This window comes from Puma concolor, chromosome C1, assembly GCF_028749965.1.
Source record: "Puma concolor isolate L17-30 chromosome C1, mPumCon1.1.hap2, whole genome shotgun sequence".
In the NCBI taxonomy this organism is placed as follows: domain Eukaryota; kingdom Metazoa; phylum Chordata; class Mammalia; order Carnivora; family Felidae; genus Puma; species Puma concolor.
The window spans coordinates 12,048,228-12,152,523 of NC_141674.1; the positions used below are offsets into that span (position 1 = coordinate 12,048,228).

The 104,296-nt window shown below is 58.0% G+C and overlaps 4 protein-coding genes and 1 non-coding gene across 14 annotated transcripts; 3 read left to right on the forward strand and 2 right to left on the reverse strand.

Moving 5' to 3' along the window:
- Window positions 1–289: 289 nt before the first annotated feature.
- NECAP2 (NECAP endocytosis associated 2) lies at window positions 290–12,330 on the forward strand. 2 transcript variants are annotated; one of them, XM_025930232.2, is made up of 8 exons: window positions 290–448; window positions 2,864–2,964; window positions 5,210–5,314; window positions 5,401–5,482; window positions 6,380–6,488; window positions 8,477–8,654; window positions 11,303–11,390; window positions 12,141–12,330. In XM_025930232.2, exons 1-8 carry the CDS (start codon window positions 357–359, stop codon window positions 12,187–12,189), a joined length of 804 nt encoding a protein of 267 aa, XP_025786017.1. In that variant the 5' UTR covers window positions 290–356; the 3' UTR covers window positions 12,190–12,330. The 2 variants fall into 2 exon arrangements, with proteins under 2 accessions (XP_025786017.1, XP_025786024.1); XM_025930239.2 differs by having other exon boundaries at window positions 11,306–11,390.
- Window positions 12,331–22,685: 10,355 nt separating this feature from the next.
- On the forward strand, window positions 22,686–68,732 carry CROCC (ciliary rootlet coiled-coil, rootletin). 4 transcript variants are annotated; one of them, XM_086715799.1, is made up of 37 exons: window positions 22,686–23,341; window positions 23,933–24,074; window positions 25,276–25,430; window positions 29,852–30,037; window positions 30,134–30,217; window positions 30,302–30,363; window positions 30,449–30,614; window positions 31,227–31,333; window positions 35,547–35,783; window positions 36,488–36,584; window positions 37,253–37,336; window positions 37,776–38,009; window positions 38,753–38,952; window positions 40,826–41,008; window positions 42,347–42,491; window positions 43,134–43,280; window positions 43,737–43,967; window positions 45,147–45,340; window positions 45,653–45,780; window positions 46,918–47,087; window positions 48,870–49,049; window positions 49,793–49,927; window positions 50,247–50,390; window positions 50,811–51,049; window positions 51,761–51,920; window positions 53,430–53,597; window positions 55,048–55,420; window positions 61,625–61,794; window positions 61,912–62,032; window positions 62,336–62,499; window positions 64,122–64,337; window positions 64,993–65,217; window positions 65,593–65,742; window positions 66,056–66,256; window positions 66,460–66,591; window positions 67,332–67,511; window positions 68,224–68,732. In XM_086715799.1, exons 1-37 carry the CDS (start codon window positions 23,282–23,284, stop codon window positions 68,308–68,310), a joined length of 6,057 nt encoding a protein of 2,018 aa, XP_086571925.1. In that variant the 5' UTR covers window positions 22,686–23,281; the 3' UTR covers window positions 68,311–68,732. The 4 variants fall into 4 exon arrangements, with proteins under 4 accessions (XP_086571925.1, XP_086571926.1, XP_086571927.1 ...); XM_086715800.1 differs by having other exon boundaries at window positions 67,332–67,403; XM_086715801.1 differs by lacking the exon at window positions 29,852–30,037 and having other exon boundaries at window positions 67,332–68,732.
- Window positions 68,733–69,906: 1,174 nt separating this feature from the next.
- On the reverse strand, window positions 69,907–75,945 carry MFAP2 (microfibril associated protein 2). Its single transcript, XM_086715803.1, has 9 exons — window positions 75,789–75,945; window positions 73,484–73,559; window positions 72,404–72,493; window positions 72,164–72,190; window positions 71,968–72,048; window positions 71,810–71,854; window positions 70,926–71,013; window positions 70,663–70,736; window positions 69,907–70,423 (listed from the first exon to the last, which is right to left on the reverse strand). The coding sequence occupies exons 2-9, from the start codon at window positions 73,518–73,520 to the stop codon at window positions 70,320–70,322; spliced, it is 546 nt and encodes a 181-aa protein (XP_086571929.1). The 5' UTR covers window positions 73,521–73,559; window positions 75,789–75,945; the 3' UTR covers window positions 69,907–70,319.
- Window positions 75,946–79,465: 3,520 nt separating this feature from the next.
- On the reverse strand, window positions 79,466–98,774 carry ATP13A2 (ATPase cation transporting 13A2). Of its 6 annotated transcripts, none has more exons than XM_086715807.1 (29): window positions 98,526–98,774; window positions 91,996–92,090; window positions 91,712–91,894; window positions 91,332–91,390; window positions 91,049–91,163; window positions 90,708–90,787; window positions 89,484–89,561; window positions 89,166–89,235; window positions 88,265–88,372; window positions 88,109–88,175; window positions 87,893–88,024; window positions 86,880–87,035; window positions 86,294–86,404; window positions 86,161–86,207; window positions 85,888–86,076; window positions 84,789–84,995; window positions 84,241–84,336; window positions 83,992–84,154; window positions 83,745–83,865; window positions 83,476–83,600; window positions 82,578–82,738; window positions 82,337–82,453; window positions 82,132–82,211; window positions 81,663–81,815; window positions 81,478–81,574; window positions 80,453–80,676; window positions 80,219–80,370; window positions 79,967–80,136; window positions 79,466–79,874 (listed from the first exon to the last, which is right to left on the reverse strand). In XM_086715807.1, the coding sequence occupies exons 1-29, from the start codon at window positions 98,533–98,535 to the stop codon at window positions 79,740–79,742; spliced, it is 3,501 nt and encodes a 1,166-aa protein (XP_086571933.1). In that variant the 5' UTR covers window positions 98,536–98,774; the 3' UTR covers window positions 79,466–79,739. The 6 variants fall into 6 exon arrangements, with proteins under 6 accessions (XP_086571933.1, XP_086571932.1, XP_086571931.1 ...); XM_086715806.1 differs by having other exon boundaries at window positions 81,684–81,815; window positions 88,265–88,399; XM_086715805.1 differs by having other exon boundaries at window positions 83,992–84,151; window positions 88,265–88,399; window positions 98,526–98,773.
- Window positions 92,190–92,324, forward strand: LOC112849140 (small nucleolar RNA SNORA16B/SNORA16A family). The gene has a single exon (XR_003222569.1). It is a non-coding gene; the product is annotated as a small nucleolar RNA SNORA16B/SNORA16A family (small nucleolar RNA).
- Window positions 98,775–104,296: the final 5,522 nt, after the last annotated feature.

Here is a 104,296-nt window from a genome sequence, read left to right on the forward strand (position 1 = left end):
CTGGGCCCAGGTGTCAGATGGTGATGCCACACAACCGGAGAGCCGATTGCAGCTGGGTCTGTACCCAAGTTGTCTCGGCTGCCCATTCGGCCTTGCCGGAGCGGGAAGCCCCCCCCCCCCCCCCCCCCCCCCCCCCCCCCCCCCGCCGCCCCAAGGCTCTTGGACCTCATTGCTTCGGCTCTAGAATCCTTCGGCCGCACGTCTGGAGCCAGAGCGGCCAGCAGAGGGCGCGCGGGAGACAAACGGGCGGAGGACCGCAAGCCGCCGCTCTAGCCTGACCCGGGCCATAGAGTCGCGCCGCTTCCGGCCCCGCTGCCGGGAAGGAGCCGGAAGTCCGGCGGGTTCCGGGCGTCGCGATGGAGGAGGGCGAGTACGAGTCGGTGCTCTGTGTCAAGCCGGAGGTGCACGTCTACCGCATCCCGCCGCGAGCCACCAACCGTGGTTACAGGTGACCGCTCGCCGCCGGCCCGGGCTAACCCCGACTTAACCCCTTCCCCGCCGGCCGACACGCCCACTGGGAAGCCGAGGACGGCCCCGGCGGCTGTAGGGGAGAGGCGGGAGGTAATGCCGCGGCTTCTCCCAGCTCGAGGCCAGAGCAGCAAGAGGGACCCAGACTTTGGGCCGTCTCAGTCCCAAGCACGGGGCTCCCGGCGCGCGGAAGGCGTTAAAGCCGCGTCTAGCCTGTGGGCTGCCGGGTACCCTGAAAGCGGCTGGGAGTGGGGGTTTCACAAGACCTTTTCTTTCAGCGCCAACTGGCCTTGGAAGGAACCTTGAAAAGCCTGAAGGGGGAGGGGTCCTATCGCAGGCGGAAATCCCCAGGGGAAGGAAGGGAGCCGAGAACCGGCCAAAATGACCCGTCCGAGCCGGAAGCGGGGGGCCAAAGCCCGGGGACCCCTCCCTGCCCAGCCCCCTTCCCACGAACCTCAGACCCTGTCACAGCCTGTGGCGGTTGGGAGGAGCCCATCCGCGCGTCTCCGGTGATAAACAGGTGCTTGTAGCGTCAGGAAGGGAACGCAGGACAGTGGGGGTTGGAAGGAGACTTCCTTTCAAGGCATCCTTTTTTTGTACTGTTCGCATTTTGTTACCATGTTGGGTGCGTTGCCTGTGAAAAGAAGCAGAAGAAAAGATGTACCTGTTACAGACCGCCTGATCTGTGGCTATTTTGTGCCACTGGGTTGGGGGTGGGGTCGCTCTTGAAGGCCGTGTTTGTCTAAGTTGTTTGGAGATACAGGATTGGCCTGCACCGCGAGAACGGTGGCGCGTCCGCATCTCTGGCCTCTTGTTACTCTCCAGTTGTGTTAATGCGGACTCGTAGCTGATTTTCTAGAGAACAGATTCTTTTCTTGAACACCTATTACATCCGTGATGTAACTTAAAAAGAGTATGAAAGCAACAATAGGAACGATGACAAAAACATTCACTTTCTGTCGTCGGACTGGAGGTGGGACACCAAACCGGGGATGGTCATCGACTGCGATCCCCTTAAGTAGGATGGACTTTGTCCCTCCTGGTCCCCCAGAGAGTGAGTCTCCCAAGTGTCGGGGCTGGCTGGTGTGGTGTAGAGGAAACTGGCAGTCCCTGCATTTCATCCTCAGAGCTCTGCTGGGCTTGAATCTAAGGCCTGTGTTGCCCCATTAAGAGGAACCGAAACTGAGTCCGCGGACTTGTGAATTGAGAGTCTGCATGTGCACGTTATGGTGTCGCTCAAAGGCCTGACTTCTTCTGCTCAGGGACTTCCAAGAAAAGCCTCTTGGAAACACCCAAGGTTCTTGGTATTTGGGGGTTTTACTGAACTGCTTCTTAGAAATAAAATGTGCAGTTGCTGCCTTAAAAGTCCCCCAAGAAGGTCCATGAGGTCCTGTGGTTCTTTCTGCCTAGCACACCTTTGTGGAGGGACGCTTGGGTGGCTCAGTCGGTTAAGTGCCTGCCTTCAGCTCAGGTCATGATCTCACGGTTCAGTTCGAGTCCCGCATCCAGATCTCTGCTGTCTGCGCGGAACCCACTTCAGACCCCCTGTCCCCTTCTCTACCACTCCCCTGCTGGCTTTCTCTCCCTCTCTCTCTCTCTCTTTCTCTCTCTCCCTCTCCCTCTCCCTCTCCCTCTCCCTCTCCCTCTCCCTCTCCCTCTTTCTTTCTCTCCCTCTCCCCTCTCCCCCCCCCCCAAAAAAATAAATAAACACTTAAAAAAAAAAGAAAGAAACTTGCAAAGTCCTACTTCAGAGAAGTTCTCTGTAGTCTAGAATTGGGGTAGGCAAAGTGCGACTCACTGTGTTTCCAAATGTCTCACAAGCTGAGAATGGTTTTTACATTTTTAAATAGTTGGAGAACATTTAAAGAAAAAAATATTTCTTAATTGAAAATTATATGAGGGGCGCCTGGGTGGCTCAGTCGGTTAAGCGACCGACTTCAGCTCAGGTCCTGATCTCGCGGTTTGTGAGTTTGATCCCTGTGTCGGGCTCTGCGCTGACAGCCTGGAGCCTGCGTCGGATTCTGTGTCTCCCTTGCTCTCTGCCCCTCCCCTGCACATGCTCTGTTTCTCTCTCTCTCAAAAATAAACATTAAAAAAAGTTAAAAAAAAAATTATACGAGATTCAAATCTTTAGTGTCCATAGAGCTGCACTGAAATACAGTCGCAGTAGAAAACACTCAGTTAAAATACTAAAAACACCAATATGCTCACGTATCATCTATGACTGCTTTCACGCTACCACGGCAGCGTGAGTAGTTGTGACAAAGATTGAATGGCCCTTTTCAACCTCTGGTCTAGAGCAAGCAGCCTGGGTGCCCTTTCCATTCCTGTCCCCAGCACTGGAGTGAGGGAGCAGGAGCCTCTAGCAGAGGCTCAATGGTTTTTGTCCCCTTAGGGCCGCGGAGTGGCAGCTGGACCAGCCATCATGGAGTGGCCGGCTGCGGATCACTGCAAAAGGGCAGGTGGCCTACATCAAGCTGGAGGACAGGACCTCAGGTAAAGGCAAGGGAGGCCCTCCTGGGGCTGAGATGCCGCACCTCCTACTCTGTCAAGGGAGAGGCAGCCCGGCCCAGGCCGGTCCACTCACGGGTCATGGGAACCGATCTGGAAATCGAAGGACCGACTGTGCCTTTAAACTGTCTCCATCCCCCCTGCCCCAGCCTTTAATTGCAGAAACCACTGTCTCCAGGTGTAAAAGGGAGTACCTGTCAAGCACCTGTTTTTCCTTAAGAAAATACTAATTTGGGAGTCCGAGGAGAGGAGAACTGCAGGTTGGTCCCAAGGAGGAAGCCCCAGAGTTTGCCTTGAAGACGAGCTGGGGGAAGACACACAGCCCTTGGCGGCTGAGCTCTCTGCTGCTTACTCAGGAATTCTGTTTATCGACTAAATGGTAGCTCCCCAGACTGACCACGCCTATTAACCGAAAGAGCTGGAAAGTGTCCTGCTCAGCTCTTTTCTGGTGAAACGACGAGCCAAGCTGGGCTGTGTCGGGGTCAGCTGGCAGATGTTACCTTAGGGGAAATCTGGAAGTCCTGTGCCCCTAGTGTCTCTGGGTGAGCTGTGGGGGGCATTGTGGCCTGAAATAGTCCCAGCCCCCAGGGCAGGGATCGGGCACAGCGCCTGCTTGGTCGGGTGCCAGAACATTCGGTCATTTATTTTTCTAACATATAGAGATTGTTCTTTGTGGAGCAGGACAAAGTGTAAAGAGTCATAGGCAAATGGGCTGCCTCTTTCAGAACTGTGTCACTTGTGTCTGAGCTCTGAGACCTTGCGCGAGCCATGTGGCCTCTAGTGCCTCGGCCTCCTTTTTGAAATGGGGGTCACCTTAGCTTCTGTTTTCACAAGGCTGTTGGAAATGTGAAGTGAGCACATACTTAGCCAATTGCTTTGTGAATTGCAAGGTGATCCAAAGCGTCGATTTGTTCTGGAACGTGGAGTTGACGGGTATTGGCTGCAGAGGAGGTTGAGAAGACAGCTGCCATAACTAGGCCAGAGAACTCTGGCTGTGTAGCGTGCTGGGGTGTCCCGGGTGACCTCCCAAGGGATGGCAACACCTGTTTCCTGGGAGCCTTGGGAGCTGACTTCCGGGTGACCGCTGAGTGTAACAGAGACTGCCTAGAGCTGAGCCTCACCTGTAGGAGCCACCCCAGCATGCTCTTGGCTTGGGGTTGCGCCCACTGGGTCCTGGTTGTCTCATTCTGCAGTCATTTTGGGCCAGGGTTTCTCAGCCTCCGTGCTAGTGACATTTAGGCCACGTGAGTGTTGTGGGCTGTTAAGTCAAATTTAAGGTATTTAGCAACATCCCTGGCCTCTGTCTACTAGATGCCAATGGCACCGCCCCCCCCCCCCCCCCCCCCCCCGCCTCCCAAGTTGTGAACACCACAAATGACTGCACACATTGCCACGTCTCCCCTGGGGGAAAGGTGAGCAAAATCACCCCTGGTTGAGAATCGCTGCTCTCGGCTGAAGGCACCCAGCTGAGTTCCAGATGCCAGGGACCCAACTAGGGGGTCAGAGAAATTATCAAGAAGCTGCAGACTTCAGGGACACTGATTTCGGTTCACTTCAGCCTTGATGGCAGTCACCTCTGAACCAGCAGTCAGTTGTAAATCCTGGGTCGAGTACTGAACCTGTGAACGGAGGTCGGCACCTGTGGAGATGACGCAGGTCCAGAATGTCCCCAAAGGTGTGTGCTGTGCTGGGGCCTGGAGAGCCAGAGGGACAGGGGACGCATTTCACCAGGGCTCCTTTTAAGACCAGTGGCCCTTTTGTCCTGGCTGCTTCAGATCCTTCCGTGAGTGCCCAAACCCTCTTTCCCCTGGGTCCGCCAGCCTGTCTGCAGTCCTGTGCTCTACCTGGGGGCTTGCCTGCTCCCGGGCCCTCGAGTGCAGACAAGTAATGTTAACAGGTGAGGCGGGTAGACTCTAGCCCGCTCCCGTGAGAATGGGCTTTAGGTTTTAAGAGAAGCCAGAAACCTGGATTATTTTACATGTAGTTTGATTTTGAAAAGTTTGGCAGTTAAGTTAAAAATGTTAAAACTGGGCCGTGTCTGACCTCTAAGCCCCCTCTGACTTAAACCTTTCCTTATGTTTCTTGTGTCTGCCGGTCCCATTAGAATAGACTGGATTTGAACTCGAGAGTAAGGTTTGCCTACCTGCCTTTTAGGGAAAAGGGCCCAGTGGTGGGATAGAAATGTCAGGCTGGAAGGGGGCTCGAGGCTCACCCTCCCTTGTGTTTCCAGGGGAGCTCTTTGCTCAGGCCCCGGTGGATCAGTTTCCTGGCACGGCCGTGGAGAGCGTGACGGATTCCAGCAGGTACTTCGTTATCCGCATCGAAGACGGAAACGGTGCGTGCGGGGCTTGGTAGTTCCTCCCACTGAGAAAGGTTTCCTCTGCCTCTGGCAAGTGGGATTAATCCTGCGTTGTCCCCCAGGGCGTCGGGCGTTTATTGGAATTGGCTTCGGGGACCGCGGCGACGCCTTTGACTTCAATGTCGCGTTGCAGGACCATTTCAAGTGAGTGGTTGCAGGACACACGTGCTCACGCCTCCTCCCTTCTTTCCTGGACAGAATGGTGCCCCAGTTTAGGATACCCAGGTGGTTGTGTGGGATTCGTCTCCTGGCGGCGCCTCGGGGGAACTTGCTGCTCCTGTGGGGCAGGCTGCCTTCTCTGCTTTCGAGTCGTCTCCTTTTCCCAGGGTCAGCCGGCCCAGCCTCTGGGATGCCATTCCTCTTCCCATACCAGGCACCAGAGGTGCCAGAGTCCGTGCAAGGCTCACGTGGCCTTGCTGAGCCAGTTCCCCCAGGTACCATAAGTGGCGCGATCCTCGGTCACCTACCAGATGTCCTGGGAATCCTTTCTACAGCTAGAAGACGGGACAGGAAGGACTGTGCCCCTGCCACCTGCAGGCCCCCCCCCCCCCCGGCTGCTGGCACGTTGGAAAGAGTGCCGCCACTCACGTGGGCACCCCCGGCACTTCCCTGACGTGTCCCTGGGTGGCTGCTGGATGGGTATCAGATGGCGGGTGGGGGACCTTGGTGTTGCTCTCTACCGCCTGGGCATCTGTCTTGTCTCACCACCTACCTTAAGAGTCATTGGGCACGGCGTGTGGATACATAGTCTTAGTTCTCACGCCAAGTGCTGGGGAGGAAAGGGCCAGGTTCTCAGATTTCCGAAAGACAGGTGCCAGGTCCGCCTTGTACATAAATGAGCTCACCGAGTTTTCATAGCAGTCATTAAGATACACAGGATCGTCATCCCATTTTGCTGATGAGGTAACGGATGTGCGCGCGGCTGCTTATGTGACAAGAGTCAGGATTTGAATTCAGGTCCAAGTAGCAAGCCCACGTGTGCTCTTTCTCAGCAGGGCACCTGGTCTCATTGTCACGCTTTTCTTCCTGTTCTCTCCCCAGGTGGGTGAAACAGCAGTGTGAATTTGCAAAACAAGCCCAGAACCCCGACCTGGGCCCCAAGTTGGACCTAGGCTTCAAAGAGGGCCAGACCATCAAGCTCAACATCGCGGTGAGTCCCACCCTCACTTGGCTTTGTTGGCAGGCACCCAAGCCCGGCCCAGAGCCCACCCCTCTTTTCCCATAATTCAGTTCCATCAGTTGAGCCGATACTTGTTGAGCAGCTGCCTTGTGCCAGGTACTGGGCCGTGGGTGGGCGAGAGGGCTCAGCTGTCGTGGAGCTCAAAGTTCAACGGAGGTGGACGAGACGAACAGTGATCACAACCTGGCAGGGGAGGGGACTGCTCAGTGCCATGAGCTCCTAGAGGAGGGGCACGCAGCCTAGAGCTTGGGGAAGCCAGGAAGGCTTTTTGGAAGAAGCCAGAGCCTTCTGCTCTGGGCAGAAGGGCGCTGAGGTGGATGCCGGGAGTCATGGGCAGCTCCTGCCAGTGGGGGTGTCCTGACACCCCGTGTCTTCGTCCTAAGCTGCCCGGCATCTGGGGGTGTCCCCTTGTTAGCTCCTGTTGAGAATGGGAAAAGGTAGTGCTGGGCTGGGTGGCCAAGGCTTGGTCCTCACCCGGCTACAGGGAGGGGGGTTGGAGTGATTTGGGGGAACCAAGGACCAGATGGATATGTTTTTTGAAGAAACTTTGTAACCCTAAAATAATGCTCTTCCTTTTTACTTACACTGTCTCTCTCTCCTCTTTTCTGCTTCATGATGGTGATGATTTGGGACCCTTGAAGTTGGCCAGCTGGCCCTTAAGAGAAAATACCGGTCATGTCCAGTGGACTGGTTGGGATGTGATTCCTCTCTTGCTGGGAGGGGACTAGCATTTAATGAGCATCAGCTGTGTGCCAGGTAGTGTTCTTAGGCACTTACATGACTCAAACATTCTCCCATTTTACAGACGAGGAAGTTGAGGCTTAGCGAGATTAAGGAACTTGCCCAGGTCATAGAGCTGGAAATAACCAGCACAGCTGGACTCCCAGCGAGGGCTGTGAGGCTTCTGACTTCAGGGCTATGGTTTTAGCATTGGATTAAGCTGCTTCTCCCCTTATCAGGTGGGGACTGTGTCTTCATCCTTGTAACTAGCACTGGTTTCTGGCTCACGTTGGGACTCAGATTTTGGGGATTTTTTAAGGTCTTACTGAAGTATGATACACGCACAGAAAAGCACACACGTTATAAATGTAGAAGGCGGTGAATTTTTGAAAACCAAATGTGCCCACCCAAACGAGCCCCAGATCAAGAAGCAGAGATTATCAGCACTCGGAAGCCCCTCCCCTGCTCCCGTCCACAGGCTAGAGTAGCTACTGTCCTGATGTTGGACGCCCTAGATTTTGTTTGTGCCTTTTATGAATGAATCCTCCGCTTTGTGCTCTTGTGTGTGTAACCCCTTGATCCAGTGTAGCATTTGTGAGAGCCTCCGTTCGGTGCACGTAACTTGTCTGTTGTCACTGTGGTGGCGTATTTCGTGATGAGAATGTGCCCCGGTGTTACCGTTCAACCGGAGCGCTTGCCAGTTTGGAGCTTTCACAAATGGTGCGGCTGTGAACGTCCAAGTGCATGTGAGAACGCATTCCTGGGAGGTCTGTTTCCAGGAGGGGAATTGCTGGGTCATCTGTTGGCGTGCTCAGCTTTATAGATTCTTTGAAGCTGTCTTTCCAAGGAGTTTTCCCAGTTTGTGCTTCCACCAGCAGTGTGGGAATGTTCTGGTTGTTCCCTATCCTTGCTGGTACTTGACAGCCTACATTTTAGCCGTTCTGGTGGGCGTGTACTGGCACAGCACTAGTTTTCATTTGTGGTGTTGATTTGTATTTCTCTGATGATTAATGAAGCCAGTGCCGAGTCTTAAAATGAAATGTATTTGGGAATAGCTCCAGAATTGTGCCGCATTGAGTACTGCTCGTAACAGTGAGAGTGCTGGACAGCTCTTGACCGTCTTGTGGTTATACAGACATTTGGGGCTTGGGGGCCGCCGTGGCCCTCCCTGTGGGGTTTTCCAGTGGGAGTGGGACCCCAGCAGAGCTGACTGGCTTGCATTCCTCTCCTCTCTTTAGAACATGAAGAAGAAGGAAGGAGGAGCTGGGACTCCCCGAGCCCGGCCCGCCAGCACAGGGGGCTTGAGCCTGCTTCCCCCGCCTCCAGGGGGGAAAACCTCCACCCTGATACCCCCTCCTGGGGAGCAGCTGTCTGCGGGGGGGTCCCTCGGCCAGACAGCAGTTGCTCCCAGTTCAGGTCAGTGCTCCGGAGTGCTTGTTGCTGAACCTGCCCTGTGGGTTCCTCTCCCCACCCCCAGTGGCTGGGGCCCTGTGGCGTGTTCCCTCCTGCACTCACACTGGTCCATCATCCGGTACCTGTATGTGACAAACTAGAAGGTGATGCTGCCCAGACTGGGTAAGGGCTTCCTCTGTTCTCTGATGCCCACCACTAACCCCCTCAGTGCCTCTGTCTACCCCTGATGGGGCAGGGACTGAAACTTGTTCATGGCTGTGAAATCACCCACACGTGCGTTCTTGGCTCTCAGAGGCTGCTCAGTGTTTGTCTAGTGGGTGGGTGATGGAAACATGGTCTGCTCATGTCGACTACTCATATCTAGTAGGAGAGAGGAGTCATGGATGCAAAGACCAAATGTATGGGTCCACATACTACCAGCCAGCATGGTGTGGGGAGGCTTCACGCAAAAGGTGGAATTGAACTGGGCCTTGAAGGAAAGAGATTGGGGCAGGGGATGATGCTTGGCGTCGCAGAGAGAGACAAGAGTGTGAATGGGGCTCAGGTTTTTGGTTTTTTTTTTTTCAATTAATTAATTTTGAGAGAGAGTACACGTGAGAGAATAGGGAAGGGGCAGGGAGAGGGGGAGAGAGAATCCTAAGCAGGCTCCACATGTCAACACAGAGCCCAACACAGGGCTCCATCCCACGAACCGTGAGATCATGACCTGAGCTGAAATCAAGAGTCAGACGCTCAACGGACTGAGCCACCCAGGTGCGCCAAGGCTCAGATTTGTAAACATCTGGTGTATTTAAGGTTATGGATGTAGCATAAGTCTGCCAAGGTGAGTGGTGGGAAATAAAATTGGGGATTTAGTTTGGAGCACGCTCCTTGTAAGGCCCTCGGGGTGCTGGGAAACTGAGAGGTAACTCCCCCAGCACGCTATGCTGGTGCTTGTTCTAAGGTGTAAGGAACGGCTTTTGGAGACCCTGGGATTCCAGAGGTTTGTGCCTATTACCAGCCGCTGATAATGCCGGGGAGCTAGCCCATTTCCTTGGCCTCCCCACCCTACCTGCCCAGCCTAGCTGGATGCTCCTGGCCTTCCCCAGGCTGGGTGATTGTCACCAGCCCACTTTCTCCACGCAGATCTCACTAGGTTCTAGCAGGGGGCAGGATCTAGGCAGGAGTCCTGCTTTCGTTCTCTCTTAGCGGTGTGGACGTTGGCTTCCCTGTCTGAAGGTTGGGCTTCCAACCTCAGCCCTGTGGGGGATTCCCAGCCCAGGAGTGGGCAGGAGTAGCAGTCAGTGAGCCCCGGCCCCGACACCTGGAACTATCCTTTTAGCCCCGTATAGGACCACCTACCTTGGCATCACCAGGGACAGGGGCAGGAACGTCTATGTTCTTAGTGTTGTGTGCTCGCTGAGGTCTGAGAGCCAGTCTTAGGCCTTTCCTCAGTTGCTGGTGCGTTTTTAACAGCTGATACAGAATATGTATATGTGCCAGGGGGTGTTTCAGGTCCTGGGGATACTCCAAGTACAGCTGCTGTTCTCAAGGGCTGTGCTCTAATGTGCCAGACTGGCAATTAGCATGTCTCCAGATGAAATGGTGTCAGCACCCCACCCCCACCCCGGGTGGCTTAGTTGGTTAAGTGTCTTGAGCTCAGCTCAGGTCTTGATCCCGGGGTCATGAGTTCAAGCCCTGAGTTGGGCTCCGTGCTGGGTGTGGTGGAGCCCACTTAACAAAACCAAACAAAACACAGACCAGTTCTGTGAAGTCAGCACTGTTGTTGTCTCCCTTTGAGAGATAAGGGAACTGAGACCTGAGGAATGTGCATGAAGTCACACGGTTGGTCCCGGCCTATCTTCCCCCAGGGACTGTGATGGGGTTTGAAAGATAGTGCGCTTTAAAGCACTGCTTAAGCACTTGGCGAGCTGTAAAACTAAACACTTGAAGGCCCTGGTTTTATCTGATCTCCCAGCCCAGAGCAGATGAGACATAGCAAATTGGTGGGAAGGCAGAGGGTAGCAGGCTCAGGGCCTTTGGAAGGAGCGGTTAGCCCTGGGAGAGGTGCCAGAAACGCACAGAAACAGCCCCTGCGGCCCCATTGTGCCCCCTCCCTGGATGAAAAGGTACACACGGATAGCAGCTTCTGTGGCTTCTTCTAGAAGGCTCTCCCCAAACCCTAACCTGTTTGGGTCCCAGCACTTGCCACTTGTCCAGAGCATGACTTTTTCATTCGGTTGATCCAGACACTGGACTGAGGGCTTTACGTGAAGACGGGCTTGCAGCTTTGGTGGGCATTCTCCACTCAAGAAGCCAGGGCAGGAGATGGTAAATTTTAAACAGATGGCCAACGTCAGCCGTTGGAAACAAGGTCAGCTTCAGGTAGGGATGATAGGTGAGGTGTGATTCCTCCTCGCTGGCACCCTCCCCTCCACCTTGTACGTGGCTTTCCACTCTTCCCCAGGAGCCCTCAAGGCCTCGTGAGCTGATGGCGGAAATGTGGCAGCTCGCTGGGTCTGGTTGCCCCAGAGCAGGTCTCCGTGTGTCTTTCTCAGGCACCTGGAGTCATGAGGCTGATTTCTCAGGGTCACTGAGGCCACCCAAAAGAGCGATCCCTGACGTGTGTCTCCTTTTCTTTCCTCCCTGCCCATCGGATGTGGGGACGTCAGTAGGAGGTGCCACCATGTCCTGGCCACAACCCAAGCCTGCCACCGCCGCCACCGCCGACATCTGGGGAGACTTTACCAAATCCACAGGGTGAGGAGGGTCACATTTTTGTGGTGGGACTGGGGCCGGGGCTGCTTCTCGAGAAACCTGGGATCGGCCCAGGTGCTTTTGTTGTGGTGTTCAGAGCAGCAGCTCTTGCTCGGAGATTCTCAGGCCGGCCGGAGGGCAGAGCCCCAAGTGCCTCCTTTGGGTGGCACACTTCTCTCCATGAAGGCTTTTCGCTGCCTTCTACTGCTGGGCGACCTGGGGCTACCCTTTGCGACTCTCTCCGGTCTCGTCCTCACTAGGAGCTCCCCCTTCCTCCTCCGCTCCCGTCCTCATGGGACCTCTGAGGCAAGGTCTCTTGCCTTCTTCGCCTCGATAAAATTTCAAGCCTTGCCTTGGAGTTGAGGTGAAGAGATACTCCAAACTTAATTGTATTCTGCGGACGTTATACGGGCTGCAGGACAGGACTCGGCACGTGCTTTCTGTAAAGGACCAGATGGCAATTAGTACAGGCTCTGCAGACCTTATGGTCTCAGTTTTGCTTTTGTAGCTCAACAGCAGCCATAGATGATGTGTCCGTGAATGTGCGTGGCTGTGCAGCAGTGACCTTTTATTTACAGAAACAGGCAGAGGACTAGATTTGGTCCCTGGGCTGTAGTTTGCTGACCCCTGCTCTAGAACATTCGGGGACCAGCTTCCTGGAGCTCTTTCTGCCCAGAGAGAAGCCACATTTTATCGACTTTATATTTTCAAACATCTGAACTCTCCCACCCCTCCCTCTTTTTCCTTTTACAGGTCGACTTCCAGCCAGACTCAACCAGGCACAGGCTGGGTCCAGTTCTGATCTGAGCGCACCCCCCTTCTTCCTCGTACAACTTCTGGAAAGGAGCCGCCTCACCTGGGCCAAAGGAAGGAGGACGAAGCTCTCCGCGGCCAGCCTCTGTCTGGAGCATGACCCTCTCCTCCTCGTCTTGACGTTCTTAACAGACTGGCATGTTCGCAGTGAATTGGCACATGTCACACTTCCCTGGGACTCAGGTGTGCCGCCAGAACGCAGGAGGAGAAAAACTCCGGCATCCCCTTCTCTGTTCTTTTGACGTGAGAGACTCCGAGACTGCTGCTTCCATCACAGTGACCCGTATTAAACACAAGCCCCCAAAGCAAAAGAAGGGGTTGAGTGTGCTGCCTGGACTCAGATCGGCCCTTCTCAGTGGTTACAGGTGTCACATGACCAGCGTCCAGAAGGAGGGCTTTGTGCACTCCCATTGGCTGGAGCCACTTCATTCAAGGTGCCTTCAGAGGGGGGATTCCTTCCTGATTACTGGCAGGTTTATAGGCTGCAGCTTGAACAGATAATCAGGAGGGGAATCAGGAGTATTAACCAGCTTTTAAAACCTTTTTTAAGATTTGCTTTGCTAACGTGCTGATCTGCACTAACGCGCCCTTGCAAAAGGGACTCCTTCTGCAAAAGGCCCCGGCAGGGGGCTCTGAAAGCATTCCACGGCGTCGGCCGCAGGAACCGCGCTGAGCTTCAGAAAACGGTGTTCGTCCTGGCCAAGTGGCCTGGTTGCCGGGTCCTCCGGGCCCGGTAGGCAATGCGGGGCTGAGGCAGGCTTCGCTGGAAGCCAGGCGGAAGAGTGTTTGAGCAGGAACGTCGGAGCTGTTCTCACGGAGGTGGGGGTTCGGCCTTCCTGTCCGCCGCCAGGTGGTTTCTGAAGTGCCTTGTCTGCAGACAACCTCTTAACTTTCTTTTCTCCTTCAGAGACTGTACATGACAGATAGAAGGGAGTTCTGCGTGAACTGGAAGTCTAGGGTTGCCTGTAGTACCGGTCTGTAAGAAATGATTTTATCTGAGCACACCTCTAAATTTGCTTTTATCGACATACTTTACCTCTTAATCGAAAGATCTTTTTTTTGGAGGGTCAAGACGATGAGATGAAAAAGGTGTTGGCCTTTTTGTGGGACCAGATTCCCTAAGATAAAGAAATAAATATTTTTGCGTCTGTCAACGTATGTCAAAGATGAACAGGTTTTCGGCAGCACGGCCACCAAACCATCCGGGATGCCACAGCTAGACTCAGCCACCTCTCACCACTGGTCACGTGTCCAGATCAAAGTCTGATGTCAAGGTGTCACATTAGCCACAATGAGAGAATTCCATCCTCTTGCCCTAAGGAAACCAGTAACTCCTCTCCCGTGCGCCTAGAAAGGCACAGTCTTTTTGCCATTCTGGGATGTTTGGGCTCCTTGCCTTGTAAGGTGGGAGGGGGGCCCCTGCCTCCCACCGAGACCTCACCGTGGAAGCATCTCCCGAGATGGTAAGGGTGTACGGGCACGCAGAGGCCAAAAAGAAAAGGCCACGGCACTTCCCGTGCCTGAGGGTTTGGTAGGAAAGCTGCAGGTTTTGTTGTTGATGGAAAGAAACAGCTGCTCTGGCTAATAAACCAGGTAAGGGGGGGGACATAGAAAATTAGAATTGAGGGTCCTGTGCCCTTTGAGTAAGAGTAAGGAATTCGCATCAAAGGAATCTCAGAACTTTGGGTCTCTCTTACGTCCCATCTGTTTTCTTCCAAAGCATCTGGTGGCTGGAAGGGAGGAAGCTTACACTTGAAAGAACCCTCGAGTTGGAAGTACCTCCCCTTGGAGGTGGGCGCTTGGGTTCTGGAGGTGGACCTTGGCTTTGGAGCTAGTCTCTCTCCTGGTTAGGTGTGTGACCACGGGCTCCTTCCTTACCCCAGGTGTCACTCAGAGGAGACATAGAAGCATTAGGAGGCGCCCATCTCATAGTTTGGCCTTAATGACCTTTGCCGAGAATCAGATAACTTGCCCAGAACCATTACTCATAACAGGGGTGGCAAGGCCGCTGGCGAAGCAGCCATCAAGGATCTAACCTGAAAAACACCTTGACGGATCTGTGGCGGGTAGGGGTGGGGCGAGAAACGGTTTGGTGTTCTCCCATCACCTACCGGAATCCTGGCCGGAGAAAACCTGCTGTGGGGCCAGGGTCCCCAGGAAAACCCCCAGTACCAAACCAGGCATCTCTTCAATTAGACGCCTGACCAGGGCTTCCAAATTGGTTGGGGGTGGGGAACGTCAGGCCTGGGCTCTTCTCTGCGGAGCTGGGGGATCCGAATGCCCGGACCCACAAAGGTGGCCCCCGTGATTACCCCCACCAGGCGTGCACACCTCGTGTAATCCCCTCCTTTGACGTAAGCCAGACCCGTTTTTTCCAAGCAATACAATAAGGCAAAGGTGACGAGATGTTGCTTCCGTGCTTAAGTCACAGAACATGACAACATCTGACTTGGCTGAGATCCCTTCTCACTGGCTTTAGAGAAACAAGTAGCCATGTGTGTGCTGCCCTCGTCAGAGGGTCGAAGAGGCAAGGAACTGAGGGCAGCCCCTGGCTGGCAGCTAACAGGAGACCAGACCTCCTGGTCTGAAAAGTCTGCAAGAAACAGAGCTCTTGCCCAAACTACGTGAGCTAGGAATCTGGTCCTTCCCCAGTTGGTCATTTAGATGAGCCCCAGCCCCGGCCAAACCTTGACTGCAGAGGACCCGGTGAAGCTGGGCTCAGACTCTGGACCCAGAGCAACTGAGCCATTAAATGTTTTAAGCTGTTAAATTTGTGGTAATCCTATCAATGCAGCAATAGAGAACTAATATAAGAAGTGAGCAAAGTGGGTTTGAAGTGGGAGTCTCGGGGGCGCCTGGGTGGCTCCAACTTCGGCTCAGGTCATGATCTCACGGGTCCTGAGTTCAAGCCCTGCATCAGGCTCTGTGCTGACAGCTCAGAGCCTGGAGTCTGCTTCAGATACTGTGTCTCCCTCTCTCTCTGCCCCTCCCCTGCTTGTGCTCGCGTGCTCTCTCTCTCTCTCTCTCTCTCAAAAATAAACATTAAAATAAATAACACACCTTAAAAAGATACCCAGTGGATCCAGTTAATCAGAATGCCTGTGCTCTACGCCTCCTGGTTAATGTGGTTTTGCTGACGGTGGTCAGAGTCCAACCCAGCCTAGCACCGGGATTTGGCAGGCATTTGGCCCTAGCAACCCTGGGGTGGTAATTCCAGTCAGTCACTTGTTTTTCAGTTACCTGAATTGCAGATTTAGAGCCCTCTGCAGTGAGCAGGTGAGGCCCTGGCACAATTCCCTTCTGGTGGCTGGTCTTGGGGTCACTGGGCTGAGCACCATCTAGGTATAGGGCCGGGAGAGTGGGCAGCAGCTCTGGGGATTCAAATGACCACGGGCCAGGCTGAACTGAGCAGAGTCCCTGGTTCGGCACAGAAGGGGACCCGGCCTCTTCACAGAGAGGGGAGGCGGAGGCCGGGGTAAGTATGTGATTGCCCGCAGCAGGCTCCTATGGGCTCTGGGGGTAAGAGGGTCAGGAGAGAGTCGCTGTGTTTGCTGTCCCTCCCAAAGTCTCACATGAGGTAGCGTGGTATAGGGGAAAGAACATGAGATTGAAAGGCACTGAACTCCCTGGTGCGTATCCTTGGGCAAGTGACTGTACCTCTCTGAGTGTCCCGTTTCTTTATCTGTAAAATAGAAACAACCCTAGGACCTGCTTGGCAGCCTAGATCCTGTTCAGAGGGGACCGAGGATGAAGTGAGAGAATCTAAGAGGAAGCAGGCAGCACAGTGTGGTATGCAGCCAGTGTAGGCTGCCTCCGGGGTGCAGGTACTGGTAACCAAGGCAGGCCTGGTGGAGGCAACGGGCAGGTCGGCTGGAGGGAGGGGCAGCGATGGGGGCCTGAACCCAGACCCTGGTGCTTGAGGAGCACTCTGGACGGAGGGCTCTGCAGGGATGGGATCGGGAGTGGACTGGGGAGTCCATGAGCCTGTCAGGGCCTGGTAGGAACCCAGCAAGTCTGGGGAGTCCAGACAGGGTGACAGAGATCTGTACCATCCTGGGGCACCTGGGGCCAGCTATGCTTACTGGCGGAGGTCAGCCACCCCTTCTTGGGAAATTGTGCCCTTCTCCCAATTTTGCAGCTCCTCCTCCCCTTCCCCAGACTCTAGGGATTGACCCAAACCTTTCTTGACCAATAGCTCTCAGCCTTGGCCCAGGTTATGGCCCCCCCCCCCCCGTTTTCATTTATTTTGGAGATGGGGGAGAGGCAGAGAGCGAGAATCCCAAGCAGGCTCCACGCTATCCGCATAGAGCCTGTCGTGGGGTTCGAACTCATGACCCATGAGATCGTGACCTGAGCCTTAATCAAGAATCAGATGCTTAACTGACTGAACCGCCCAGGTGCCCCAGGCTGCAGCCTTGCCTGTGCCACCCCAGGTTGGGAGAGCCTGAAGGCCACGTTCGCAGCCTCAAGTGTGGGTTCTCAGATGTAAAACCCAGGCTCTTCTTCGACAAAGATGAAACTCCCATTCACCCCTTCCTACCCATCTATACCCAGCCATAGGCCTTCTTTTCTTTCTGGGTATTTTCTATTTTCCAAATATAAAATTAAACGTGCTTTTTCAGACAAAGCACGCCCCCCTCGCAGCCCTAGAGATTCAGACCTGCTTCCTCCTTTGAAAATGGATGATTTGATTCAGTGCTTTGGAGAACAGAGGGAGATTGAGGCCCAGTGGGCGGACAGAATCTAACTTCTTGTTACAATAGAAATGACCTATCACTGTTTACTTTCCAAAGCATGATTTCCTCAGCACCTGGCTGGCTCAGTCCATGGAGGGAGCATGCGACTGTTGATCCTGGGTTTGTCTGCTCGGCCCCACGTTGGGTATAGACATTACTTTTTTAAAAAGGGGGTGGGGAGCGCCTGGGTGGCTCAGTCCTTTGAGCATCTGACTTCGGCTCAGGCCAGGATCTCATGGTTTGTGTGTGTGACCCTGCCTCGTGCTCTGTGCTGACAGTGAGGCAGTGAGGAGCCTGGAGCCTGCTTCACGGCCTGGGTCTCCTGCTCTCCCTGCCTCTCCCCCACTCATGCTCTCTCTCAAAAATAAACATTAAAAAAATTTTTTTAGGGGCGCCTGCGTGGCTCAGTGGGTTAAGCGTCTGACTTCAGCTCAGGTCATGATCTCCAAGTCCGTGGGTTCGAGCCCCGCGTCGGGCTCTGTGCTGACAGCTCGGAGCCTGGAACCTGCTTCGGATTCTGTCTCCCTCTCTGCCCCTCCCCTGCTCACACTCTGTCTCTCTCTCTCTCTCAAAAATAAACACACACACAAAATTTTTTTTTAATGTTTTAAAGAAAAAGGGCATCTATCTATCTCTCTATTATCTACAAAAAACATAGTTTCCTCTATGGGCTGATCCCTATCCCATTTGGGAAAGGCATATGATTTTGTGAGAAGTGGGCGGCAGATGGGTTTCCACCATTTCACAGATGAACAAACTGAGGCCAGAATGCCTCAGGCACGATTAGCAAGACAATCAGAAAATGTTCTCCTGCCTGTGGAGTCAGCGAAGCCTCAGTACAATTACCGGGGGCTCCAAGGTGCGGGCGGGCAGGGCAGGGAATGCCCCCTCAGTCTGGTGGGGCGATGGGCGGAGGCCAGAGCTTAAGAGTTTTAGACCTTTAAGTCGGGGCCAGTGAACACAAGCGAGACCGCGGCGGACTCCGCAGCTGGGAGTGGGCTCCGATTCCGCTCTGCCACCTTGCAGCTTCGCGACCTTGACTTGCTTCGTCTACAGCTTCCCGTTACGCAAAAGGAGCCAATAATCCCCGCTGGCCGGGTCGTCGGGAACAGTCAATGCGACTGTGTTGGAAAAGCCCTCAAGCCAGCGCCCGCCACCGGCAAGCGCTCAACAGACCGAGCGCGCTGCACCCTTTGTGCCGCCGCCGCGCCCGGGCCCGGGGACGCGCCTTCCTCCGCGGCCCCGGCGGGAACGCGGGCGGGGCGGGCGCTGACGCCGTTCCCGCCCCCGGAACCGCCCCCGGGCCTGCCCTGGCCCCGCCCCGCCCGGCCCGTTCGGCGGCGGCGGTGGCGGTGGCGGCGCGCGAAGGTAGGAGGCCGCGGGCGCGCGCTGCGGCGGGCGGAGGCCGCGAGGCTGAGGTGGCGGCGCGCGCGGGCGGGAAGGCGGGCGCGCGCCAGGGGGCGGGCCGGAGCCGGCGTCCCCGGGCCCTGGGGAAACCCCGCGCCCTCGCCGCGTTCCCGCACCCCCCGGCAGTGCACGCGCCCTGTCTGTCCCCGGCTCCAAACCCTGCCGGGACCCTGGGGGCCAGAGGCCGTGCGCGGCGGCGGCGGCGGCGGCGGCCTGCGGGGCTCGGCGTTCTGAGGCCCCGAGGGGCGCCCCCGTCCCGGGTCCCGTCGTTCCGCCGGCCGGGCCGCCGCGGGAGGCCCTTCCCGACCGTCGCCACTAACAGCAGCTCCCTGGCTGCAGCTTCCTGTGGGCCCAGCAGCGTCCCTGCCCTCCTCGCGCGGGAGGGCGTTGCACCCTCGCTGCGATCGGCAAAACGCAAAGTAGCCCCATTTTACCGATAGGGAAACCGAGGCCCGGAGCGGTCAATAGGGTTGCCCACGATGGCACAGCCTGTGCAGGGATTTGGGCCCTCCTTGGGTTTCTCCACATGGGGCCTGGGGTTGGCGTATTCCCAACGGGTTCGCTCCGGATTTTAATGCAAACCCGAGAGGCCAGCTCCCCCTGGGGCTGGGACGTGTCTGGGAGCTTGGGACACCGTGGGGGAGGGCCCATGAGGGTACCTTACTGTTTTCATCCGAGATTTGCTATTTTCCTTAGCTGAGCTCACAGCAGGTGCTTAATAAATAAACAAGTCCTGTGTTAGCAGCAGACCCGAGGCTGTATAGCCAGGCCGGTGGGCTCCTTAGTCAGAAGCAGGGTTCAGGAAAGACCTCAGGAGTCGGAACCCCTGGATCTTGAGGGTTTGCCTGACTTCGCTCAGGGAGAGGACTCCCCCAGGCTTTCTCTCAAGCCCTTGGACACTAGGCACCCTTCCCACTCAGTCCCATGTTGCGGACACTGTCGGGTTTTTACCCTGAGCTCCAGGGACACAGCAGGTGCTGGGTATGTGTTGCCTGGGGTCCGCCTGGAATTCCAGTCTGTGGGTGACATCATATGGCCAGGACTTGCCCTATGTGACCCCCCACCAAAGTTCAGGGGAACTGTTTCTTTTTCAAATTTTTTTCATTTAGTTTCCTGTATTATGGTTTCTTTGCGTGCATGCATGCATGCATGCATGCATGCATTCATTCATTGAACAGCTGTTCATGGAGCTCAGGGCCTTAGGCACTGCGGAGGTAGCAGGGAACAAGGCCGGCTTGATCCCTGTCCTTGGAGGAGGTAGACCACATACATGTTAGAGAAAATGGTGAATGACTACCGGCAGGGACCACTTTAGCTTCGTGTCAGGATTAGCCCTTCCAGAAGGTGATATTTTTGAGGCAAGATCTGGCTGACAAGCAGTAGTCAGTCCTGCAAAAGAGGGATTGCAGTCAGGTAAAACGGCAGGTGCAACGGTCCTGAGGTGGGAGCATGCCTGATACGTATGGCTGAGACTCAAGAAAGCCAGCGTGGCTGGGGTGGAATGAGCAAGGGCAAGCGAGAAGGGGACGGTGAGGGGGGAGAAGTGGACCAGGGCCCAGGTCCGGTAAGCCTCGTATGCTGTGGCAGGACCTTGAATTTTGTTATTTAATTTTGAGTGTGGTAGGAAGCCGTGTGTGTGTTGGGGGAGGGGTGGGATTGAACAGAAGAGGGATGTGGTCTCTACTGTGTGAGAATAGGCTGGAATTGGGGCGCTGGGTGGCTCGATCTGCTGAGCATCCGACCCTTGATTTCGGCTCAGGTCATGATCTCTCGGTTTGCGAGTTCCAGCCCTGCATTGGGCTCTATGCTGACGGTTGGGAGCCTGCTTGAGATTCTCTTTCTCTTCCTCTCTCTCTCCCCTGCTCTCTTGTGCTCGCTCTCGCAAAAATAAATAAACTTAAAGAAAAAGAATAGACTGGAATGGAGGGACGAGAGGAGAGGCTGGGAGACCCAGTGCAGGCAAACGATGGCAGGCAAAAAGGTGGCAGCGGCTTATGTGACACACGTCAGAGACCTAGGCCGGTGGCTGGCAATAGTACGTGCTACATAATGGTAGCCATTGCTGTTATCGTTCAAAACTTTGGAACCAGGCCTGCCTGGGTCTCGCATGTGGCTTCAGCTGTTCCTACTGGGTAACTTTGAGCAGGTTATTTAACTTCGCTGAGCCTTAGTCTTGTCAGGCAACAAGGTTCTAGACTGGGTCCTGGGACGAGCCAATAATATCAGTGGTGGTAATGATAACGCTAATAAGACCCAACGCTATCCACTATTTAACAGCGTGTGTCATCATTAGGGTGATACTAGCTGACGTGACAGCAAAACTCTGAAATCTCAGAGGCTTAACAGGAGTTTGTTTCTCATTCATGAAAAGTCCTGTTGGGTGTTTGGCTTTCCCCGTGGTGTTTGGCTTTCTCCGTGGTGACCCACAGACCCAGACCCTTCCAGCACGTGGCTCTGGCATCCCCTAGGGCCTCAGCACGATTGCCTTCCCTTTGGTGGACAAGGAAGGAGACAAGCATTTCCTCATGAGAGATATTTCATGGGCCAGGTCTGCGTTCTTTTTATCTTAATTCTCCTGGCCGGAATGTGATCACATGGCTGTAGCTGGCTGCAAGGGAGTCCCATTTCCTGAGAAGAATCGGAAATGCGTTTTGCTCAACACACGGAAGCGTCTGCCACACCGTATCCAAGTGCACAGCTAAGCGTGGATCACCTCATTGAAGCCTCATGATAGAAGCAGGTGCCATTATCACCCCATTTTACAGATAAGGAAACTGAGGCTCAGAGAGGCAAAGTCACTGCTCAGCTCGCACAGCTGGCAGGGAGGCATAGCCCAGATTGGAGTTGGATGCCGAAGCTATAACATCCAGACTTTTCCTATGAGGAATTCATGGTTTTGAGAATTGGAAGCTGTGAACATTGGAGAGTGACACGTACACACAGGATTTAGATGTGATTTCTTGGGATCTAGAGAACCCAGTCAGACTCTAGGGGGAGAACTCTGGGCAGAGGCAACCTCCAGTGCCCAGGGTTCTGGCATCCTGCTCCCTTCTCCTTATCCCTTAGGGCACTGGCTAGGGGGAAGGCACAGAATAATTCCGTTCAGTTCATCAGGCACATCTGGGGCCCCCTCTCTGCCAAGCCGGGCAAGCAGGGGCAGAGATCCTGGCCTAGGGGTGTCTGTGGCCTGCCCCCTGCTCTGGTTCTGGGTGTGCAGCCTCTGGAGGGGATTTCTGGAGGGTGTCTGGAGGTGAGAAAACGGGAGTCTCAGAGTTTGGTAGCGACAGCTCTCTGCCCCCGGCCAAGTTCACTTTTGCCTAAATTTGGCCTTGGTTGCCACAGCAACTCGGTGGCACTTATCTTTTGGCCTGGCGTGCCCTGTTTCCTGGTTTTCCATTTGCAGAACAGATCTCCTAGTTGAGGGCGAGGGGTCCAGCCTGACTGATGTGCATTTCTGCAGTACCTGCTGCATTCCTGGGTCTGACCTAGACACAGGGGTAGAGTCTTCCAGGGAAAATGCCTGGCCTTTGGGCACTTCTTGGGAGGCTGCCTGGGCCAAGTGGCATGAGCTTTGGGCTTCCCACTTCCCTGTGGTGGGTCACTTTGAACAGGTAAGAGCCCTAAGTTCTCTAAGCCTTGGTTTTCTCATCGGGAGATGGGTTGAGTTGAGGATTTAATGAGATAATGCGAATATGACTCCTGTGGGACATGGCGTGTAGAGCGGAGGGCACCCTGAGGCGGAGGGGCCCAGAGGTAGCAGGAGTGATGCTCATGCAAACAGGACCCACCACTGCCATCTCCTTGCTGGCTACGTGCCCGATGTGGTTCTAACCTCCTTCTACTTTTCAACCCACCCGATCCTCAGTGACTCTGCGTGGTAGGTCTTTCAGTCCCGTTTTAGAGATGAGGAAACTGAGGTCCAGAGGGGTACCTTGTCCAAGGTCATACTGCCAACGAGGGGCAGAGCTGGGACTCCCATGTGACCCCAGATCTGCTGCTCAGTCCAGAGTTTTGGGCCTAACTGCAGCAGGCGGCTTCCTTGCCACAGGGCAGGGACCGTGGGAGGTGGTGGGTGGACCTCTGGCCGTGGGGCACAGGGACTGTACATTTGGGATTTTCAAAGGAATGAAATCGACATTTATCAAATACTTAGTATGAGCCGGAGTCACACACTCTTTGTGCACACCCCAGTTTTTTGTTTAAATTCCCAGACAACTCCATGAGATCGATGCCGATATTATCTGCATCTTACAAGAGGACAGTGAGGCTCAGAGAGGCAAAGTTCCTTTCCCAGAGGCACACAGCCTGTGTGGGGGGTGGGGGGGCGGGGGGAGGAGAGGGGAATGGAGGCAAAGGGGTGTGGGCGATTCCACAGCCTGCGATCTTTGCCCCGAACCCGATGTGGGAAAACGTCATCCCAGCACCCTTTGAATACATTCTTAGCAAGTCACGTGATCCCCATCTGGGTCAGCAAAGGAGGTCTCAAAAGACTAGCCTTTCCCGCCTCCTGATGCTGACCCCGCCCCCTAGCCTTGGAGGGCTCTAGGACCCAGCAGCTGGGGAGGGTGGACTGTGTGTGTGTGTGTGTGTGTGTGTGTGTGTGTGTGTGTGTGTGTGTGTGTGTTGGGGGGACCCCCTCACCTTCAGGTCCCTCCTCCTCCCTCTCTCCAGCCTTTCCCTTTCTCCCCCACCTCTTCCCCCTTTCCTCCCCTCCCCCTCTTCATCCCTCCCCTTTCTTCCCTCCCCTCTTCTCCTTCCCCAGCCCCTCCCCCTCCCTCACCCCTCCCACCTCGGTGGTCACATGGGGGGCACCGCCGGATTTAAGCCTAATCTGCCCTGTGCTCAGCACAGCGGTCTGGCTGTGGGGTGGGAGAGCTGAGCTAGTCTCTGGGGCCCTGGAGAAGGGCCTGGAGGGGGGTGCCCACAGCTGCCCCCTCCATGAGCTTGGGGCTGGAGGAATCGGTGGAGGCCCAGCTGGCACTGGAGACGGTTATCCAGGTGGGTCCTGAGGACTGTGCCCACCCTGTCCGGGGCAGGGGAGCATGGGTCTAGCAGGAACGGATGAGTGGTAGGTACATCTTGGGGTCATGGGGTGGGAGGGGTGGGTGGGAGGGTGCACGGGGGCCCCAGCTTGCAACTCCCAGCCGGATTGGGGGTACAGAGGTGCTCAGAGCAAAACTGCTTTGGCCCCCTTATCCCAGGGAAAAGGGGATCCCTGCTCCCAGATTTAAGGGTTGAGGTGACCTCTGCTAGCACAGTGGAATCCTCTGGGATTGGAGGGTTGGAGCTGGACTGGAGCCCCCAGCCCTGTGCTGCCCCGATGGGTTTTGTGAGCGAGCCATGCGGTTTGGTTCGCTTCTCTGGCGCTCCATGGGGCCTCCTTCCCGGGGCAGGAGGCACTGAAGCGTGCCCTCCCATGGGGCGTTTTTCCGTTGTAGCTCCCAGGCTTCCCTCCGCATGGGGGCTTCCTGAGGGTCTCACGGGCCCCCACATCTTGGGCAGCAGGACTTTGTTCCTCTCCCATCCAGGCCAGGGAGACCAGGGCCCCCAGTCCCCTTCACACTCTCTCTCCCCCCCACCCCCCCACAGACCCTGGAGAGCAGCGTCCTGAGGGCAGGCCGGGAGAAGGGCCTGAGCGAGCAGGACCCTGCCCAGGACTCTCAACTCGCCTGCCTACCTGCCCGCATCAGGGAGATCATCACCCGCAACCTCTCCCAGCCTGAGAACCAAGGTGCCCCTCTTCATTCGCCCCCACAGACACTGACTGCACCTCACCCCATCTCACATCCCCCTCTTCCACGGCCGTAATGACAGGAATGACCGCAGCTTCCATTTCTCAAATACTCACTGTGAGGCGGGCGCAACCCTGTAATGGAGGGACCCATTTTACAGATGGGGAAATGGAGGCTCAGAGGTATAGTTTGCCCAGAGTCGTTCTCTATGTGACACTGCGAGACGGGATGAGCACCCCCACCCGCAGCCCACAGCAGAGACTTAGACCCAAACACCATGTTCTCTCCCAGGGAAGGTGTGAGCTTGGCTGAACCCCAGATTACAGGGGGAGGGCAGCTTAGTTTAGCTCAGGGCTCTGCAGAAGTCCCAGGGATGGTCCTGTCCATTCCCCAGCAGGGCGGAGAGGCTGATGGGCCCCTGTTCCTCCTGCTGGGTGCCGTCCACAACCTCCTGTGTGGTTTGAGAGTCTGGGAAGGGCACCCTCAGTTACAGCTGGCGTGTGGGCAGCTCTCCTTGGTGGTGATTCTGGGGCTCCGCCACAGTCCTTGTCCAACCTCTTTGGGATGACCAGGGGTGTTGGGGCCCCTGGGAGCCCCAGGCAAGGAGAGACTTAGAGAACCCTCACCTTAGGCTGAAAGAGCCTGGAGACCTGTGGCGTGTGTCCAGTTCTGGGATGGAAGGGGAGCCCACAGGGCGGGGGGACACTTCGACTTCTCCCTTTTTCCCCCTCTTCCTCTTCCTCCTCCTCCTCCCAACATGACCTATACTATCTGAAGCCCTGGCTTCAGAGGTTACATGAAGCCCTTCCCTTAAGTGAGGTCTTCCTGGTCTCCTGTTTACCAATTCCACCCAGGTTACAGATCAGCAAAACCGAGGCCCAGAGAAGAGTAATACTCGGAGAAAGAAGGAGCTAGAATTGCTGGACGGAGCCTCCCTCCAGCACGTTCTGGGCCCGCTGGGGCCACCCTTCGGCGGTGTCTGCGTCCGCTCTGAGTCTAGCCCTAGGCCTGTCTCTTTGCCCACCTTCCTGTTCTTATCTCTGCGTGCTCTGGGTGCTGACGTCCTCTTTCAGGGGCCCAGTCCCTCTTCCTGCCTCCAGTGATGTTTGTAGAGCACCTATCGTGGGAGGGTGTCCTCCTGGACCCGGGGGGGGGGGGGGAGGGAAGGAAGCCAACCATGTGCCTGCTGTCCCTCTCCAGCCCCGCTGCCGGCCGCGGAGATGGCATCAGTGCTGTCGCTGCAGGAGGAAAACCAGCTGCTGCAGCAGGAACTGTCCCGCGTGGAGGACCTGCTGGCCCAGAGCCGGGCGGAGCGTGACGAGCTGGCCATCAAGTACAACGCGGTCAGCGAGAGGGTGGGTGCTGCCTGGGGGCCGAGAGCTGGGCCGCCGTGCTCCCCTGATGCGAGGGCAGGGAGACAGCCAGGCCAGGGCTGTGCCCCGGGCCGCAGGTGGGCCTGGGGTCCGGCTGGGCCGGATGTGGATTGTGGCCCTGCCGACGCGAGCGGCCTCGAGAAAATCACTGTGCTCTCCCAGTTTGTTTTCTGTGTTGGGGAGGCTAGTATGATGTGGGCTTGAGAGTACCTGTCACCAGGGGTGACACCGGGGGTGCCCCTGCCACCCCTCGAGTGTCTGGACGTCTCTCTGTGCTCCGATGGGTGGGGCTCTTGGGGCCCACCCAGCGGCGGCTGAACACGGAGGCCGGCAGGTAGAGGGGGCCCAGGCCGCATTCTGCAGGCCTTCTGGGGCCACCACAGACTTGCTGCCACCCCCCGTGGGACTGAGGACCAGCAAAGGAAGGAAAGAGAATCCAGGCTTGCCTCCAAGTCCAGACAGGATTCGCATTCCCCAGGCTTGTGCTGCAAGCTTGTGGGGCTCCCGGGGCAGGGGGTCGCTGTGGGCCAGGGCCGGGGGCACTGTCTCCTTTGGGCCCCCAGTCTTGTGAGAGGTGACGCTAGGGAGTTGATGGCTGCAAGTTCGGGAGAGAGTTGCACGGGGGAAGGAGTGTCTAGATGGGAGATGTGTGGGTTGTAATCACAGTCATAATCGTAGCTACTGGTTATTGAGTGCTTACTGTGTGCCAGGCACTTACTGGGTGCTTTACGTTTGATGCACCAAGCTTGGGACCATGATGATGCTCGTGTAGCAGAGGAACTAACAGGCTCCAAGAGGGAGAGCACCGTGCTTGGGGTCCCACAGCCGGTGAAGGCTAGGGTCTCTCTACCCCCAGCCCCAGATGTGCGTTGCAGATTTGTTTTCTGGGTGTAGGAAAGAGACGACTGGGCTGGGAGTTCCAGGGGGCAGTTGGAAAGCTGGAAGGACCTCGGACATGACCCTCTGGATGTAACAAAGAGACTGGAGCCCAGAGACTGAGGCTGGCCCAGAACGCCCTGTGCGGGAGGCAGAGCCAGGTTAGCCGAGGACCCCTGGGCTGGGCCTGTCCACGCGGGGGCATGCATACTCCTTTTGGGAAGAGGGATATGTGTTCGTGCCTGTGGTTGTGAGGTCCGCCAGTGTCCTGGTATTTGCTTGCCTGGACAGGCTCCCGACGTGTTGGGACATGCAGAGGAACAGGGTGGGGGGCCCGTAGTGGCCCCAGCTCCGGGGACAGCGTAGAGCTACTTTTTCCAGAGTTTTCGGGAGGTGTGGTGGGTGAGCTGGCCCGAATCCCACATTGTTGGTGGTGACGGGGCCTTGAGCCAGCCCTCTTCCAATTTAGCCCTCTCATCTTTTGGCCACTGGCACGATGCCAGGTCCCCGGGGGCTGTCTCTTAAATGCCAACTTCTGACTCATAGTGTGGCTAGCACGGCGCCCTAAGCGGGCAGGGGCAGAAAAGGAGAGGTGGGGGGGGGGGGGGTGGCAGGCTTCTTTTCTGCTAACACGTGTTGCTGAGGCTGGGCTGCAGCAGGTCAGAGGCTGGGGTGTGTGTGTGGCAGGGGGGGCTGTATTCGTCTAGAAGATTCCCTCGTGGCTGGGGAGGCCCCTGAATAGCATGTAGAGGGGGCCTGGTGTTTCACTTTTGTCTGTCTGAGATGGTGTGAGCGAGGCCCCCACCTGCAGGCAGGGTTTGGGTGCGAATGACCTCAAAGCCTGTCCTGGGGGGTGGGCTCACAGAGAACATGAGAGCCTGAAGATCACTTTATTACAGATGGGGAAATAGGCCCAGAGCAGGGGCATGATAGGCCCAAGGTCAGTGGTGGAGTTGGGTTGAGACCCCTGGTCCAGGGCTCTGTAGTCCTGTGACTCTGTCCCTGCTGCCCACTTGTGCCCAGGGTACCGGTGGTGGGGCCTGCCCCGGTGGCCATAAGTGTTACCTGCGGGCTGCTTTGGAAGCCGGTCGGTGAGGTTGTTCACTCTTTTAAACCCCGCAGCATCCCTGGGAAAAACAAGTGGAGGCAAGGTCAAGGTCTGTGTCCTGTTGACGCATGGAGAGAAACTGAGGCAGAGGATCCCAGTGGCCACTTCCCAGGTTCCAAGGAGGACCTCACGGTCCCTATGGAGGCCCCCCCCATCTTCCTGTCCCTGTGGAGCAGGTGTTGGGCGAGGCAGCTGCGAATGGGAAGGAAGCCATGGCCACATCCCCTGGGCTCCACAGGACAGACCCCCTGGGCTCCCCCAGTGTCCATGGCAACCTGGACAGAGTGAATGAACGGCGGGTAGTTGGGCAGGGGTTGCTAGGGGAGACAGTAAACTTCTTTCATCCTCAGCGTGGTGACCGCCTCTTTCCCTTTTGAATTACAAGTAAAACTGAAAGGCTGTTTTGTGAGCGGTAGAGTTTGTGGAAAGGGGTGAGGTGTGGCCGGGAGTGGCCCTGGTCTGGCTGTGAGCACTGGGGAAGCGGGCGGAGCACCCAGCGACGGCCTGAACCCCTCCACGTCACAGCAGCACACAGCCCCCGTGTGCAAAACGCACAGAGCACAGGCCGCGATCGGACCCCACACAAGACACGTCACACGGAAACACGAGTCCCCCGCGGTGATACGCGCTCAGATTCGTCGGATTCGTCACCGGACACAGCATAAGTGACACCGACAGCCGGGCACCGCACAGTCCCCCCGCCCCGTTCACAGCACGTACCACCCAGACGCACAGCCACACGGACGAGACGCACCATCCTGCAGACGACACGACACGTGGTCTCACATCTCACGGACACACACGGCCAGACAAAGGCGTGCGTACCTGCACGTGGCCTAGAGTCGCTGATCCGTGTGCCCCAGACCCCCCCACGTACAGGCCTGCATGCAGACGTAAAAACATACGAACACACGGGCACCCCTGTGCTTGCACTGCCACAGAGACCTGTGACCACAGAGGCCTCCTCGCGGAGGTCTCCATGAAGGCCTGGACTCAGAGATACACGGGGTCCCTTATGGAGACAAATGCCAAAACACACCCAGCCGCCGCCAGATACACATAGCATCTCACTGCGCTGAGATGTAAACAGTCTGCCTGTCACCTGCCTTAGGTAGGCTCCAGGCAGACCCTGGTCACGGGCCTGCAGCCTGCCTTCCAGGCAGAAGCCCCCAAGAAGTCCCCACCGGCTCCTCTTTATGGGTGGCACCCCAGTGGCCACTGTCGCCCTGCCCCAGCACAGTGGTCCGTGGCTGAGTGGCCCCTGGGTGCCCTGGGTGTGAATACAGGCCCGGAGGGCTAGCCTGGTCTGGCCTGTTATTTAGCCAGGGCAAATAACCCTGGAAGCTTTGGAACCCACGCGAATGCCGGGCCCGGGCTAGCAGCCCAGGCAGTGGGGAGGTGGATGGTGAGTGTGGGCCTGGGCTGGAGTCAGCTGGGCTGGGCTGTCTTCCCCTTGATTCTCCCTGACGAGTGTCCCTCTACTCTCAGTCCTGCTCACCCTCAACTGCCCATTCCCTCTTCCCCTCCCCAAAAGCTTGAGGAGGCTGCTGGGCCTCCCGGGGCCAGCAGGTGCCTAAGGGGTTAGGAGGCTCAGCCAGAGTGGGGCACCGCCTGTGCTCACGGCCTCTGACAAAGAAGGGGCTGCCAGCTGCCTGGGGGTGGAGCAGGGTGCTGACGGCAGCTTCCCGCAAGGTGGGAGGTGGGGGTAACTTGGGGCTGAGATGAGACGGTATTAATAAGCGTGCCTTATGTTAGAGAGTTTGTGCCTCTTACAGAGACAGCACTGTGTGCGTGTCGGAGTGGGGGTAGGGGTGGGGTGGGGACTTCACCTCTGTCACCCTGGGGATGTTTGAGACCGCCCCTGTCCTTATGTGTGTGCATGTCTCTAAGCTCAGATACGCACGTGTATATTGTTGCTTCTGCTTGAATGCATTCACATTTGTTCATGCGATTAATTCATGATCTCCACAAACATGCCACTGCCACTCCTCTGGGTCTAAGATACAATGGGGAACAGAAATCCAGGTTTTCCTGAGCACGGTTTGGGTGGTGGTGAGGAGACATAGGCATGGAGCTAATAATCAACCGCCGCGGGTTAGGTGTTTGGCGGAGAGGATCACTGTGCACGGTGCATGGAGGCTGTAATGTTTATCTCCGGGTGCAACTTTGTGTTTTGCATGCAAATGTTCCTGGGCCCACCTGCATGTGTCCATCCACGCCTTGTCTGTGTGTCGATGCATGTTCAGCCTGTGTCCATGCACAGCGGCATTACCCTGTGCACGCGCGCATCACATCCCGGGCTTGCCCATCTATGCCTGCAAGGCATTGTGGGTCTGGGCCCAGCCTGGCACCCTCTGCAGAGCTCTGGGCCTGCTTTCCCGAGAGGCCTGCGCCTCTCACCCAGGCACCTTCCCTGCAGCTGGAGCAGGCTGTGCGGCTGGAGTCTGGGGAGCCAGAAACGCAGGAGCCCACGGGGCTGGTCCGGCAGAGCGTGGAGCTGCGGAGGCAGCTGCAGGAGGAGCAGGCCTCCTACCGGCGCAAGCTGCAGGCCTACCAGGAAGGCCAGCAGCGGCAGGCCCAGCTTGTGCAGCGGCTGCAGGCCAAGGTCAGGGCTACCCACTCCTGCTCCTGTCCCCCGTGTGCTCGCTTTGCCCTGTCCCCAGCCCCTGGGGCTAACCTTCCACTCCCCACCCACCCGCAGACCCTGCAGTACAAGAAGAAGTGCTCGGAGCTGGAGCAACAGCTTCTAGAGAGATCTACAGAGCTGGAGCGGCAGCGGCTGAGGGTGGGTGCCGGCGTCGGGGGGCGGGGCGCGAGGCGGTCCCTTCCCTCTGCTTGCCCAGGCTGATGCCCCACTTCTCCCACCCAGGACACAGAGCACAGCCATGACCTGGAGAGCGCCCTCATCCGCCTAGAGGAGGAGCAGCAGAGGTGGGGTGTGGTAGGGAGGGAGGCTAGCTGGTGGGGCTGGCCTCTCCTGCCATGTGCCCACCGGTCCCCTTCATGTCCTCCCCAGGAGTTCCAGCCTGGCCCAGGTGAACTCCATGCTCCGAGAGCAGCTGGACCAGGCGAACTCGGCCAACCAGGCTCTGAGTGAGGACATCCGCAAGGTGACTTCTGACTGGACACGCAGCCGTAAGGAGCTGGAGCAGCGGGAGGCGGCGTGGAGGCGTGAGGAGGAGGTGGGCACGGGGCTCCTGGGAGGCCACTGGGGCCTCGGGGTCCCAGGCTGGCCGGCGGGGAAGGGCCACCGTAGAGTGGTGAGGACTAAGGAGCCGAGGGGAGAGGGAGAGAGAGAGAGAGGGACGGCCTGCTGGCCCATGAGCCTTTTAGGAGAGGTAAAGAGTTTGTCGTCGTAATAGCTGGCCTTGCTTAGCCTACACGACATGCCTGGCATGCATTTTCTCTTCTGTTCCTCCTAATAACTGTGTGTGGTAGGTGCTGTCATCCTCATTTTAAAGAGAAGTTAAGTCATCCGCCCACGGTCATGCAGCTGGCAGCTGGGATGCAAACCTAGGTCTAGCTCCAGCACTTTCTGCCTTTTGCGCTGCCTCGTGCAGCCGCAGCCCGTGGAGGCGTTGCAACCCGTTCCCTGTGCGAGAGGGAGGCTTGAGAGCCTGAGCGGTGCGCGCAGGCCGGGCGCGGGCCCAGGGGAAGACCCACTTCCCGGACCGACGACCGGTCTCCCGCGATGGTTGGAGTTGGGGGAGGAGGCGGAGCTGGGGAGGGGGCGGGGCCTGGGCGGGGCCGGGAGGAGGCGGGGCCGGCCCTCACTCAGCCCGCCTTCCCTCCAGTCCTTCAACACCTACATCAGCAACGAGCACAGCCGCCTGCTCCTCCTCTGGAGGCAGGTTGTGGGGCTCCGTCGGCTGGTCAGCGAGGTGAAGATGTCCACCGAGAGGTGAGGCCCGGCTGGCGGAGGGGCGGCCTGGGGAGACGCTGCAGCCGCTGGAGGCAGCCCCGCTTTTTAAATTGAATTCAACTCCGCAGTTGAACTTTAGTCCAACCTAACGCACCTACTGTGTGCCAGGCCCTGTAGAGGTGCAGAGACAACTAGTAATAGTTAATTCCGACCACCGTCATGGCAGTCAGCAGGTACTAGGTGTTTACTCTGAGCTAGGCTCTTTGGCTGTTTCGTGTCTTCTGATATGGACAGGGTCCCAGGAGGTAGGAGCTGTGATACTCCCCACTTCACAGATGAGGGCACTGAGGCTCAGGGAGGTAGAGTGACCTCCCCAAGGTCACACAGCAGTAAGTAAGTGGCCTAGTCAGGATTTACAGCTCCTGCTTTTAATCTGCTAGAATGTGCAGCTTCTGCCACAGGACCTCGCAAGCTCTAGTGATGAAAAGACATGGACCCCCCAAATTCTAGACCGAGGAAGTGAGTGGTGAGTGAACAGAACAGAGAGACTATCCCAGATGCTCAGAAGGATGGGAGGGTTGGGGAGGTCAGAGAAACACTTCATAGACGAGGTGAAATTGGCACTGACCTCAAGGGCTGGGTAGGATTTTAACCACCAGAGACAGGGGCACTCCAAGCAGAAGAAAGAGCGTGAGCAAAGGCTCGGAGGTAGGAGGAAATGGCAGCCAGTGGGTCTGGAACAAAAGGCAGGGGAAGGGAGGTCAGGTTGGGAGAGCCTCAAAGGCCCATGTCAGCAGGGGAGCTCGGTCCTGCTTGATCTTTGAGCAAGTGAGGTGGCAGGGAGAGCTGAGACAGGCAGAGTAGTTCCTTTCTTTTTTCGCGTTACAATTTTATTTAATTATTTATTTGATGATCTTTTGTTAAAGCTTCTTTTTTTTAAATTTGTTTTTTTTATTTAAAAAATGTTTTTAATGTTTATTTATTTCTGAGAGAGAGACAGACAGAGCATGAGCAGGGGAGGGGCAGAGAGAGAGGGAGACACAGAATCTGAAGCAGGCTCCAGGCTCTGAGTTGTCAGCACAGAGCCCGACGTGGGGCTCGAACCCACAAACTGCAAGATCATGATCTGAGCCAAAGTCGGACGCTTAACCAGCTGAGCCACCTAGGCACCCCAGATGATCTTTTCTTTAAGTCATCAGGTATTCAGTGTCCAAATTTCTAATTGGCTCATCAGTGTCACAGATGGTTTTGCTTCACTTTTTGTGTTTATAATTTGTTTGAATCAGGATCCATCATAGATGCTCACCAAATGTGATTGGCTGACTTGCCTCTTAAGTCTTTTCATTTATTTGTTTAGGAAACTGGGACAGTTGTCCTGAGTGATTCCCATAATCTGGATTCTGAGGTGGTGTTTAACACCTTTGTCCCCTGTATTCCTTGTAAATTGGATGTTGGATCTAAGCGTTGATCAGATTCAGGTTCAGATTTCTGTTTTTTGTTTTTTTTTAAACAAGACTTCTTCCTAAGTGCTGTGTGCTCTTCTATTAGGAAACCCCAATGCCTGGGTGCCTCTCTTTGTGTACATTGGAGGCCCTTGATGCTCAGTGCCAAGACTCAGACACTCATCAGGGGTCACCAAATCATGAATGTCCCATTCTGTCACTTCTTCGTGTATTAACTGGAATTCTTCTATGAGGCACTTCCTCTCCTTAGTATTAGGCACCTGGTGGTATAGTTGATTCAGGAAAGGAAAGGATTTAGCCTGTTTGATATATTAAAAAATATATATATATGTGTATATAATATATACATTATATATATATGTTATATATATTATATCTATATACATCTATATATCTATATATCTATATATATCTATACATCTATATATATATATATATAATATCTATATTTTATCTCTATATCTCTCTATATATTATATCTATATAATATATATAACATATATCGATATAATATATATAACATACATATGTATAATGTAATATATATATATATTTTAAGTAAGCTCGTTGCCCAACGTGGGATTTGAACTCAGGACACCAAGATCAAGGGTTGCATGTTCTACAGACTAGGCCAGCCAGTTGCCCCAAATACGTATTATTTTTATTTAGCATTTAAAAATTTAATTATTTTACTTTTGAATAACTTACCTATTCACAAAATTCAAATTTCAAAAGGGTGTACAGTGAAAAGTCTCCCTCGCCTTTCTGGCCCAGATGCTTCCCTCCCAGTTTCCTACATGACCTGCCAGCCTTATTTTATACAAGAAATACAGCAGATCTCATTCCCTCTCTCTCTCTCTCTCTCTCTCTCTCTCTCTCTCTCTCTCTTTTCTGCCCCCCTCCTTGTTCTATACTTTTGGTAGAATTTTGTCTTTGAGTTCTTGAAGATACTTTCTTCACCTAATAGTTATAACTTCAAGGTCGCTCCCTCTTAAGCTCTGAATAGCTGATGCATTTTTCTTGGTTACAGAGTATTCCATTGAATGGATGTGCCAGATTTATTTAATAGTAGCCCTCTTTCTTTTTTTTTATGGCTAAGATTTTTAGTGTACTTATTTTCAATTGTTTTCTATCTAACATTGCTTACCTAGAAGTGATCCATTTTGTTGTGGGCCTCTTTAATTAATTAATTAATTTTAATTTGCAGCCACATTAGTTAGCATATAGTACAATAATGATTTCAGGAGTAGATTCCAGCGATTCATCCCCTACGTATAATACTCGGTGCTCATCCCAACAAGTGTCCTCCTTGTCCGTTTAGCCCATCCCCCAACCCACAACCCCTTCAGCAACCCTCAATTTGTTCCCTGTATTTAAGAATCTCATGTTTTGTCCCCCTCCCTTTTATATTATTATATATATTATATAATTATTATATAATTATATTATATTATTATATAATAATATTATATTATATATATTATATAATTATTATATAATTATATAATTATCATATAATTATATAATTATTATATAATTATTATATATTATGTCCTCCCTTTTATATTATTCTTCTCTTCCCTTATGTTCATCTGCTTTATACCTTAAAGTCCTCATATGAGTGATGTCATATGATATTTGTCTTTCTCTGACTAATTTCACTTAGCATAATGCCCTCCAGTTCCATCCACGTAGCTGCAAATGGCAAGATTTCATTCTTTTTGATTGCCGAGTAATACTCCATTGTATATATATACCATATCTTCTTTATCCATTCATCCATCGATGGACATTTGGGCTCTTTCCATCCTTTGGCTGTTGTCGATAGCGCTGCTATAAACATGGGGGTGTGTGTGCCCCTTTGGAACAGCACACCTTATCCTTTGGATAAATACCTAGTAGTGCAATTGCTGGGTCATAGGGTAGTTCTATTTTTAAGTTATGTTTTTACTTTACACAAAGCAATATATATTTTTTAAAATTTATTTTTGAGAGAGAGAAAGCATGGGGAGGGGCAGAGAGAGAGGGAGACAGAATCCAAAGCAGGCTCCAGGCTCTGAGCTGTCAGCACAGAGCCCGACGCAGGGCTCGAACCCATGAGCTGCGAGATCATGACCTGAGCCAAAGTCAGATGCTTAACTGACTGAGCCACCCAGGTGCCCCACAATATTTTTTTAAGTTATTTATTTTGGGAGGGAGAGATCACAAGTCGGGGAGGGACAGAGAGAGAGAGAGGGAGTGAGAATCCCAAGCACTGTCAGTGCAGAGCCCGATGCGGGGCTTGAACCCACAAACCACGAGATCATGACCTGACCTGGTCAGATGCTTAACTGACTGAGCCACCCAATAGTGGCCCTCTTTTGATGCACATGTAGATTGTCACCAGTGTTTCTTACATGAGCAGTACTGCAGTGGATCACTTTATACACAGGTCACTTCCCTTGCATTGGGCCATATCTGTAGGATAAATTCTTAGGAGTGTAGTCGGTGGGTCAAAGAACCTGCCCATTGATACTTTTCAGAGTGCTTCCTAATTGCCCTGCGCTGTGGTTACACCCACTTACCCTCCTGCCAGCAGTGTAGGCACAGCCTGTTTCTCCATAGCCTCACCTACACTGTGTGTTATGGGACTTTTTTTTTTTTTTGACCATCTGATAGTGGCATCCCACTGTTAACATCCTGGGATAGTTTTAGTTTATACTATAGTTAAATTAAACTATTAAACTATCCTGGGATGGTTTTAATTTATACCCCGCCATCCCATCCCCCTTCTGTGCTCTCTCCACCAGGGACCTGCTGCAGCTGGGAGGGGAGCTGGCCCGGACCTCAAGGGCCATCCAGGAGGCGGACCTGGGGCTGAGCGCAGGCCTGCGGCTGGCCGAGAGCCGGGCAGAGGCGGCCCTGGAGAAGCAGACACTGCTACAGGCCCAGCTGGAGGAGCAGCTGCGGGACAAGGTGCTCCAGGAGAAGGACCTGGCCCAGCTGCAGGTGCAGAGCAACCTGGACAAGGCCAACCTCAGTGCCAGGTGCGTGCCTGGGAGGCACCACGTGAGGCAGGCTTCCCTGTGGAGTGTGTATCTGGGGGCACAGGGAAGAGCGAGTGTTTGTTCACCGGGGCTGGGCCTTTCCCCTGTGTGAGCTCAGCCAGTCTTCCCAGGCACCCCATTTGGCAGAGGGGGAGACTGAGGTTCAGGGGGCTCTTGTCCAGGGCACATTATGAGCAGTTTAACCACTGAGGCTAGAACTTACGCTCCTAGCTCTTGAGATCTGGACGAGTCCCGGAGATAAAGTGAGTGGCAACTTCATTCTCCATTTGTTTGTTTATTTATTTATTATTTATTTATATTTTTGAGAGAGAGGGAGAGAGAGAAGCGGGACTCATATTCACCCAAAGCAGGGTTCATGGTTACCTGAAGCTGGGCTCGAGCTTACCCAAAGCAGGGCACGAGCTCACCCAATGTGGGACTCGAACTCATGAACTGTGGGATCATGACCTGAGCCAAAGTCAGACGCTTAAAGACTGAGCCACCCAGGTGCCCTCATTCTCCTTTCATAGATGAGCAATCTGAAGTCCAGAGAGAAGTGACTTGCTCAAGGTCACACAGTTAGGGAGGTGGAACCGAGGGTCCCCCCTGAAGGTTTGGGAAAGCATGAAGGACACATTGCTGGTGGGTGTGAGGAGAGGCTGGGGTGGGTCTCGCATTCACCTCTGTCACTGCTCTTCTTCCAGAGTGACAGAGCTGGCCCTGACAGTGGAGCGCCTTCAGAACCAGAATCTGGAGAAGGATCGGGTCAACAAGGCCCTTACTGAGAAGCTTGAGGCCCTGGTGAGATGCACCTGACCCTGAGATGTGGCAGGGTGGGATTGGGAGGCCGACCAGACCCACAGATGAGGGCCATGTTTGCTAGGACCATCCCTAGCATTCCATTCCGATTTGGTTTCAACCCCCCCCCCCCCATTAATTGAGCACCTAGTGTGTGCCAGGCTTAGTGGTAAGTACATTCACCTCCTTTATCCCACTTCATTCTTTCAGCAGCCTTGTGGCATGATCCCCATTACACAGATGAGGAAACTGAGGCCTAAGGAGAGATACTATCTAGAGTCTCAGAGCCAATAAGCTGGGGTTTGAAAAGATGCTTGTGCCCTGCTAGCACAGGGCTCCTTCTCTAGGAACTGAGCTGCCTCCCCACCAGAGGGACGCCCTTCAAGGGTATTGCCTGGGTTGGTCATCCTTCTGTGTGGGGCCTGGCCTGGGTCCTATGTCCGGCTCTCCTCCAATAGGCTGTGTGACCTATATAGTGACACTGCACTTCTCCGGGCCTGGTCTGTGCCTTGAGGGCACGGGGGATGCCATGGGGTCTACCAAGCGTCTGGCCTCTGAGCATGGCCTTAGAGGCCACCTGATGGGTGGGGAGCCAGGGAGGGAGAATAAGGTGGAGATTCAGACTAGGGCAGAGACCCTGACCATCCCTTGTCTCCCCCACACCACTCCAGGAATCCCTGCGGCTCCAGGAGCAGGCGGCCCTGGAGACAGAGGACGGAGAGGGGCTGCAGCAGACCCTGAGAGACCTGGCACAGGTGGGAGGTGGGAAGGAGCCCTGGGCAGGGAGGGGCCCGGCAGTCCGGGGCCGCCACGTCCTCTGGTGGCCTTGCGCTGAATCGCAAGCGGCTGGGGGCCCTGGGGACCCATGCTGCTGTTGGACACCCCTGCCAGCTGAGCCTGGCCTCTACCCCGAGGGGAGCCCCCAGTCCGAGATGGGGAGGCGCTGCAAATTCCAGGCCCATCTGGGAGAATCGCCCAATGTCGTCTCGGCAATACACGGGAGAATAGCCGGCGTGCCGAGGCCTGTGAGCCAGGGCGGGTGGAATCGGGAGGACCTGTAGGAAGGGAGCTTAGAATGTGCGGCGGAGCGCGGAAGCCGGACCCGGGGCGCCCGCCACCCCACTGCGTCGCCCCGGCTTCTTGGTCCAACTAACCCGCGGCCCCCTCCTCACTGGCCTGGCCCCCCCACCTCAGGCCGTCCTGTCTGACATGGAGAGCGGTGTCCAGCTAAGCGGCTCTGAGCGCACAGGGGACGCGTCGGACGGCAGCCTGCGGGGGCTCTCGGGCCCCCGGACCCCCTCCCCGCCGCGACGCTCCTCGCCCGGCCGCGGCCGATCCCCGCGCCGAGGCCCATCCCCGGCCTGCTCCGACTCCTCCACGCTCGCCCTGATCCACTCGGCCCTGCACAAGCGCCAGCTGCAGGTCCAGGTAGGCGGGGCACCAGCGCCCCGGGGCGGAGCCAGAGTCCCGGGGACAAAGCTTGGGGCATCTGGGGCGGAGCCAGTATTGTGGGGGTGGAGCTAAGGAGGGGGCGGGGGGGAGGGAGGAGCCTGGGCTGGGCCTGAGCATTTTGGGTGGAGCCAAAACCCAGAGTTAGAGCTACTGAGTCAGGTCCCATGGAGGTGGGTGAGAGCTCTGGGGCAGATCTGAGCCCAGAGTGGGAGGTGCTTGGGCAGCTGGGGGCGGAGCCTGGGGCAGAGCTAGAGTCCTGGTACCGAAATTAGAGAAGAGGTTGCGGGACAAGCAGAGCCAGGACCCTGGGAAAAGGCCTGGGGGGAGGAGCCAGTCTAGGATGAGAGGAACCGGGGGAGCTAGGGGCAAGGAGGAGTCTGGGGGAGAGTCAGAACCAGAATGCAAAGGGGAGGAGCCTGGGAGCCCTGGGATAGTCAGAACCGGGAAGAGGTCGGAATGTGCTTGGTGGTTTGCCTGGAGCTTACTTAGGTCAGTGTGTCTGAGGAAATGGCGGTCAGAGCCCCGGCAGAGCACTCGGAAGGGGGGTGGGGGCACAGTGAACGGGAGCGGAAACCTAGTCTGGAGGGCTTAGCCCCACTCTCCTGCCTCAGGCTTAGGCCACAGAGTAGGCTGGGTGTGTTCCTGGAATGAGCAGAGAGTAGGGGGCGCTCCGGGAGCTTCCTAGGGCTCCCCCAGACTCAATGGTTCCCATGCCACAGGACATGCGTGGGCGCTATGAGGCCAGCCAGGACCTCCTGGGCACCCTGCGGAAGCAGCTTAGTGACAGCGAGGGTGAGCGCCGCAGCCTAGAGGAACAGCTGCAGCGTCTACGGGACAAGACCAACGGGGCCACCCAGGCTCATGAGGATGCCCAGCGTGAGGCCCAGCGTCTGCGGGGCACCATTGACCTTCTGAACAGGTGCCTGAGAGGTCAGAGGTGGGGGCCTGGATCTAATGCCAGCCCCAGCCTGTAAGCATGTGGATTGCACTTACATGGTCATAACTGGCCGTATGTCTGTTAAAATCCAAATTAATTGAGGGCATCTGGGTGGCTCAGTCCATTAAATGTCTGACCCTGATTTCGGCTCAGGTCATAATCTCACAGTTTGTGGGTTCGAGCCCTGTGTCAGGTTCTGCGCTGACAGCACAGAACCTGCTTGAGATTCTCTGTCTCCCTCTCTTTCTGCCCCTCCCCTACTCCCTCTCTTATCTTTCTCTCTCTCAAAAATAAATAAATATTAAAAAAAATTAAATTAAACATTTTAAAAAGTAAAAGTTCAGTCCCTCAGTTGTCCTTGACACATTTTAAAAGCTCAGTAGCCACAAATGGCTACACAACGTTTCTATCATCCCAGAGAGTTCTAATGACAGTGCCATTTAGACTCTGTCATTGGAGATCTTTGAGACAAGAAATTACCCACTCTTAGCTGTCTGGTTATTTTTGTTGTTGTTGTTGTTTGCTGTTTCTCCTCAATGTAACTGCAGAATTAAAATTTTGAAAAGGAAGGGAAGGGGTGCCTGGGTGGCTCAGTCTGTTGAGCATCCGACTTCAGCTCAGGTCATGATCTCATGGTGCGTGAGTTCGAGCCCTACATTGGTCTCTGTGCTGACAGCTCAGAGCCTGGGGCCTGCTTGGGATTCTGTGTCTCCCTCTCTCTCTGCCCTCCCCAGCTCGTGCTCTGTCTCTCATTCTCTCTCTCTCCCAAAAATAAACAAACATTAAAAATTAAAAAAAAAAAAAAAAAAAAAGAAACAAGAAGGGGAAATAAGAAGGCAGGACCTTCTCACAGCCTCACCTGCCTGTCCTAACCTCTGTTAGGGAGCACTGACTCTGCTCCCCGTTGTGTTTCCTGGCAGTGACGTAGATAAGGCTTCTAGTACACCTGCCATGTGCCAGGCTCATTGCCAAGCGCTTTGGGCAGATTATTTAAATTAGTCTTCCCATCAAACTCCTGCAGGTTGGAGCTGGGGCTATCCCAAGGTTGAAAGACTTGTCCCAGCTGACGCAGCAGTGTGGCTGGGGGTAGGAATTGGAACTCAGGTCCATCTGAGAGCAAAACCCGGGCTCCCCATGCCTTGGAAGGAGGGCCTTATACGTGGCTGTGTTCACGGTGAACTCCTCATCTTGCGTTCTGCTATTTTTATTTCATATATCATGTTATATGGTTTTTCCCACCCACTGCGGCCTTCGTGTCCGGTATACTTACCGGTTGCCCCTTCAAGTGAAGAGGCGGGCAGTGGAGGCTATGCCAGCGATCAGCCCTAAGCTGATGCCCAAGCTAAGAACCCCGGCTGGCTCGGAAGGAGGGGTGACATCCCCTGCTCCGTTGCTGTGACCACTGGCACTGGGGCAAGAGGCAACACTCTGTGAACCTCCAGAGTTTCCAGTTGCAGTCCCCTCCCTCCCTCGCTGGCCACCGTGTGCAGCTGGGCATACCCAGCTCTATTGGGCCTTCCAGAATTGAGGGGCATTTCCTGGTCATACAGACTGGTCCGTGTGTCCCGAGAGCCTAGCGTGGCCTGGTGGGGTTGTTGGGGGCCATGCCAGTGCCTCCATCCGTTCCCTTGGGTGGGCTGGGGGGAGAAGGAAAGCTGGGTGTCCTCTGACGGGAAGAGTCCGCTCCAGGGAGATGCGGATGAAGTGAGTCATGCTGGGGCGGGGTCGGGGAAGGCTTCCTGGAGGCAGGCGCCTTAGAGGTCAGAGGACGGGGCTCACGGGAGGACAGCAGCATGGCCCTCTTGGCCGGGGAGAGCCGCCCCAGCAGCGCCTTCGGCGCTCCCTCCTCCTCCAGGGAGAAGGACAGCCTGGCCCACAGCCTGCAGGCGGCCCAGCAGCAGGCCGAGGAGCTACGGCAGGAGCGAGAGAAGCTGCAGGCGGCTCAGGAGGAGCTGCGGCGCCAGCGGGACCGGCTGGAGGAAGAGCGGGAGGACACGGCGCGGGACAGCGAGCGGACTCGCAGGGAGCTCGAGCGCAGGTGAGCGGCTTCTGGCCTCCCCTGCCCAGACTGGACCTTGGGAGTCCCGACGGTCCTCCCTGGGGGCCGGGGAGGACCGGCGGTGTCCCAGACGTCCTACTGTCTTGAGGAGTCTTTGTGGCACCTCTCTGAGGAAGGGTCTTCTCACCAGCCCCGTTTCGGGAAACTGAGGCTCAGGGAGATACAGTCACTTACCTGGGATCAGAGGACTGCTATGAGGCAGGAGTGTGGACGGTGACAACAACAATAACTAAAATAGCAGTAGTAACACTAATATCATTATTTAGGGGCGCCTGAGTGGCTCAGTCCGACTTCAGCTCAGGTCATGATCTCGAGGTTTGTGAGTTTGAGTCCCACGTCAGGCTCTGTGCTGACAGCTCAGAGCCTGGAGCCTGCTTCGGATTCTGTGTCTCCCTCTCTGTCTGCTCCTGCCCTGCTCATGCTCTGTCTCTCTCTCTCTCTCTCTCTCTCAATAATAAATAAACATAAAAAAATTAATATCATTGTTTAAATTGAAAGAGTAATCTAATGTTACCAAGTATTAGACACCATTTTAAGCACTGAGGTTTTCTCTCTCCCTTTTTTTTTTTTTTTTAAACGTGTATTTATTTTTCAGAGAAAGAGAGCAGGGGAGGGACAGAGAGAGAGGATCCCAAGCAGGCTCTGTGCTGTTAGTGCAGGACCCAACGCAGGGCTCGAACTCACGAACCGTAAGATCACGACCTGAAGCAAAGTCGGCCTCTCACCCGACTGAGCCTCCCCGGCACCCCTACACTGAGGTTCTCATGTTCAGCCCTCATGGCAACTCTGCTGTAGGAGCTCTCATCCCCATTTTGTGGATGGTGAAACTGAGGCATAGAAGGGCCATGTAATTTGACCTAGGTCATCACACGACTAGTTAGTAAAGAGCCGGGCTTTGAACCCAAGCGTTCTGCCTTCAGAGTTAACCTCTTGACCACTGCACTGCCTCCTCCTCTGAGGCATCAGTACCAGTGGTGTTTAGTACATTGTGGTAGAGAATATTGTTCTTGCTTCTGCAGACTGTTGGGGAGATATGTCAGGCACTATTTTAAGCATTTCATGTTCAGTAGATCACATATCCTTACAACAACTTCATGAGGCAGCTGTTAGCCCATTTTGCAGATGTGAAAACTGAGGCCCAGAGTCCCAGGGTCCCAGAGCCAAAAGTGGTGGGCTTGGCTGTCCTTGTGAGTGAGGCTCTGGCCTCCAGGGCTCCCGTCTCAGGCCTAGTCCCTGGCCTGCGCCAGGGCCGTCTGTCTGCGGGAGACTCTGAGCAGGGAGGTGACGTGGGGTACCCGCCCACCCTGTGTCCCACAGCCACAGACAGCTAGAGCAGCTGGAAATGAAACGCTCAGGGCTGGCGAAGGAGCTGGTGGAGGTGAGGGAGGCGCTGAGCTGTGCCACGCTGCAGAGGGACATGCTACAGGCTGAGAAGGCCGAGGTGGCTGAGGCGCTGACCAAGGTGGGTCCCCGAGGCCCCAGGCCTTCTCCCTCTGGCCACACACTGCCCCCTGTTTCAGGCTGGCCTCTGACCCTGTGCACAGGCTGATCCCGGCCCCCCAGACCACAGGCTGTCCTCGGACCCCAGTCATAAGTGAACGGACCTCTATTAGTGGTCATGTCCTTGCTTTTCCAGATGCGTCTGGGGCAGTGCTGTTCAGGCCATCCCATCCCACCTCTGGACACAGGTCCTGGGGTCTGTGAGAGCTGGGGACACAGTCCTTGGCGGGTGCCTGCCCCACCCCTGTACTCTGGGTCTTGAGCAGTGTCCCCTTAGACCCCGCTCTGTGGGACCCTCTGACCCCCGCCCTGCCCTACAAGAGCCGGGGTTCCCTTGGCTCCCGCACAGCTCTGCTGTGTGTGGTTTCTTTTGAGTAACTTCATAGGCAGCCGGCCTGTAGCGATTGTTTTCTGTCTCATGTTGTGTTTTCCCTCGCCCCCCACCCCGTCTCTGAGGGTGTTTCTCCCCACCCTCCCGCCTCCATGCCTCCACCCTCTCCCATCTCCGTGCCTCTGCACGTCGTTTCCTGCCTCTCCCCGCCTCTCCCCTCTCTCCATCTCTCCCATCCGGCTGTCTCTGGCCACCCTGGCCCCCACCCCGCAGGCTGAGGCCGGCCGCGTGGAGCTCGAACTCTCAATGACCAAGCTGAGGGTCGAGGAGGCCTCTCTGCGGGACTCCTTGTCCAAGCTGAGCGCCCTCAACGAGAGCCTCGCCCAGGACAAGCTGGGTCTGAACCGCCTCGTCGCCCAGGTATGCCGTGTGCCCGCAGGCCGCCCACCCGTGTGCCCCACTCAGAAGCCCTACTCGCTGAGGTGCCCCAGGCCCAGCCTCGGCCCCCGCCCCTCACCCTCGCTGCATATCTCCCTGTACACCTCTGGCCCTGTACCTGTCGGGACAGGTCCTGGTCCTGTCCTGTGCCTGGTCCATCTGTGCCTGTCCTGGTCACTGCCTCTCTTTCTGTGTCTGTTCTGACTCCGTCTGTGTCTTCTCCCTCGCGGTCTGAGAGAAAAGAAGCTCCGTGGACCCTCCTCCCTGCTGCCTCCTCCTCAGTGTCCCCACACCCTTTCCCCCGGGGAGCCTCCCCTGGGCTGGCTGTGATGGGTGGGTGGGTGGGTGGGTGGAGAGGAGGGGGCGTCCGCGGTCCTTCCGCTGGTGGAGGGGCTGAGCTGACCCTCCGGCTGGTTCGCTTGCACCTGGCTGCCGCAGCTGGAAGAGGAAAAGGCGGCCCTGCTGGGCCGGCAACGGCAGGTGGAGCAGGAGGCCTGCTTGGCACGGGAGGCGCAGGAACGGCTGGAGCACCTACGGTTGGAGCAGGAGGTGGAACAGCAGGGCCTGGAGGGCTCCCTGCGGGTGGCCGAGCAGGCCCGGGAGGCCCTGGAGCACCAGCTCCCCACGTTGCGCCAGGAGCGCTGCCGGCTGCAGGAGCAGCTGGCCCAGGTGGGTGTAGGGGGGGTGGGGATGGGAGCAAGGAGGGGGAAGGGGTTTCTGCCTCGCAGCCTCCTGCCTCCTGGGATCCAGGGGATCCCCATCCAGGGGATAGCTCCCGGGCCTAGGAGCGTGATTCTGGGTTTAAGTCCAGCCCTCCCTTTGCTAGCTGGGAGCCGTGGGCAAGCTCCGCAACCGCCCGATGCCTCAGTTGACCCCTCTGTCACGTGGGGCTAATAGTTCTTATCACAAAGGGTTGTTCTGAACGGCACAGTTGCGGAGGCACTTGGTAGACGGATCACCACCCAGTAAAAATTCATGATATGATACCAGATAGAGAAGTTTTGAATTGGCACCTTAGACTTTTGGGGACCCAGCGGGAAGGCACCTTAGGATTTCAGGGATCCAGGGGCCTTGATATAGTACCTGTCCTAGAGAGCCCAGGTTCCTGGGAGGGACCTCTAGGCGATGGGCTACGGGGCACAGGACACAGGGCTCCAGGGCTCCACTCTGTTTTGTGTATTCAGCTCCTCAGGAAATTTTCGGGCACAGAAAGCATTCTGGCACTCCCCAAACTGAGTGAGGACACTTATTATTTTTTTATTTGAGGAGGAGAATGGGGGAGAGGGGCAGAGGGAGAGAGGGAGAATCTCAGGCAGGCCTCATGCTCAGTGCGGAACCTGACGTGGGGCTCAATCCTATGAACATGAGATCATGACCTGAGCTGAAGTCAGGACGCTTAACTGACTGAGCCCCCCAGGCGCCCCTGTATTTATTTGTTTTGAGAGACAGAGAGAGAGAGAGAGAGAGAACGAGAGAGAGTGGGGAGGGGCAGGGAGAAAGGGAGAGACAGAATCCCAAGCAGGCTCTGTGCTGTGAGCTCAGAGCCCAGGGCGGGGCTCGATCTCACAAACCGTGAGATCACGACCTGAGCCAAAATTAAGAGTCGGACGCTTAACGACGCACTGAGCCACCCAGGCGCCCCCTGACGCTTATTTTGTATGCGTGTACATCGTAGGTCCAGAGAACGCTGTGACTTGTCCAAGTACACACGGCACACACAGCCTGAGGTTGAATCCAGGTCTCCCACCTGCCAGGCCAGGCCTGGGTCGGGCTCAGGGTCGGGGTGCTGCCTGACGAGAAGCCGGGGAGTTTGGGGAGTGGTACTCATGGTGCCTGGGTCGGGGCCAGCTCTCCCGGCAGCTGAGCGGGCGCGAGCAGGAGCTGGAACAGGCACGGAGGGAGACGCAGCGGCAGGTGGAGGCGCTGGAGCGGGCAGCCCGGGAGAAGGAGGCTCTGGCCAAAGAGCGGGCCGGCCTGGCGGTGCAGCTGGCCGCAGCTGAGCGAGAAAGCCGGACCCTGTCGGAGGAGGCCACACGCTTGCGGTAAGGCCTTAGGCTCTGCCCAGCCCACCCTGGGCAGGCGGTGGGACGGGGGGGGGGGGGGGGGGGGGGGGGGGGGGGGGGGGGAGGGGGGCCTGCCTGGGCCCGCCCTGGCATTGGCCCATGGGGGCAGTTACTTAGGAGCCAGGCTTGCCAACACGTTCTAGCTAGGGCCCAGCCTTCCCCCAGGGAGCGTGGGCCTGGCTGAGCAGGTAGGCTGGCACCTGGCCCACGGCCGACCACGCCTTGGGAGCCACAGTTTCCTGGGCCCCAGGAGGCTGAGTCCCAAGGCCTCAGGGATTGTATGTGCCGCAGCCTGGAGAAGGAAGCCCTGGAGAGTAGCCTGTTTGAGGTGCAGCGGCAGTTGGCGCAGCTCGAGGCCCGCCGGGAGCAGCTGGAAGCCGACGGGCAGGCCCTGCTGCTGGCCAAGGAGACCCTGACTGGTATGCGGGGCCCGAATCGGGGGTAGGGAACTCCAGGCTCCAGCCCGGTCTATATAACCCATCGGGTTCTGGGGGCTCTGGAGGTTGGGAGCACTGGCCCTGGAGTCTGGCTGACCTGAGTTCCGATTCTGCTTTTGCTACTTAGATCTGAGCTCTCTCGAGCAAGCCTCTTCCCTCTCTGGGCCGAAGGTTCCTCATTGGCAGTTAGAGGTGATAATGCTCCTCCTCTACAGCTGTTGCCAGGATGAGGCGAGAAAAGCGTGTGAAGGCCTTGGCCCAGGGCCTGGTTCAGCCAGCGGTGGCTGTTTGTCCTTGTCAGGGCACTTAGGTCTGAGTTCTCTGCAGAGCCACGGACTCTCTCGGCCCCCCACCCGCAGCCCCTCTTCCCTCCGCGTTCCCCACCCAGTGTCTCAACTCAGGGGTTCCTCTTACTCAACGAGCATTTACCAGGCGTCTACTTGGGCCGTAAAAATTAATTTTGCTGTCCACATCTACCTGAGCCAGACAGAACCAGGAAGGGGCATGCTGACAGAGTCTCTGGTGGGCTTCCAGCCCAGGAGATGGTTTTTAGATTGTTCCCAGTGGGGTATGACTTCCCCATGGTCACCTCCATTAGTGCTGACAGCCCAGCAAGTATGTTTATAGCAATCAGTCATTAAAGGAGACGCCTTATGGAAAGCCGTGCAGCTTTGGAAAATTACCTGACTTCCCTGAGCCTCCATTTCCTCATCTGTAGATTGGGCATGAGACAAGCCACGTAGGTGTGTTACGAAGGTGTGGTGAGAATATATCTCTCATGTGCTCAGCCAGGAGTTTGACCCCTTGTAAGCATTCAGTCAATAATGGGGGCTGTTATATTTTTGCTAACCTCCCCATTTGGGGGAGGGAGGTCTTCCTCATGTCGTTTCATTTCTTTGATGTCCTTCGCAGTCGACAGGGAGGGAGACAGGGCCAATAGACTCATGTGGCAGATGGGGAAACTGAGGCCCAGAGAGAGCAGGGAGCTTCTCCAAGGGAACTCAGCCTAGATCCCAGGGGGACCCTCGAACATCTGGGAACTTGCCCACGTGGCTCATCAGGTTTGAGTCTGCTGGCCCATGGGGAGGTTCTGACCCAAGGCTGTCCCTTCCTGTGCAGGGGAGCTGGTGGGCCTACGGCAACAGATGACAACTACAGAGGAGAAGGTGGCTCTGGACAAGGAGCTGATGGCCCAGAAGCTGGTGCAGGCTGAGCGGGAGGCCCAGGCCTCTCTGCGGGAGCAGCGGGCCGCCCATGAGGAGGACTTGCAACGACTCCAGCGAGAGAAGGTTCGGGCAGCTGGTTGGGGCAGGCGGGGCTCTGAACCGGTGTCTCCTCTGTGACCTCAGGCAACTCACCCTTCTCACTCTGCATCAGTCTCCAAATCTGTGAAACGGAACCTCATCCCTGTCCCAGGGGCCCTGAGGGCACCTGTGAGGATCCACTGGGGATGCCTTATCAAACATGCAGATTCCCAGGCCCCAAATCTGGTTCAGCCCTGGTGATCCTGATGCAGGGGTTCCAAGCCACATTTGGGAAACGCTGATCTAATGTATAGTAGGAAAGCACTTTTTTTTTTTTTAAGTTTATTTATTTATTTTGAGAGAGAGAGTGAGAGCGTGTGTGCAAGTGGGGGAGGGGCAGAGAGAGAGAAGAGAGAAGATCTCAAGCAGGCTCTGCACCATCAGTGCAGAACCTGATGCGGAGCTTGAACTCACTCACGAACCAACCTTGAGATCATGACCTGAGCTGATGTCAGACGCTTAACGCTTAACAAACACTTTCATTTGCTAAGAAGTGCTGTTTGCATACGAAAGACCTCTCTGGGACCTGAGCACTTAGGCAAAGAGCCAGGTCACCAGAAGACCAAACAGAGCTATCTAAGAGCACTGGTTCTAGAGTTTCTTTGCCTGGGTTTGGACCTGATCTTGGTCATATATTGGTTAGGTTGCCTACGGCCTCAGTGCCTGTAACGATGGGGATAATGATAGTATAGAGTATTGTGAAGGTGAGGTGAGATAATCCATAAAAAGGGTTTGGAATAATGACTGGCACTTCATAAGTGCTCCATAAACGCTGATTGTTATTACTATGGCCCTAAGATACTGTCCAGAGCCCCGTGTTGGACAGGGCTGCGTCTCTCAGCAGTTTAGGCTGTTGCTTTATGACTCCAGGGGCCACCACATCGCGCCTCGAGTCAGTCGTCTTAGATTTGGGTGGATAGTATTTCCCTTCTCCAGCAGGGGGCAGCAAAGATTTGAAGAAGGGGCACCTGGGCCTACTTCTCGCAAGGTCGCTAGGGCCTACATCTGGGGCCAAGTACCCGCCTGGGACCACCAGGGAGCCGTTCTTTCTTTGCCTGTGGGTTCTACCTACTCACCCATCCACCCGGTCCCCAGGGCGCCAGACTCCTGTGTCCTCTCCGACTCCTCCTGTGCCTTCTGGCTTGGCCTCTTAACATCACCGAATCTGTTCTCTTCTGTCGGGCTGCTCTGCCATCCCCAGACCCCCTTTGCTCCCCACAGCCCACCCCGCCCCTCACTACCTCAGCCCTGATCCCCGTCCCTCTTCCACAGCTTCCAAACCGCCCCTCGATCCAGCTCATCCCTAGCTTGCCCCGACTCTTCTCAGAATCAGCCTACCCCTCTCTACAGCCCACAGGGCCTGGTCTGGCCTGGCCGCTGCCCATGGCTCTGATGCATGTCCCCCTCGTAGTTCAAGCTCCAGTGACCTTAGATACAGTGTGTCGGGTTTTCTCTTTCCTCCGGGCCCGGGGCTGGCCTCTGGGTTTGGGATTCTGTTTCTCTCTTGACCTGACGGACTGCGGCTCATCTGTTCTTTGGGAAGTGTTCTCTGGCCCCCGGGCCAGGCTCCTGCCGCTCCCTGGGGCGCACACAGCCCCGGCGTGACCCCGTCACAGCCCTTACCATTCACCCCACCTTGTAGTTGCCTGGTGGCCTGCCCCGCCGCTCAGGTTCTGGGCTACAAGTGGCTCTCACTGGCCTGAGGTCGGTGAGGGGCCGCCTGAGTCCAGCCTTGCGGGTCACACGTGCCCGGGGCCTGGCCTGCAGGAGGCAGCGTGGCGGGAGCTGGAGGCCGAGCGGGCCCAGCTGCAGGGTCAGATGCACCGGGAGCGAGAGGAGCTGTTGGCACGGCTGGAGGCAGAGAAGGAAGAGCTGAGCGAGGAGATCGCCGCCCTGCAGCAGGAGCGTGACGAGGGCCTCCTCCTGGCTGAGAGCGAGAAGCAGCAGGTTCGTGAGCCCCGGGGTGGCCTCCGCTGCTGCCCCAGGGGCCCTGTTCTCCCGGGGCTGGTCCCTGTTCAGCCGCTCAGGAGCTGGGAGCTAGGAGTCCCTCTCTGGGTCTCAGTTTCCTCACCTGCAGGACGGGGGGACTTCAGGGGTGTGTGTGAAGCATTGCTGAGACCACGTTCAGTGAGCCGTGCCTGGGAACTCCCGGAGCGGCTGTCACATTCGTGGCACTGTGAGCACTGGGTCCCAGAAAGCTGACCCACAGCCTGCCATCCCTTCTGCCACTCCAGGCTGGCCATGGTGTCCCCGGGGCTGCCTTCTGAGAAGTCCCTGCGTTGCCCACGTGTAGCAGCTGAACCCTCCTCAAAAGAGCTAACTCCTGACTTTCCCATACCGTAAAGGAGACAGGCCTGTCCTTACTGGCTGTGTCACTCTGAGCAAGCCACTCTGCCTCTTTGAGTCCGTTTCCTCATCTGTAAAAGGGGAATGAATAATGAAGGGCCAGGATTACCGTGGGAAGTTGGCAGGATTTCTAAGTTGTGTCCACGTCCAGACTTGCTGTTCTGGTGGTTGTGCCCTTTTCGGGGGCTACGGAGGCACCGCTGCCCCGGGTCCACCTGTGGTGACCCAGACAAGGCACCGAGCTGAGCGAGGGCACATTTCCCAGGGCAGGGTGGGGGAAGGGCCCAAGCGTGCCCCCATGACCAGCCGAGCCCCCAAGCCCTTTGCTCCCCGCCTCTGCCCAGGCCCTGTCCCTGAAGGAATCCGAGAAGACGGCGCTGTCGGAGAAGCTGATGGGTACACAGCACAGCCTGGCCGCCGTCTCCCTGGATTTGGAGCGGCACAAGAGAGACGCCCAGAGCCGGCAGGAGCAGGACCGGGTAGGGCAGGCCAGGCAGGTGGGCCTCCATCCGAGCCAGGAGGCACGACCCTGCTTGGAGGGGCCCCCTCTCCCAGGCTGTGGGGGGAGCTTCAGCCCCTCCGTGGGGTCCCCCATGAGAGGGAGGTGGCACAGCTCTGCCCTGTGAATCCTAGTCTGAGGGAGAGAGCGGCTGTGGGCACAGCACTCACTGGGCATCAAGGGATCAGCAGACGGTGTGGCAGGCCCGCGGGAAGGGCCGCGTTTGGAGCCGACCCTCCTGGAAACAGCCGGGGGAGGGGGATGGGAGCACCAAGTCTGAGGAGTCCTGTCTGTCCTAGAGCACTGTGAACGCACTGACGTCCGAGCTGCGGGACCTACGGGCCCAGCTTGAGGAGGCTGCTGCAGCCCACGCCCAGGAGGCCAAGAGGCTGCAAGAACAGGCCCGAAACCTGGACAGGCAGCGGGAGTCCTCCATGCGCGAGGTGAGCCGTTCTGGGCAGCACACCCTAAATGCCGCGGGGGGCCTGGCCCACTAGAGGCCCAGAAGAGTGTGTAAGGTTTGTCCCTGCATTTGGGAACGAGCGAACAGCCAATGTAGAAAAGAGGCGGCAAGCCTTTGTTAAGCGCTCGTTGTCTCTGTCTGGGACTCGGCACTGGCGGGGTCCCTGCCCTCTTGGTGTCCCTTCATAGAAAGATCCTGGTGGCTGATTATTTCAGGCCCAGACACCACTAACTCCAGCACGCTCTGCCCCCGAATCAGAACTCACACCTGTGGTCTGAGTCGCTGCAGAGCCGCTGGGCAGGTGCCTGTGGCCGGGGATACAGGTGCGGGCTGGCTTCTGCCAAGTGCCGGCTCCGGCAGAGCCCGTACCCTGTCCCGTGACAACCTGCCACCCTCGCAGGCAGAGGAGCTTCGGACTCAGCTGCGCCTGCTGGAGGACGCCCGTGACGGGTTGCGGCGGGAGCTGCTGGAGGCCCAGCGCAAGGTGCGCGACAGTCAGGATGGCCGTGAGGCCCAGCGCCAGGAGGCCAGCGAGCTGCGGCGCAGCCTGGGTGAGGGCGTCAAGGAGCGCGAGGCCCTGCGGCGTTCCAACGAGGAGCTGCGGGCGGCCGTGAAGAAGGCTGAGAGCGAACGGATCAGGTGGGGCAACGTGGGGGCAGGGGCCAGCTCGGTCCTTCACCGGGCCCATCCTTCACCCTGGATCACGTCCCTGGAAGCTAACTTCACCCCCAGGGTTCTGGGGAAATCACACAGATGGGGAGTCTGTGCCCTTGAACCACAGCTGGCCACGTGGGTGGTTTTAGGCAATTTTCCCATCTGAAAGAAGGGGAAAGGAAGCAGCTGACCCCACCTGCTGGTGTCACCCTGGAGACTAGCCCCAACCCTGGAGTCACCTGTTGGCCTCTGGCAGCCTCGGGCCTGGCCCCCGGCCCTACAGGGCTTAGCTCAGGAGGGGCCACGTGGGCAAGTAACACTTGGGGCACCTCTAGGCCAAGAGCCAATCCGACCAACTCCAGGGATTAGGGAAACAGACTTTTTTTTTTTTTTTTTTAAGTTTATTTATTTATTTTGAGAGACAGAGCAAGCGGAGGAGGGGCAGAGAGAGGGGGAGACAGAGAATCCAAGCAGGCTCCTCACTGTCAGCGCAGAGCCTGACGTGGGGCTTGAACTCACGAACCACGAGATCGTGACCTGAGCTGAAATTAATAAGAGTCTACACTTAACCAACTGAGCCACCCAGGCCCTCAAGGAAAACAGGCTTCTGTGTAGATCCCCACCCTGCACTCTTCCCGGGACCCGTGGCTGCCGCTGACCTCTGCCCTCTGCCCTCTGCCCCCCCCCCCACTCCAGCTTGAAGCTTGCCAACGAGGACAGGGAGCAGAAGCTGGTGCTCCTCACGGAGGCACGGGTGGCCGCGGGCAGGGAGGCCGAGGAGCTGCGGGCCGGACTGCAGGAGGTGGAGCGCTCGCGGCTGGAGGCCCGCCGGGAACTGCAGGAGCTCCGGCGGCAGGTACCCGCCCCGGGCCCTTGCCGCGTGCTGCCTCTTGTCCAAATCTCAGAGGAATCCATGAACAGCAAAAGGTGTAGACCCTGTGAGATGGATGGGGAGCTGGCGAACGCTTGTAAAGAGCCCGGCAGTAACTATTTCCAGCTCTAGGGGACATACGGTCTCTGTCGCGATTACTCAACTCTGCCAGCAGAGCGAGAAAGCAGCCCGACACAGTACGTACACGTGTGGGCGCGTGTTCCATGAACACTTTGTTGATGGGCACCGAAATTCGATTTTATGTCATTCTTCGCGTGTAAGACATAATATTCCTGGATTTAAAAAAAAAATTTTTTTTTTAATGTTTATTTATTTTTGAGACAACGCGAGAGACAGAGTGCAAGCAGCGGAGGGGCAGACAGAGGGAGACACAGAACCCGAGGGGGGCTCCAGGCCCTGAGCTGTCAGCCCAGAGCCTGACGCGGGGCTCGAACTCACGAACCGTGAGATCATGACCTGAGCTGAAGTTGGACGCTTAACCGACTGAGCCACTCGGGCGCCCCTGTTCTTGGATTTTGTTTCCACCATTTCAAAATGAACCATGTCCAACTATTTACAAACATGTAAAAACCGTCCTTGGCTCAGGCTTTCCCAGAAGACTCACAGAACAGGCAAGAGCCCCATTTGGCTGCTAGGCTCTACCTCGTCCAGAGATATCACAGCGTGACTACCAAACTCTCTTCATCTCCCACCAGGGCCCCCCCTTTACCGCTTCGGGCTCCTTCCTGTTGGGTTGATGTCCTGGGAAGCCACAGGAGTGTCTGAAAGGAAGTCACATTTATGTGCCAGGCTCTTGCTGGGTGTTGTGCATGCAGCCCCCTCACTCTAGTGGCATGGGGTAGATGGGCCTTACCCCCCACCTGCTCCTGTGGGGAAATGGGGGCTTAGAACATACCTTTGTATTCCGCTCATCTGAGATTAAATCCCAGTCTGCTGCTTGTGGGCTGTGTGGCTTTGAGCAAGTCACTTCTCCTCTCTAGGCTCCATTATCTATTGAATAAGGATAATGTCAGTACCTGCCCTATAGACAGTGGTGTGAGACCAAATGAGTTCGTACAGTCGAAACGCTTAGAACAGATGTGGACACGTGGTAAGCACTCCGTAGGTCAGGCATCACTGTAGAGGAAGGTGACCAGGAGGCCTGTGGTTCCTGCCCTGCAGAATTCCTTTTCTGATGCGGGTCCACCACGCCCCAAGATAAGTAGTTGCGATTAGGCAATAAATGGAGGTGATTGGTGTCCAGGTGCCTGGCATGGCTGGAGCTCGGTGAAGTTATCTGAAGCAGGTCCCCAGTGGATTCGAGGTGGTGTTCAATGTCTGTGTCCCTGGAGCAGTGGGTCCTGTGTGCTCCCTGTGCCTGGACAGGACAAGGTATAGGGGCAGAGTTGAATGGGCCCTCGCCACCCTGGGCTAGAAGGGGCTGTGGATGCCGAGAGTGGATGCTGGGTCCTACCTGTCTGCTCTCTCTCACAGATGAAGGTGCTGGACGGTGAGAACACCAGGCTGGGCCGGGAGCTGGTGGAGCTGCAGGGCCGCCTGGCCCTGGGCGAGCGGGCAGAAAAGGAGGGCCGGCGGGAGGCCCTGGGCCTCCGACAGAAGCTGCTGAAGGGCGAGGCCAGCCTGGAGGCCATTCGGCAGGAGGTAACTCGGGTGTGGATGGGGAGGGTCTTAGGAGGCAGTTGGGGGTGCCCTGGGTTTCCTCCCCCCCCCCCCATCAAGAAGCGGGTGGGGACTCCAATGCTGGAGTCATTCTGAGACATCACTCCCAAGGACTCGTTCCTGTCCTCCGCTCCTTGAGATTCTTCTCCAGGTATAATAGTAATAACAGCTGCGGGAACTGTGTAGCAGGGGTGAGGGGGGGTAGGGGGAGCTCTGTAGACATAACCTTGTTTGATTCTCTCAGCAGCCTAATGAGGCAGGCTCTCTTACCCCATTTTTCACAGAGAACCAGACACTTAGGCTCAGAGAGGTCAAGGGGTCTACTCAAGATCACACAGCCACCCAGGTCTGTCTGACTCCCAAGCCTATACTCTTTCCATTCCGCTTTTCTGGCTGTTGTCACTTTAGTGCATCTACTGTGTGACCTTGACTAAATCACTTAACCTCTCTGTGGTTCAGAGCACTGATGGGATGGGGGCCCTAGCATAAGTCCTGGCATCCAGGGTCTCTGTGAATGGTGGTTTCTAGTGAAACTGATGGCTGTGAGTGGTTGATTTATCCTCTAAACCAGAGGGGGGTGTGTGGGATCATGCACTCCATCAGAAATAATTTTTTAGTACATGCCCCATTGTGTGATTTATTGATAAGTTATGTGCACTGAGAGACAGTACAGCCTAATGGTTGGAAGAACAGCCACTGGAGGGGCGCCTGGGTGGCCCAGTCGGTTGAGCCTCCGACTTCAGCTCAGGTCATGATCTCACGGTTTGTGGGTTCAAGCCCCGCGTCAGGCTCTGTGCTGACGGCTCAGGGCCCGGAGCCTGCTTCGGATTCTGTGTCTCCCTCTCTCTCTGCCCCTCCCCTGCTCACACTCGCTCACACTCTGTCAATCTCTCTCTCAAAAAATAAATAAACATTAAAAACATAAGAAAGAAGGAAGGAAGGAAGGAAGGAAGGAAGGAAGGAAGGAAGGAAGAAGGAAAAAGAAAGAAAACAGCCATGGAGCTACTGTGCTTGGCTTTGAATCCTGGCTCCGAGCTTACTAGCAGTTTGGCCTTGGCACAGCTGCTCTGTGCCTCAGTTTCCCCCCTTGTAAAATGGAGATGATTCATGGTGGTAAAGTTTTTTTGGGAAAGTTCTTAGTCCTGGCACTGATAAGTCCTGTCCAGGGAAGTGTGGGCTGTTAGTTTATTACTAATAAATTGTATATATTACAAGGCATGTACACAGAAAAAAGAGAAAAAAAGATTCTAGTAGTTAATTCCCACTTTCCCGTGGATATTCCTGCACAAACTGCCTGGGTGGAGACCACTAAAGAAGCAGGTGTTGTGCCAGCCCCTTTTGGGTGGGTGGGCTCCAGGCTGGGCCTGGGAGGCGGGGCGTCGGGTTGGGGGTGGCCTTGCTGACCCCCACCTCCCGGCGTTGCCCGACCCAGCTCCAGGGAGCCCAGAGGAAGCTGCAGGAACAAGAGGGCGAGTTCAGGGCCCGCGAGCGAGGCCTGCTGGCCTCCCTGGAGGAGGCACGCGGCGCCGAGAAGCTGCAGCTGGACCACGCCCGCAGCTTGGAGCTGAAGCTGGAGGCGGTGCGGGCCGAAGCCGTGGAGCTGGGGCTGCGGCTGAGCGCGGCCGAGGGCCGGGCGCAAGGGCTGGAGGCCGAGCTGGCCCGCGTGGAGGCGCAGCGGCGCGCAGCCGAGACCCAGCTGGGCGGCCTGCGCTCAGCTCTGCGTCGGGGCCTGGGCCTCGGGCGCACTCCCAGCCCGGCCCCGCTGCCCTCGCCGGGCTCGCCGGCCCGGGGCGCGCCCGCTGGAGGTGAGTGGAGCCACGAGGGAAAGGGCGGGGCGGTGGGCGGGCTTCACGGTGGCCACGCCCCCGATTAGGTCGGCTCCGCCTGAGAGCGGGCTGCTGTCTGGGCCATGCCTCTCCTTTAACGGACCAGTCTCAATCCCGCCCCATATCACTTTCCTTCCCTTTGGGGAGTCTGCCCAGGCTCTTCCCCTTCGCTGATTTGTGTTCCTCTGGTTGCTTCATTTTAAAGGAGGTGCTGGTGCTTTTTTTTTTTTTTAAGTGTTTTTCAGAGGGAGAGAGAGCGCGCGCGCGGGCGCGCGCGCGCGAGTGGGGGAGGGGCAGAGAGAGAGGGAGACAGAATCCGAAGCAGGCTCCAGGCTTTGAGCTGTCAGCACAGAGCTGGACGCGGGGCTTGAACCCAGGAACCGTGAGATCATGACCTGAGCTGAAGTCCGACGCTCAACCTACTGAGCCATCCAGGCGCCCCTGATGGTGCTTGTTCTTAATGCCCCTGACTCCTCTGAGACTTTGAGGCTCTGTCCTCTATAATTGATCCTCACTCCCTCTCTCCATCAGTCTCCCACCCCTAGCTTGATACCCCTCCACACTAGACTTGTGACCCCAGCATCACAACCAGACCGTTACCTACCCGGCCTAAAACCTCTTCCAGCAACTCCTGCAGAAATCGTTCCAGTCCCATTTGTTCCCAGGGCCCCGTGGCTGACTCCGGGAAAGTCAGCGCTGTGCTATAGCAGGGGTGAGCACACCTTTGGAAAGCATCCTTGTCTCAGCCTGACATGATTCTGTCTTGACTCCTAGGGCCTAGAATAGAACCTCTGGAATCGTAGCACCGTGGGCAATTCACTATGGGATACTGAGTTGTTGCCTCTTCAAATCCACAGATTGAACCCCTGGATCACATTCGATCAGTTATGCAATACTTATTAAGCGCTGGCTGGGTGCTCAAGACAGCTTCACTATGGGATGGAGCAGTAAACAAACTAGCGTTTCTGCGCTTAGGGAGTTTCTAGTCTAGGGAGAGGCGCAGACAATAAATGTGATATAGAGATGAAATCGAGAATGTTCTGGGTGGTAGTAAGGGCTGGAGAATAGGTGAGGACAAATGCATTCAAGGACATTGCTGGTGAGAATATAAAACAGCACAGCTGCGGGGCGCCTGGGTGGCGCAGTCGGTTAAGCGTCCGACTTCAGCCAGGTCACGATCTCGCGGTCCGTGAGTTCGAGCCCCGCGTCAGGCCCTGGGCTGATGGCTCGGAGCCTGGAGCCTGTTTCCGATTCTGTGTCTCCCTCTCTCTCTGCCCCTCCCCCGTTCATGCTCTGTCTCTCTCTGTCCCAAAAATAAATAAAAAACGTTGAAAAAAAAAAAAAGAAAAAAGAAAAAAAACAGCACAGCTGCTGTGGAAAACAGTTTGGCAGTTCGTCAAAAAACTTAGAATTACTGGCTGCCTGAGTGGCTCCGTCGGTTAAGCATCCACCTTCGGCTCAGGTCACGATCTCGCGGTTCATGAGTTCGAGCCCCACATCGGGCTCTGTGCTGACGGCTCAGAGTCTGGAGCCTGCTGCGGATTTCGTGTCTCCCTCTCTCCCTGCCCCTCCCCTGCTCAGGCTCGGTCTCTCTCTGAAAAATAAACGGTTTAAAAAAAAAAAAAAAAACTTAGAAAAACACTTAGAATTACCATGTGCACCAACCATTCAGAGCATCATAAAAGGTGGAGTCAACCAGTGTCCATCGACAGATGAGTAGATAAACAAAATGTGGCATAGCCACACAAAGGGATATTATTCAGCCTTAAAAAGCAATGCTATTCTGATCCGTGTTACAACATGGATGAGCCTCGACAATATTATGCTAAGTGAAAAGCCAGTCGCAAAGGGACGCTTGCGGGAAATACCTAGAAGAGACACATGTATAGAGGTAGAAAGTAGATTAGAGGTCACTAGGGACTGGGGGGAGGGGAGGCTCGGGAGTTAACTGCTTAGTGGGCACAGAGTTTCTGTTTGAGGCCATACTTGTCAGTTTGCTGCAAAACCGAGTACCTTAAACTTCAGTTTGTGTCTCATTGTTCTGAAGGCCAGAGTCCCAGATTAAGGTGTCAGCGGGACCATGCTCCTTCTGAAGTCTCTAGGGAAGGATCTGTTCCAGGCCTCTCTCCTGGCTGCCTATAGTTCCTCGGCTGGTGGCAGCAGGACCCAAGCTTCACTTGGCCTTCTTGTGTGTGTATCCAAATTCCCCCTTTGTTAGGATACCAATAATACTGGATTAGGGGCTCACCATACTCAACTATGACCTCGTCTTTTTTTTTTTTTTTTTTTTTTTTTTTTTTTTTTTAGAGAGAGAGAGAGAGCAGGGGAGGGGTAGAGAGAGAGGGAAGGAGAGAATTCCAGGCAGGCTCACACTGTCAGTGCAAAGCCCAATACGGGGCTAGAAGCCACAAACTGAGATCATGACCTGAGCTGAAACCAAGTGCTTAACTGACTGAGCCACCCAGGCATCCCCACTATGACCTCCTCTTAGTAATTACATCTCCCAGAAGCTTACTCCCAAATAAACTCACATTCTGACGTGCCAGGGGTTGGAGCTTCAACTAATGAATTTTGGGGGGACATAGTTCAACCCAAAATAGGTATGATGGAAGATTTGGGAACAGATAGTGGTGATGGTCACATAACAATGTGAATATAATTGGTTAGAAGGGCCACATTGGGGCGCCTGGGTGGCTCAGTCGGTTAAGTGTCTGACTTCCGCTCAGGTCATGATCTTGCGGTTTGTGCGTTCGAGCCCCGCATCGGGCTCTGTGCTGATAGCTCGGGGCCTGGAGCCTGCTTCCGATTCTGTGTCTCCCTCTCTCTCTGTCCCTCCCCTGCTCACGCTCTGTCTCTCAATAATAAATAAACGTTAAAAAATTAAAAAAAAAAAAAAAAAAAAGGCCACCAAAATGGATGTAGAAAAAGCATTTGATAAAATTCAACATACAGTTATGATCCAAACTCTTGGAAAAGTAGAAAAAGGTTTCCTTAACTGATAAACTAGTTCTCCAAAACCCTACAGCAAATATTACATTTGACTCCTGTATTTAATATTGTACTGGAAGTCTCAAAGGTCCTAGCCAGTACACTATGGTAAGAAACATAGAATTAATGTTTTAAGGTTCAGGAAGGGAGAAACAAAACTGCCACTATTTACAGATCACGTGATTTTTCTATGTAGAAAATACAGGAGGGGGCACCTGGGTGCCTCAGGCAGGTAAGCATCTGACTTCGGCTCCGGTTATGACCTCATGGTTTGTGAGTTCGAGCCCCATGTCGGGCTCTGTGCTGACAGCTCAGAGCCTGGAGCCTCCTTTGGATTCTGTGTCACCCTCTCTCTCTGCCCCTCCCCTGCTCATGCTCTCTCTCTTTCAAAAATAAATAAATGTTAAAAAATTTGTAAAAAAATACAGGAGAAGCTGCAACAAATTGTTAGAACAAGTAAGAACCTTTAGTAAGGTTGCTGGAAACAAGATCAACATACAAAAGTTAATTATATTTTATCAACAGAAGCAGAACACGTTTGTTGTTTACTGCCAACAGCAGAATTGATAAAATATCATTTATACTGGCAATAAGAAATCTCTCCCCCAAAGAAAACACCAGATCTAGATGACTTTACAGATAAGGTCTACTATCCAAGGAAAAAATAATTCTAATCTAATATGACTTTTATGGAGACAGCCATAAATGTTGAGAGACGTTAAAAGAAACCTAAATAGGAGAAATGATTGTGTGTATCAACAAATTCACTATTATAAAGATGTCAGTTCTTCCAGATTCATCTATAGATTGAATGGTATTTCGGCAAAATTCTTTCTGTGTGTGTCAAACTTGACAAGCCAATTCTAAAACATCTGTGGAAAAACAAAGACCAAGAAAGCCAACACACTCTTGAAGAAAAAGAACTACATGGCTAGGGGTAGGGGCTTGCCTTGCCAAGGATAAAAGTTAATATAAAGTTTTAGTAATTCAGGTGCTGTGCCACTGAGACCAACACTGGTTGAGTGGTCAAGGACCAGACCTGCATGTCCAAAGAAACCTGATCTGTGTTGGAAGCTGGATCTGTGATGGACTTTCCCAAAAGTCCCAAAAGTATTTGGATAATTGAGAATCCATACAGAAAAATAAAAAAGAAAGAGACCCTTCCATCACCTTTTAGATAACATCAATTTCAGTTAGGCGCACCACATTTTTTTAAGTTTTTTATTTATTTAGGTGATCTGTACATCCCTTGTGGGGCTTGAACTCACAACCCCAAGGTCAAGAGTCCCATGCTCTTCTGACTGAGCCAGCCAGGCACTCCTAAATAGATTTGAAGATTAAATATAAAAGACAAAACTGTAGCTTTTAAAAGACAACATAGGAAAATATCCTTACGGCTTTAGGACAGGAAAGGATTTCTTAAAACACACACACACACACACACACCCTGCTAACCATAATGTTACTAAATGTTATTTATTTTTATATATATTTTTTTTAATTTTTTTTTCAACGTTTATTTATTTTTCGGAGAGAGACAGAGCATGAACGGGGGAGGGGCAGAGAGAGAGAGAGGGAGACACAGAATTGGAAACAGGCTCCAGGCTCTGAGCCATCAGCCCAGAGCCTGACGCGGGGCTCGAACTCACGGACCGCGAGATCGTGACCTGGCTGAAGTCGGACACTTAACCGACTGCGCCACCCAGGCGCCCCACTAAATGTTATTTAATTAAAATTAAGAACCTGAGAAAAAGATGGCTAGGAAAGCATATTGTATGTTATATATATTATCACAGCAAAGAAATTTAAAAAAGAATTTTAAGAGAGAGAGACAGAGTGCAAGCAGGGGAGGGGCAGAGAGAGAGGGAGACACAGAATCCGAAGCAGGCTCCAGGCTCTGAGCTGTCAGCACCGAGCCCGATGCAGGGCTCGAACTTGCAAACCATGAGATCATGACCTGAGCCGAAGTCAGATGCTCAACCTACTGAGCCACCCAGGTGCCCCAGAAATTTTTAAAGATACAGCAAGGGCAGGGGTAGGGGTGTTTGTGTGGGAAATGGAGAGCCCCGGTGAGGAGGTGGTAGGTGGGGGAAGGATGGGTGGGAGAGGAGACTCTGAGGACAAGGGACAAGTGGAAGGTCCTGACTGGCAGTTCCCCTGTCAACACCGAGGGGACAGCAGGCATGGGGCAGTGAACAGGTACAGACGAGTGGGAGGTGAGGACGTGAGGACAAAGGACACGCCTGAGTAATCCTTGCAGGCCACTCTGTGGTAGGGGTCCTTGGGGACAGTGGGTAGACATCCTGTTCCAGGTCCTGTGGCTGTTGACGGAGCCGTGGGGCAGCTTAGGTGTCACTTGCGAAGGCAGGAGGATGCTATGGGCAAGCTGACGCCCTGCCCTGTGGTTCCGATGCTGACCTCCAGGTGGCGCCCTGTCTCTGTGCGCCCCTCTGGCCTCTTCAAGCAGACAGAGTTCATTTCTCTTTCTGGAAGTAGGGCTACCTGGTTCTAAATCCCATTGCGGGATCTTCCCAGCTTGGAGACCAAGCAGATCGCTTAACTGCTTTGAGCGCGTCCAGCCTGTGAAGGTTCTTACTCCTCAGAGAATTATCGTGAAGGTGGGATAGGCCGTCAGTGCCTGGCAGATAGGAAGCAGGGAGATGTTGAGGTGGTGGAACGTCCACCCTTGGACTGGGCCCTGGGTGTGCAGCCCTCACAGTGCTCCTGGTCTTGGCGGGGAGGCAGACCTTGGAGCCTCATGACCCAGCCTGGGATCAGGGACACGTCTGGGGAGCAGATCTAATGGAATGGGCCAGGCAAAGAGAGGCCGTGGGGAGAGAAGGGAACAGCATGCACGAAGGCCCTGGTCCCGGAAGAGGGAATGTTCTAGAACTTGGGAGCCGAGGGTCATGTGGAATGGACGGCTTGTAAAAGGTGAGAGGGCTGTGCTAGGGTGAGCAACGGAGCCTCTGCACGACGGCAGGGAAGTTGGGCTTACTCTGAGGGGCCTGGGACCAGGGAAGGGTTAAGCAAGAAGGTGAGGGCCAGCGTGCGGTGGGAAGCTCCTGCAAGCTGCTGGGTGCGGCTCGGAGGTGGGGGGGGGTGAGGGGGGTGAGGTGTGCAAGCAGCCCGCAGGCACCACCCAGGCCTGAGAGGCTCGGGTTCCCGAAGCCCTAAGCATGCCGCCTCCCCCAGGAAGCGGCGAAGGGCTCAGCAGCCCCAGCCCCTTGGAACGCAGCCCTGGGTCCGAGCCACCATCCCCAGGACCTGCCACCTCCCCGGCATCCCCAGACCTGGACCCGGAGGCGGTACGGGGGGCCCTCCGGGAGTTCCTGCAGGAGCTGCGGAGTGCCCAGAGGCAGCGGGTGAGGCTGGGTGTGAGCCGCTGGGTAGGGAACCGGGTGGCTGAGGGCCCTGCGAGGGGCTGCAGGTGTCAGAACAGGGGTCTTCCCTTCCTCCCCCGCCCCACGTTGGGGCCGCAGGATGAGCTTCAGGCCCAGACCGGTGTCCTGAGTCGACAGCTGGCTGAGATGGAGGCCGAGAGGGACAGTGCCACCTCACGGGCGAGGCAGCTGCAGAAGGCTGTGGCCGACGGTGCAGAAGGTGAGTTTGACCCCCCCACCCCCGGCTCCCTGCTCTCTGTGCTCTTAGCCGCTGAGGTGGGACGTGTGGGATTGGCCTGAGCGGCAACTCCGTCCCTGCCCTGCCCACCGTGACCTGAATGGGGGCCGTCTCCTCTGGGAGGCCCTCCCTGGTCAGCTCCACTCCACGTGTGCAGACCGGCAGACCCTCAAGGACTCGGAGAGGCAGGCCCTGTGGCGGGCGGAGGGCAGGCCGGGCATCTGGTGGCCAGGTTCGGGTCTCGGGGTGCGCCCGGCCGGGCCTGACGGGGCTGGGGTGCTGCAGCCCGACGCCGCGTGGACGGGCGGCTGAGCGGGGCCCAGGCAGAGCTGGTGCTGCAGGAGGAGAATGTGCGGCGCAGCGAGCGGGAGCGCCGGGCCGCCCTGGACCAGGTGGCCGCCCTGGAGAGGAGCCTGCAGGCCACCGAGAGTGAGCTCCGGGCCAGCCAGGTAGACGGGAGCGGAGGGCCGGCGGGGGCAGGGGGGCGTCCGCCTGAGCTTGAATGGCTGTCTGGGGGTCCTACTGTGTGCGTCTCCGTTGCCGTCTGCCTGGGTTGCAGCACCCGCTGAGGTGAGCCGCCTGTGACTCTGTCCGGAAGCACGTTCAGATCGCACCCGCTCGCTCCTCCTTGAGGTCACCAGGCTGCAGAAGAAAAGGCCTGGGCTTTTGAGCCTGACAGAAGAGAGTCTGTTCAAGTCCCGGCCCTGCTGTTTATCGCCTGCCTGGTCTGCGTAAAAGACGGAGGCCAGCAATCGTCTCCCAGAGACGATACACAAGTGCTCTTTTTTTTTTTTTTAAAGTTTATTTGTTTTTGAGAGCGAGCACGAGCAGGGGAGGGGCAAAGAGAGAGGGAGAAAGAGAATCACAAGTGGGGTCCTCACTGTCAGCGCAGAGCCCGATGCGGGGCCTGATCCCTCAAACTGTGAGATCATGGCCTGAGCCGGAATCAAGAGTTGGATGCCGAACTGGCTGAGCCACCCAGGCGCCCCGTGAATGCTCTTAACATATGGTGTTCAGGGGACGTCGGTTTCCTTTGTCTCTGTATAGCCACATGAGTGGTGTTCTGGGGTTTTTATATGTGTTTGGGGGACATCTGTGTACATGTGTCGTGTGTGTGTGTGTGTGTGTGTGTGTGTGTGTACGCGCGGGTGCGTGCGCCCGGGGCAGGACACCCCGGCCCTGGGGGCGACAGTCCAGGCCACCGAAGCCTTGAGCCCTTCTCATGCCAAAGGTCCCCTCACTCCTTCCCCCTTCCTCCCCGGCCCTCCATTGTTGCCCCCACAGCCCACCCCCTGTCTCTGGCTCCAGGTCAAGTTCGAGCTGGATTGTTATGTCTGTGGTTCCAGCTCTGGCCTCCGGCCCAGCCGCAGGGGCCGCGGGAGGAGGCCAGGAACAAAGCTGGGCAGGGGCCAGAGTGGGGCTGCCGGGCCCAGACATGGCAGAGTTGGGGCTCTGAGCACGGCGGCAGGGGGCCGGGCTTGGGGGGGTTCAGTCTGTCTTCCTGTCCTCTCCCTACTCCTCAAGCCTCTTTTTACTGTCTGACCCCATGTGGGGGAGGGAGGAACATCATGCCCTAAAACCAGGGGGGGCCCAAGGCTCCTACCTGACTCAGCTCAGATCACACAATGCAGCTTCTGGGCCTGGCTCTGGGGAGTGATGCAGCAGAACAGGGAAGCCCTGGAATCTGCCTTTTCACCCACCCTTCCCACCCCGGGGCTCTGCGAACACTTCGTGGTACCCCTGGGCCCGTGCAGTCTCCCTACTGCACAGATGTGCGGTCGGGCCGCAGAGCAGGAAGGGAGAATCCTGGATCACAGAGCCTGTTAGAAAGGCCAGATCAGCCAGATCCAGAAAGCGCTCTGGGATCCTCAGGTCAACCCATCCTGTGAACATGTGGGGAGGTGGAGGGCCTCGCAAGGGTCACAGGCTGGCCCCAGGTCACACAGTGAGGGGTTGGGCCAGCCACTTCAAGGCTGCTCCCCACTTTCTCCTGAGGGTCCTGACGGGGTGTGGGAGGTGCGGGGTCGGGGGTGGCTGGGCGGCTGGGGCCTGACCCCTCCCCCACCCGCAGGAGAAGATCAGCAAGATGAAGGCCAATGAGGTGAAGCTGGAGAGTGACAAGCGGCGTCTGAAGGAGGTGTTGGATGCCTCTGAGAGCCGCACCATCAAGCTTGAGCTGCAGCGGCGCTCACTCGAGGGGGAACTGCAGCGCAGCCGCCTGGGCCTCAGTGACCGTGAGGCCCAGGCCCAGGCCCTCCAGGATCGGGTGGACTCCCTGCAGAGACAGGTGGGTCCCCATTACCCTTTGCGGGTTTCTCATCTGCACGCTCAGTGCCGGGTGCTTTACGGGGACTATGTAATACTTCCGACAACCCCGAGGCAAGCATCATCCTCATTTGGTGGACAGACAGACAGACAGAGAGGGGCTACCATCACCCAAGATCACATAGCTAATAAGAGACACAGCCGAAATTAGAATTTAGGACTCTTTGACACCAGAATCTTCATTCCTAGGAAACATGTGGGACAAGTTAGAGATATAGGTTTCACTCATGTCCCTTTTTTGCCTTGGCTGCCAGGGAGCTCAGCTCTAACTAGAACGTTCAGTTACTCTGCTAGTCCTACAAGGGCACCCACCAAAGTCAAGAACACAGAACATTTCTGGATTGTGGTGGTTACCTTTTCTCCTCCCTGGCAGGGGAGGAGACCCTGGGGTCTGGGACATCCGGGTGTGTGGCACTCCGGGTGAGGGTAGTTAAAACCAGCAGCGGGACGGAGCCTAGGCTGCAGTGGGCTGAGCCAGTGGGAGCGCATGGGAACAATGAGGGTCGGTGATGAAGGCCTAGGCAGGGGTGGGAGGAGCTTGGCTTGGGTTCACCGTTCCTGCTGGAGGCCAGGGTGAGAGCAGAGCCACTTCACTGTCCTGTCTGCCCTCCTGCCAGGTGGCAGACAGTGAGGTGAAGGCGGGGACTCTGCAGCTGACAGTGGAGCGGCTGAACGGGGCCCTGGCCAAGATGGAAGAGAGCGAGGGGGCCTTGCGGGACAAGGCGCAGGGCCTGTCAGAAGCACTGGCCCAGAGTAGCGCCAACCTTACCAGCACCCAGGACAAGAATCTGCACCTGCAGAAGGCCCTGACCGCTTGTGAACATGACCGCCAAGTTCTCCAAGTACGGGGGTTCCAGGGCCTGGCCGGGGGTGGCCCCAGTGAGAGCCAACCAGGGCAGGCTTGGAGGGGCCCTTGGAGGACAGTCAGTTGGGAACCCTAGGGAGCCAGTCCCTGAGCGCTTTGAGGCGCTCCCAGTAGGAGCATTGGCCAATAGGAGGGGGCTTGGGGTGGGCGGGGGCAATAAGGATTCGCCTACTGGTATAGGCTTGAGGGACCCAGATACGGGGTCATGCAGGTCAGTGGGCCAGGCCTGCTGTCTGCCTCGCCCTCCAGATAAGATTTTGGGGCTGTTTTGTGGGTTGTAACCCTGACCCAGAGGTACAGAGTAGAGGGGAGCCTTTGCTCCATCCTGGCATCAAACGCCCCTGCCCCCCAGGAACGGCTGGAGGCCGCTCGGCAGGCGTTATCGGAGGCCCGGAAGCAGAGCAGCTCCCTGAGTGAGCAGGTGCAGACAATGCGAGGCGAGCTGGCGGACCTGGAGGTGCAGCGGGCAGAGGCAGAGGGCCAGCTGCAACAGCTTCAGGAGGTGAGGGCCACGATGGGCCCCTTCTGTCCCCGGGACGCCGAGGCCCTCAGGATGCAGCGGGACCTTCCGTATCCCCACCTCATCCCGAACCCAGGCCCAGCCTCCCGTGAGGAAGCGTGGTTCATTCAACCCGCGCCCCCATTACGCAGATGGAGAAGCTGAGGCTCAGAGAACAGCGTGGCCTTGGGTGATAGTTCTCTGATGGGGGCCTCACCACGCCCCCTGCGGGGCCAAGGCTGGCCTCACCATCCCCAAGCTTCAGAGGCACACGCACCGAGGCCCGGAGGCATTAGGGGCCTGCCGGCTTCTGCAGGTGCTGCGGCAGCGACAGGAGGGGGAGGCAGTGGCCCTGAACGCGGTCCAGAAGCTGCAGGAGGAGCGGCGGCTGCTCCAGGAGCGCCTGGACGGCCTGCAGCGAGCCCTCGCTCAGCTGGAGGCCGAGAAGCGGGAGGTGGAGCGGTCAGCGCTGCGGCTGGAGAAGGACCGGGTGGCCCTCAAGAGGATGCTGGACAAGGTGGGCTGAGCCGCCGGCGCCGTCCCCCCACTTCCTCGGGGTCTTGGCCTTACGTCCCCAGGGCCGGGGGCCTCAGGTGCCCTCCGGCTCCTGCTCCTGCTGCCTCTAACCTAACACCCCTCTCTGCGCCCCTCCCTCTTCACGGGAGCCCCCCTCGCCCCTTCCCCCGGGTGCCTTAACGCCCTCCTCCTCTCCCGGCCTAGGTGGAGCGCGAGAAGCTTCGCAGCCATGAGGACACGGTGCGGCTGAGCGCCGAGAAGGGCCGCCTGGACCGCACGCTCACGGGGGCCGAGCTGGAGCTGGCTGAGGCCCAGAGGCAGATCCAGCTGCTGGAGGTCCAGCCCCTGGCCACCCCCTCTCTCCCTAGCCCTGGACCCGGGCCCCACCCCTGCCCCAGGCCTGAGTGCCAGACCCTCCCAGGAGCTGCTGATGGCTCAGCCAGCCCAGGGTCCTCAACGTCCATAACCCACGAGCCCAGACTCTTGCAGGGCACAGCCCAGAGCAAGGTCCTAGAGGGAGGGGTCCTCCCCAGAGTGGAGAGGAGAGAGATGCCGGTTAGCGTGTGAGCCTGTGTGTTTGCGTGTTGTGGAACATGGAGGCGTGAGCGTGCATGGGAGTGTTCTGCATGTAACGTGACTCGCGCACAGATGTGACAAGTCTGCGTGTCAGGAACGTGTTCCAGGTGTGTGTGTGTATCTTCCTGTACCGAAGTCTTCCTGTCTGTAGATGTAGGAGTATTGGAGCTTTGCTCGTAGGCACGCGTCCCTGTGACCAAGGGCTAAGTACTTCCGTGCTTGCTTTGGGGCCGGTACGAATGTGGGCGTGTCCACGTTTGACTACGTCTGCGCGTGTGTGCACGGTGTGCGCATGTGCACGCCTGTCAGCGGGGTCACTAGGTACCCTGACCCCGGATTCGCAGACCCGGGGGGCCAGGAACATGGGGGACAAACCAGGATCTCTTTTGCTCCCCCCGCCTGCACTGTCCTGAGGGGCCCTCTAGGCTCCCATTCCTGGGAGTGCCCGCCCCCCCCCCCCCCCCCAGGGCCACACCCCTGACTTGCTGCTCTTCCCGCAGGCCCAGGTGGTGGCACTGGAGCAGGACCAGAGCCCAGCCCGGCTGGAGGCCGCGGAGCAGCAGCAGCGGGAGGTAGAGCGGGAGGTGGAGCGCCTGCGCAGTGCCCAGGTGCAGACAGAGCGCACCCTGGAGGCTCGGGAGCGGGCCCACCGGCAGCGCGTGCGCGGTTTGGAAGAGCAGGTGCTCAGGCCTGGCCGGGTTCTGGCCCTGCCCCAGGATATTGCAGAAGCGCCCTCGGGGGGAGGAGCGGGAGAGGGCTGGCTGTGACCTCGGGTGTGAGCAGTCGGCGGCACCTAGGACCGAAGTGGTCCAGGGGATCTGTGCTGGTCTCCGTCATGGCTGGACACGGGCTCAAGTGATGTCACTGGAACTCCGTCCCCGTGCTGTGGCTCTACTGTCCTCATTGTTGTCTCCTGGGTGGCACACGTGGCCTCAGCAGCCCCAGCCTAGGTTATCCCGACAAGCTACCATCCCGGAGGAAAGAGGGGGCCTTTTTCCTTAGAGCAACAGCATAAGTCCCAGGGATGACCCTTCCTGGCCTGCTTAGTCCCTGACTCCTTCCCAGCCATCCCTGACCTGACGTGTGCAGGACAAGGCTGCTTGGGTAGGGCCAGGCCTGGGTCACAGGCACCCCTGGTGGGGCTGGTGCCAGGCCTGCCTAAGTGATGAGAGTGGGGACGGGTGGCTCCTGACAAGATGCCAAGGAGCAGTCAGCAGCTGCCACGTGGGTCGGGACGGAAGGGGTAGGAAGCACCCTGGTGTTTAATGAGACCCATTTTTTCCTGAAGCGGGCAGGACTGGGTCCGTTCTGGGGTCCCAGCTGCAGCCACATGCCCCTTTCTCTGGCATCAGGCTGGGGACCAGGCTGGCCCTACTTTCTCTTTCTTCCCAGGTGTCCACACTGAAGGGACAGTTGCAGCAGGAGCTCCGGAGGAGCTCAGCATCCTTCCCCCAAACCTCCGGCCCCCCAGGGGAATGAGCCCCTTCCTGGGTGGCCCCCTGGCCCAGAGCTCAGCTCAGGGTAGGGAGGAGCCAGGTGGCCATGCTGGACGCCAGGGACTCCGGTAGCAGCTTCTTAGCGGCATCCAGGGCCCACCTCAGTCCAGTCCCCACCCCTGGGATGAGCAGCCAGGTCACCTGAGTGTCTGAGCCAAAGCCAGGGGGTCAGGGAGACCCCTTTGCCCCTGGCTGGCCCTAGAGCATGGGCTCATGGGAAAGAGGAGCGGTGCCTCGGAGTCAGAGACCCAGACCCTCCCCTGGCTTCCCAGAGATCTCTCCGCCTTAGTTCAGAGTGTTTGTCGGGAAATTCCTCAGAGTCCCTGTATTTTTATACCTTTTTACAATGTTAACTGTTCAGAACTGTTGTTTTTTTGTAACAAAAGACCCCGTTTTGTAAAAATGGTTTGTACAGATGTGTCCCCTTACTTCAGTGTGCCTTCCTCCACTCGAGAGATGGGTGGGGAGACACAGGGGGCCTGGGGCAGGGGTGCAGGGGGAGATGGGGTCTTTGGAAAGGCCCGTGGAACTTTCCGGCCTCACAGGATGCTGGCGTGGGGAGGTCTCCAGGGTCCCGCACCACCCATCCCATGTAACAGACGGGGCTGCTGAGGCCCAAACTGCACAGCCCGGCTCTTTCCAGCCACAGCGTTCTGGCCCCTTTCTCTGGCCCCTCGTTAGGACTGGGCCCACCCTCTGCACCGTGGCAGGCCTCTCAGGCAGTGTGCGGGCCTGGGAGTGAACGTGGGTCTTGCCCTGGCTCCGCTGAGTGAGCCTAGCAAAGCTGCGTGACCTCTCAGAGCCTTGGTTTGCTCATCTGTAAACTGGGAACGTGCCTCACAGGGTGGCTATGAGGAGGCACACGTGGCAGGTGCTCAGGGTCTCCGAGGAGAACGTACTCGTCTCCGTGGAGTCTGATGGGGTCGGGTGGTGCCCCCCCCGCCCTGCCACTTCTAGCTGTGGCTCCTTGGTGGGTCACTTAATGCCTCTGGGCTTCCTGTCCGTAAGGTGGCGAAATTACCTGTGCCCGCCACGTGGGCCTGTCTGGAAGGCAAACAGGACTGCGTGCTGATCGCTCACGTGGAGCCTGGGCCTCTATTTCTGCCCCCCCGAACTCGCAGCCCTCCCCGCAAAGGCGGATCTCAGAGCCCACCTCCCATGACCTGCTTTATACCCTATAAACACCTCTGCGCCTCCACATGGGTGGCCTCCCGTCTTGGCCTGCATGCCTCTGATGACAGGACACTCACGCCCTCACTGAGCAGCCCAATGAGAAAGCTGTATCCCTGAACCTGAACCTTCTATTTCCAACGCAGCCCTCTGCAGTGCCCCCCCCCCCCCGCCCCCGACGCAGGACCTGGAGGGGGCAGTGGTCATGATCCACCTTTCTGGGGCGGGGGGGGGCGGTCAGCTGAAGCTGGTGGGTGAGGAGGCAGGACTGGGACCGCAGAGGCAAGGCCACAGGTCACCTGAACGGTCCCTTCTCCCCAAGGGGCCAGGCAGCCTCTCAATGAGGACAGGCAGTGTCAGAGACACCTGGCCACCCGCTCTGTGCTCCCAACTGAGAAATGACTAAAGCTTTTGTAAAAACAATTTTAATTTTGTATAAAACAAAGGTGGTCTATGCCCGGGAGCTGTAGGAAGTCCAAGCAGACCGGCTGGGGTGAGGGGCACAGCCTACCTCAAAGGGGCTGGTGGGCAGGGGGACTGTCCTCGAGGGACTGAGAAGGCACATCAGAGGCCCAGGTCCCACCGAGAGGCCTGGGATGCCCCTCCTCTGGGGGCGAAAACTGGGCCGTGGGGAGCCCCCATTGTGCCCCAGGGGTGGCCACAGGCTGGGGGAGGGGCCTGAGACAAACCCCCAGGGCCACAGTCCACTAACTTTTTACAGGATAAAAGGAATGTCAGGCTGGGGAGAAAAGCACCAGGTGAGGCAGGGCCCGAGGGCCCCAGATCTGAGGAAGGCCCAGGGCTTGGGGTGCTGGCTCCGCCCTAGCAGCCCCCGCAGCTCCTCGCACAGGAGGCCGCCACGGACTGGCACAGGCCACTGCTGGCCATCACGCCACATTTGGAGAACTTGTCCCGACACAGGTCAGCTGTTGCGGGGGGCAAGGAGTCGGGGTCAGGGAGAGGCTGGTCATGGGAAACCATCGGCCCCTTCCCGATCCCGGGACAGGGAATGTTCTGAGGAGAAGCAGCCGGGAGGGAGTTCAGGAGCCCCCTGGAAGTGGCCGCGGTGCGGAACACGGGTTTAATAAGCACCAGGTGGACGGACAGGAAGAAGCGGCGAGTGGGTGTGGGGAGGGGGAAGGTGTGGGGGTGCAGGCCTCCCTACCTCGGAGGAGCTCCTCGTGGGCACACACCGTGCGGACACAGATCTCCTTGTTGACCACGTACACGCGGCGGAGGCTGGGGGGTGGAGCCAGGACAGTGGGGTCACCCCCGGCCCCGCCAGGGGGGCTCCACGCATCCCCGCCCCTAGGCCTGGGCTCACCCGAGTGGAGTTCAATTCGGGGCTCATGCTCCCCCACAGTCCCACCTCGGGGCGGGGGGCACTGTGGCTGCCTGCCCTGCCCCCCAAACCCCGCCTGTGCTCACCTGTAGAAGCAGACCTCATTGAGACACTGTTTGCAGGGCTTGTGGATGGAGTAGAGGCGGGTGCACGGGTACTGTTCCTCGCGGCAGTCTGGGTGACGGGCAGGATCAGACTAGGGGCCGCAGCTTGGGCGTAGCGTAGCCCCCAACGATGCCCACCGAGACTGGCTCTCATCGCGGGGTCTAGGTCCGCCCTGCGCCCTCTGGCACAGCGCAGGCACGCACGCACGCACACACACACAGCATAGACAGCATTGCTGGGGCTCCCAGGGCTGCCCGATTTTATACAACATATGCATACACGCGCAAGTCTGCAACCACGCTTGGAAGCACGTACCTGAACGGGCATAAGCTCAAACACAACCGCACCCACACACAACGGTCACCCAAGTCCACACCAACCAACTGGGCCGGGCTCGGAGGAGCACACGCGGACACTGAGCTCACGGGAGCGAGAGCAGCCTGCAAGGTCTGGCCGTCTCCGGCTCTCGGTGGGGGCGGCACGGGGGCTGGCTCAGCTGGCCTGGGCTTCTGGTCCCCTCTCCGCCTCGCTGGCCACGAGCACCACCCACTCCTGCTGGCTGGCAGGCAGGCAGGAAGCCCCCAGCACGCTCCCTCCCTCTTCCCAGTGTCTGGGGGTGGAGGGCCCTTCCTGAGGCTGCGACCAACTGCGGGGGGGGGGGGGGGCAAGGGGGGCGTCTCCCAGAGCTTCCCGGGGGGGCCCTGCGGTTGCCTAAAGCACTGGCCTGTCTGCAAGCCCCCGACCCTGCCATCGGCCCGGCAAAAGCAAAAGGCTTGTCTGTCTCTGTCCCATCAGCGCTGCAATCAGCTCTACCCCCGCTTCTGAGGCCGTGCCTCTGTTTCTCCAGCTGTCAGGAAGCTCTTACCCAGAGGCCCAGGCTCCGTGGGCTCTGTCTCCGCATTTCCTGGTGCTGGTGTCAGGAGAGGAGCAGGCAGACATCACTGAGAGGGGTCCATTCAAGGCACCAGCCCCGCCCCGGCACAGACCCGCCGCTCCCAGGGTTCACAGGAGCCGGCAGCCTACCTGGGGTGGGGGCCAGGACGACTTCCTGCTGGACTTGCTGCTGGGACTGGAACTGCTCCGCAGGGGGCCGAGGAGTCACCTCTGAGTCGGGGGGGGGGGGGGGGGGGGGGGGCGGGCGACAAGGGGGTCCACTCCATCTCTCCACCCCAGCGCTCAGCTGCCCGCCCCCGCCGCCTGCCCCACCCCAGCCCTTTACCTTGGTAATCATAGTAGTCCGGTTGGTCTAAGAACAAAGATGAATGCGAGGTTGCCGGGGGTCAGGCGAGCTCCCAGTCTCGGGGGGCACAGGGGGTCACGGCTACACCCAGGACCACCCCCCTATGACTCCCACCACCCTTCCCCACCTGGTCCCCAGCTGCGTCGTGCACACCTGGGAGCCAGGCCTTGATGATGTGGCCGGGTGTGGGGAGGGCTGGGCGGGGGGCAAGTCCCTTACCTATCTGGTCACTGTAGTGGGTGTACTGGACGTGTTCCGGGAACGGAGACAGAGAGTCTAGGTCATATTGGCCCTGAGCCAGCAGGCCCGCTGTGAGGAAGCAAAGCATGAGGGGGTGCCCTGCAGGGAAGGACAGCACTTCTGGGAGGACAGGTAGAGGTCCCAAGGGCAGGCCGGTAAGACCCTAAGATCCTACAACCCAAGGGATCCAAACTCCTTCCTCGACCCTTACAGAGGCCCTTACAGAGCCGGCTCCTGGGCACCTCACAGACCTTTTCTGGCCTGTCTTCCCCTGCTAGCCTCCTGGCTGTTCCTGGAACTCAGCACACTCCTGTCTGCCCCAGGACCTTTGCACTCGACTTTCCCTAGGCCTGTGATCCTGGTTAACTTCTCCTCCTTCAGATCTCAGCTAAAAATTCAGTTCTGCCAAAAGGTCGTCCCCGGCCTACCCACCCTCTCCATCCAGTTCCTCTGTTTATTTCCATCATGCTCAACACACTGGCATTTATCACGCCTACTTGATATAGCAGCCTCCCTTCTCTAGACGGGCAGCACCAAGAAGGCAGGGGTATGTCTGCCCAGGTCATCATTGTACCCCAGGGTCTAGCCCAGTGTGTGGCACATGGTAGGAACTCAGTATCTGTTAAATGAATAAATGTTAGCTATGGCAGGGCCTTTGATCCCTATGGATAACTCCTCATTTCACCAATAGGGATCACTCCAAAGTCAAGATTGCATGGCGGGGGGGGGGGGGTGGGGGGGTGGGGGTGGGGAGGGGGTTGGGGTTGGGTCCCAAATGGGTCTAGAACCCAGACCTACAGACTCCCTGCCTTGGGTGCCTCCCCCTCCTACACATCGGCTTCCTCCTGGAAGGCCTCCCTGCCTGGCTGCTGCTGTGGAGGGTTGGGGTGAGGGCTCGGGAGGCTCATGCTTTGGGAGGGGTTGGCCAGTACAGTCTGTGGTCCAGGAGGTCCCGGGACCGGGGAGTTGAGTGCTGGCCATGGGGCACAATAAAGGCTCACTGCCAGCTCCCAACCCCCAGCCACACAAGGGGAGCCCCCAACCCCAGGAGCCACTTACCAGGCAGGAACAGCAGGAAGAGGTAGGCAGCTCTCATGGCTACGCGGTGAGGCAGTCTGGGCTGGTGTCAGGACAGCTGGAGGGGGTGGGGGGGGTGGGCTGTAGCTTGGACCCACTCACCCAGGACTGTGGAGCCCACCTCTGCTCCCCTGCATCTAGCCCGGTGAAGAAGGGGGTGCTGGGAACAGAAGCCAGGCATAGGGAGTGCCGGGAGTAGGGCGGAGCGGGGGCGGGGTCTACATCGGCTGTCCCCGAGGGCCCACTGGGTGTTCAGGTCCCAAGTCACAAGGCCCCCAACCTCGCTCCAGAGTTGATCTTACAAGCGGACAGAACCCACCCTGCCCTTCTCACCGAGGGCACGTTTCTAGCCCCCCCGCTAGCTCTGACTCTGCTCTCCTGGCCCGCAGCCGTGCCCGCTTCCGATTCAGCACCTCCCGGTGCCTGGTGCACTGATCATGGAAACCCTTGACCCCAGGCCCATCCTCAGGACCCCAGCCCCTCTCGGCCACCATCATAGCCCCGACTCTGCAGCGTCTGCCAACCCCACCACCTGTTCCCAATTAGCCCCTGGGCCCCGAGTGTCTTGCTCTGCGGGGAACCACATGCATGCATGGGCCCCAGGGGCCGAAGGGCAGCCAGGCCCGGGCAGGGCTCCCACCCCCAGAAGATTCCTCTCCTGCCAGGCCTCCAGGCCTCCTAAGACCTGGCTGTCTTCACCACAGACTCACGAGACTAAGGTCTATTTGCAGCAGCAGGAAACGCTCAGGGTGGAGTCTGAGGAGAGATTCTCTGGATCCTAGAAGGGCAGAGCTGGAGGGGACAGTGATGTCACCCAGCCCAGAGGCTCTGAACCCCTGAACACTGTACGGCAAGTGTTGTGTGTGCAATTCTGGGGGGAGAGGGCAGTGGTCCACAGCCTTCACCAGGCTCTGGAGGTTCAAGAACTCCAGCCTTTGGCCACACAGTGGGCTTGGCAGGGTCTACAGGTCCCAGCTCAGTGGGGGGGCAGGCATCAGCCTTCCGCCTGGAGCGCTGGGAGAGAGTCCATGGGCTCACCCATCCAGGAAGGCCCCTCCCACCACACAAAGGGACATCTTCCAGACGGCTAACTGGAGACCTAACTGCCACAGGGCTTCTAAGGAGAGAGGAAGGACGCACGGGCATCTGTCCCTCTTCGCTCCCAATCCAGAACCTTCCAGGACCCCCTGCCCGGCTCATACATTTTCCATCTCCCTTCCTCACTGAGCTGGGGCTGGGGTGGGGTGGAGGAGAAGAGACCCACCACTCAGGCTGCCCCAGAGGCAGGGGACCGCGGGCTCCCGGTGTTCCTATCCCGAAATCCCTTGGCCCTCTCTCAGTAGGAGGGACCCAAAGACCTGGAGCTCTTTCCCTGTACCTCCCCGCAAGGCCTCATCATCCCCTCCTTGTCCCCACGGGGTTAGTGGCAGCCAGGCCAGTTGGAGCTGTCGCCACTCAGAAGGAGGCCCTGAGTTGGGGCCTAAGAGGCCTTAAGAGGTGGGGTGGGGGCTGTCTGTCCCCAAAGCCCCTCCTGGGCCTCACAGCCTCCTGCATGGGGTCTTTTCCTCCCCTGGAAGGTCTGGCACCCAGACCCAGGCTTACTGGGGGCAAGGGGCCCCCAGGGCAAGGGGCGCAGGAGTCCTGGATCCTCCCCCGGGGCCACATCTCCAAGCACTGCTGTCTAGACTACGGATTTTGGGGTGTGGGGGAGGCCAGGACCTGCCTAGAAGGCGGCCCCCCTCCGGCCCCTTCCGCAGCTGGGGACCCCACCCCGAGGCGTTCGTGGGCAGGAGGGAATGAGCGGGGCCTACTCAGAGCCCGGCCCCCACACTGCCCCGCGGGGAGGCCAGCCGCCGTGCGGTGCGGCCAGAGGGGACCAGAGGTGGCCGCCGCCGCACAGCTGGGAACAATCAGCCACGGAACTTGCTCGGCGGCTCCCCACGCCCTCCCGGTCTCGGGTCTCCCTTTGTCTCTCTCTCCGCCGCTCTAGCCCGGCGGCTCCGGCCGACGCCCCCACCCCGCTCGCCAAAGTCCAAGCCTCCCGGGGCGAACGGAAGCCCCCCCCCCCCGGCCCCGACGCCCCCAAACGGGCCCCCCTCCCAGCGACCCCAAACCCCCCAAGTGTCCTCGTAGCATCTGCTCAGACGGCCCCGGGTTCGGGAACTCGGGCAGCCTCCCCCAGGCCTGGGGGCCCCGCAGACCCCTACACCCCTGCCTCCCCCCCGGGACCCCCTCCCCCCACTCCCGAGCGCCGCCCTGCCGCTCCCGCCGCCGGGCCCGCGCCTACCTGGCCGGGTCACTCCGCCGCCCGCTCCGAGTCCGCCCGCGGAGCCGCCCCTGCGCCCGCTCTGAGCCCCCCTCCGGGCCCCCGACGGGCCGGCGCCCGCCCTCCAGCCCCGGAGCCGCTGGGTCCTAACGCGAGCCCCGCCCGCCCGCCGTGCGTGCGGGTCTCCAGCCCGCTTCGGGGGCGGCCCTGGGGGGGGCGGCCCTGGGGGAGGCGCCCCAGGAGCCGTCCTCACGTCTGCGCCGACCTCTGGCGGGCAGGACGCCTCTCCAGCCTCCTCCGCACGTCTGGGCTGGAGTCTAGTGTGAGGTGGGTTTTGGAGGACGTGTTACCCCGTTTCACAGAGGAGGAAACTGAGGCTCCTAAAGGCGATACACCCGCCGCGACTCAGCTCTCCCCTCTGGCTTCTCCTACCGTCCAGGACAGCCTTCCGGGCCTGCTTTCCCTCCTGCCTCTCTGGCTCTGCCTTCTGGGTGTTCTTAGCCAGTTCCAGGCTGGGGGCTGGCTTCCATAACCTGCATTGCAGACCTCGGGCCACAGGCTACCAGGCCTGGCCCCATGCATGTCTCCGAGGATCCAAGTCCAAATTCATGACCCCTGACCCTCCCCCAGACCTGGCTGTCCTAGAGGTTCCCGTCTAGGGAGCAGTCCCAGCACCCTTCCATTACTCAGGCTTCCTGTCTTGCTCTCAGCCCCTGCGTCCAATCCAGCACCCGGCCTCTAATCCTGCTTCACAAGTATTTTTCACATGGGGCCGCTCTCTCCGCTGTGCTGTAAGCCACCATTAGCTCTTGCCTGGACTCTGTAATCAGCTCTAATCTAGGCTTTCCCAAGTGGGGCCTGCCCTTCCAGACCCACCTCTGACACTGGCCCCCTTGTACTTAAAGCTTCTGCTGGTTTCCATGGTACCTGGGATCAAGGCTGAATTCCCCTGTGGCCCCCAAGGACCCTACCCTTCCCCTCCGTCTGGCTCTGCCTCCTGGTTCCGTGCAGCCACAATGGCCTTTTGGTAATCTCTCACTAAACCCCTTCCTCTGTCTGCTCCAGGACCTTTGCTCAAGCCGTTTCTTCCTCTTGGAACCCTGGTGAGGTCTGCCTCCTCCCGGTTATAGAGCAAACCCTCCCTTCTTCAGGGGAGCCTTCCCTTTCTCCCCGTTCCGCCCCTGAGCACTTTCTGCTCTACTGCTCACAGCTGTCGTGCTGCCCTATGTCTGTGACCATGTGAATCCTGCTCCTCTCCCGGATGAGCTCATGAGCTTGTGCGCCACACGAAGACAGCAAGACGGCGACAAAGTCTGTTTTCGCTCATCCCTGTTGATGCTCATTAGGCACAGCGCCAGGCTCAGAGCAGCTGTTCGGTAAACATTAACGGAATGAATGAACGTGCGCTCAATTCTCCCGGGAGAGCCTGCGTGGGGGTGGGGTGGGTTCCTGCCTCTGGGGCAGTCCTCAGCCCTGCCTGAACCTGGGGCAGGGGCTCAGGCTGGGAGGACATGGGGGTCTCCTTGCCCCCAGTCAGGCACCCCACAGCCGCCTAGCCCTTGGACTCTGAATCCTATTAGGCAGGACCTCGATATGTCCCGTGTATCATTTGCTCCCCGGTGCTGGTTTGGCAAATGAATGAATATCTGCCACCCCCTCTCCAGGGTCTATCACCGAATAGCAGGGGCTTCTGCTACCTGGAGCCCTGTGGGCCCTGGGGGCCAGCACAGCGCTCCCTGCCCTCCCTTAGCCCTTGCCTGCTCCAGGCACAGTCCCACTAGGGTAGGAGAGGCAGAAACACCTGGCAGAAATGCTGTTCCCTACACTTGACAAAAAGGGGAAACAGAGGCCCCAGAGCTTGCCACTCTCGTGTCCTGGCCCCCAGATTCTCTGTGCTACTTCTACCCACTCCCCTGGCCCTAAAGGACCCAAGCAGAGGCGGCAGATACTTGGGGAGCGGGTAGTGGGTGTGGGTGCTCTTCTCTCATGACCTTGGAGATTCGCTCCGTCTGTTCACCTCTCACACCAGGTTACAAGGTACATGTACAGAGGCCAAGTTCTTTTTTTTTTTTTAATTATTTATTTATTTATTATTATTTTTTTTTTTTGAGAGAGAGAGAGAGAGAGAGAGAGAGAAAGCACAGGAGGGGGGGGAGAGAGAGAGAGAGAGAGAGAGAGAGACAGAATCGAAAGCAGGCTCCAGGCTCTGAGCTGTCAGCACGGAGCCCGACACGGGGCTAGAACCCATGAACTGCGAGATCATGACCTGAGCCGAAGTCGGACACTTAAGTGACGCAGCCATCCAGGCGCCCCTAGGCCAAGTTCTTTTGTACACTGTGGTAGCACCTGTGCCTGGCACATGACTGTCCAATAAATGCGTGAACCAATCGGTTGAGGGATTCGAACCCAGCCTCTCCCCGGGTCCTCCAGCCTCCACCACCCTGAACTGTTGCTGGTTGACGACTCCATGCCCAGTACAGGAGGTCTGTGGATGTGCCTCATGTTAGAAATTGCTTTTTCGGGGCGCCTGGGTGGCTCAGTCGGTTAAGCGTCCGACTTCGGCTCAGGTCATGATCTCACGGTTTGTGGGTTCCAGCCCCGCGTCGGGCTCTGTGCTGACAGCTGGGAGCCTGGAGCCTGCTTCGGATTCTGTGTCTCCCTCTCTCTCTGTTCCTCCCCTGCTCTCACTCTGTCTCTCTCTCACTCTCTCAAAAATAAAGATTAAAATAATAAAACAAAAACAAATTTCTACTCCAAAAAAAAAGAAGATTGCTTTTTCACACCCCACATCCTTTCTGCTCAGTTTGATTCAACATTTACTCGGTTGAAAGGGCAGGCCAGGGATGGTCCCAGGACTCCCAGGAATGAGGTCGGCGGGGGGCTTCTGGAGGGCAGGAAGCAGTCTTTCTTTCCTGCTCTCTTCTGCCCAGCACTCGGATGACCGAGTTACATCTCCAGAGTGGGGCTTGGCCAGGGTCCCACTGATGGGATGAGGTCAGAAGCACCCACCCTTCCCCGGGGGACAGTGCACGTGGTTCGGGCTGGGAGACGTGGGCTCAGAGCCTGGACCACAAACACGGCCCAGGATGCAGGGGGAGGGGGGCGGATAGGAGGGAACTGCCTCAGTCAAATGCCCCCTCGGCGCTGGCACAGGAGCATGGCAAGCGGGTACTGGAGTCAAGGCGATCTGGCCCCACCTCCGGCAACTTGTGTGACCTCTGAACCTTAGTCTCCGTATCTGCAAAAGGGGAATCAGACGCCGCAGTCGTAAGGATTAAAAGACGATGCGCACAAAATGCTTGTCGGCGGGGCGCCTGGGTGGCACAGTCGGTTAAGCCTCGGAGCTTCCGATTCTGGATCTCGGCTCGGGTCACGGTCTCACGGTTCCCGAGTTCCTGCATCGGGCTCCGCGTTGATGGTGTGGAGACCGCTTGGGATTCTGTCTCTCCCCCTCTCTGCCCCTTCCCCACTCGTTATTATAAATAAATAAATTTTAAAAAAAGAGAAAAACAAAACCCCAGATGCTTAACGGAGGACCAAGCACTGCTCAACCTGAAAACATTACTGTCTCACGAGGAGACGGAGGCCCGGAGAGGGGAGTCGCCCAACGTGACCTGAGGTGCTCAGAGCGGACATGTGCCAGGGGCTCCCAGCCGGGGACCCGGTCAGCGGTACCACGTAGGAGACAGCCATGGCCATGCCAGGAAAATATCATGACTTTATTTGCTCCACTGACAGAGGCTCTGGGGGCATTGGTAGCTGTCATGTGTACACGGGAGGTCTGAAGTTGGGGACGACAGCATTTCCCCGGCCGAGGGCAGGGAAGGCTGGGCCGGGCAGACCCGGGGCAGGAGCAGGACACCTGCCAGCCTCCGGGCTGCACGAGCGGCGGCGGTGGCGTCTCCGGAGACGGGTCCCAGTCGGTGGCTCAGAGGCAGGGAGATCGGCGTCCGGTGTGCGGACGGGCCCGCGCTACCTCGCGGGCCCGGCGGGCGGCGGCCAGGGCTGCTCGGCCAGCTCTCGCTCCACCTGCTTGAAACGCTTCTTCGAGACCTTTCTGGGTCGGAGCCGCCGCAGGCAGGCCGGGAGGCACTGGTCCAGCACGCTCTGCGGAGGACAGGGAGAGGGTGGGAGGGGCAGCCGCGGCCGAGCCCACCCTGAAAGCCCCCCCTCCAGCCCCAACCCAGGGTGCGCCCCACCTCCAGCATGAAGGCCCCCACGAAGTTGCAGGCCACCAGGCCCAGCAGCAGCAGCTTGAAGCAGGTGTCAGCGATGTTCCTCAGCCCCAGCGGGCCTTGCAGGAGGCCAGGGACCAGGAGGAGGCCCACCAGGACGGAGCCCAGGAGCGCCAGGGCCATCAGGAAGGGCACTGGAGGGGGAGGGAGTCCGTCAGGCCGGTGGGCCCCTCCCCACTCCACCCACGCCAGCCCCGCCCCATCCCGCGGCCGCACCGTTGGTGTAGAGCGGCCGGCGGAAGGGCGCCCCCTTGGACACAGCGGCGGCCAGGATGAGGTACTGGAAGCTGGACAGTGAGAAGACCACCGTGTTCTCGTAGTTGGGCAGGTTGTCTGGCGCGGGTACGGTCTTGTTCAGGGGCACGAACCTGGGGGCGCGAAGCCCGGGGTCAGGGAACGAGCGTGGAGGAGGGGGCAGGGCTGGGATTGGGGGGCGGACTCGCTACTCACCAGGGTTGGGCCACGGTCAGGAAGTAGCCCCCCAGCTGCACGCCGGCCACCAGGGCCACCTGCAGCAGGAGGCTGCTCAGCACGGGTGCACTGAGCAGGGCCCCCGGCGGCCGCGCCCGCCCCAGCGCCAGCGCCGGCCCCGTGCGGCTCATGAGCACTGCCACCGTGGTGGTGATGACCAGGTCGATGGCCAGGAACTGCAGGTCGCCCAGGTTGGTGTTGATCTGCCAGCAGGGGAGGGAGGGCAGAGGGGCAGGTAGCAGCGGGGGCACCAGACCTGCGCCCAACGAGTCCGATGGGAAGGGAATCGTTCCGCCCAAAACCTGATGGGGAGGCAGCGCCTTCCTGCCTCCGGGAAGGGCCTAGTCTGATGGAGAAGACACTGCACCGCCTTCGGGGAGCCCCTCTCCCGGTCTGAGGGAGAAGGCAGGGGGGGCCTAAATCTGAGAGGGCAGGTTCCTCCTACCCACGGGGAGCTCCCTCCCAGGCTGAAGGGGGTGCTTCGGCTCTGCCCGTAGAGGACGCAGGTCCTGGTGGACACAGGGACAGAGGCTCGTACGAGATCTGCATTGCCCGGTGGGGTCACCTCCTTTCCATGGGGGTGAGCTGCGTGTGCTCAGAGCAGAGCGGGGAGATACCCCTCCGGGTACAGCCAAGGTCTCAGCCAGGGCAAGCAGGGAAACAGGTGGATCCGTGGCACAGCGACCCTGGCTCTCCGTCCCACGCCTGCCTCGGTCCCTGCCTGGACTCTGCCTCAGTCTCCCTCGGGCATGGCAGCTCCCGGAGGGCAGGCGTGAAACGCCAGCACGGGACAGCCGCCCTCATTCTGTGGACCTACTGTGTGCCGGGCGCTGAGCTCGGCGTTGTGCGACCCAGGGCTCAGGAGTCGTCCAAGCCACACAGCCAGAACGCGGCAGGGCAGGATGGGAGGCCGCACCGTCCATTTCAGAACCCGCCGGGCTCCCAGCCACGCTGCCGAGCGTCCAGGCCGTGGGCCTGCTCTGGGCGGCAAGATCACTACTCACCGTGTAGAGGATCAGGACGGAGATGAACTGGGTCAGGCTGTACAGAGCCATGTACTTGAAGACGCTGAACGACGTGTCGAGGGAACACCGGCCTTCCCTGGGTAGCAGGGTATGGGCATTAGGGGGCCCGGGCTGGGCCGACGGGCCCTGATGAGCCCTGGCCCACTGGCCCCTGCCCGCCTCACCTGATGACCATGGGCACACACTCGATGCTGGCCATGCTCGAGGTGAAGGGCGAGACCACAGAGGCCTCGGCCTGGGAGAGCGAAATGCCCACGTCGGCCGCCTTCAGGGCCCCACAGTCATTGGCGCCGTCCCCACACATGCCCACGCAGTATCTGATGCAGAGAGGTGTGCAGGAATGGCCGGAGCCGGTGAGGAGCCTCCGTGTCTGTGAAGTGACCCCTCTCCCCTCCCATGGGCTTGCTGGCAGAAGGTGGGGTCGGCCGGGTCCCTGCTGCCTGCATGGCACCCGGCACATGCTGAGCAGGGGCTCAGCAAAGAGGGGCAGTTACTGCTTCCGGCATCATGGACCCAGGAGAGCCTGCTTGGGTTTTCCCGGAGGGTGAGGATCATTCTTAATGCCTGAGGTGTTCATGCACCACCACGACCACCACGGACCAGCTGCCCCCTGCAGGTCCCACATGTACTCACTGAAGCTTCTGGAGCTCACAAACCAGCTCTGTCTTCTGCTCAGGAGCCATGCGGGCAAAGACAGTGCCCTGGACCAGGACCTGAGAGCACAGGGAGACAGGGGAGGCTGGGGCAGCTGTAGGGTGGGGGCGGGAGAGCCACGAGGAGGGAGGAGAACATGGGGAGGCGTAGAGCGACCAGGGGTGAGGCTTGGGGGCAGCCCTACCTTGGGCAGCAGCTTGGGGAAGTGCTTCATAAGGACACCAAAGGTGGACCCGCTGAGGGCCAGGTGGCTGGATCGGGGGTCTGGCTCCATGGTGCAGCTTGCGGCCTGGCCAAGATCCTGGGGGCCCAGGAAGCTCCGCTCAGCTTCCCCTGCCCACCCCGGAGAGCTGGGGCCTGGGTCAGGTGACGCAGGGGCGGGGTCATCGGTGGGGTGTGCGGCCGGAACCCCGGCTCAGCCTCACCTTAGCCCCGTTCGTAGCCGTGGAGGATTCTAGCGGCAGGAGCTCGAGGGAGGCAGGCTGGCCTCGCTCGGGGGGGGTGGCGTGGATGAGGACCAGACGCTCCTGGGGGCCCACCATGCCGCAACCCTGGGCCACGGTGACGGCCGTCTGCAGGTTGTCCCCTAGGAGCGTGGGGACAAGGTCAGGGTCCAGGTGCTATCTGGGGGGCCGTCCTCACCCTGACACTTACAGATGGGAAAACTGAGGCCAGACACAGTGTGTCTATCACGGCTGGCTGGGTGAGCTCGGGCAGGTACATCAACGTCTCTGAACCCCACTTTCCTCTTCTAGAAAACCAGGTATTGAAGGGCCTAGGGGAAACTGGGCACCCGGGTTTCAAGTTCCACATACACTACTTGGTGCTGCCGGACCTTGCTGGCAGGTGTGTGTGCGTGTGAGCGTGTGCATGTGAGCGTGTGCATGCGAGCGTGTGCATGCGAGGGTGGGGAGGACCAGGACGAGGACGCAGACCTGTTGGGCTCCTCCGTGTTGCCCTGGCTAGAGTCTTTCCTTCCTTGCTCCATGAAATCGTCACCACTTTCGAGGCTGACATAACTTCCCCCATTTCCTACAGGTGGAGCTGGAACTCGGGACTTGGAGCCGGGCTGGAACCCAGGCTGATCGGCACCACCCCGGGACTCTCTGGAGGTCATTCTACCCCCCCGAGTTTCGCCTGCCTCATCCATCGAATGGAGGGACGGTTACCCCCTGGGAGGGACGTCGTGAAGATCCACGAAACGTCTGAAAAAGCCCCGGCCTGAAGCGGGGGTCCGAAAAGAAGGGACGCGGCGCGCCCTTCCCTCTGCCCGTGACGGGGTAGATTCTGCCCTCCTGACCCAGGCCCTGCCGCCCGGGGTACCTGTCACCATGACGGTGCGGATGCGGGTCCTCCGCAGAGCCCGGATGACCGGCGTGGTCTGCGGCTTCAGCAGGTTCCTCATGACGAGCAGCCCCAGGAGGCTCAGGTCCTGCTCCACGGTGTCCCTGGAGGGCGCCAGAGCTGGGTCAGAGGTCAGGCGGTGGCCAAGGCCCCTCCGCCAGCCACCGGGCAAGGACACCTTCCCAGGGCGCTGCCTACGCCTGGGCCTGGTGCGCAGTCCCCAAGGGGCGGGACAGGGGACGGTCCACCTGGTCAGTCGCTGAGCGGCCTCCAGGCTGGGCGCGATGGGCAGCGGCTTGCTGGCGAGGGCCACGACGCGGTAGCCGGCGGCCGTGTAGCTCTGCAGCATCTGGGCGAAGTCCGTGGGCACTGCCAGGGACAGGCAGGTGTCACCGGGCCGGGGTGGGGGGGGGGGGTTGGGGGGTGAGGGTGGACGGGGCCAGGGGCAGAGGCCGGGTGCCCACCCCATTCCGGTCGGTGGCCCGCCCCCTGCACCTGTCTCGGGGTCGCAGAGGCCTGCCACCAGCTCAGGGGCGCCCTTGACATAGGCCTCCGGCTGTGCGGCCCCCGGCCACGCCACCACCACGTCCATGCGCTGCAGGGCCGACGAGAACGGGAAGCGGCTGAGGACGCTGACGGGTGCCGGGGGCGGTTCCTCCTGCAGAGTCGGAGGGGCGGCTGAAGGGCCGGCCTGTGGGGCCCACCCCGGCTGCCCCACGCCCCGCGGGCACACGCGAGACTCACCACGCCCTGCGGCTGGGGCTCCTGAAGCGGGGGTTTCATCACCGCCAGGACCTGGGCCCCGAATGCGGAGTCTGCGGCCGGCCCCTCCTCCAGGACCTGCGAGGCGGGCAGAGAAGGTTGGCATCTGACGGGCTGGGCACCGGCTTGGCCCCGGGGCGGGCCAATCCTTGGCCCACGGAGGGAGGCGGCGCGGGATTCAGATCGGATTCGAGGAAGACTCCCTCCACGGGAGACCGGATGGAACGGGAAGTCAAGAGCACGGGCTTTGGAGTCGGATGGACCCAAGTTCAAACTCTGGCTTTGCCACTCACAAGCTGCAGGGTGACCTTGGACAAGTTATTCCAAATCGCCCTCAGCCCGGTCCTTCCTCCCTGTGAGGCAGGTTTGAAGCTTCCTTCCTGGGCTACAGGAGGAGCCCGAGACAAGGCCTGTGCAGCAGAGCGCTGGCACACAGCAGGTGCTCGTGTGTGGCCTTGGCCACGTTGTCATTAATGACGGTGGCGCACTGGACGCCACCTGAAGTCCTGGAACGGAGACCTGCTCCTCACCCAGCCAGTAGATTCCACCATCTTGAGGTCCATGGGGTCGCCCACCGGGGTGTCCTGGAGCCGGGTGAGGGCGTGGCAGGTGGCCAGCGCTCGGAGCAGGGGCCCCACGGGCAGGCGGCGGGGCTCTGGGACCAGAGGGAGGAACGCCTGCCCCTTTAGGGGCACCACGCCCATCACATCCAAGCCGTCCTCCGTGAGGGTGCCCGTCTGCAGGGGGCAAGGGGCAGGCCAGCGGTGAGTCCTCGGGTTGAGCCGTGTGCGGCTGTGCTGGGCGTCCACGCCCCAGAGTCGCCCTCCCCAGCCCCCACCTCCTCTGTCTGGCACCACTGCCTCCGGGTCCCCACCCGAGGCCCCTTTGCGACCCTATCACCCATCCGATGCGGTGCCAGGAAGGGGCCCTGCCACACGCAGCGCTCGGTGTACCTGCTGAACGGACGAGCGAGGCAGGCGCCAGCCTGCACGCCCCAGGCTGTGTTCCCGCAGCCCAGGGACAGCCGGGGAGCTCTGTGAACACGATCGGCTTAAAACCTCTGCGGCCCCCGGTGCCCTCAGAATAATTAATATCCAAACTCCTCCACGGGGCTCACCAGCCTCTGACGACCAGGGCGCCCCCCCCATCTCGCACTGCCCCCTTCCCCCCTGCTCCTCTTGCCTCAGGCACGTGGTCTGCTCAGCTCCTCCGGCCCTGCCCCAGTGGCCCAGCCTCCCAGAGAAGACTTCCTCACTGCCATCTCCCTGAGGGAGTGACCTCAAGTAGCACCCATCCCATTACCCCGTTCACTTCCTTCCCCAAGCCCATCACTTCATTTGCAGCTTTCTGTGCTTTCTGGTGGGGCGACATCACCGTGGGGTCTCTGCTGGGTCTCAGCGCTGAGAGCAATATGGGGGAAAAGCCTGAATGATCTCGGACAGCTCATCTGCCAGGCCGTGAGCTTGACGCGGCTGGGACCTGGGTGGGGGGTGGGGGGTGGTATCTCTAAGGGTCTCCTCCCCAGGACGGGATCTGGCACCAAGCAGGCCCTTGGTCAGCGCTGCCGAATGAAACACGGGTGCGGAGGCCTGGCCGTGGCGCCCGGGCCCCCTGCCCTGCGGCCCCCACCTTGTCGAAACACACCAGCTGGAGCTTGCCCCCCAGGTTGATGCGCAGCGGGTGGATACAGAAGATACCCTGACTCCGGAGCCGGCTCTGGGCGTAAAGCGTGCACACGGTCATGGCGGCTGGCAGGGCGGGGGGCACCACGACCGTCACCAGGTCCAGCGCGCGGATCACGATCTCATTCAGAGGCACCTGGCGGGAGGCACCGTGAACGCCAAGGGCCAGGCCGGCCCCGGGTCCCCGCTGCCGGGCCCCACCCGGCGCCCCGAGACTCACCCGGTTGCGGTGAAGGACGAAGATGCTGTAGATAGTGCCGAGGAGAGCTGGGGAGACAGCAAGGGACTCAGCGGGATTTGGGACGGGATTTGGGACGTCCCACCAGCAGAGGGGAATGCAGGGGGACGCTCACCGAGGACAGAGAGGGCGGCCACAAACTTCATGCTGTGCTTGTAGAACTTGAAGCTGATGGGCCGGGGATGCAAGATGGAGCTCACCAGGCCCGCTTTGGCTGTGCAGAACCCTGGGGGGAGCCGGGGAGGCCGAGGGTCAGGACGGGTCCTCTCGGCCCCTCCCCTCCACCACCGCGCCTGGGGGCTGTGAGATGTGGTGCTCCCAGGATTAGGAATCATCCAGTTTGGGGTTCCTCGTGATGGCCCGGCGCTCACAGGGCTCAGTAAAACCGGAATGAATGGACAGTTATCTATAAAGTGGGTGGTTTCACTTAAAATTCGGATATGTGGCTTGTGCTGAAACACTCAGACCTGGTGACACCGGGTCCCATTCCCACACGACAAGAACCTGCTGGCATCGTACGGGGCTGCTCCCTTCCGGAGGGGTGGGCTCCTCCTCGCTGGCCACATCCCTGCCCACATCAGCCAACCCCAACTTGGCAGCGGGACTCGTCTCAGGTCCCACGGTAGGACAGCAGCGGAGATGGCCCCCGCCCTGCCCGGTGTCACGAGCCCAGCATCCCTCCCCGCGTCCCGGACTCCCACCTGTTCGAGTCACCACCGCCAGGACGTGGGGTCCAACAAAGGCCCGGGCCTGCAGGACGAGGGTCCCACAGAAGAGCGTGTGCCGCCGGTGGGTCTCGGGGCAGTAGGGCACCGGTCCTTCCGGCAGGGCCGTCTTCAGCACTGGAACGCTCTCCCCTGGAAGGGACGCGGTACGAAGCTGGTGAGGGGGTCCCATGCCACCCCTTCTCGCCGACCAGAGTGAAGCACAGAATCGTTTCCTAAAGCCCTAGGTCTCATTTAACTCTGGGAACCGTGTGTGCAGAAACCAGTGCCCCCGTTTTACACAGAGGGACACTGAGGCTGAGAGAGGGCAAAAGAGCTAAAAGACACAGCCAGGCAACCCTGGAAGGCCGTGTGCCAGCCAGGTACCGGGACCCCTCCCGCGGGGAAGACGGGAAGGCGGGTGTGCACTCGTGTCCACATAGTGGGGGGGCAGGGGGCGGGGAGGATGTTCTCATTCTGTTGGAATTATTTTATAACAAGCTGTACTCCTTTTATAACTCAAGCCAATAAACCACAGGGTGGGGCGTGGGGACTAAACCTCTACAAAGCCCCGAGCATGCTGTCCGGCAGAGTAGTAATCTTTTTTTTTTTTTTTTTTTTTAACGTCCATTTATTTTTGAGAGAGAGAGAGAGAGAGAGAGAGAGCGCGCAAGCAGGGGAGGAGCAGAGAGAGAGAGGGAGACACAGAATCCAAAGCAGGCTCCAGGCTCTGAGCCGTCAGCACAGAGCCCCACGCGGGACTCGAACCCACCGACATGTGAGATCAGCACCTGAGCCGAAGTCGGAGGCTCGACCGACTGAGCCGCCCAGGCGTGCCCCGAGGGTCAATCTCTTACTGAGTGCCTGAGCGTGTAGGATTAGCGTGTGCCGACCCGACCCCCGGGGTTGTGACTTGAGCACAAAAGAAAAACCTCAATGTCCCCGATGCGGGCAGAGGGGCCTGCTGGCCGGGGAGGAAGACCCGGAGGCCGCGGGGCCGGGGGGCTGACCTGTCAGAGAGCTCTCGTTGACCATGCACTCGCCAGCCACCAGGGCAGCGTCGCAGGGCACCAGGCCGCCTTCCTGGGGCAGCACCAGGCAGTCTCCAGGCACCAGCTCGCTGGAGTCCACCCACTCCTCCTCTGCGGGCAAGCGGAGGGGGTCTCAGCACGGCCCAGGGCACGCCCCCCCCCCCCGCCCCGCCCCCTCCCTTCCCCAGCGCTCACCTCCCCCGGGCCGGCACACGCACACCCGCGTGGACAGCTGCACCATGTCCCTCAGAGTCTGGCTTTGCTGCGGGCAGGGGGACGCGCGGGGAGTGGGTGGGCGGTGGCCCCCTCGGGGACCCGCCTGCCCCGCCCCGGCCCCCTCACACCACTCACCTTTCTGGTCTTGTAGAGCGACAGACAGATGGAGGCGGTGGAGATGAGCAGTATGCAAAGGGCATATGAGTAGTAGCGGTCCGCCAGCCACAGCCCGATGCTGAAGGCCTGGAACCCATAGTAGGGGTTCAGTGCCTGGGGGAGGGGCGGGGAGGCAGCATCAGGGCCCGTGACCCCGGGCCAGCGCAGCCCTGGACGGGGCCGTTTCCCTGCTCAGCCCCATCCGGACAGCTCTCGAGCCCCCGGCTTCTCTGCTCTAGGGAGGACGCGGGCATTTCCAGGCCAGGCCCCTGCTAAGCACCACATCTGAGTACCATCCGATGGTGATGACAATTCCACGGGGTGGATGCTACCCTCACTCCATTTTGCAGACGAGGAAACTGAGGCACAGTAGGGTCAAGTCACTTGCCCCAAACCACACAGGTCCCGAGTGGCTGCCTGGGGTTTACATCGGGCCAGACTCCTGAAGTCTGTCCCCCTTCAGGGGCGTCTGCCTCTGGCTCAGAGTGCTCAGATCCCTCAGAGGGATCCCTTTGTCCCCTATGCCGTGTCACCCCTCTGAAGCCTGGGTTCTTTGCATATGAACCGAGTGTCCCTACTCCACGGCTGCCAGACGGTTAAAGCGGCTTAAGCACAGAGAGTCACGGCTCTCACCCACAGGAGAAGCCCAGCCCCTGTGGCTTTGCCTCCGGGCCTCTCTTCCCAGCCTCAGCCTGGATCAGAGACTCCAACTCCTGGCCCTGAGCTGATGGGGCTGGGTCTGAGATGACTCTCCCCTGTGGAGAAGGGGACGGCTGCTCTGGTCTGCCACTGGCAAGTGGCCCAGAGAGGCCAAGCCCCCGGCCAGGGTCACATAGCCCATCCAGGCCAGAGCTGGGGCGAGGCCCGGGGACAGCCCTACCTCGTCCACCAGCAGCTGGGGATAGGACTTGACCGGCACGGTGATCACGTTGGGGCCATAGATGGTCTTCCTGCGAGAGAAGTGACGAGGCCAAAAGATGGAGGGGGAGAGTGGCGGTCGGATCCTCCAAGGGTGAGGGGGGGAGTGGCGGCCGGATCCTCCAAGGGCGAGGGGGGGAGTGGCGGCCGGATCCTCCAAGGGCGACAGAGGTCCTCATCTCACAGCCAGGGAGACCGAGGCCCAGAGAAGGCCACACTCAGGGGAGCAAGACAGGGGTCCCCAGAGCGCAGGGAACTTCTGGTCCAGGGCAGCACCCACCTCACGGCTTGCTCCTGGAGGCTGAGGCCGGAGCAGGAGCGGCGGACGTCGTCACAGGTGCGGCCGTGGTCCAGCAGGCTGCGGGGGGCGGGGGGGTGACTCGGATGGGTGATGGGACCCGGGCGCCCTGCAGGCCAGGGACTTGGGGCTCCAGGTCCCTTCTGGCCCACTGAGCTCCTAGGAGGAGGCAGGTCCCTCACAAACTCTGGGCTTAACTTTCTCCTTCCATCCCTCTGACTGGCCCCAAACTACCTCGCCGAGGAAGAACAAAGAGAGATGACTGATAATATTTAATAGCGACAAGAACCACTCTTATTTAGTGACAGGAGTATCATTTACAATGATGACGCCTTCGTCAAGCGACTCAACCTCTCTGTGACTCAGTTTCCTCCCCTGCGGAATGGGGATGGTGACAGCACCCGCCTCACAGGGCTACGGGTGGAATAAAATAGAAGCCACACAAAGCGCGTGGCTAGTCCCTGGCACCTACGTCGTGACGAACACGTCAGCCATTTGTGCTATTCTCCTCCTGTGGCAGAGGCTGGCCCCGTCCCCCCGTCCGCGGGGTGCCCACTTCTGCAGACGCAGCTGGCACTGCAAACACCTGTCTTCGCTGGCGGGTTGTTCCTGGCTGCAGGAGGGTGCTCCACCGCGAGCCGGGAAGCACCAAGGAATTCACGTCCGTGGCCAGGAGCCAGCCGCCAACACGGGTGGGGCGGGGGTGGGGGGATGATGGGAAGTACCCCCAGCCTCCTCGCTCCTCGGGTGAGGGCACAGATCCCCAAGGGGACCAAGCTCCCTATGATACCTCCTGCTCCCCCCACACCCCCCAGTGTTCCCCGGGATCACCTTGCACACAAGCTCCCTGCACTTGAAGATGTGTTGTGAGCTTCCATTTCTCAAGTAGCTGGCAGAGCAGGGACGAGACCCCAAATGGAGGGTCCCAGTCCAGAGCCTCAGGTCTGATTTGGTGTCACCCCCTTGGCCCGAGGCTGAGCCAGACTTTACGTGAAGCTTACAGATTTCCCCCTCAAGATAACCCTAGGAGGCATGGATTCTCTTCATGTCCCGGTTACAGGGACTCTGAGGCCTGGAGAGGCTCAGGGATTCGCTCACGCCGCAGGGGACCAAGGCACAGGGCTGCGGGGAGCCCGCCGGGCCACCTCATGCCACCCCTCCCGCCCAGCCCAGCATCGGCGTGTGCGCGCCGGCCCTGACCCCTACCTGACTTGGCAGAAGGCCTGTTGGCTCTCGATCCAGACGTAGCGCTGGCCCCGGAAGAGGTAATATCGCAGCTTCCGCTGCTGCATAGGAGAGAGAAGAGGCTGGAAAGCAGCCCCAAGAGGAGCTGGGGGGTGGGGAGGGCAGGGGTAGAGAGGCCAGAGTCACAGGAAAGAGGGAGGGAGGCCTGGATGTGTTAAGGTGCTCAGCTGGCATCCGGGACATTTGGGACAATGGAAGCGGAGGTGCCTGGGGAGCGTGGAGTCCAATCCATCGCTGTATAGAGCGTGAAAGTGAGGCCCAGGGACGGGTAAGGACTTGTCCGGACCCAGCTGTCCACTCACTGCCTCTTCGTTCCTGCAGAACTGGGTGGTGTCCTTCCATGCACCCTCTGGCACTGCCCCCACAGCCGCCTGGCTCCGGCCGTCCTCCGCCTGGACCTGGGCAGGCAGCTCCAGGCTGGGAGGGGTGTGGGGGTTACTGCGGCACTCTGGAACGTTCCAGCACCACCCCATCCCCACGGAGCCACGGTCCCTCCCTGGGATGCACGGCACCAGGGTCAGAGCCTTTGTGGCAGGAGGCCGGTGGGGAGCAGGGGCTTCTGGGAAGGGTGATGGGCTGCCTCACCTGCTCTCACTGATGGCCTCAGTCTGCACCTGCACAGTATACAGCTGCCACGAATTATCCTGGAACACAGAGGCGTGGACTTGGTCCCAGAGGAGACTCCTCCCTTCCCAGGCCCCACCCTGCGGCCCCTGCTGGAGAAGGCAGGGATCAGGGACGTAGATGATCCTCCTCTCAGAAGCCACCTAACCTGTCCCTTCTACCCACTGCTCAGACGGGAAAGCTGAGGTCCAGAAAGGACAACCTGTGTAAGAGATTCCGGGGCCGGATCGGGCTGAGAACCCGAGCAGGATCCATCGCCTTCCTCCCCCTGCATCGGACCCTCTCCAGCGCCAGACCCACCCCACCCTCTCCTCTGCCCCTGCCGGCCGGCCGGGACTCACCTCTTTGTCTCTTATTTCGATGACGAGTGTTTCGGCGCGGGCCAGGTTGCAGGGCCGGAGCCGCAGCCGCACCCGCCACACCGGCTTCCAGCGGAACAGCAGCAAAGGGACCCCTGCCATCATCCAGACCACGATGTGATAGCCTATGACCCTCCATGGACTGCCACAGTAACCGCTGAGCCTCTGCGGAGACGCCGACAGAGAAGGCCGAGGTGGGGGCGGGGCGGGCTAGAGGAGGAGCCGGAGGGTCTGGGGGGCCCACCTGCCCACACCCGCCCACGTACCACGGATGAAACTGAGGAGCTGAGGGGATCTACAGATGTCTCTATCGTCAGGGTCCCATAACCGGCGGGCGTGCTGCCCACGAGAGGGCTGCTGTCTGTGGGCACAAAGGAGAGAGGTCATGGCCGGGGGTGCGGGGCGGGGGGGGGGGCTCCTCCTGCTCCTGTTTCTTTAAACATAACAAGCATTGTCATTTTGTGGCCCCCTACAGAAGCCTCGGCTGTTTCCATGCAGCCGCTGTGGTCAAAAAGGAGCCGGCGTGGCTGTTTTCCCTGACGGTCACGGTTCTGTTTGCCGTAACTGACCTGCAACATTTTGGGAAAAGAGTCCCCGCTGTCCCTGCCAACTCTTGGGTACAGAGTCCTTTGCTAAAACTGGCATGTTTCCAGAGGTCAGGAGAAACGTTCCATGGGTGGGGTCTCGCATATAGTTGTTACCAGAAGGAGGCTTTCGAGAACTCGCCTGCTGAGACCAAGGGCCCGTCCAGAGGGGCAGATGGGAGCGGGCTGGACACGTGTACTGGAAAAGACCTGTGTGGTGCTTTGGGTACTTTCCCTGAAAAGCTTAAGGTGTCAGTACCAGCACCAAAGGCAGTCAAACCTTGATGCTGAGGAGCACAAGACAACTGTAGTCACAGCTGTGCGAGACGAAGGTTCTGGCGTGAGTGAAGTGGCGCTTTCCGTGCGTGGGGATCCTGGGGTCAGGACCGCGACGGAGCACAAGCCCCTCAGGACCTGGCTGCCCCCAGGATTCCTGGCAGCGTCTGATTCTGAAGACGCCAGCTTGCTGCTGATGCCGTGTTCAGAGTGAGGTCTGCTGGGGCGCCTGGGCGGCTCGGTCGGTTAAGCCTCCGACTTCGGCTCAGCTTATGACGTCACGGTTCGTGGGTTCGAGCCCCGCGTCGGGCTCGGTGCTGACAGCTCGGAGCCTGGAGCCTGCTTCCGATTCTGTGTCTCCCTCTCTCTCTGCCCCTCTCCCGCTTACTCTCAAAAATAAACATTAAAAAAATAATAATAATAAAGTGAGGTCTGCTGCTCACAAAGCCGTGTCTGTGATTAAGCTCCCCTCATTCCCCTAGTGTTTCTCTCCCAACCGTGAACCCATAACCACCTGGCCTGACCAATAAAAGACTGAAGTAAAAAGCATCGCTGTTTTATAAACTGGTCTGACGGATCTCATGGCAGTGATCTGGCTGTTCTACTGGTTCTCACTCACCATGTCGAGCTCCTTTGTTCGTCTGGCTCTCTCTGGCTGGGTGTCGGCTCAGAATGGGGTGGGGGACAGGCCCTGGGGGGAGGCACCCTGAGCTCACACCGCCCTCACACATCTAGCTGGTAGCTTCCTGGGAGCTATGTGCCCCTCTTTTCCGTCTGGTCCCCACCCTGAGGGCAGGGATCAGGGCTGCTCCTCCTTGGTCAACTCCCGTGCCCGGCAGAGTCCTGGCAGCGAGGAGATGCTGAGAAGCCAAGACGTCAGGCCCGCCTCTGATGGCAGCCAGGAAAGGGGCCTCCACTGCAAAGGGGAACTGGGGAGGGGTGAGGGGAGGGAGGAGCCCAGCCAGTGGGGGGGTGGGGTGGGCAGAGAGGAGGGTTCCGCTGCAAAGAGAAGATGCTGTGTCCCAGCTGAGCAGTTCCCAGGGTTCCTTACTTAACCTCTGCAAAGGGAGGGCTATCACCCCCATTTTACAGATGGGAGAACTGAGGCTCAGAGAACAGCACTAGGTGGCTCTATCGCAGAAATTCTGTTTACTTCTGTATCCCCAGCTGTAGAGCTGTGGTCCTGGCAGGGCGGGCAGGCAGTGAATGTTCCAGGGCTGCAGACGGGGTGGGCTCACGGCTCCCGCTGTCAGGCAGCCTTTGTGGGGTTCAGACATGCAGGTGCCTGGGCCCCTCCCCAGACCTGCCGGAGCAATGGCAGGAGCCTCTGGAAAAGCTCGCTTAGAGGGATGGGAGGGCCGGGCAGGTGGGGGCGGGCTGCAGGCTTCCCAAGCTCCTGTCTTTTCCCCTCCCCAGAGGAGCCCTGCACAGCCCTGGCCTGGAAGTTTCCACCAACGAGCCCAGAGTGTCCCAGGCCACTGCCACTGTCATAAACATCCCCAGCCCCTCAGCTGCTCTCTCCCCACACACTTGGGCTTCTGAAACTTTCCAAACAGCCAACGCTTCCGAAGGCCCACTGTACACACATACCCTCTGCTCCTGGCCCTTTTTACACGGTTGACACAATAACCCTGCCATGGGAGCTCAATTATTAGCCCCTTTCTATAGAAGAAAAGGAGGCTCAGAGAGGTTAAGTCACTTGGCCAAATCACACAGCAAGTACACGGGAGCGTCGGGATGCAAGTCCAGGCAGGCTGACTCCAGGGTTTTCTCCCTCTGCTGGACCACCCGAGGACACCCTGAGGATTGGGGCCACGGGTCCCCATCAGGCCACGCAGATCTCCTACCCCAGCCCCCATATCGCCACGTAACGACGGGGATAATAATTACTATGGTAATGACCATAAAAAGAGCAGCCAACAGCCAATAAGCACTTCCTGGGTGACAAGACCCACTGGGAGCATCCCTATGAATTAGCTCCTTTACCCTCCAGCAACGCGAGGAGGCCGACTCATTTTTCTCATTTTACAAATGAGGGAACTGAGGCTCGGAGGGACAGAGAGCCCCAGGTAAATGATGGAGCCAGGAAGCTGGAGCCAGATCCCGTGTTTTTGGGGCCCATGTGGGCACTTTCAGAGACCAGGGCTCATGGCCTGCACCTCCCTAGGCCTCTCTGAACTTGATGAGTCAACAACCAATTAAGCCCCAGAAGCCCCACCTCCAGCCAGTCCCTCCCCTGCCCTGTCCACTTGGCTGACTCAGAACACAAATGGAGCCTCAGCTCAGGGACAGGGACACACACACACACACACACACACACACACACACACACACACAGCCTGGGTGTCTGGCCGGCAACAGAGTCTCAAAGCCAGAAGGGCAGGAGGCCAGGTCAGCCTTCTTCCCTGGGGTTCACACAGGTCCCAGACCGGGTCTCCTGAGATGGTCCCTTTCACTCTCTGCTCCCAGCCCAGTCCAGCTTGTGAGTGAGGCTTAGCAGAGCATCACTTCCTTCCCTTCCCGACAGCAGCCTGCAGACGACACACAGCGGAGGGCCCTCTGCTATCTGGTGTGGCCTGGGGGTGGTGATCACTAGGGTTCTGGGCCTGGAGGAGGGGGGGGGGCAGAGAAGCAGGCATTTGGGGCAAGCGACACAGCCTGGCAAGCTGGGTTCGCAGGTCCTTGGCCACCCAAAAAACCACAGTCTTCTCTCGCCCCACTTCAAAAGGGGACAGTCCCAGTTGCTACCAGAACCCCAGCCATCTCTTCTGCCAGACAACTGCTCCCCGAGTGGGGCAGGGTGGGGAGTTTCTCCTTTAAGGTTGATCTCGGCTGGTCCGAGGTGTAAGGGAAAGAGAGAGCATCTTGGGGTGATAAGGGGTTGACACAGGCCGGGCATCGTTCCGTGGGCTTTGTACACATTAACTCACTCAATTCCTCACCACAACTCTATGAAGAGGGGACTCCTTTTATCCCTATTTTACAGATTAGGAAACTGAGGCCGGGAGGGGTGAAGTAAGTTGCCCAGACGCCACAGAGCCGGTGAGTGGCGGGATCCGGATCCAGGCGGTCTCGCGCAGGGGTCCGTGCTTTTTTTTTTTTTTTTTTTTTTAATTTTTAAGCTTATTCATTTATTTTGAGAGAGACAGAGACAGTGTGAGTAGGGGAAGGGCAGAGAGAGAGAGAAAATCCCAAGCAGGCTCCGCACTGTCACCACAGAGCCCGATGCGGGGCTCAAACGCATGGAAACGATGCATTTGAACCGATCATGACCCGAGCCGAAACCGAAGAGTCGGATGCTCACCCGCCTGAGCCACCCAGGCGCCCCTAGGGTCCGCGCCCTTAACCACTGCCCTACCGTCCTCACAGCTGTCTTCGTCCGAGCCCCTGGCTCCCTTACAGGCAAGCTGTGTTTTGTGAGGCAAGTACCTTAACCTCTCTGGGCTTCCATCGCCCCTCTCGGGGAGCATAACCCTGAGCAGCTGGCACATGAGGAAGCGAGCGTAGCCGCCACCCAGGGGTGTCTAAAGTTCCTGAAGCATGGCCAGTACACGTGGCAGAGGCTGGCTTCCCTGCCACGGAAGGGCTCTGCCCTCTTTCTCAGGCTCCCCTCTACTTTCCCATCACCCCGTCTGAAACCCACAGTGTCCCCTGCTCCCTGGTGCACACTCAACAGCCTCTCCGGGCTAACTGCTGGGGATGGGGAAGAAGCCTGCTGCACGCCGGGCCACCCAGAGCGGGTCGCTTCGCTGATCTGGTTTCATCCTGCAACCACCCTGCCATTTACCCCACTTAACAGGTGCGAAGGCTGAGTCCTGGGGAGGCAGTTTGCCCACCGACTTGTCGCAGCTGGAAAGGATCTGTCTGGCTCCCCCGTCCTGTCTGCCTCAGCCACACCCACTGGCAGCCATCACAGCATCAGGCCTGCACGGGCGTCCCCCTCCGGCTCACAGTGCCTGGCACGAGGCTGGGACTCTGGAACCGTTTACTGAATGAACGAACGGCCGAGGCACGCCTGCACGTCTCGCTGACATGACAGCACCGGCCCCTGCCTCCGGGCCAGTCAGCTGCCAGGTGCAGAAGTACGGGCCTCGTCTTGAAGGGCCCTGCCAGAGATCACCCTGTGCCACCCTCGTTTGCTCGCTTCCCCCAGGCCCCAAACACCGTTCCCTCTGGGCAGTTCTTCCTGGTGCCCTCACACACCCCTCCTTTCAGGACGGGATGCTCTCCCAGTCAACCTCGGGAGGAAGGAAGGAAAGAAAGAGGGGCTTGAAGGAGGAAGTCAGATCTATGGAAAAGTCTAGCCTAGAAAACTCTGGTCTTCCAGCAAGATCAAGGCTAGGGCACTCTCTCCCTCCAGCAGGACACTTGTCAAGACACTGGCAAGTGCCTGTTGATCTCCTGTCACATCTCAGCTCCCCAGGAATGGCACAGGAGGATCAGGGCAGTATCTGATCTCTTTCAGCATCACCAGCTCAGGCTGGCCCAGAGCGGTCTGTGCGGTGCGGGATGAGAATACTTTTCAGGATGATTCGGTTGCTCTTCTGAATAACAGTGACTGAGGGGCAATTATCATCTCATTTTAGAGTAGGGAAAACTTCGGAACAAAGCTTCAAGATGCCTCGCCCAGAGACCTACAGCTCGAAAGGGCAGAAGCTGGGAACGAGTGGGTCTGCAGGAACACATTCCTCTTAGCTCATCCTCGCAGCCGCACCGTGAAAGCGATGGATTTGGATCCCATTTAAAATGAGGCACAGAGAGGTTGATGAATATGTCCACAGTCACACAGATATGGGTGGTCAAGACTAGACTTGAACCCAGCCTGACTCTGCAGCCCTGGGGCAATGCCACCAGCACTCCAGAGTGAAGGGGCTGCAAGGCCATCTGAGAACCTCTCGTTTCCTGCGGAAGCCCCAGCTTCCTGCTGGTGACCTGGCAGTGGCCCAGGGCAGCAGCACTGCCTCCTCCTGCACTGTGCTTCCCCCGTGGCCAGAAGCTCCTCTCCTCTGCTAGGCTAGGGGGGAGAGGAACAGCCTGCTAGTAGTAATCTGATCTTCGGGTCTGGTGTTCGGAGGGTATCTTTCCTCAGCCTTCCGTGCACTCCCAGCTTCCGGTGGGGTGGCGGCGGTGGTTGGGGAGAGAGGTGGGAGGTGGGGAGGGAGAGCCCAGAACTGAGCCTTCTGCGACTGTACAGGATGCTCAACCTTTGGTGGGCCCTCTGCTGAGGCCTGAGTGACTGACATGGAGATGAGACCTCCCCCCTCCCGGAGAAGAGCGGGCCCCTTCTCAGCAGGAGGGATTTAATTTATACTCAGAAAAGGGTGGGCTTGGGACACGCGGTCTGGGAAGGGTCACAGGCAGGGTGTGGTCCTCGGACCCGGGGTGTTGACAGGCTTCCTCTGGAGGCCTGAGGCAGGAGTGGCATTTTGTGTCCAAGGCACTCTGACCCAGGGATTCGGGAGCCTGGCGTCTCCAACCCCATTCATTCATTCATTCTTCATTCATCCAAGAGGAGTAAGCACCCAGAGGCCCCGGATGCGGCGGCGTCCACGCATCTTCCCCATACATGCGGCCTTTTCCCCCGCCCTGGACATCCGTCACTGCGGGAGGGAGTCCAGTGGGAGTGGGGCATCTCCCCGCGCCCCTTCCCCGCGGGCCGCCAATCACCCTCGTGCACAGCGCCCAGGGCTGCTGGAAAGCAGGGAGGCGACGGTTCCGCGCGGCGCCATCCCCGGGCTCCTGGCCTCTCTGGGAAGGGTCCCCGCGCCGACTCCCCCAGGAGGGGGCCGGGATGGGCGCGGGCATGCCTCCGGAGGTCGTTACCCTGGCCTGCGAGCCTGCGGTGGGGGTGTCGCGCCACGGCAGGCGCGACGACAGGAGGCCCAGGAGGCCCGGGGACCGCGCCCTGTTCGGGGAGGCCCCAGCCGCGGACTCACCTGCGCTCATGCCGGCTCCTCGCGCTCATCGCCGGCCCCGGCGCTGCGGCCCGTGGCCCGGGCCCGGGCGTCGCGATGCCCCGCGGCGGGGGCGCGAGGCAGGAGGCGGGAGGCGGCGGGGGGTGGGGTGCGGGGCAGAAGTCCAGTGGTGCGAGGTGGTCCGAGGCACCTGCACGGGAGCCGGCTGCCGGCGCGGCTGGGACGGTGCCGCAGTCGGGGTGTGCGCGCAGCCAAGCCCCGCCCGGCCCACTGCGGCCCCACGTCCGCCCGCGCGCGGGCTGCCGGGACTTGTAGTCCCAGCCGCCTCCGCCGCCCGCGTAGAGGCGGATCCACGGCCCGAGATACACAGACCCGGAGGCGGGCGCCGGTGTGGGGGCGGGGGGGGAGTTCCGACAGGGACCGTCAGGAACTCCGACGGCCAGTCCTTAGACACGTGAACACACGGACACACACTCAGAGACGGTAACCTTCAGACACACAAACACCAGTGCACAACACCCCTCCCACGCCACCCAGATTCACACACAGAGGTGTGACATTTAGAGAGAGGACAGCAGCCCTCAGGCGCACCCACACAGATGCACATACAGAGGCAGGGCCCTGTTTCAGGGAAACAGGACAGCTCTGGCCCAACAACACACAGGTACACAACAACCTCAGATACACGCATACAGAGTCACACACAGAGGTGACACGTAGAGACAACACACACATACGCAACGGTGATGTGATGCTCAGAAACACAGCTATGACAACCCCCTACCAACGCACGGCACGCACAGAGTGGGCCCCAGATACTGGTCAAGGGCTATGCAGGCTGGGTCAAGCTGGCCTCCATCTTTTCCAGGCTGGGTGACCTTGGGCAAGTCACTTGACTCTCTGGGCCTCCCTTTTTAACCTACGGGATGGCAATGACATTAGCGATGCCTGCTTTCACAGCGTTGTGAGGCTCACATGAGGAAAGACATCAAACACTTGGGACAGTAGCTGGCACGGCTCACTAAATGTCAAAGAAGGAAGACACATTCGCCCAGAGACTCACACGGTCAGATACGCCCCTCAGAGATAGGCGTGGGCACGGGGAGACTGCAGTGATGCACTAGAGGCCTCTTAAATGCCGGAGAAATAGCGGAGGTATAACCCAGGCCTCAGAAGCCTCACCTCATGACTGCGGATACACCTGCACAAGTGGGACGCACGGAGGCCTCATACCTGTATGCAGCTTGTGACACTGCCAACATGGCGTCCCCTGACCCTGGGGTCGGTGGCTTCTGGACCAAGGACCTCCAAAGGCAGAGGGTGAGCCAGAGACCCCCAGGGTCTGGAGTAAATCAGGGAACGATCATATCAGGGCCAAGGAGGGGACCTGTCATCTATCCAATATGTTATCTATCCAATTGTCATCTACCCAATATGATCTATGGCGTGCCAAGCAGTTCTAGAAGCTGGGAACACGATGGTGAATAAAGCAGACACGGGGAACAGCCAAAGGCAGGCAGAGGAAAACTTCCAACAATTGCCTGTCATGGAAAGGGCTGGAAGAAGCCAGAGCTCCGATGGGGGTTTATGGTGTAGGATGGACTCCAGAAGGGAAAGAAGGGAAGGCCTTGACAGTGTCTGAAACAGCAAGAGCTCGATACGTCCATTTGCTAAAGGGACAGATGTTGGCAGGACCCTCTCATGGGTGGGACGAGAACATGCAGGAGTATGGAATCAGCTATGCTCCAGGGTTCAGTTCTGAGCAGATGGGGGACAGTGGAGCCACTTACCGAGCTGGGAGGCTGCTGGCCTAGCAGCTTGACCGCCTGGGGGACGAGGCTGGCTTCACTCAGTTCAGATAAGTCCTGTGTCATCTGCCGATGACATTTCCAGTGCGGGCAGGCTAACTTCTCACAGTCCCCAGTTCCTCCCCCAGGGCTTAGCTCAATATGCCTGACGGACATCCTCCCCGGGGAGCCCAGACCCTGACAGCAGGCACAGTGGCTGGGTGTGGAGAACCAGCCTGCCAGGATGACCTTGCCAAGAGGCAGTGTGGTCCTGGGGCTGGGGCTGGGCTGTGACACCTCTCCTGGGTTGGGATGTACATCAGGCACTTCCTAGCTGTATGAGCTTACAAAAGTCACTTTCCCTCTCTGAGCCTCTTTCGTGGCTCAGAGGGTGAAGTGAGATAGCAGGTGCTTGGTAGAAGCCAGTTGCTTTCTTTAGCTCCTGGCGCTGGGCTAGAAGCTTCGTAAGAGCAGGGGGCTCAGGTACCGCACTGCTCAGTTGGTTCCCTCGCCCACCCCCCCCACCCCGTTCCTACTCTTGGCTTTGAAGAGGCTCCACCCTCTACGGCCATCTAGGGAGGAGCCACACCTGCCGCTCTGCCCATCGCCTTCATGGGGCAGGAAGCCAGAGGAAGCTTCTTCCCAAACCACAGAGGATGTGGAAGTCTCTGCCATCTGCTGGGGTTACCTCTGGGGAAGTGGCTCTCCCTGTGTGGTCCTCTGAGTGGTTTGTGGGTTGGGCTCCAGGCACCTGTGGGTCAGGACCCATCAAGGAACTTTCCTTGCAGGGCTGCTGCTCCCTTGGGGACTGACGAGAAAGACATAAAATATGTGCGGTCCACGTGGCCAAAGGATTGAGAAGTCACTAGTTTGGGCCAGTTGATTCTAGAGCGTTGCCTTACTTCTCAATTTCTCCAGCTTCACTAGGTTTTTGCCATGAAAGTGGATTTTCTCACCTAGTGACAGAACCCATGACAAGATGATGGCTGTCCAGACACATGAAGTGGGGTTCCAGCAATTTGGTTTATAGTCTCCTGGGCAAAAAGGAGAAGGGCCAGAGAGAATTTGGGTGTTGGGGTCTGTTGGTGGCATTCTGTCCCTGCACCGAGTGGTCAGTGGGACATGAGAAATGAGCACTGTTGGTTCCGCCCAGAAAAACCATCCTCTGAGTGGGAGGGAGGTCCCTCACTCTGGTCAGGCGTGTCAGAAACGTCCCGGGTTGTCAAGTCCAAGGGGCCAGGAATAGAAGGCCTGTGTGGTCCCTGTGGCACTGAGTGGGCCTTGCATGCCGTGGGTAGTTGAAACCAATCAGTTGAATTGTGTTTCTGGAGCATTTGCTCTACCGCAGGCTAGATGCTTTCTCATTTATCTTTTTTTTTTTTTTTTTTTTAATGTTTATTTATTTTTGAGACAGAGAGAGACAGAGCATGAACGGGGGGAGGGTCAGAGAGAAGGGGAGACACAGAATCCGAAACAGGTTCCAGGCTCCGAGCGGTCAGCACAGAGCCCGACGCGGGGCTCGAACTCACGGACCGCGAGATCATGACCTAAGCCGAAGTCAGATACTCAACCGACTGAGCCACCCAGGTGCCCCATCTTTTTGAAAACTAATGTTAAGTATTTATTTAAAAATTTTTCAGCTTTTTTGAGGTATAAAGGATTCCCTTCATTGAGTTAACACATCTATCACCTCACGTACTTACTTATTTTTTGAGTAAGAACTTAACATTTATTCTCATTGAGACTTGAACCACAATTCTAGTAGGCGAATGCTGTTAATGCCTGTTTTATAGATGGGAAAAGAGAGGCACAGAAGTTGAAGTTGCCCAACGACCAGGTAAGAAGACGTGGCTGGGTTCAGTCTTAGAGAAACTGGACGAATTCCACAGTATTACTTTTGCAGATGAAGGCACATCGTCCGGACACAATCGGGGCACAGAAGTAGCACAAAGGACAGGTTACCGTCTCTCCGCTCAGATCTGCAGTTTTTATTAGAACGAGCCTTTGTGACTGTTAAAAATAGAGCAGTTGCCTGCATGCAATCCAGGGAAAGAGGAAATAAACAGTCAATACAACTCTCGGTTGGTACCGTGTTCCCATTTGGCCCCGGTGGAGACGGGGTGCCCTGAAGCCACAAATGTGACGTGCCCTGAGGCAGATTTGCAGTGACAACTCCCAGGACACTGCCTCGTACCAGCAGCTGGGGGGGCAGAGCTCGTCTTTCTGAGCCATCATGTTATCGTGGGAAAAACTTAAGTTTCTCTGCAGACCTAGATATTAGAAGCAAAGTCAAATTATCCATGAATCCAAGGAATGTGACCTCCCCGAGGCTGAATCGGGTGTCAACGGTATGGAAGGTATGGGGGCTGCCCCGGGGGTTTTTCAGTTCTCACTTCCGGGTTTAGGCTTCAACACCAGAGGATGGGTTACCCGTGTGGTCTCACTGGGGTGGTCGAGCATCTGAGATGCTATACTTTAGGGCGAGGACCCTGTTCTGAATTTCTAATAATACAATGTTTGTGTTTTTTTTTTTTTTTGGTGTGTGTGTGTGTGTGTGTGTGTGTGTGTGTTTTAATTTGGCGATCTTGGCAGGGATGGCAGGGAACGTATCTCGCTCATCTTTACCCCCCAGCACCTCGCCTCTCGTAATGAGTAATGCTGGAGACAAGACTAGTGCTTTTGAACTGTCCCTTTTCAAAGCCACCAATGCTCATTAAAGGTTCATCCTGGGTGAGTCAGACATTTTTCTTGGCTGCCTGCCTCACGATGCAAGAGGCCTTTGTTTCCTGGATGATCTCACTGCTGGGAGTTAAAAAGCAGCCTTGGAGTGTTCCTGAATGTAAGGAGGGCTTGCCCGAATGGGCAGCAGTAGAGAATCACTGTGCACCTGCCCCACCAAACACTTAACCAGTGGTTCCAAAGGCTAAGGTGGACAATAAATCACACACACACACACACACACACACACACACACTGAGGCAGATCATTATTAGCACCAAAGAGGCCCTTATATATTGTGGGGTGAGAATAGAAAGCTGCTATATTATTGATGATAGCCAAAACGTGGAAGCAACCAAGTATCCGCCGAGGGATGGATGGATCCAGCAAACTGTGGCATCTACACACAATGGAGTATTATTCAGCCTTAGAAAGAAAAGTAATTCTCGGGGCGCCTGGCTGGCTCAGTCCGTGGATCTTGGGGTTGTGGGTTTGAGCCCCATGATGGGTGAAGAAATTACTTAAAAAATAAAATCTTCAAAAAATAAAATCTTTTATGAAGAATGTTTATTTTTGACAGAGCATGAGCGCACATGTGGGGGAGGGGCAGAGAGGGCCAGAGAAAATCCCAAGCAGGCTCTGTGCTGACAGCACGGACGTGGAGCCTGAACCCACGAACCGGGAGATCATGACCTGAGCTGAAGTTGGACACTCAATGACTGAGCCACCTGGGCGACCCATATTGTACTGTATGTGCGTGTGTGTGTATATATATATGTACTTTTAAAAATTTCTTTTAATCTTTATTTTTGAGAGAGACAGAGTGCAAGTGGGGGAGGAACAGAGAGAGAGACACAAATCCGAAGCAGGTTCCAGGCTCTGAGCTGTCAGCACAGAGCCCGACGCGGGGCTCGAACCCACGAACTGTGAGATCATGACCTGAGCTGAAGTCCGACGCTTAACTGACTGAGCCACCCAGAGTCCCCTGCACTCTATTCTTGAAGGGAAAGCTTTCTGTATGCCCATTTGTCATGGCAGAAAGGTCTGGAAGGAAGTGCCTCAGCTGTCAGTGGGGGAGGCGGTATGGGACTCGGGGTGTTTGCGGGGCTTTCCGTTTCCGGCCTGCCGCACTTTTGGCACCGTCTGTCTTTTCAGTGAGTGTTGCTGCCTTCGTGGTAGAGCGTTACAGCCAAGGTGGCAGTGTTGGGAATTCGTGCTTGCCTGGAGAGGTCTCCTGAGGTCAGCCGTGGAACTCAAGGTCACAGCTGATCCCGGTCATTGCTCTGT

Coding starts and splice junctions, on each gene's coding strand:
- NECAP2 (XM_025930232.2), top strand. CDS start 357: ATGGAGGAGGGCGAGTACGAGTCGGTGCTCTGTGTCAAGCCGGAGGTG. Junction 449..2,863: donor GCCACCAACCGTGGTTACAG/GTGACCGCTCGC, acceptor TTGTCCCCTTAG/GGCCGCGGAGTGGCAGCTGG. Junction 6,489..8,476: donor CCATCAAGCTCAACATCGCG/GTGAGTCCCACC, acceptor TCCTCTCTTTAG/AACATGAAGAAGAAGGAAGG.
- ATP13A2 (XM_086715804.1), bottom strand. Junction 91,895..91,995: donor GCTCCTCAGTTTCATCCGTG/GTACGTGGGCGG, acceptor GCGTCTCCGCAG/AGGCTCAGCGGTTACTGTGG. Junction 84,155..84,240: donor AGCCCCAGCCGCAGGGCGTG/GTGAGTCTCGCG, acceptor CCGACTCTGCAG/GAGGAACCGCCCCCGGCACC.
- MFAP2 (XM_086715803.1), bottom strand. CDS start 73,520: ATGAGAGCTGCCTACCTCTTCCTGCTGTTCCTGCCTG. Junction 72,049..72,163: donor GGACTACTATGATTACCAAG/GTAAAGGGCTGG, acceptor CCCCCGACTCAG/AGGTGACTCCTCGGCCCCCT. Junction 71,855..71,967: donor CGTCCTGGCCCCCACCCCAG/GTAGGCTGCCGG, acceptor TCCTGACACCAG/CACCAGGAAATGCGGAGACA.
- CROCC (XM_086715799.1), top strand. CDS start 23,282: ATGAGCTTGGGGCTGGAGGAATCGGTGGAGGCCCAGCTGGCACTGGAG. Junction 23,342..23,932: donor CACTGGAGACGGTTATCCAG/GTGGGTCCTGAG, acceptor ACCCCCCCACAG/ACCCTGGAGAGCAGCGTCCT. Junction 36,585..37,252: donor CTGAGAAGCTTGAGGCCCTG/GTGAGATGCACC, acceptor ACACCACTCCAG/GAATCCCTGCGGCTCCAGGA.